Source organism: Buteo buteo, chromosome 5, assembly GCF_964188355.1.
Source record: "Buteo buteo chromosome 5, bButBut1.hap1.1, whole genome shotgun sequence".
NCBI lineage: Eukaryota > Metazoa > Chordata > Aves > Accipitriformes > Accipitridae > Buteo > Buteo buteo.
The window spans coordinates 7004579-7148757 of record NC_134175.1 but is presented as its reverse complement, the minus strand read 5'-3'; the positions used below and the strand labels follow the sequence as shown (position 1 = coordinate 7148757).

The 144179-nt window shown below is 39.8% G+C and overlaps 1 protein-coding gene across 8 annotated transcripts; it reads right to left on the bottom strand.

Moving 5' to 3' along the window:
• Positions 1 to 55896: 55896 nt before the first annotated feature.
• PRDM2 (PR/SET domain 2) lies at positions 55897 to 130897 on the bottom strand. Of its 8 annotated transcripts, none has more exons than XR_012650361.1 (11): positions 130464 to 130564; positions 122662 to 122735; positions 113670 to 113787; positions 112287 to 112390; positions 108586 to 108738; positions 102220 to 102346; positions 79940 to 80050; positions 74108 to 78485; positions 60512 to 60647; positions 59215 to 59293; positions 55897 to 59124 (listed from the first exon to the last, which is right to left on the bottom strand). XR_012650361.1 is itself a non-coding variant. In XM_075027487.1 (11 exons), exons 5-10 carry the CDS (start codon positions 112293 to 112295, stop codon positions 60539 to 60541), a joined length of 4887 nt encoding a protein of 1628 aa, XP_074883588.1. In that variant the 5' UTR covers positions 112296 to 112390; positions 113670 to 113787; positions 120786 to 120828; positions 122662 to 122735; positions 130726 to 130897; the 3' UTR covers positions 55897 to 59293; positions 60512 to 60538. The 8 variants fall into 8 exon arrangements, 7 of the variants coding, with proteins under 7 accessions (XP_074883588.1, XP_074883587.1, XP_074883585.1 ...); XM_075027487.1 differs by lacking the exon at positions 130464 to 130564 and adding exons at positions 120786 to 120828; positions 130726 to 130897 and having other exon boundaries at positions 55897 to 59293; XM_075027486.1 differs by adding an exon at positions 120786 to 120828 and having other exon boundaries at positions 55897 to 59293.
• Between the last annotated feature and the right edge of the window lie 13282 nt (positions 130898 to 144179).

Below are 144179 nucleotides of genomic sequence, written 5' to 3'. Positions count from 1 at the left end.
ACAAGTACGATAACCCAAGTCTTGCTTTAGGTTCACAGGAGGTTCGTGCTTCACAGCCAAAATAAAGGTACCTGAAGCTCCCATGTGCTTCAGAGTAGATGAGGACTGACTCTGGAGCAGCTGCCCAGATCACAGGCAAATTGCTATGCCTTTTCTCATCTTACCTAACAAGAAATTTTGGAATAGTTCCTGACACAGTCAGAGGTAAAAAAGGATGGCAGGAAATGTGTCAAACTGTTCTTGGTTTTGTTGGGTTTTTTCCTTCCTACAGAAATGCTTCTTTCACTGAAAAAAAAAATCATTTGAAAGGTATGTCAGTTGTTGAGGTTTTATTTAGAAAACACACGAGTCTTAATGATGTTTAAGCATATCCTCCTATGTGTTTAGGATGGCATTTTAACAGAATTTCATGGGCACTTTCCATTTCTTTTCAGTAATGTTGTTTTCGTTCTACCTGAGCATGATCATTTGTCAAATTTATGACATTTCCAGCAAAAAAGAGCAAGTAGAGCATTCAATACTAATTACATAGTATTCAAAACTTTGTCTCAGTTGGAATCATTATTTTTTATTTATTAGGTTTTCTAGATGCTCCTGCTAAGGTGCTTTTACCTCTGTTACAATCAATGGGATTTTCAGTAGGGAGGGAGCACCTCATGACTTTTTTCATGTCATAAAGCCTGATGGAAGAGTTTCACTGCATTTTTCTTGTTGATGACCAGTGGGAAAATCAGTTGTTTCCAAATGGCCCTAACTGCAGAAGACAATGCCGTCTTTGTTTTGACTTTCCTAGGTTTTGTAATTTAGCTTTGAACCTCGACTTCATGGCCGACCTCACATTTTATATCTAAATTACTTGCGCTGCATTTGTAAACATTTGCTGGTGGCATTTATTTCAGCAATTGGAAAGCAGGAAAAAAACAAATATCCCTGCAGACAGGGATAACATATATTGCATTAACCTCCTTTCCTCACTTTCATCTGTAGCCTTTGCAGCAAGATTGTTTGGCGAGGCAATGAAATTAAACTTTAATAAAGGACAAGAGGAGTAACTGTCACCAGTATGAAACTGAGGAAGCAGAATTTTGCAAGCAACGCTTGGAAGGACTGGGATTTTCCATCAGTCGTGTTCCTGTGCCAAGTCCAAGCGAGGAGCTCGGACTGCAGCCAGGCACTTGGAGAGATGAGATCATTGCAATACCCCAGCAGCGTGTGAAGCAGGTAAAACCAGAAAAGCAGCAGAGCAGGAGAGAAATAAAAATGCCTTCCTCTCCTCCGGAACACAGAATATTAGGTAAATAGAAAAGGTTTTGATTAAAATGTTCAAAACCCTTGAAGTGACTCAGAGACTCATTTCATTTTCAAACACGCCCACGGTTCTTTGGCTCCTGAGTCTTGGAGCAACTGTGGCATTTTGGCATCTGGCTTGCTTTGGAGGATGGAGCTTAAATACTTCTGAAGGTGCAGGTCAAGGAGGGGAGTGATTCGGGGTGCCCAGCCCCCGATGGGTGGGAGACACCTCAAAATGAGACACATTTACTTGCTGCCATGACCCCTCTGCCCTGATAGCCCATCGACTCTGCAAAACCCCTGGAGCTGATCGACACATCCTACACTCTCACTTTTCAGATATTGGGCAGCTCTCGCTCCAACTGCCTTTCCCTGCATGAGACTCTCTTTCAGCTGGCAGAAAGAATGACTTAGAGCTTCTGAGAGCCTTTCATCTTCCTGAGGCTCCCAAACATGCTTAAACAACAACATTAACATTAAAAGTTAATTCGCCCTGTTAATAACCCAGCCCATCATTCTGTTCTCCCCTGGCAGCTGCCTAAGGGAACAACCATTCTCTTCGGCACAAGCGTTTTGGCGGATGAAGGGAAAGCATTTCATTTTGACACTTGATTGACAGAAAGTGTCCCTGTTAATTACAACCAAAAAGACAAAAGAGAGGGAAATTATAATACAGCTCCATAAACTAATTTTGGTGTCATATTTAGGGGCTTCTTAAAAGATGCAGAGGGTGAGCTAAGACCGCACAGTGCAAGAGGTTTATTTACTCTATTTCTTACAAAGTCAGGGTGAGATCAGCACCAGACCTGCTAGAGTTCAATAGCAACACAAAATATTATATGCTTGGACTTGTGCAAATAAGAAACAACCTTCCGAGTAGCTCCAGCTCCATAGAGGCCACCTCTACTCTCACCAGAGTAACTTCAAGGTCTTTAGTAGACTTCGTCCTTATCTATGCCAGTGTAATGCAGAATGATATGTCTTCTCTCTGCATTGCTTTTTCTCAACATCTGGCAGTGATTTCAGGCTCACAGAAGGTCAACCTGACCAGGGTTGAGTCAGCAATGGCTGGGCAAAGCGCTGGGCTCCAGGTACCTGGGGGGCTGCTCTGCCTGCTTGGGGAAGGGAAAAGCGCTGGGGAACCCCAGCATAAAAAGGACACGTGGTCTTTTGAAAACCTCTCTTCTCCTCCAGCTTCCAGCATTTCCCTTCCACCCACATATCAGAAATCACGGAGGGAAAGGGAGAGCCAGAGGAACTACGTTGCGTGCCCGGTATCAAACAGCACACTCAGAGCAGAGACTGGGACCAAACCCATCCCTTCAAATGAAGTCTCATGAAGCCTGTAAGGATTCAGCCCAGGTTTCCCAGGCTCTCCCATACAAATCTCAGACCAACAGACAGTGGCGGCTCAAGGAAACTCCTGCAGCACAGGCCTCCTGTTTCATTCCCATGGATTTCTGCACCCCCTTAAAAAGAAAACGACCCCAACCCTATTTTCTGCCTCCCCACCGAGGCAGTGTTCCCTCACCTGAACGGCGCTCCCTGCTCTTCTTTCCAGGTTTGCCATGGTAACAAGAAAACTGTGTATTACCAGTGTAAAACGGATGGGTTATGCTTTTAAATTGTCCTTCTGTCTCTAGCCGGGTTACGACATCTCCTAGCTACAAGACGTGCAAGACCGGCAATATGCTCACCACCGTGAAAAGCTGCAGCACAGCAAATCCCAGACAGTAAATACATCATTGGCTGCAAGCACGTGCAAAGGGCAGGCAGGAGTTTCGTGACTTTGGAAACCAAGAGGTAACGTGGTTGCAAAATAGGGGACGTTGGCTTCCCGTTTCATTTTGTTGTGGGGCACTGCGGGGCTGAGCTGGGCAAGCTGCGAGCAAAGCACACCCTCCTCTGGACGAGCCAGAGAGGTTGAAACACAAGCGTTTCCATCGGGGAGGCACTTGCCAAACTGCAAAAGGACATTACGGAGGCAAGCCAGGGTTTCTTAGCAACAGCATCGCATACAGGTCCATTAACTCCAAATTCCTCCGTGAGTAAATCCTGAGCTAGGAAAATCTTCAGATGCTTATTGATAGCCTGAGCTAAAGCATGTGTTCTGTTCAGTCTGACAAAGGGGAAAATAAAAGGTAGACATTGAAAAGCAAAGACCAGAAATTACTTGCATTTTGGGGAGGACTCTTTGGACCTCTTAGAGGTGTTGGACTTGCAGCTGGCTTGCAGTTAGGTTATGGTGAGCTGCTGTGGTGGGTCTCTACAAAAGCCTCAGCTGTAGAAATTGTTCTTGCAGTTCTGTGAGAGGATTGCTTTGGCCAAGAAGGCAACTGAAAAGCAGCTCATAAAACACAACAAAAAACCACAGAGAGAGAATCAGAGGGCAAGAAGTGATTCACATATTACAGCAGTTTGATTTTCCCCTTGCAAAGTGCTCTGTATTTGTGGGACTCCATTGACTCATTTCAGTGGCGTTGCTCCTGATTTACTGGTGGCACAGCAGATCGAACAACAGCGAGACCAGACAAGGTGGCCAGGAGGCTCCTCCTCTTCCTTTTTAACCACCATTTGCAATATTTCTATTGTGATTGTAGCTGACAGCAACTGTGACTTTATTTCACCCCTAAGTAGCTCTTTATTTTCTCAGAGCCCATCTCTTGGAAACATGCAATGGTTTGAACAGCTCCGCTTCGGTTTTGAAAGCTGCGTCTTAAATGCAGCCGAGCACAGACCGAAAATGCCATAGCGAGAAGCAAAGTGTGTATTTTAAACACATTTCAAAGATGATTTTAAGACACTGTCAGAGAGGTGGGAGACGAATACTGTTTGAAGCATCACAATGTTTGAATGCATGGAGCTGGTGATACTGCACTTGTACACAGAGCACAAACACACCCAGGTTATCTGCATGCACTGTTTTAAACACTACATTTTCATAGTCTATTCAGACTACACATATTCTTTATGTTTCTCATTAAAAGGGCCCTTTTTCAGATGATCATTGAGTTATCATCAGAGATTATGAAGTTAACGTGCGAAAAAGGCAAGATAAGTACATTTATAGGCTGTATCAGTGCACTGGGATGTTCACTCGCTTGAAAAGGTCAGCTCATTTTAGATTGTCTATTTGCATAAATTTTCAGCAGTCAACCCTTGCTCTTCCTCTGATACAAATGGGAAACCTGTATCAGATAGAGTTCTCAGACAGAGTTGCAGATACTGCTTTTCTACTGAGACAAACAAAAAATTTATGACTACTGTGATTTTGACTCATTTTACTGTATTAATACCTTTAGAAGTAAATAGCTTAAAATTACACTTTAAAATACTTCCACTGGTATCCAGACAAGAATAAAGGATAGATTTAAATCTATGAAATAATACACAGAAGAGAAGTAGCTGTGGCCAAGAAGTAATTTGCTTGCACAATCTACAGCACCATCTGTCTAAAGCATATTTAGGTGCCAATTACGGTGCACGGGTCCACTGGATTTACCTAATAAGTTCTTCAGCTGTGGATCAAATCCTTCTAACCCCTTTGTGATTTGCATGAGGAGTCAAAATGATAAACTCTTTAATAATGCCAGCAGATAGCACGCACTGAACTAGAGGAGAATAGATACAGGTTTCTTTAATGAAAGGAACATGAGGTTTATCATGTTTTTGCTATTAAACTCGGACGAGATTAGGCTAATGAAAAGCAAAAGCAACCTCCCTCCCCCCAGAATTGCTCCTCAGCCTTAGATGTGTTTGCAGCAAGGAAAATATCAGGGACCTTCTCGCAGTTTTTCCTCCTCGTGTGACAAGTCACAGCGCTCCCACCGCCACCGAAAAATAACATTTATGTGTAAGACCTCGATTTTTTGCCTTTTTCCACAGCCTCCTCTTGTTGCTCTTTCTAATGGCTTTTATTTATATGTTAAAGGAAATAAAGGAGCAGCGACACACATAAAGCTTTTTTTGCCACATCTGAAACCCTCAAATAACTCCTGTCCTGAAAAGAGCCTTCATTAGCGTGCATTTCCATACCAAGATGAAAGAAGTATGTGAGGCTGAAGCTTTCCCTGGAAAAGGAGAGGATCTCAAGCTGTTAATATGTCATTATGTTTCTGTTCATTAGCATCTCTGGAAGCTGACAAATATGTTTTTAATGACTTTTTTTTTTTTTCCTTAATGCTCTTTAAAGGATTTGCCCCTTCCTGCAGTGCTAATAAGGTGTAAAAGTCTTGTCCTGAAACTATACACCATACCACAGCTCACACTGTGCTGCAGTTTTAATAGGAAAAATTTCTCACAAATGCAAATTATACAAAGTATTTACTGGTATGAAGAGTCAACTTGTTAACACATTAAAACTTCCCCCGACCTATTTAGTCAAGATTCCTTTTCCAATGTGGCTTAAATAAAAATGTATAGGAGATTTTTAGGAATAACATAAGAACTTTGCTTGGACCTGGGTAGAATTTTTCACTGTCACAACTCAGGTGGTGAAGGCTTTTAAATATATATGTGTGTGTGTGTGTGTGTGTGTGTGTACATATAAAAACCACAACTGTACTGGCTGCAGCACTGTCCCCATGTGGAGCAGCATTCAGATTGAAGCAATTGTACTTAATATTTCTTCTGCATCTGGTTGCAAAAGAAACAAATAAATAAAGAGTGCTTCAAAGGTATCCACCAAATGCCATGGCTCCCTCTGTCATTCTCTAGCAAATTAATGATCTTTGAATTGAAATAGATCTTTTTGTGTGACTTGGACAGTTTTATAATTTAGAGCCGGATTCCAGCTGGAAGGACTTGCGTCAATGCAACAGAGTTTCTGGAAGATAGATGTTAGCACAATATCAGATCTAATCAGGAATGACACGCTGCTGTTATTTGATTCTGCTTATCGAATTTATTTATCTCCAATTGTTACTTTTTGCAAAATGCTGTAAGGTGGGAACATTTGTCAGTAACATTAGCAAGGGAAAAGTATGATTAGCACACAACTTTCCCCACCTCCAGACCATTCAAGCAAGTGCTTATTTTAATTCTTCACAAGTACAGCATTTTAAAGCACATTTAAGTGTTTTGCTGAAGTGGGTTCTGGATAGTGATAAATGAATCATTATGAGGACAAATTACCCAAACTGGGTCATAATCGACCGTGCTATGCAAACTCTGAAAGTGAAGTGGGGAAGCAGTGAGTGACTCATCCGGCGATAACAGGGGAGAGACTGATTAGTGCAGATGAATACAAGGGCAATGTGAAGTTATTCAGAACGTAATTTGAAGAGTTCACAGCTCTCGCTGACCTCATACGAGGTCTTAAAATGGTTTGAGGAAAACTAGAAAAAGCAAAGATTAGTGATCCCCATTTTGCAAAGTCTGTGTGTGCTTAGCATGTAATGGGCAGTGCAATTTGGCCACAGCAGTTAAGCTGGGAAATGTACCATAAACCATGGAGTGGTTTGTTTTTATTTGGGGGAGAAAGGTGTGGGCAGGTTGGAACAGGGGCATTTGTCGGAATAATGCTGATTATAATAAAACCAAACACTCCTCGCTTAGCAGGTGTGCTCCTGGGGGCATGCCCTGTCCTGTACAACTTTAAGGTACCCAAGACTTTGGAAACAAAAGGTAAGAATACAAAACAGAAGTGCAGTTGCTCCTTATGCCAGTTATTTCCATAGTCTAAATTATCATAAGAAAAAGAAGAGAATATTCAAATGAGGTCATTCATGAAAAAAAATGACTAAAGCTTTTATACAACACACAGATAGACCATACTGCTTCTTCCTCTAATGCACATGGGTTTGGCCGTCCCATATGGATAATATCCCATTATCCATAGATGCATAATACCGAACAAGACAAACCACTGCTCTGCTCCTGCACTGAAATCTCCTTGCCTGCTGGCAAACCCTGCTTTTGGCCAGTGCTCGGCAAAGGAAGACTACAAAAGTGCACAAGCATCCACTCCCTCCCTGCTCAGTTCCCGGGCCAAGGTAATTCTTCTTGACTTTGAAAGGGAAACAAAGAGGAAAAACACCATCCCATCCACACAACTTAGTTCAGAACCATGAGTCTGACACCTGCCTGATGGGCAAGGGGCTTTTTTTGGCTTCGCACGAAGCACAGATGTGCCAAAACCCACATCTGACTGTCGCTGATGGAAAGCAAGCTTTGGAAGGGCTTTACAACAGCCCTGAGCGTACACAGGAGGAGGATGTTGTCACAATAACCTTAAGAAACAACAGAGAAGCTGCTCAAGAGACAAACCCTTTCATCCCTGCCCTCCCTTAATCACATGCAGAGATGACACAGAGTTTCAGACAGAGGAATTAATTATTCGGTTAACCCAGCTCCATTTAATGTGGTCATTGCTTTCTGTTGATAAGGAGCGAACAATGAGATTTCTCCTTTCTTGAGAAAGCCTCCAGCCTGCTTTCCTTTGGTTACTCCTACACATTGCTTTTCCTGTAACAGAAGTATCTGACGTTTTTTCTTTGATGGAGTAAAATAATAAACATGAGATGAAAAAGGAGAGGGGCACCCTTTTGGCTGGAAATCTGAGAACGTGGCTTCCTTCTGCTTCCAACTACATCTCCTGAAGCTGCCTCAAATGAGGGGAAAAAATAAAGCAGGAGGAGTCATGAATTCATAAAAAGACTACAATGGGTTTAGCCAAAATCAGATTGCTTTTATACTCAGTATAACCGATTTCTGGTATTTTCAGTAAATTGGTTTCATTGTAGATACATCAATTCTCATATGGCTTAACTAATTATACCACTCCCAAGTAGTACTGGGATAGGAAAACACAATAGGTGAAATTCTCCTCCTGGCTAAACTGGTGTAAACCCAGCGATTGAGTATTTCTCAGTCAGTGGGTTATGATTTTCCAGAATGCGCAGCAGGGTTGTAAGGTGTGGAATATTATATTATAATTTCAGGCAAATAAAACTCAAACTAACTCCTACACCTTTCAAGGTCAAACAAGCTCAAGTAGCATAAAATTGCCTTATCATTAACGCATCTTTATGCATACGAAATGGAAGAGAATTAGAGGCATTTTCATTTTAAATAAAGGGCTGCCAACCTAAGGGGGGGTGTGTGAAGGGGGAAAGAGAAATTCAGCTCTGAATTAACATTTGGATAGGCCAAGGGACTACCCTCTTCATCTGCCAAGTCCCAAACGTAGGATGCTGTATGTGACAATGAGTGTTGCGTACACACACACATATGAATTATTTGAGGCAGGTGCCTTTTTATAACTTTATGCCTCAGTCAATAAGGTTCAACAACAATGAATAAATGAGGGCAGGTGGAACTGAGCACCAGTTCTGGGAGGAAACTGAAAGGCAGGACACAATTTTGCATGCTGAAAGAAGAGAAGTGGAGAGGACCCATTTAGACTAAAGGTCAGCAAACCTTCAGTGGTAGCACACCAGACTGTATTGCTGTTTTCCAAACACGAGGGCAAGGTTTCTACCAGAAATTCAGCTGGGGAACAGGGTGCTGTGGAGGGGTTTATCAGATGGTCCCTGGCTCAAGCTGAATTTGGGACGCTTGATAGTGCAGATCTTGAGACCTGCTGACACACCTGATTCACTAGCAAAAGTACATCACCCTGTATATAAGATTAATATATCCAGAGCAAATATTAAGTTAATGCATGTAAACTGTCTGCACCACTGTTTTCTTGAATCACAATCTTTGATGTCTGGGGATCAGTTCACTAATGTTCACCATCATTCTGGAGTCAACAGGACTGAATCATCCCATGTTTAACTACATAAGCTGTCCCCAGCACAAAGGAAAGTAGCTCAAAAGTATGTGTTTCTCCTTTAAATTATTTGTGCAGCACTTGGTGCTTGTGGAGATATTTATGTCTGAGCCTGTGGTAGATTGAAGCTGCTCTGAAGGTCAGAGCCTGTCGGGTTCCCTTTCTGCAGAGGATGCTCTGGCCTTTGGAGTGATAGATGGGGAAAAGTCTCCTCCATCTCCCTGCCATTTGCGAAGAATTCCTTTACTGGAAGGTAAGACGCACTGACAGTCACAGGCAATGTCACTTCTTTCTTTCTACGTTGTTGGGTTTGGGGGCTTGGGTATTTTTTTCCCTTCTCTTTGATTTATCCCCTTGTATGCACTCAACCCCTCAGGAATAAAAGAAACAAAACCATCAAATTCTGGTGAATACTTCAGGCACAGAGAAAACGCTGGAGCTCAGAGGACATGGTGAAACCACAGGAATCCACATAGAGATGAGCATCTTCTCAAAGAAGCAACCAGCTTCATAACAATTTATGGATGGAGTCAAAGAAAAAAGAAAGGGCAGGTTCCCCCCAACCCAAATTGCCCAGCAGGTCCTATGGGGAGTCTCCCCTGCATTCAGGACAGGTTCAGCTAGGGATCACCCCCACAAGAGGAGCAGTGAAACTCAGCTGTGAATTGTCTCAAAATTCAGAGAAATCAACTTGCCCTACTCCAGACAGCCCCCTCCCCATTTATTTTGTCCTAATGGTGGGTCAGGTACCATATGTTAAGGATAAAAGTAAAGGGCAATCAGAGAAAGGTTCAGGTTTAGGGAAATCTTGTGCTGCTGCTTTGCAACATTCTTGTGTTATTTTTTGTGGAAATTGTGAATCTGGCCTTGTGTGTGGCTATAAACATCCATTTCTACTCAGAATGGTGTTTTTTCTTGACCGTGCTGCTTGACTATAGGGATTTTTTAGTGCCCAAGCACATTGTTGAGCTAATGTTTTCCTTGCAAAATTTAGTGAGGTTGCTCTGAGCTTTGCCCCAAGTCATGCTTTCTGTTAATTTTTCTCACAAACGTTTCTGCTAACAGCATTTCTCAGTCTCCTGCCATAAATTACATTTATTAAAGACCAGCAAGAAAGAAACCCACTTTAAATTCCTAAATACCTCCTCTAAAAGTGAGACCAAACAGACGCCCAAGAAAGCTGTTTCTTTTATTTTTGCAAACAACGTACCAAAGGCCTGACACCTTTTTATAGCTTCAGTGTGACCTCCCTCGCTTCCCTCAAAGAGGGACTTCATTTCTAAGCTGTGGTGGGGGCTCGGCTGCAATGCGATACACACAGCATGAGGGTTAGGCAGTGCATTAAAATGAAATATTCCACAGGCTGTGATTTATGGTCTGTCACTTAGAGCAAAGCATCGTGCATCTTAATTGTCTGCTCCTTTCCAGCTACTCGGTTTGGGTGGGAGATTAGAAATTTTTCACCCACCATGAATTTTCATGGAAATACGGATCTTTGAAAGGCACAGGAGTTAAAGATGCAAAACTAAAACAGTCAGAGCTACATACCTAACAGCATCTCTGTGCAATGCATGAAAGTGTATCATAGGAAATAATTATGCATTTTTCTTTGCCCGACTTACAAGTCTCAGGGATTTCCCCAATGGGATCAGCTCTACGAGTCCATAGAAAAAAAACAACACCTTTGCAGCCAACCCCAGGGAGCTTACAGTCAGCAGAAGATCTCCAAAATCTCCACGTTCACAGAGGTTCTAGCTAATTATGAGAATCCATACAGACCCACTGAAAACTGAAACAGCTTCAACTTTTGATTTGGCTCCCAGATGACATGCAACATGCCACTTTCAGGGTATAAGATCCTGTAAATTTTAAATCAGACAGAAATATTGTGTGCACTGGCAGTGTCCTACTTGAAGAAACTTTGATCTTCTTCAGCCGCATAGATTTTCAGTTAAAAATTATAGATTTGAAATTACAAACACTGTACAGATCAAAGAAATGCATGTCCAACATCAGCGGAAAGGAGCTAATTGTACAGATGGTAGTTCCATGAGTCAATTATAGGGCTGTTAGTTACAGATTTGTACCCAAACCCCATTTCTGGCCCATCTTGTGGATGTCTGTGTTAAATTACGTAGGTCATGTTTTCCGTGACATTTTCAGCTCCCTCTCTTCTCAAGACATTTTACTGTCTTCAGAATTTTTCTATATCTGCATAATTACAACCATATAGCATTAATTCACCTGGTGTGAAAGTAAACCTCATACTTCGCTGAGACAGTCTCTTCTCAGGGCAGAAAAATGTTAAGAAGTTGGCAAAACACCAGAAAAGAGGGTCAGACAGTCGCCCTATCGCCAACACTCGCCCGCCCGCCTCACTGCTGCAGACTGTCCGTTCGTTCTTTTGAGCATTGCAGAACCGCAGCTGAGATGAAAAAGGTGTTTCCAAATGCCCATCCTGCTCCAGCGTGCCTTTGGCACATCGATTTCTCCAGAGCCGTGCTTCTCTGCCTTGTCCAATGAGTCTACGCAACCCAAACATTTCTTTTGTATTGATTTAGTCTCTCTGTTAGATTATTTGATTTTTTGTTTGTTTGTTTAATCCTTACAATATTGGTATTTTTCAGGCTGGCAGCCAACTAAAACCTTTGGAGACATATGAAATACATATTAAGAGTCTCATTGCCCAATAAATTAAGGGCACAAACTATACAGCCAAATCTGATGAGCATCTCATTTACAGATGGCACGTTTTGGCATCACGGCGCTTTGCAAAAGAGACTTATATTCATATATTCTTGTGTGGAATTTAAAATTCCAATCAGCAGAACCGCAGAGGGGGATTATGTTACCTTGGTCTTGAATTCACTTGCATTTTTAATTCTATTAAAACTCCAAGCTTGCAAAATAAAATAATTGTACGTATTTGATTAGGATCTTAATTACATGTTTGCATATTACTCTATCTGTTTAAAAACTTAAATAAGCTTTGTATCCCTTGGAAGATTTTGGGAAATGAGGTACTTATTATTATAGTGGTGCATTTGTACTGAGCAGAAGTTTAAATACATGAAACACTAAAGTGAATAGTGTGATTCTGAGACCAAGAAAACACTTTCTCAGCATTTTGACAGAGTCCTACTGAAAAATAGAATTAACTGATACCAGCCAAAACTACACTTGACCTCTGAGGTTTTGCACTGGTCAGTTTAATTAGCCCATTAAAAATTAAATATTAATATCAGTTTGAGTAAGCTCACGCTTCACTGTGAGTAGAAGACAGTACAGAGAGGAGATGCATCTGAAAGCATGCTGTAATGCCACAGTTTCTGACAATAAATAGCTTTTGAGCTGGCAGACCGATCCATGCTATTACTTAGAGACTGTTATTAGCCTTAGAGGGTATCTTGGGGCTAGTTAACTGGCAATCATTGACCCAGTAGAATATCACTCTTCAGTGTGGAGCTGAGTCAATGCTCATGCTGCTTCGTATGCAAACCTAATTGGAAACAAGGGGTAAATTAACTCATTTCTTCCATTACTTTGTGCCCACTTGAATGCTGCAAGTTTAAAAGTGCATAAAAAAAAGTTTTAGGGGCTGTGTTCTGAGATATCAAGGAGGAATAATTACTATAGGAAATAGAAGAGGTACTGCTCTGAGACCTGGGATGCTGCAAACCTAGCACACAGCATCCCTGCACAAAGCCAAGTCAGCCAGGTCTTTTACTGGCTGAAGACTAAAATGGGTGGCTGTAGAAGGTCTGTTCTCTCTTATGTCTTTAAAACCCAAAACCTTGGGCAAATTTGAGAGCTTACGAAACCTCAGGAAGCAAGTCCATCACTATTCAAAGTCTTATCTCCCCTAGGCTCTCAGCATGGGGAAAAATAGCAATGCTGCAGGTAATGCACAGTTCATTAACACTGTACCTCATATATTCAAAGGATCTCTTACAGCAACAGTTCCTCTTCAGAAAATATTTAGCTTATGCATCATCAATTTAAGATGAAATATTGAGTAGCAATTACCAAAACACAAGGTGTGGAGCTGTCAGATAAGCATCCGAAATGGCAGATGAATGTACAAAGCTCTGTCTCTAGTTCTAGCAGATTTCCAGAAAATATAGGCGCCTGTTAAGCCTTACTTGTAGAAACATTATGTTCACAACAACTCTATCAACTCTGAGGGCTCCTGCTCTTCAGTGAGCTTCTCAGGTGACCCCTAAACTCCTTTTCTCCATTCTAGTTTTAGAGACAGAGAAAGAAAATCTAAATAAATGAACCTAGGGTTTTCAAAGCTTAGCAAAGGTTCAGGGTCACTCCTTGGTCTGTATAGGTACATCAGTCATCTAGCTTTAATAACTCAGATTCTATGGTAGACAGTATATAAAGACAGAGAAACTCAACAGACATAAATCCTCATCAAGTTAACTATCCTATTTTCTTTCTGCCAGACACAGTTTTGCCCAAAGCGTAGAAGGCTTTGTTTATAGCGCAACCTCGGCTAAGAAAATAGCTTCCTCCATCCCACTGTCCCCACTATATCTCCAGACTCGTAATTTTTAATTATCCCTTCTGTCAAACATGCAATGAGAAATGTATGAAAGCAGGTTCAAGAGCAGGCAATTCACAGAGCCAAGAACAAGTCTCTAGCACAACAACTCAAAAATGAGCTTAAAACCAAAACCAAAACCCAACCAAAACCTAACAGCTACATCTCGGACGTAGCAGCCAGTGTTCTGTTGTATTACAACTGAAAAAAGGTGATTTTTGTGGCCCGGGCATTAGAATTAGTGTGTAGAAATTTGACTGTAAGCCTTTGCTTTCCCAGTAACCCAAGAAGCATCAGAGAGCTGTCCCATACCCTTCTGGCCAAGAAGCACATTGGACAAGCGCTGGTGCTTACACGGGGCACCCTGTGATACCAGAGTTGGTTTATAACCAACACCACAGCGATTCAGAATAATGCAGTATACTGGCAGAAAACCCAACCATCTCCCCCATCTGCAGAGCAGCAAGTGAAGACCCAAGGACAAACAGGGCTCTAATGACAGAACGACCTGGAGCCCTCGCACCAATTTTAAGAGGATTAAGCAAAGCTCTCTCCTCCAGAGACTTGAACAGAAACTTCCCCAGGTTGGAGGGATACAGTATGAAAAGCAATTTAATTTCTTCCCTGGCATTTATAAGTAATAAAAGCAGCACTGGGCAGTTTCCAAAACCAATTTTCAGGTTTTGCAAGGATATTTCTGGATATATAAGACAGGCACCCCCCCTTTTACAATTTATTTGCAAGCAGGGCTCTGCTCCTCTAGCTCCCAGCCTGCGGTTTTCATAACCCGTCTCAGGTGCTGGGGGTAGTCTGAAAAAAACAAAAATAAAAAAACCCAAACAACTGCAATAAGTATTTTAAAGCATTATGGCAAAAGCAGTCCATTGCAAGAAAACTTTTAATTCGAGTCCGTACAGGAGTCCTTACACGGAGCACAACCAGAAACCATTCCCACCACCTGAACTAACAGCAATAAATGCATCTGTAATGTATATATATGTATATTTTTTTTCCCAGTGCATTTTTAATGCAGCCGTCACTACAAAATCTGGTCACTACGATTACTGAAAATATGCTCCCAAGATGAGTACTGTTTCATTAACCCTCCCACTTCTCACAGAGCTAATGAAAGCAGCAGGACAGACCTAATCTCTTAACACACAGATGTCTGACAGCTTTAACTGGCTAATTACAGTTACAGTGAGCAATAGTTGAGAAGCTCTACGGTTGGCAGATGCATTTATTCAGCTATTACTATTAAATTTTAAATCTGTTTCATTCCACAGATGACTGTGATGTTTGAAAGAATTAAGCATCCAATTAATAGCATGCAATAATAGGAGGAATACTGAAATTCCTCCGTTAACAAGGACAGTTGCATCTACAATTACAACACAAGTAGTTGAGGATAAAAAAAAAAAAAAAAAAACCACAGAAAACTTCTTACAGAATACCGAGATGAAATTCTGCCATTTGTTTCCCTGGTTCCTGACTGTACACTTTTGTAGTTGTTTGTGAGAACATGGCCCTGGTTTGCTGTGTGAAATACAGAAGATGTTTCCTCTTCCAGAGTGTTTCTGTTACAAGAAAACAAAAGCCAAGAGAGCGGGAGCTGAACGGCAAAAAGGAATCTGAATGTGGGAGAGAACAAGCGATTTGCTCAACAGCACACAGGGGCTCCTTGGCAGGATGAGTTATGGAAAGTCAGCCCGAGGAAACCATCTGCCTTCGGTTCGGGGCAGGTGGGAGAGCTGGAAGTCTGTCCCCGCGGGCAGCTCACCCGCATCTTAGCCCAGGTCTTCACCCGCCGGACAATTCCTCTTTTTACTGCGTTCAGACAGAAATCCGACCGCGCCGCTTATTTAATGTTGGATGTGCTTATTCCAGCTTTGCTGCTGGGTGAGATTTTCCGAGGCACTGCGAATCTGCTTAGCTTTGCTCCTGCTGAAGAGCTCAGCCAGCACGGCCCGCTTCCAAAATACCACCCGAGGCAAGATACCTGATGCCAGGACTGTCATTTATTATTTTCCTCTGGCAGCCAACGCCAGGCAGTGCCACTACCCAGGGCTTTGTTCAACTCTTTTCTGGAAACAAAGTGCGATTTGAAAAATTGCCGTGCTGTCATTCTGAAATTAAAGTTCCTTCCAGAGTTCCCTGTAACAAATAGCAAAGGGGATTTCCTTGGCATCAGTAAGGACAGCCAGTTCCTGAAGAACATTTGAGGATTTAGGAAGGATAACCTCTGTAGGAAGGGTTATTTCAGGCACCTTCGACAACTTGGGTCTAGTAAGACTAGGTTCTCTCAACTCCTCTATTCTTGACAGCCAACAACAGAGTCATCCAAAGAGCAATTCAGAGCAGAAATCCGATTCAGCCCAAGTGCCCCCTGTTCGGGAGGAGCCTGGGAAGACGAGCTTCACCAGACTGGTCACCGTTAGTGACCACCCAGCTCTGATCACCTGCCTTCTAGAAGAGTCATGAGGCACATGCCAAGACACTGAATCACTGCTTTTTTTCCCCTCTTTCAGATTTTGAACTCATGCTGCCACTGGGCCCAAGGCTGACCAGACCTGTGCATTGCGGCTGGCACGGTGCAGCTCTAGACTGCCAGCACAACAAATACTAAAATAGTATTTCTAGGATATAGAAGATAGGTACCCCCAGTTTATAATTTATTACATGCCAACAAGAGCCTGTTGTTGGGAAAAAAACATTTGCAAGCATCTAGATGCTTAAACAAGCACCAGAGAAAGTTCATTAAAATAGAAATTGAAGTTAATTAACTAACTGATGGACTCCTCTGTTCCATTCGCTTTAAAGCCATCCGCATCCTTCCCTTGGTCTACTGACTAGCTTTATTCAGTTCCAGTTAGTATATCAAAGTGATGTATTCTGCTTACAAATTCAAGGCAAAGCACATTTATCTATTACAGAAGGAGAATGGATTTACATTTAAATGGGTGTTCTTCATGTATCTAATAACTCAGTTGAGTAATCAAAGAAGTACAATCTAAGCAGGAGCGTCTTTGTGTTTGGCATTAATATAGTCCCCAAGATTCACTCCACGTGTTTCTCCCAATTTATTTATTTCATGGGTGGTGAGGAACAAAATGGGAATGTTGTCATTCTCCAGCTACAATCAGCCAGCAAGAAGGTTACCTAGGAATTAACAGGCTGCTTGCTTAGGCTTATGTTTCAGTTAAAAATTCAGACTCAACAGGAGAGCAAGAAATCACCATGGTGCATGGACTTTCATTGCTTTAAAAAAGTAAATAAACAAATAACACTTCAAAGGTGCCAAGGAAAGTTTGGCAACGAAACTGTTGCCACTAAGAGCAGCAGGATATCTTAGGTTCGCTGTATTCAGTGAAAAATTGCCAGGATTGCACTAGCCTAAACCAAGCAAAACAATTTGCAAAGTGAAACACACTTGCAATAGGAAAAAACAGATAGGAAATAAAATCCTAAATTATGGTAATCAACTTTTTAACTCCTTTTCATCAGGCTATACTTGATTTACCTAAACATATGCTGAAAAATGTGTGCATGCTTAAAAAACAAGTAACTAGCTTAATCCAAAACCACTAGTAACCTTCCTAATGAATGGTTTTGAAAGTGTAGAATTTGCTATTTGATTTTGGATTATAGTGATTCCGATGGCAAGTCGGCCCCAAAAGCCTATCAAAATCCAAGTCAAAGATACGTAATAAGAAAGAAAATGCATCTTTTTCAATCAGACAAGAACAAAACAAGTTTACAGGTAATATGTGGCTGTAGATGATACCCTCCACCAAAGCAATTACCCTATCTCCTAGTGACATGTGAGGCACAGCTGTGTCATTTTACAGGTGCAGGACAGCATTTCCTAACTCTGATAGGGGTTATCTTGGAACATGCAACAAAAAAGCCCCATAAATATGACATGTCCCAGGTTGCACCATAGCTCTTGTTATTCTGGGGGGAGATCTCAGGGGATAAGGCAGCTAGAAGTCATCTCTAAGTGAGAGAAAACAGAAACACCTCCCTATGTTCTTTCTCACAAAAGCTTACGAACTCCAGTTTGTGCACCCCCCGTCCTCTATAAAATCAGCATTCGCTCCTGCTATATTCGCCATAATTTCGTTACCCAATGAAACCCTGGAGGAGACAAAGAAAATTCCACTTTCCCTGGCTTGTTGATTATCAGCCTACTTTTCACTGCAGCAAAAAGTTACAGCAGCTGAAGAGGTCTCAGAAAGCCTGCAAATTAGAAGAGTTTGTAACTCAGCATGTACCCACTGCTGTTTTACTGCAGGGACTGTGCAGTTTCCCACCATGTAGAAAGCATATGGTCTAAATAAGGCTAATAAAGATACATTAATGTTTCTGTTGCCTTCCTTGTAAATAAGATTTCCCTGTGGGCTACTAATTTATCAGCCAGTTTCTCTACAGCTTATGACCACAGATCAGAAAGCTGTGTATAAAATGTTTAAGTCTGCTACATACATTCACCATCTTTTCCTCTTTGTCTTTGCTTAGGCTAATGCTGGGCACGTATACCCACGGCAAATATTCTGCTCCAAGAATACTGAATTTTAGGAGGAAGCCTACTACTCTATGGTGCAAATCTAAGCAATGGATTCATTTGCTGCTGAGCTCTCAAAGTTTAGACTCAGAAACAACTCTTGGATAATCTGATTTATAGACTTCTTAAGTGGCCAGATCAAATTTAAGTATTTTCACAAGTCCCTACGGCTGGCTGAATGTACACGGGCAAAGGACAGAGCGATCCTGTATCATTTGTCTGCCTTTGTGCCAAAGGATGCTCTTCGTCGCCTCTGCACTACACATGAATTCTTCTCCACCTTTTCTTTCCTTAATGCAAACCAGCAATACTGGGAGGAACCCAAACCTCCACCTCCCACAGCAGAAAGACTAAGAGGAGAGCATGATGGTGCCAGCGCTGGAGGAAATGCCTCCAAAGATGACCAACAAATGAAAACATGATGTGCTAAACAAAAACAGTTCCGTTATCGGCTTCGCTTTCCACTTGCAATTACAGTACATTTCAGCTGAATATTTTTTCCCGGAAACTGAAACAGTTTCATTACAGCTTAAATATCTGACAAGACAGCTGACTACAGGCTTGTGAAAAGCAATTATTTTGGACACTGATTACTTCCCATGCAGGCAATGAGTACTGTAACTGCAGAGAGCTAGGAAAGACCGCAGCTTTATGTGATGGACTACAGTATCTGGAGGAGTTAATTAATGTTGTGGGGTGAGTAGGAAGAGAGAAACTCTGCAAATACGCAGCTTAACATTCAAATTAATTGACATGAAATAACTTCATATGTTTAATTTAAATGCAGTTAATTTATTAGGAAAAAAAAACCAACAGTCTAGGGACAGATAGCTGGTGCATCTGGCACAACAGCTAGAGCAACATCAAGTTCCCATAGCAACATATTTGTTAGAAACAAGGCAAACATACTTAGGATGATGTGATTTTGTTTTTAATCCACCAGAGTGATGATGACTGCATCAACAAGATTCAAAATAGTGAGATAAAATTGAAGAAATCAAGAACAGATATGAAGACTTATTTTCTTCCTCTGAGCTGGGAGGGCATTGCAGTGAAATCGGAACTAAATCTGGAAATGCAGGTGCTAATGTGGGTAATTCCAAAAGCGACTCAGCACTGCATTGCATCAGTACTTGTATCTCTACCATAGCCCACATGTGGGCTCTGTGCAGCTCAGCCATAGCAGATTTTATCATCCCACCCCCGCGGACAGAGGTGATTGCGTTCATGGCTGCTCCAAGGCCAGCTGATGTCTTGTGTTGAGGTCCAAAGGCCCTCCTTAAAATGACTTCATTAACGAGAAGGAGAAAAAAAGGCACCAAAAAACCCAAAAACCTGTCAGTCCTTGCTATATTTGTTTATGGATTTCAGTGAGCCGTGTCTAACGCTGTTGCAAAAAGATGCGGAATCCTGGTACATATGAGCTCACATATTACTACTATCATTTTTCAAAGAAGGCTGCATGTAGATTTTGTTTCCTAAAGCCGTTGGCAGATGCTATGTTCTTTGTATGTCATGTTATAGGTTGGACACTGAGCCACAGGTTGGCTTATAAAGTTTGCCCAAGTGAAACAGGAGGTGCAAGATAAAGGGGGGATGCTAACATAGATCCAGGAGTCCCATGACATACCTGAGCCACTGCCTTGTTCTTCCTGATGTGAGCTTTCAAATCAGTTCAAGTCAGAACTGGGACAAAGAGGAAACCTAAAATACAGCAATATATAAGAATCGGGTAGACCTTCGACTTCTGGTAACTTTGAGATTTAGGTGTGGGGAGTTTTTGAACCCGTTATATGCATTTGGGCTTCTGAAACAGAACAGCACTGAGGAATGAAGGTCAGAAAACAAACAGGCTGCTTGTAATGATGGTCAAGAAAGGAAAAGAAATTTTGACACCAGGGTGATGGGAAGCACCTTTGAGTCTTTAAAGACCCAGGCTGCATTTGTCAAGTTGTCTTTTAAAGGTCTCCCCTGAATGGCCTCTGTTTATCTCCATAGAATAATAGCAGACTGAGGCCAATGGGCAGGATTTGACCTCTCGATCCAAAGAGTATTTACCTAAACTTAATGCTTAGTTGCAATTCATTCATTTACCTTTTCCTGAGGAGAAGTTACAATGCAACCTTTGGATATTTTATTTCCAAGCCTTCAGCAGGGCACAAATCTGCATCCCTCCGGACTGATGCTTTTCTGCTGAGAGGATACCCTGAGCTGCTGGCAGCAAACTTCTGTTTACTGGGAGATGAACATAAACAAGCAAAGCTCTTATTCTCAATAAGCAGCAAATTGGGATGCCAGCGAGCAACTAAACTCAGTCCCCTCCTTAGATTTTCCCTTTGCATTAATATAAATGGTAAGATATGAGACTGAATGTGGCCAAACTGCTTTCCCAAGCGACTTCTAGTTTGCCATGTTTTGGCTGCGATTGAAACTCTCTTGCCTCCCTGGCTTGCTGTTGATGCATTAATTTCACGCAGGTAGTAACAGGAGCCTTTTGCCTTTCTAAAGAAAGCCCTAAGTATAGGGAAATTTAGTTTAGTTTGCTGATCCGAACCAGACAAATTGTAGATTTTTCTCTCTTTTTCTCTCATGCCCCGCAGGTCCCCCAGCCACTGGGCTACCAGCCAGTTTGGGTGTGCTATTCTCAGCCATTCCTCCTCTTTGTATAAATAATGTAAGATTTACTGCAGCCATGATTTGAATATAGGTTTTTCTGCAATTAAGACAGGGAAAGAAGTTTCTTCTTCTTCCCTAAAGGACCACCCTCTAACCACATCCATGCTTCACCACAGAGAGTGACGACTGGGCAGTGTGCTGCCCGCTCTCCTGAACACCACTTATTTTCACATAATCTGTGAAACAAAACTTATTTCTTTGGTACTGTGTTCATACCCAACATGCATTATTTTATTCCTTTTCCTTCTTATTTCAGTAGGGTCCAACCATTCATCTTCTTGACTTCTATTCCCCAAACTCAGCTATGTTTTAACTAGATATGTGGGCTTTAAAACTATGAATAAGGAATTCATTCACTACTTCTCACTGGCAGGCAGGTATTTTGTCATTGTAATTATTCATGCATCATTATCATCTCATTCTGCCCTTGCCTCTCACGTGCAAGGCAGAAGGGAGATGGACAATCATTAACCCTAATCTATTTTTCTTTTTTCTCCTGTCTACATTCGAGTCTGCAGTGCTGCTTAAACCATTCCCATTTGTCCCCCTGGGACTGCCAAACAAGCCCCTTCTCCCCCCCAACTCCCTCACTCTCTGCCTTTTTATAACCCATTTTCACTCCTAGAGAGATGACCCCAATCTACCTTTCACCCTCAGTAGGTGGCTGTATCTATTCTGGGACCTCTCCAGGACTTCCCCCAGGTCATCTTATTTTAAATGCTTTGTGCAGATAAAGCAGTAGAAATTGTTTGATGAATTTCTCCTGAACTCCGCCACCCCTAGGGAGATGCTTAGGGAATGGTTTCTAAAAATATTAATTTGGGTGATTCTTGCTACCACATCCAAATTTCATAGTCCACAGAGTTTTTTCAAACATTGCACTTGTTCTGCCTAGTCTGATTTTTCACATTATGCATAAAGTATATACCAGGATTAGGAATTACAATAGCTCAACTACTTTTCTGAGAAAAGTTAGGCCTGAATTAAGCATCTCTAGGAGAAATTTCACTAGAAGTGGGAGGAAATATAAAAAAGCACTGGAAGGCATGTACTAGCCTCAAATCCTTCAAACATACTGAAATTACCTTACACCAAAGACTTGAAGTGTGCTCTCAACTTTTATTTGTTTTTTGACTGTCCCTTTATACTGGCTCCCCAGCTACAGAAAGTATTTTTCTGTGTAATACACACATTAGCTTCCAGCAGGGAAATGTAATTACCATAATAAGATTTCTTAAAACTTGGCTTTTATGTTGTCAACTGCATTAAAATTTAAAACTTGTGTCAAGTTCAGAAAATGGCTCTAAAAATGTAAGAAAAATATACAGTAAAATCAATATTATTAAGAGTGAAATGGACTAAACTGGAGGCAATCAAGCCTTTCATTCCATATGAAAAAAATACTGTAAAATTATAATAAATTACTTCCATTTTATCACTTGGTAAATTGCTACAATATCGGTGTCACTGGAGCAGCATTGCTCTCACCAAAGGAGCACTTCATCACTTCAAGTATTGCACAAATCTGATAATATTTGCATTTCCTGATGATGCATCTCAGGCGTAACTTATTCTACGGATGTTTTAAAACCTCTCCTATGATGTTTTCCCCGGTATCATTTATTATTTAGACACTCACCCACTTCTTCCTAAATCTTTAGGCCACTTCATCTCAGAACATGTAAAATCTTATTGTCTTGGCACTTTCATATACCAGTTCAAAAGCAAATCTAGAAAAACATGAGGGGACCCATTTTCTTTTTTAACGGCTTCACTTATGCTTGATCACAGATCACCCTGATGGTACCAGCTTGATTTATCAACAGTTTATCAGGATGCATTTTAGGAATGATGATAATTAAGACAAGCGATCAAACCACCAAGCTTTAAGGATGGCATTTGGTGCGGCGTTGATGTCAGCCCCGTGCTGTGTTGCACCAAAGCAACACAGAGAGCAATGCCCACGTATTTAGGTCCAAAACTTCCTCCGCTCCCATTGCAAAACCACGCAAAAATTTACATTCTCGTTCTCCTTACACACTCATCGCAGCAGCATTTGTGCATGCACTGGTAGCTGTTTTCTGCCACAGATTAAACTGGAAGTTAATAGTATTGCATTTTATGCATTCTGGACAAAATTTTGTCAGCCACATTGAACAGTAAACTGGAGTGACAGCAAGGAATTAAGCTCAAGAGGGATGTGCTACTTCCACCCAGGGACAAGCCTCTTCTTGCACAGATACCTCTTCTCTCTTGGTAAATACAGCACCTTTGCAGCCATCCCAGGTTTAAGACAATTTATTCCTTCTGAAATCTGAGCTGGTTCTGCTATAAAATTAAGGTAAGATGTTTTTGTTAACCCCTAAAGTGTTCCTTCCGCCACCTTTGCTGACTATTTCCAAACACTGATGGGTCAGCTGCATAGCACTCAATTCTGGAAGAAATTTGCAATAGTTTACCTTGAGGTCAAGACAAGAAAAGGGCAGTTGTTGCTAGTGAAACAGCAAAATGTCCTGCCCAGGGCTGTGCAAAGAGCCCATGGGATCAGGATCACACTACCGTCTCCCAAAACCTCTCGGGCAGTTGCTGGGTTTTAGCCATCGACCCTACAGCCAGGGGATGGCACTGGGCGGTGGAGCAGGATGCCTTCTTGAGAAAGATTTCTTTTCATTTATCCACAATAAGTAGACAAAACAGGATTGACCACAAGATGAGAGAGACTAAATGATATTTTTTTTACTCCTGCAAAAAAGATACCAGGAGTTAGCGACCACCTGGAAAAGCTTTTTCGCACCATTTAAGGGACCAGGCAAAGAGAGGGGGTTTCTTTAAGTAACAACTTGTTGAGTTTACTCCTTTCTCAAGCGACAGTAGCATAACGTTAATTAACGGGAGAGCAAAGCAAACTGACAGGGTGCAAACACTGCGGGTTTAGAGGGATCGGAGCTGCTGCGTTACCTACTGCTCCTCCGAAGGCAAACCTCGGGAGGGCATGCCACAACCCCTCTGCAAACCCAGCAAAGCTCACGGCGGGTTTAGGCTCAAAACCCTGTCAAACGAGAACCCCCAGAGCAATCCTGAGCCCGGACCAGCCAGCTCTGGGCAGACCATGATAGTACATAGCTGCTGCCTTCCAGGCACGCCGGCCCCGAAGAGGGGAACATAAATGCAGATTTTCAAAATTCTCACGCTGGGGAGGAGGATGCGGTAGTCAAAACATTTATGCAACAAAAAGGTTCCCTATGTATCACAGATAAGATATATAGTGTTACTGCCACATTGTTCTTTCCCTTTATATGTCTCAAAGTTGTATACAAGAAAATTAAATAAATACAAAAACGTCGAACTTTATCACCAATCTGTAAGATGGATGATATAATCATCCCTATTTTGCCTACAGGGCAGGGAGGTACTTCAAGACAGAGGTAAAACAAAAAATAATAGTAGTTTTCCAAATATTTCAGAAAATATTTTCGCTTGTCTGAGACTACCAGGACCAGCGTTTTCTAAGGATTTTGCATTATACTGAATGTTAACTGATTTCCAGGGCACAACCGCAAGTAACCTCAAGTGTCACTGCAAATTTCTCAGCACTTCTGCAAATAAACTGTACTAAAGACACCGACTTGTTCTTGGATGGTATGGTAGGTTCGGTTAAATCTGACATAATACAAGGACATACAAGTTTTTTAGACAGAACTCCCTGTCTTACCCACAAAATTATAGCCAAGAGATAATGCAAAAAGCATCCCCATTGAACTCTCCAGTAAAAGTCTCACTGAACACAGCCACACCTGGATTTTAATCCCACAGGCTTTTGGAAAATAAAGTGATGGCACAAGAATTCAGAGCTAGTAGCATTTTGTCCCCTAACAAACCCATTTTAAAATAAAATAAAAAAATCCTTAAGTGACAAACTTGCATTGTACTTTCAATTGGTTTCAGACAAACAGAGATAAATTGGTGTTCTGACCTTTCTCAAGGGTGCAAGACAGAGTGATTTCCTTTCCCCTTTAAACACCATTAAGTGGATGTGACATTCAGTCAAGATCTTATTGACGCGTGAATATTCCCCACGCAATTACAGATCCCACTCGCTCAGCGGCTGCTCCTGGATCAGCGATAATGACAAACCGGAGCGGGTGAAACACTTCGTGTGCATTTAACTACTGAATAAACCCACCACTTTACTTTTTAAATTCCGGTTGTATTATAAATCTGGTCCTTTTCTTCCCCACTTCTAAAAAGGGCCAGCACTAGCATTCACTCAAGATAGTTTTAAAAGGAAATTTTCACCCTTGTGCTGCACTCACTCATTAATTATTTACCAACACGTTCAAAATACAGCAGCATTGATCGCAAATTTGTAATTAAGGCTGACTTGTATTTTGCACTGAAAGCAGACATCCATATTCTTTGTGTCCTGTGCCGTCCCCTGTCCTCCCCATTTGATAATACCAATCCTTTGAATATTTTAAAAATTTACTAGAGTATTCAGTAATCAGTTTTACATGTGGGTCCTACCATGAGTGTGGCTGTTTCTTGGCTGCATGATTTCAATAACAGATCGACACAGACTCCAATATCAACATTTTACTGGGAAAAATGCAGTTGATGTTAAGTTAACGTTGTTTCCTCTAATGGCTATGATTATCCGCTGTGCAAAGGCTTCTCTACCCCATCGTTGCATTCTCTAGAGATGATACCATAGAAAGATAAAAGGCCAGAGGGTAATTATACTGCTTTTCATTTCCACTGATCTCAAAGCATTGTGTAAAATACATAAATGTCTCCTACCCACAAGTGTCAGATCTAAAGGATTACCTGGTAAATACAGAAAGGAATATGTTTGGTTATTTTTCAAGGATTGATATCAAAAAAACTCCTTTTATCTTCTTCTAAAATATTTTTCCTTTTGCAGCTAACCTATTAGCTTGGATGTAGAAGGATTTGATAACAGATAGAAGTACCTCTAGTAGTACAGCTACTTCTACTACAGTAGTAGAAGTACTGCTGTATTGTAGTACAGATGCTTCTACTACACTAGAAGTACAGGTAAATTTGGAAATACAACCAGAATTATGATGGCCATTTTTGCATATATTGTCCCCAACCTTCAGATAAAACTTGCTAAGCTAAAATAATTTATCCCAGAAATACCTTATTCTGACTTCCAAATCAGAAAGAAAGGTCTTAATGCTCAAAGCACCTCAGGCAAGGGTGAGGTTTGGGGTTTTTTTTAACTTATGTGATGGATAAACAAGAAAAGAGTCCCAGCTTGCTTCTCCACAGCTGTACGCCTGTATTGCACCAACAGTGAAAAAGCAGCTTTCGTTGGTAAACCAAGCAGATCAGATCTCTATCTAAGCTTACCCACTTTTGAATAAGGAGGTGCCTTTTTACATAGTTGTTTTGTGATTTACAGCTCTGCTCCAAGAAGCCAACACACAACACTGCAATTCCCAGGCCAGCTGTCAAAATGAAAAAGGGGAATGTATGCACTGGCACATACGCGGGGAGATCCATGTCCACGGTTTTAGCACACCAACCAAAAGATATTATTGTCTATTATACCGTAATAGTCATAATGTTTTCATCTGTAGTCACGCAGATGTTATTCAGACTTCTTACACCTGCTCCTCTGCAATTACTAAACAGCCCCTAAAAATAAAGTGCTTTTACAGAGAGGGATAAAAAAGAGAATATTGCATCTTCCAAAGAAACAATGGTCAATCAGATTTGCAACAAGGAATCATAAAACTCTTGGGTTTTATATAACGATTCTTTTACTGGGATATCTGGAGGGGATAATCAATAGAAGAGAATTTCTCTTTTGTGGTTACATTACCATATGGAGTATTTTTTCCTTGACAAGAAGGGGATTTCTTATTATAAGCTTTTGAGCAGAGTAACAGGCATTTGCAACTTTGACAGCAAAGGACAAACCAAATTATTTAAAATGTTACGTTACTGATATTTATTGATTGGTTTCTTATTTGTTTCTTTCTAAAACCAAGGCATGAGCACATCTGTCAAGTCTCTCCAGGAAGACTAAAAGGTTAGATTAAAGAGCATTTATTTTGGATTGGAAAGTAAGTCACAGATAATTAGTCCAGATCTTTCTTATTCCCTTTAATAACCAATGTCTGTTACAAGGCTACTACTGTCAGCGTTGGTGACACATAGAACTGAAAGAAAAAAAAATAATCCACATTTGGGTCAGGTAAAAAAAAAAAAAAAAAAAAAAAAAAACAGGAAGAAAATTCCAAATTAGCAAAACTATCTGTAGTTCTTCAGCTGGCAAAATACACTGAAATTTGCATTTCTCACTTGCAACATTTCAATTTTTTTTTTTCACCCCTGGAGCGACAAGGAACACTGAAAACATGGGGTTGGATTTTCCCTTTCCTTCATGGGTCTTTCCCAAACACGCTACAGACCTGTGGTATTATCAAATTGAAGATGAACAGCAGCTTCGAATCTCTGGTGAGGTAAGAGCAAGGAAGAGGAGAATGAAAAAGTTAAAAATAGCAACCATGGAACAATGATATTTAAGAAAAAAAGGAGAGGACTAGTTGATTCATTGATTTTTCTTGTAGTTATGTGAAATGATCTAGTGAATTAAGTAAAGATAACCCTGGAAGGCAAAATACGTGTCTTGGGGGGGAAGTACTGTGGTGGTTTGACCCTGGATGGACACCAGGTGCCCACCAAAGCTGCTCTGTCACTCCCCCTCAGCTGGACAGGGGAGAGAAAATATAACTCATGAGTCGAGATAAAGACAGGGAGAGATCACTCAACCAATTACTGTCACAGGCAAAACAGACTCAACTTGGGGAAAATTAACTTAATTTATTACCAATCCAACTGGAGTATGGTAATGAGAAATTAAGCCAAATCTTCAAACACCTTCCCCCACCCCTCCATCCTTCCCGTGCTCTTCAGAACCTTCACTCCCGGATTCTCTACCTATCCCCCCGCAGCGGTGCAGGGGATTGGGGATGGGGATGGGGTCAGTTCACCACACGTTGTCTCTGCCGCTCCTTCCTCCTCAGGGGGAGGACTTCTCACTCTTCCCCTGCTCCAGCCTGGGGTCCCTCCCACGGGAGACAGTCCTTCACCAACTTCTCCAGCATGAGTCCTTCCCGTAGGCTGCAGTTCTTCACGAAATGCTCCAGTGTGGGTCCTTTCCATGGGCTGCAGTCCTTCAGGAACTGACTGCTCCAGCGTGGGCTCCTCTCTCTACGGATCCGCAGGTCCTGCCAGGAGCCTGCTCCAGCGTGGGCTTCCCATGGGGTCACAGCCTCCTTTGGGCACCCACCTGCTCCAGTGTGGGGTCCTCCACGGGCTGCAGGTGGAGATCTGCTCCACCGTGGACCTCCGTGGGCTGCAGGGGGACAGCCTGCCTCACCATGGTCTTCCTCATGGGCTGCAGGGGAATCTCTGCTCCAGCGCCTGGAGCATCTCCTCCTCCTCCTTCTGCACTGACCTGGGGGTCTGCAGGGCTGTTTCTCCGTCTTGGAGCCGGCTGGCATTGGCTCTGTCAGACATTGGGGAAGGTTCTGGCAGCTCACAGAAGCCACCCCTTTAGCCCCCCCCCCCCACTACTAAAACCTCGCCATGCAAACCCAATACAAGGATGCAATAGCATAAACCCCCTTGCTCAGCATAATCTCTCTTGGGAGGGGGCACAGGGGACGTAGCGGCTCTGTGGGCCCCAAAAAGGATACACACCTTCTCCAGCTGCTGCCGCAGAGCTGCTGGGGAGGTTTTCCATGGACTTAATGGACCAGTGAGGTCCAGGTGCTACAACTGGAGTGCCTGCAGTAGTAGGCAAGCGAGTAGAAGCAAGTAATTTCCAGAAGCATTAGAAAGAGTTTAGGATCCTTAGTGTTTCTGAAAATAAACCACAGTAACTAGAAGCAACTCACTTTTTTTCAGAAGAGAAAAAAAAAGAAAACATCTTCAATTTTCCTGGTTCTATTCTTTAAAACATGAGCTTTGATACTGTTTAGAAACCTCCATGCTGCAAATCATGTATGCAAATTATTACATAAATGCTAACTTCTAGTAACATCATCGCCACCTTCTTTCATGTGTAGTACGTTGAAAGACAGATTTAGATTCACACTAGCAAACTCCATTTGAATTTCCAATCAGATACAGTACCAAAGTTTCTACAGTTTTACTGTTACGCATTCAAGCATTTCTAATGTTATGTGTGGTTTAGACATTTTTAGGAAGAAAGATGGAATGAAAAGTAATGAAATGAAATACTTCATTGCAGCTCAGAACTTCATGCTTGAATGGGCTCCAAAATGTAGAAGGCTTTGCCTTGTCTTAAAGTAGCAAAAAGCATTTAAAATAAACTTCTGAACTATCCAGCTTGCATATCCTCCCCCCAAAGCAGCCTCCAAAAGTTACAAGACTCAGAGCTGCATGGTCACTGCCAGGAAGCTTTACAACCACATATATTTTTCCCATATATATATTCCCTGTGCAGCATGTGGACTGGGTGCATGGCTGTGGCAAAGGACAAGCAGCATCTGCCAGGCCAGATTTGTTGGGTCAAGAGGGAAGTGCTGTGGTTTATGCAGATCCAGAATAGAGTGCCCCTCCACCCATGGGTGAGGATTTTTACCCACCGGTCTCTGAATATTTATGGCTGCAAAGCGCAGCTGCACTGGAGCCGGCTTGTCTGCACTGTCTCACCCTGAAAAATCCCTCAAGACTTCACCTCATCTTTTTTATTCATGCTTCAAAGAGGACATGCTACTCAAATTGCAAGTTGGTTTGTATTAAACACTTGTACAGCCTCTGTTATTGCAGCGTGAAATAGATGTAGCTTAGCGCTGCAGACCCTATTTTGAACCTCAGGACCTGCAGCACACAATAATTCAATAAACTGCAAAAAGGCATTCGGGAGAGCTGCGAACGTGCATTTCCCACATCTCGAACGGCTACGACTGAGTTATTGCAGTAGCACAGGAAAGGATGGAGATGCACATCCACAGGTAACAGTATGCAGATGGCTGCATAGCAGTACCGCATGGACGTAAAGCATGTTTTTTTAACGAGCATGGATTACACCTCCAAAACCCGCTCTATTTCCAGGCTTGTTTTCAGAGCATCGTTGCAAAAGCAAGAGCGTAAATTTTCTCTAAAGAGGAAAGAGCTGTCCCTTCCAGAGCTCTGATTTTACGTGTCATTCAACAACCAAGATCTGGTGCCTTCCCCGGCACCCCACCGTTGGTGTTCCCATAACAACAGAGGAGATGGCTCCACCGACACTCGCTCCGCTCGCTGCTCATTTACAGCCTAAGCAGCAAAGGGGAACCAGAGCTGCTAAAATACTTTCAGGATCTTCAAGGACCAGATCCTTACCCAATAACTCAGTCTCACAGAGAGTGAAATACATCTGCAATAACTCTTCTATTCACCCAATATCCATTTAAGGGGTTTTTTATATATATAAATGAAAACATAAGCTTATAAAAGCCTGGGAAAAAAAATATCTAAGAGAACCTGAAGTTTTGTAGCCCTTAATTTCCCCTGAATCACAGTGAGCTTTACATATTTAATTCCATCAAGAAGTTTTGCAGCTCTACATCATTTTCTATGTGGAATAATACTGTATACATTAACACAGCGAAGCTTAAAGCATTGTACAGAAAGACAGAAATCATGCCATACGTGATGAGCTGTAGGGGTGAGACATAAGCAGTAGAACAGAAATGGATGTTTGTAAAATAAATACAAAATCTAGTAAAGTTAACTGGATATTCAGCAAGGAAGATGGCTAATACTTGCTCAAAGAATCTTGCTTTTCCATAAAGATTTGAGATTTCTTCCAATGGCTAATAATATATATGCCTTGACAAAAGGTCTGTCCAATTTGGTCATACGCCCACAGACTGCAGAGTTAATTATGTATAAGTTTACTTAATTATTCATCCATTTATTAATGACATCAGCCCTAGAAAACATGGCAAGTGCTCTTCTTCAAACACGTTACTCTCTACTATAACGCAACAACCCTAGCGACTTCTTTCTCATTGTATGCTTACTTCTGTTTACTAAAGGAAATAATGGCACCACAGCAGATACTTGAAAAACATTTCACAACACATGCAAAAATATGCCCCGAAGGGAAGTATCTTACAGTGGACACACTTATTTCCATGCAGTAAAACAAATGAAAGGAGTCATTCATCAGCCTAACAACCCCCCTTCAGCACCCAAGGAAGTCCAGGACATTATGGGTTTGAGGTTGTAATAAGAGTGACTTCCAATGAACGCCTCTCGTTCCTCATTTTTGCTCTAGTCTGTCACTAGGTCGGGTTCATACTGTGCCGTGTTCCCTCCCCACAGCAGGCTTTGAGACGGGAACGTGGGTACCTAAGGGGAACGCAGGCTGTGTGTTGCTCCTTATCGCATTGACCTTTCAGTCGCTCGGCGCTCTGATTAGCTCTTCTTAGCAAGAGAGCCATAAAAACAGTCACATCTCGGTGACAAAACTAGAGAGGTCTGAGTTAGACCATCAAGCCAGGAAAAATCATCATCTAGATGATGCATTAGAGTGCTACTGGTTTAGACTTGTTAAGGGGAAAAAAACTGGTAATGTAAGCAGAAAACGGTACATGGAGTTTATTTCCTAACAAGAAATGTCATAACTACTTCTCGGGCTGCTTATGGAGAAAGGTTAGCCCAGCCCCAGGTGCATTTGCTGACAAAAAAAGATCAGCAGGTCAAAGAAGCACCAGCTGATCAGCTTGTTTCCCTCTCAGCCTGATCCCACCGTGATCCCTCATGTTGCCACCCAGGACTTCCAACGTGCGCTGCGTGAACGCCCACATCGCAGCCGGCGCAGCAGGAGTCTCCAGATGCTTGGGTTTGGAGTCAGGTTGCTGTGATTTTAAGGAATACACCAGCTAGTTGGAAGAGTCCTTTCTTTCGAGGTGCTCGATACCACTCCTCGCTGGTCCAGACCCAGAAGACACCAAGGCCTCCTAACACATAAAATTCACATTTTCCCCAATACTTCTAAAAAAAAAAAAAAAAGTCAAGGTGCTATCACAGCTGGCTAAATGCCTGAGTGTCTCCTGTATAGATGGACAGAGTACGATGTTGGATGAGAAACTGCAAGAGATGCCATGCTTTGTGCTGGCAAACGAGGGATTAGGGAAGGTTTCCAGACGAGCTATCAGTGTGAAAACCCTCAGGTTGAGAGCTGGCAGCTGTGTCTGAGAAGCGAAATGGTACCTTGGTACCTACCACAAACAAGAAAAAACCTTCATTCCTCAGGTATGCCACATGTAAAATGCGAATAAACAAATAACTTTTCATCAAGAGTGTTGCAGTATTTATTAAACCCTCGCGTTAGTTGAGCTAATTAATAATATAAGAGTTACTGAGAGGAATTCCCCAACAGGATTATCACTGAATTATGAGAGTAATTATTCACCAGAACTTTAGTTAGCTAAAACCTCTTCTCTGGCAAGAAATTCTATGTGCAGCTTGCCCTAAGCTTCCATCACATAATTATTTTAGGGTGAGTTATTTCTGACCTGAGCAACTCCATGCTTCCTGGGGGTACTGCAAGCAACACCTAGCAGTAATTTCATTTTCCTTGCACTTACCCATGACACAAAGACTTTTATCATTTCCTTGGTCAGACTGTCCTAGCATCGATCCTAATATGCACCAGGCAAAGTCCTGTAATAAGCACAGGGCATGTGCTCCAGGCTAATTTGAGATTGTCTACTCTAATACGAAGCTGAAATAAATCAAATTGATGCAGTCCAGAAGAACTTTCAAGGTTGCCTGGGACCTCAAATAAAACTTTTACACAGGACACAATTATATAAAACCTCATTGATGAATTTGGACTGATCCCCAGAAGTATGAGAGGCCCTTGCTGTGACTCTCATAAGAGTTACAGTTTCCCAAAATACTTTTTATTTCCTTGAAACTCCTTTTTTACAGCAAAATGGCAGATAGCAGACCTATTGCCAAGAGAAGACTCATTTTTCTTTTTGGATTTAGCTATTCAGTTTGGGAGGCTTCAACACATGAAACTAAGTAAATTCTCACAGTAGAAAAAGCCATAGACACAAAAGCTCTGATTTTCAAATTTTTATTTCCTTTTTTTTTTTTTACTGCAGGTGAGATCAACCCCACATGATTCGTACAGCTGCACATTTCTTGGGCTTAAATTCTCAGGACACATTTAATTTATACCAAATGTGGCCTATTTGATAAACCAAATGCTGCCACTTGTAATCATCAAATTACATTACATTAGCCTAATTACCCTGAAATGAACCTAAATCTGTACAGATTAGCTAACCTGAAACAGCTATTGTCTCTTGGAATTAGATTTCAACCTCGGATCTGCCAGATTCCTCTGCACACCGCCATGAGCCCCCATCCATCTTTGGGACACCCACGAGCTACCAGCAAAGGAGAATTTGACTGCAAGGGCTGTGCAGTTGGTATTACTGCAGGCTGAAGGAATGGACGAGAGGTTACCTGGAGCACCGAACAGCTTCACTAGATACTGTAAATTCTGGAGAACCACCAGCAAGCAGCTCGTATCGCAAGAGTCTTGCCACCAGCAAGACACCAGCAATGGTCTGGAGATTGCGGGGAGCAGAGGAAAGCCCCAGAGCTGCTCCCTGTTGTGGGGTTGTAGTTTTGATGCAGCACAAACATTTTTGCATCCATAAACTCAGACAAATTTGAATCCAAGTGGAAAGGAGCTCTGCTTTGTAGCGTACTCTGCCTCCCTCTCCTGGCCTGTTCCCAGGCATTGTATAAATCAAAAACTTTGGTGCAAAGTTAAATGAGAGCAGCATTAGCCAGATTAGGATGTTTGTCCATTTAAAATGCCCAACGCCTATCGATGAAGACAGTGGAGCCCTGAGGAAATACTTTCCGTCATTAACCTACCGACCCTGCGCTGAGCCTTACAAAACCAGATTTTGCCACGGACTGGCAGCTGTAACAAGTGCCCAACAAAAGGAAAAATAACAGACAAACCAACACACCAATAATCCCTGTTTAAGATCACAAGCGCAGGTATCAAAGCCTAACAATTTCTACTCAGCCTTTCTTAAAAGAAACGATTACAATCACACTCCCTCATTCATAATTTTAAACTTATTACAAAATGTACTCCCCAAGGAAGGGGTGGAGGGTGGGAAGCATCAATCTTAAGCCATGATTCCCTAATTCAATCAACAAGAATGAAAGCAGCAAACCTCAAGTGAAACATTATTATGCTCAATGAAAGCTAGGCGTAACAAAATCCCTCTTTCCACAGGGAAACTGGGACTTTCCTGGAGTGCAGTCAAGAAGCACTGGGGCATTCCCAGGTAACTGGGGCCAGCTGGGTTATAAAAGCTAAAAGGCAAGGGGAAAAAAAAAACTAAAAACAGCTAAAAAAACTCTGTTCTACTTACAAGGCAAAGCAGCAGTTCTAGCCTTTGTGGTTTTATGTGGGAAAACATAAATGTATGCTTAATTGTTGGCAGTATTTGAAGTATCAGACTTCTAGGTGTATCTGGAATACAGTAAAATGCTCAAGATCAATAAGATAATTAGCATTAGATGCAGTTAGATTCATGCAGTTAGATTCTTGGAATCTCATTTGTATTTCAAACTTTCCTCTGTGTACTTTTCCATGAAAGCTGGAGATAATGTTGTCTTTGGGTTTTTTCCACATGGCAAACAATAGATACTAACATATTAATAGATATTAAATGAAACAATGGCACTCATTTTGGCCACCTCTGATTCTAAGGAATACCAGTTTTTAAATAAAAATGCAGAACTTCATGGAAAAATCTCACCTCTGAAACGCCTTTCCTGGGGTTCCTACCCGTTTATGGACCTTTACAGGAGTTAATCTAATGTAACAATTGTGAGTGTTAAATTACCATTCTAGTTCATTTACAGTTTTTGCCTTGAAGATAAAAGCTTTTTTGTATCTGCAAAAGCAGCATTTCACTGTTCACAGAAAATAAAACCGAGCTTATCAGTTCAGGTAGCTGACATTTATAACTCTTGATGTATTTGCTGTACTTACCACGTTACTTACTAAAGCCTTGCTTCTTGGGGGCAGGGAGCAAGAAAATCTCAGCTTTCCATTAAGAAATTGCATCTATTTATAGAGAACATTTAGAAACATAAATCCAATCCCAAAAAGTCTTTTTCCTACATTTTTTTAAGCAATCAACTGAGCTGGGGCTGCCCATACCAGTAGCCTGACTCAAATCCATAGGAATTTGTGATGATGGCTCATCGGTTTTCAAGTCACTATGTTATCAGCATACTAACAAACACACAGCAAATTGAAAGATAAGCTCATGAAAAACAAACTGCTCTCAGTTCTTCAATAGGCCACTGGAAAAAGATTCCCCAAGGTGAAAATAAAAATAAATAAATAAATTTTTTTTTTTAAAAGAGAGAGAGAGAAAAAAGGCAAGCTTTATGTTTCTTTAAAAACATTTGTGCTGCCTCTCAGACTACATTCCAAGAAACAGACTTTTTTGCCTAAAACTTAAAAACTTTACTTAAAAACAGGAGCTTGACAGGAAACTGGGATCCACACAGCAGCTGCTCAAGGAGCTCTTTTCCCCCAGCACTGCAGAAGGGGACACCAGCACAGCGGCCACCGGGGGTCAGCACCACAGCAGAAAGGACATTTATTTTAAAAATACCAGCTTTTCTAGAAAAACAGAATTATTCAAGTTGTAGGTACTGGCCACAGCCACTCGCAGATGGATGAAGAGCCACGGCTCAGAGAGGGGTTGGATTATTTAGTGAGATTTTTTTTAAAGTCAAGGTAGAGCTATTTTTTAAAAACTCCTTTGCCATCATCACCTGCCCGCAGGTGAAAGAAAGAGGAGGAAGTCCAATTCCTTTGCAATCATAAAAAGGACATATTGATTTAACCTGGTGTTTGACACGTAACTGGAATCTTCCCAGACTAAACCGAGCCCTTCAAGCACACTGTGCTGGAGATATTTAACACAGCAGGGAAAATAAGACAACTCTCTTGGCAACCTGCTAATGCAATACCCAGTGAAGCTGAAAACCTTTTTAACAGCTACTGGGAGGACTATCCCCAGGAAATGCCTGGAAAGACTTTGCTACCTCCAAATTAGGAGGTAACTTTGCAGACAGACTGCAATTCGCTTGGAGTGCAAACCTGCCTCCCAGGGGCAGGGTAAATACCTGAGCTAGCATGGGTGCTCAGAGCTCCACCTGCAGCAGCTGGAAAATAAGGATAAAAAGAGTAGATTAACCTACCCAGAGCTCTGTTACGCCACAACCAGGTCAATCTTAATATTTCCAATTCACCGAAGGGAACTGAAGTATCTCTGCACCACGCTGCACCTGCCCCACAAAGCTTACAGTCGGTTCAGAAAGCATCAAACTCTTATTTAAAGCCCATAGAAATTACACGGACACTCCTAGTTAAGCACACAAGTACTGTTTACCACAGAAACACAAGGTCTTTCTGTTAGACATTTATCAAAGCAGCCTTGAATACTGAACACAAACCAATAAAACCGAGGGATCCTCCACGTATTACATCAATCCTGGCAGCTGCTGCTTTGGAAGGTTTAAGCAGGGTTGGAGGGGTATGCAGGATTTGTCCTGCCTTCCTCTGCTCGGGCTGAACGGAGCTGGAACAGAGAGCTGTTACCTGGAATTCCCAGCCCCTCCAGATATAGCTGTGTTTGGATCAAGCATTACAGAAAATTCCATGTAACTGGGTTCTGGAGTGGCAGCGTGCAAAAGTGAATTGCATCCACTGGAGGTGTGGAACAGCTAGAGAATGGCGTACGAACAGCAAATCATTCCTGGGAATTCCACAGGCTTACTTTCCCTGCTGTGCACAACTCAGGCCAGGCTCACGCTCAGAAGAAGGGCAGAGCTGACCCCTTTTCCTCTCCCCTCGCCGGCTGCACAGAACAGAACATCCCATTGCTCTGGGATGGCCTGATGCTTTGCAAGCTTTTGCGCTGCCCATGGTCGCTTCTGCACCTTTCCCAGAGGTGCTGCGGAGTCACCGCACCATCCGTCAGCAATCCGCAGGGCTATTTCTGGCAAATCTGAGGCTGAGCTGTTTAATTTTGCAGCCACTGAAGCACACTGTACCTTTGTCTCGGCATCTGCAAAATCAAGCTAAGAATAGGCATCTCTAAGATAACCTGAACAGCTCAAATGAGGGGCAGAAACTATTTTTATCCACGCGGAAAGACGCTGCAGGGAGAATGAAGTTTCATTTTGCTGCAAGCTCTGCGTACACTCAGAGCATCAGATGTCTTTTGTTTTGCCAAGCCTTTACAGACATGCTCTGAATTTCCTGAAATTTAACTTATTTACTTTTTTAACCATTTAGTTGAGGGCAGCAGTTTCAGCCTCCTCGGCAAATGACAGTCGGTACTGTGCACACAGAATATACATAACCCACTGTGCTGCAGACAGCGGGAACAAAGGTGCTTGGTCCCTGAAACCTGGATGCAGCAGCGGATCACAGCACCCAAAGCTGCTGGTAAACATTACACACGTGGACGGGAGATCACGTAGCATAATTGCATCGCTCAAGTAATTGGGTGATCAGGAAGAAAGGAATAGTAGAAATAAAAATAAATTTAATTACCTGGCACCTACTCTCGACACAAGAGGCAGCGAAGCCCAACGGGCAGAGCGGCACTACCGCAGAGCTGGTACCCGGGTGAATGGCCTGGGTAACTAACCAGGCTGTCGGCTGTTTGCTCCAAGGTCACCATCTCTAGCTGCTTTACTGGGAGTCGTTAAAAAGTGCCTTCCAGATCAAGTTTTACAGAATGATATTGCAAAAATGCAATATTCCTCATTTGCAACCCCTCTGCCACCACCCTTGGGACACAGCAATATTTTCTTTCTCTTCTGCAGAAAACCCCTCAGTTTCTCAATCCTAACCTGTTTCCTCTTTACACAGAGGTTTGATGACACTACACTTTCATTCCAAAAACTAATGGAATTCAAACATAGTTTCCCCAGCTCATACGGCTTCCTATATTTTATTTCATACAAAGCCAGGATAATGTATACATATTTCAGAAGTATTGTATTTTGGCTCCGTAGGAACGTTCTGTTTTGGAAAGGCTCAAATGTTTTTAATTTCGTCATCACAGCCATTGCATTAGCCAGGATGATAAAGTACAAAGGCAGTACCTCAGTTGATTCCCCAGTTAAAATGTTGATGGCCTGGATATGTTCTAGTAAAATACTTTCATTATTTCATATCAGAATTTAGGCAAAATACCCATTTACATGATTCTCAAGAATCCCCACCCACCATAAAATAGGATAAAGCCATAGTAAAGGCAAATATCTTGCTTAATGTCTTTCTTTTCACTTTCCTTTTAACAATGCATGCCCATTAAAATTGCCTCAGAGACCTCCAAAGAAAGACAGGATAACTAATTCATGTTTGTAGCTGCAAATCTGATCATACGCATGTTTTCAGTTCATTATTTTGATGTCATAAAAATACGATGGTTGCTTTCAATTTGAACAATTATTATATCCGTATACTTTACTATTCATGAGCATTCGTTGACAAAACCAAATTTGTCCATCAGGAGTGCAGATGAACGCTACCCATAATTTAATGAGGAGTAAATCAGCTGGCAAGTGGTTAGTATACAGATGCTGTAATAACTGAGTCTCTTGATTGAGATGACAGGGAACAATCTATATTCAATTTATGCAAAGAAAAATATTTTCAATATTTTCTTTCTGGTTTGGGGTGCGGTTTTTTTGTCAGATACTTAATGGCATACAGCAGTCTTAACATTTTGGAAAAGCTTTTCCTTACAGTTTGAAGAATAAACCCCTCCTGCTGTGTATTTTATATATATAGATGTAGGTACGTATACGTAATTTCATACTTATGAGTATGCCCACAGTCACTGCTCCCTCCTCCCTCCAATGGCTACTCTGTGCTGGTCTGGTTTTAAGCAAATTAACCCGTTCTGTGTGGATTTGCCCAGCACAAGGGACTCTGCCACGGGGCAGAAGGGACAGAGGAGTCACTTGGCCATGGCGAGGGTGGGAGGCAGACCCACAGCATGGTGCATCTTGCTCCGCTCCCAGCTGCTGCTACCTGGTTAATCAGAGCCCAGAAGTCCAGAGTACTACTTTGGGGGGTATAACACCAGATCCACCATTGGAAATGGGGGTTTAGCTGCAGTCTAAGTCCAGCTTTCCCCACTTCTTCAATACCCAGACACCCTACATTCCCGTTTTTGGAAAATACTGGTTTTCTCCCCTCTTCCAAGCAGGTACAACCTATCACCCTCAGGACACTATCTACAATTTGGCCATTAGAAACAGCTAAGCTCGGCTGGAAGAGACCCCTGACCCATCATCTCAGCCACGCACTGCAGTTCCCATGAGCTTTTCAAGTCTGGGGAAAAAAAAAAAAAAAAAGAGACCAGGAAAACCAATCACAGATAACAAACCCTCCAATCCGTTATACCCCATTTTGCTCACCGAAATGCAGTCTCCATTGATTTCTCATGCACTTCACATTAATATTTCTAGAGTATTAGCTAGTCGTTGTCTTTTGTCCCCTTGTCCTTTGGAGCCCTGTGCAGCACCCCGGGTCACCTGCGGCTTCCCAAGCAAGTAGCAATGGCACAATATTTGTGTGATTAAAAGGAGAATATTGTAAAGCAATAAAAGGTATAAACAGCACGTGAACTCCATCCACATGGCACCAATGGCTGTTTTCCTCCTGGGGAGCACAGCACTACCTAACGAAGTGAAGCGAGATAAATGTCACTTTTTTTTTTTATCCCTAGTAACAGCTCATTCCACTGGGTGGAAAAGAAAAATATTAGCTATCTTCCCATTTCATTTCTCTGACCCCTTAATCTATTCAGCTCATGCAGGAGCACATCATCTGTCAAAAAGGATTTTTACTTACTGCTTTTCTGGGGAGAGGTAAATGACTTTTCCTCCTACTGCTGGAGCTAGCCCCAGAGAGAATCAGGTTATCCTGTTTTCCCCTAAACCACAAAACTCAAAGGGCTTTTGGAGTAGTTTGTTTCTGATATGCTTCTTGTCATCTCAGAAAAAACAGGTTTTCATTTCAATAAAAATGACACCTCTTTCTACACGAACGCACACAAGGTTATTTAGCATGACAATATCATGCATGGGAAGTTGGCAGGGATTTCGTCTACATGTTCTCAAGCACCATAGCGATGAGCGCAGAGATTTATGCCAGTTGCTTGCAAGCTGCTGAAGCCTGCCGTAACACCAGCATGTAAACTCGGATGATAGCTCCACCCCAAGGGAACAGAAATCTTCAGCAGCAGGCAGATTTAGTAAAAGGAAAAAAAGCAACATTCCCACCTCTGCCACGAAATGTCAACAAAATAACAGTCAGGCCTTAATTTTGTAATGCTGGAGTAAACAATTTTCTATTGCAGGTGTCCGCAGGACTGGGCAGCAGTCTGACAGCTTCTGGTACCTGCACTGAGCATCAAAAGTCCGTCGCCTACAGACCTAATCTGCAGCACGCTAATTAAACAAGGCTGTTACAATCATCTTTGGAAATAGTGTCTCTTTGCTATACACACACAAATCTCTTCTCTTGGGAGAGCAAATGAAACAACTTGTTACCATGAAAAATTTATTACTGACTAATGCACGTAGGAAACCTAATGCGCTAAGTACCAAGGAACACGTTTCCAGCCCTGATTCCACGTGGCCTCAAACCAACCGATCCAAGCAAATTTTATGCTGACTGTTTTCTCTTGTTGTCCACAGGAGGAAAGAAGAGCTGTCACAAAAGCTTTGCTCAAATACTCTCGTAGCTGGATCCTGAGCTCACTGAATATTGTACTCAAGGAAGCGCAGGACCAGAAAGGATCACAGCTTTGATGTGAACCCATTAAATCATCTTTCACTGTACATATGTGGCAGAAAATAAGAGAGGGACATGGCTCCCTAAGTGCACGATGGGCACCGCTAACCTCAGCTTTTGGGAAGAAGGTGAAACCGTATCACCTGTGCTCCGCTTCAGATCCAGGTAAAAGGTTTGAAACCAGATCCTGTTTGGTTGGTGTTTAATTAAATCATGGAAAAATGCACAAGGGACTAAAGGACAAAAAATATGAGCGCACAGATGGTAAATATTCATCTCCTCAGCCTCATTTTGAAAGGTCAGAGATTTTCTTCAACATCTTACAAGGGGCTGAGATTTTCCCATAAATTCTTCCCCTATTGCCTGACACATGCTTTAGATCAGCAATGACATTAGTAAAGTTTTCTTAACAAAGGACTTAGCTATAAAGGAGTTATTGGGCAGAGAAATGTCCAACATGGAAACACAGTAAGGTACAGCCAAGCATTGATCTGTGGTTTTATTTAAAAAAAAAAAAAAATTTTTATTTAAAAAAAAAAAAACCTCCCTGCTCTGCTGTGACTCTGCTCCTTTACCAAGCTGTCAGTGCTGGGTTTCCCTCAGACCTGACTTGTGCACTAGAAAATTTGTCCGCTCTGTGACTCTCTGCTTCCTTTTTGACTCTCTGCTTCTTTTCTCATCAGGCAGCACATTGCTGTCAACTCAACACCTTATAATCACTTAAAAGCAAGTCAGTGCACCTATAATGTCCAATGCAACAGAGGCAACATTGTTGAGGAAACAAATTGAGGAAATATTCAATGTTCCAATTAGTTCACGGACAATTTGCTGCCTTCTCCAGCAAAAAAAGATAAACACAAACAGCATCAAGGGCCAAACTACTCCTTGGCTGGAGTTCCATCAATAGGAACAGTGGTACCTTCACTACCTCCCAAGGTGCTTCGCTTTCGACTCAGAACTCTGCTCGCAGGTTTTTTGCTACTTTTGCTAAATTTGCTACTGGCATTTTCCTGGTGCAAAGCAGCAAAGGGGGGGTGGGATTGGCTTGCCCAAGGGGAGGTGAAAATATTGCATCTGCAAGGAAAGGAAAACTTGGAAGCAGCCTGGGAGAGGAGCAAGGTTCGTGCGAGGTTCGGGCCCCCAGGAGGCTGTTTGCTCCCTGTGGTCACCGCAGCTTGAGGTGGGAGACGTCTTGTGCAGCACGTTCTGCCGTGAGAGAGCCACTACTTCGTATCACAGCCGTAAGTTTTGTCCCAGTACTGCTCAACATCAAGTACGCTTCTTTCCCCTCCCATTTACCTACACAGAGAAGCACCTTCCTGTTGCAGAGAAGGTGCTAAAGGAAACATCCCTGTATTTTGAAGTCTTAAGGTAAAGTTTTGCTGAGATTGTGCTTCACAGAAAAAAAAAAAAACAAACTTAGAACTAGAGCATATCTCCGTACAAGCAGATACACAAGTGCAACCTAGAATTCATCAGAGCTCTAGGTTTGGCTCACAGTTCAAGGCACATCTTTATTCAGATTCAACACACATCAGATTTGCACTCTGCTTCAAAGAACCCAGATCCCAAGGAAAACTTCACCCAAATCAGAGGGTACATAGCAGAATTTTTAAATGCTTTTTTGTTTGTTTAAAAACCATATTCGGGCACCAGACAAAGGAATCCTATGTTGCATATTCAACGTTTTGTTTGCAATAAGATGCCGGACCAGATGAGATTCCAGGGATTTCATGCTGCAGGACAAATACATTGCATAGGTAATGCCGCATCTCCCTTACCTCGCATTCCTCAAGAGGAACCGGATCAAGAACTAAACCACAAATCCAGGGGAAAAAGGCAAAAGCTTTGAGTCACATTACATTAATTTCCATAGAAGAACTCCTAAGAACTCAGCATCGTGTCCTTAATTTTCTACTTGGTAGCCAAACCAAACTCACATCCATTTGTGGAGCAACCATCAGAGTGGAACACAAAATGCACATACTGGATAATAGATACATAATTGAAAGATAATAAGTAAAAGTTTCAGTGCAACATCTTTAAGTCTGTATGATTTCCAAATTACTTGAGCTTTCTTGGTTCAAGATGTGACCAGAATGCACAAGTTCCCTATTCCATAACCAATGGAAAAGTAACTGGCAAGATATTTAAAAAAAAAAAGGGGGGGGGGAGCCTAACAAATCATCAGCATCTATAAGCCAAAGAATTAATGGAAAATGACAATTAATCTAACAGAGCGGCGAGTCAGAGAATAGTACATGGCAGTAAGTCCAGAAAACTGCATTATGCTGAACAAGTTGCTTGGAATTTGCCTGCGTATAAAGTGGTTTCTCTGCTAAGCCTAATTCTTCAAGAGAGCCCTCAACTGTCCTTGAGATCAGGTCTCACTCCATATATTCAATACTTCATGGGAGGGCAGAGGGGAAACACCCTTCAAAAAAATCTTAGTCTCGCCCATTTTTAAGTTTGGTAGTGCCAATCATAAATCTTTCAGACAACTTTTTTTTTTTTAATTCAGAAACTGTCAAATGGAAAAAAACTATAGCCTTTCATTTTGGTATTAGCAAAATTTATAGCATAAATCTGTACCAGACTCAAGTTCATGCTTCAGACAAGAAAGATCCTTCACCATTGCCTGGCAGACAGGACTTTCAGCCAAGATCAGGAAGATTTAGGACTGGGTTATGAAGACAGCCTCTTTCCCAATTCCTCTTTTTGGAAATCACCAGCCTTGTAGTTAAGTTGGACCAGGTGAAAAACCAATCAACCTGCATGGCTTGCCCATGAAATGAAAACCTTATTCTCTGAGCAATTCTAGATAGGAATTACAGTCCCTCTTTTGAAATTACACTCTCTTGAAAGGTGACCGTGTCCCCCGGCAACACTGACAGATCCTTCGGGCATCAGGTAAATTTAATGCCTGCAACAGCAAGGATTTACTGCCTTGGGAAACTGGAGCTTTGTTTGTCAATGAGCTCCCAAACCAGGGAGTTAAGCCAACTGCAGTCTTCCAATCTGCACTATTCCCTGTGCTCAGTGCAAATAAAAAACCCCAGGTGATTGCAAGGAACGCATCCCAACAAACAAATTTACTGAGGCATAGTAAACTTGGTAAGGTAAGTAGCAACAGTACAGTAGGGTAGAATAGAAAGATAGAAAGCTAATTTTCAAAAGAGCATCCTATGTAATGTACAAGTAAACAGTGCTTCAGAGGTTAAATAAAGATCAAGCACTTGTACAAAGGGCAAAACAGCTTTGGAGCAGGACTCCCATATGACAACATACTCTTTAGATTAATATTCTGATTACCATAGTACATCTTAGGGTATTATGCAAATCTACAAAAACTATGCATGAATAATCAGCCAATTATGCAGAATCAGCTGCACAAAAACTTTTCAAGTCTTTCATCAAACAGGAAGATGTGCAGCTGGCAGGAGAAAAGTTAACTTTCAAGACATTCAGTATTTGTTTTTCAGAGCCAGTTATCGAGGAGCAGCATTAGGCGAGAGGGGACACCCATTTGCAACGGGCTGTCACGCATCCTCCGCTCTCTCCTCCGAGGACAGATAGTGCTGCACAAAACTTAAGGCATGTTCTGCAAGCAGACCCCAGCTCTTCTTGCAGGTGCTTTGGAGGAAAAGAGTCCTTGTAACAAAGGCAGAAGCTATAGAAAACCTATCTTTCCAGGTGGTACCTGAAAGTTGTGCTGTCAAGTCTGTGATTTATTTAGAGTTCAGCATTTCTCCAGGCACATAGTCTGACATTTAATTAAGGCCAGGACCTTTATCATTCAAGCACATCGCAGTGTTATTAAAAAAGCCCAAATGTCATCAGTGACAGTGATGTGGTGCTGAAGTCTTGCTCGTGAAATTTGGACTGCACAGGTCAGAACTTGACTCAGCATAGCTCCTCAGAAATTGTTGTTGCAAAAGAATCAGAGAGCAAGATCTGGTTTTATGTTTTATAAAGGCCCTACATGATGTCGTGCCCTTTTATGGCTCTATCCCAAATGTCATTTGTTCGGTGGCATAGGACACGACTAAGTAACCGGAGCTTGGTGTCCCAAACCTGTGTCCAATCTCATTTCCTTAGGGCATCCTTCCTGCCCACATTAAAACCCCGGAGAACAGCGACAGCTTGGGCAGCCAACTTTTGCAAGGCCCTATAAACACAGCCACATCCACAAACACATCAGCTGAAGTTCTGCTCTCGGTTATGCTGAGTATATATTATTGTTGCCATAAGAATAGAACGCTCACATAGATGTAAATCACGCACACACGCAATCTACTCATCTGCTTGGAATGTCAGTGCCGTTCACGGCAGCCATCCTTACACCGCACCTTGTACCTGAAGGCTGCACGTGCCTGAGAAGACATCTAGAAAGTCCTACCAAAACGATCCACCAGAAGGAAAAAAATCTTACGGTTGAGTTACTGAGGTGGGATTCAAAAGCCCTAGATTCGCAGGTTTCCTCGCTGGCGTTTCCCTGTAAGAAAGGGAAGGGAAAAGCAAACAAAACTAAAATTACAACCTGTGTTTTCCCACCTCGTTGGTCTTATTAATTTGGAAAATAAAATGCTCACCCAGGACTGGGGCTCTCTCACACATCTCTTCTTTGTGTAACATCTGACATAATGGATCCACAGACTTTGGACTGATCCCAGGCCATATAAGATGAAAGATTAATACCAAACCCTCTTGAAAAACTGCCCGACATTTCCTTGGAGGTAGCAGCATGATCACAGGCTTGATTAACTGAGTAGTTGTCAGCTAACGAGTCGTTCTCCTGGCTCAATCTATGAAAGCACTACAAGAGGCACAACAGAGGTCGCAACGAAACCCTAATACATGATATTTTGGATCTCACCATGTAAACAGAAATACTACAATCCAAACATCATTAGTTACAGAATTGGTTGGGGAGAAGAGAGAGAAAAGAGGAGAGAGAAAGAGGGGATGGGACATTTTGGAGAACATATTTGCTAAGATATATGCACCACCACAAACAGAAATAAGAAAGCACCAGTAGGTCCGAGGAAAACAAGCCCTAGAAATTCAGCACAAGTGTTGTTATGGTACCATTACAAAAACCCAGGCTTTCTCCACAGCCGCAAGTAAACAAATACATCCATCCTCAGAGCTACCTGTAAGCAGGAAAAAGAGAGCAAGTCTTGTAAAATTCATTATGCCAACCTATTAGCCTTGGGAACTCGGGTATGAAGGAGGATGCTAGCGCAAAGCTCCCGGGCACTTAATGGAGCAGTGCTTCAGGGCACCTGTGCTGAGCAAGTAAGAAAAGCAAGAGGCAAAAATGGAAAACGTGGGATTAGTCATGTTACACACTCACTCCTTAATATCCAAAAGGCACAGACAACAGATAATCAGGCCCATCTGTAGGGATGTTACAAATGTATGAAAACAACTGGGAAAAGGAACAGAGCTTCTAGGTGTTACAGTAACCCAAACAGCCAGAAAAAGCAAAGGAAAAAACCCAAACACTTTGTCCTTCATAGAATTGACTACCAAAGCAGAGATCTGCACACCTAGAGATGCTCTGTGCTGCAACAGTCACCCTCCAAAACAGCAAATCAACCTCCGGTTTGAATGTCATTATTTTGAAATTGGAAAAGTTGCTATACACGTTGCGTACACTTCTAAACGTAATGGTAGCTTCCACTATCTGGCGAAGAGCAGCTCGTTCCAGTCCACGTTAACCCGAAAAGCGCAAACATCCCATCCCTTGCCTCAAATTTGTAACTGTTCGAACACAAAGCTTTTAAGTGGGTTTGGGAGAAGTTGAGGCAGGTGTGCAAACGCAACAGGGGTCGCTCCAACTTTCCCTTTGGAAAACACCAGGTTTGGGGAAGAACTTGGGAAACAGGACAGGGGAGGGAAGAAACGAGCGACACTGCAAACCAGGAGGTGAGATGTAGGAGGATAAGGTCGTACCCGCCCGCGCTCCTCTCTTACCTGCTTCCATCAGCTGGCACTGCTGCCCGAAAACTTGCGAGAAGGTAACGGGGCCTGCCGCAGAGCTGGAGGTCACGGGAGAGGAGTCCATAGCTCTCTTCGGGTCCTTTGCGTTAGTCATGGGGCAGAGCCCAGCAGCTGCGAGAAGCCTCCTGTCCCCCCTCCGGTCCTCGGCGGGCAGGATGCGGCCCCCACTGAGCAACGCTGCCTCTTCCCAAGCCCGGAGGATGCTCCTTTCTCCCTTTCCAAGGGAAAGTAGCGACACGCAGGTTTTCGCTCGAGCGTCGTGAGTATTTTCGTTGAGAGCTGTCTCTGCCCCTTCCAGGAGTTGGCGGGGTGTCCCAGGCAGGCCCTGCTGGCCTCAGGCACAAATCAGCCTTAGGCGGTGGGGGCTGAGCCCTCCGGGGGTATCTGCCGTAGTCAGAGCGGAGATAACGAGTCTCTTTTCTTCACCTCCTGGAACCGAGGTGTCCAAACCCAGCAGCTACCCCGTCCGGGAGCTGGGGCACATCTCCTCAGGGAAAAACAGGGAGTTTTCCCCCTGGCAGGGTCCTGGGTGCCGAAGGGATGCTGACACCCACCCCCCCACCCCCCCGCCAAGAGATGCTGGGCTACCAGAAAGATCTCTGCTCCTCGCCGGGGGTCTGGAGCCCAAGCTCTCACCTCAGGAGGTCAGAGGAAGCTTCCAGCTGCGGACGAGCAGGGCCGGGGGCTGCGCGAACCCCCCCCCCCCCGGTCAGCAAACGGCAGCAGCAGCAGCCTCCGCTCCCGGGGGCTCTGCCAGCCCTCGGCATCAGCCCTCTCCCTCCACCCCGAGGTTTATCCCTGCCTTAGAGCCCTCTCTCTCCCCTTCCCCCAGCAAAACAGGCGAGGGGGAGGAGACTGGAGCCACCGTTAAATAACATTTCCCCCCCCCCCCCCTTGCCCTGCTGCAGTGTCCCTCCCTCTCCCCTTGCCCTGCTGCAGCCGCCGTTCCCGGGAGCTCCTTCTGGAGGCAACGTGGAAACGCGGACTCAGCCAGGCAGGAGGGAGCAGCTCGCCTTAACCCCCTCCCGCCTGCTCGCTGGGATGCTCCAGGGAAAGGTGGTAGAGACTGGGACCCAAACTGGGCCCGGGGACTGGCACCCAAACCGGCCCCGGGGGGGGGGGGGGGGCTGCCCAGCAGTTTGGCTCCCACAGGGCTTGCGGTCACCGGGATTGTTTTAGCGTAAATACCAGTCGGGGTTGTTTTGCGTGGAAGAGGGGCCAAGAGTTAACTCCCAGGAAAGTCTGATACAGCTGATTCATCTTCATTTTAAAAACTCCCTCTGCCAATGCAAAGGATGCTGACTCCAGGAGCTCTGCGGGATTTTGTCCTCCGTGAGTCATCGGGGCTCTCTTTGGGAAGAAAGCTTACCACAGGGCTAGGAAAACACACGCCGAGGGGGAAATCCGAAACTGCCAGATGATAGCAACAGAAAGCCCAGGGTAGAGCATGCGAGTCACCTGCAGGTAGCTCAAACCCCGGGTGAGGCAGGGTGGTGGTCTTAGCCCCTTTCTGCAGGCAACCGAGGCAGAAAGGGGCAAAGGCACTTGCCCAGGGACACCTGGAGAAATTTTAGTAGCTGGGACTTGAAGTCACATCCCCTGGTCTGTGCTGCAGGCAGCACAGCTCCTCTGGCAATGTCGCTGCTCAGGGTGGACAGTCAGCTGGGAATCAGTGTTGCGCAGAAAATCCCAGCTTTATCTTTCTGTTGTATCTACTCCCTCTTCTCCAAGTCCAAAGAAACTGGCAGATTTAGCACTTTAACAGCTGCTAGACTGGTTCTGTGAAAGCTATCGGCTCCCATGAGATTGCTCCTTCCTATAATGAATATCTTCATCAATGACACAGACAGTGGGATCTAGTATACCCTCAGCAAATTTGCAGATGACACCAAGCCGAGTGGTGCAGTTGACAGGCCTGAGGGACGGGATGCCATCCCATCCCGAGGGACCCAGACAAGCTCGAGAAGTGGGCCGCTGTGAGTCTCATAAGGGTCAACAAGGCCAAGTGCAAGGTCCTGCACGTGGGTCGGGGCAACCCCCGGTATCAACACAGGCTGGGGGATGAAGGGATGGAGAGCAGCCTTGCAGAGAAGGACTCGGAGGTACCAGCGGATGAAAAGCTGGAAATGAGCCAGCAATGTGCGCTCGCAGCCCAAAAAGCCAACCGTATCCTGGGCTGCATCCAGAGCAGCGTGGCCAGCAAGTCGAGGGAGGGGATGCTCCCCCTCTACTCCACTCCGGTGAGACCCCCCTGGAGTCCTGCGTCCAGCTCCGGGGTCCTCAGCACAGGAGAGACACGGACCTGTGGAGCGGGTCCAGAGGAGGGACACAAAAATGATCAGAGGGATGGAACGCCTCTGCTGTGGGGAAAGGCTGAGAGAGTTGGGGTTGCTCAGCCTGGAGGAGAGAAGGCTCCGGGGAGACCTTGCAGCCTTTCGGTACTTAAAGGGGGCTTATAAGAAAGATGGGGACAGACATTTTAGCAGGGCCTGCTGCAATAGGACAAGGGGTAATGGTTTTAAACTAAAAGAGTGCAGATTTAGACCAGATATAAGGAAGAAATTTTTTACAATGAGAGTGGTGAAACCCTGGCGCAGGTTGCCCAGAGAGGTGGTCGATGCCCCATCCCTGGAAACATTCAAGGTCAGGTTGGACGGGGCTCTGAGCAACCTGACCTAGTTGAAGATGTCCCTGCTCCCTGCAGGGGGTTGGACTAGATGACCTTTAAAGGTGCCTTCCAACCCAAACTATTCTATGATTCTGTGAGTTAAATGGTTTTATGCTCAGATCAGCTATGGCAGAGTACAGCCCAAACAAACAAGAGAGAGACATCTTTGCATGTTTATTTTGCTAAAGACACAGGAACAATTTCTGTCCTCACAAGACAGAGATGTAACTTGACCTTCTCATGTATTACACGGAAGAAAGCAAAAATTGGGCCATTTGGTCCACATGTCTTCAATATTCGGGTATGTATTCCTGTGGCTGTTTTCTTCCTTCCTGACTCTGTTGCCTGTTGCGCTCTCTGACCATGCTTAGCTGCCCAGAGCAAACTGTTATTTGAGCAAAACCTGCTCATATTTCAAGCCTACAAGAGCATGTTCTAAAATTATTCGGAATGTCAGAAAAAAAGCTGATATAGAGTGGCATTTAGTTGGGTGGGAAGGCATTAGTGAAGAGCAAAGGGGCTAGCCTCAGTTCTACCTCCAGTATCACATTGTGCAACATGTATTCCTGATCACGTATCAGGAAACCCTCCCAGAGCTGTTTGGCAATTTCTCTGCAAAATCTACCGCATAGCTGCATCTAGCTCTGAAATATTAAAGCATAATTAAAAAATTTAAAAAAATTACACAAGAGGCTACCCAAAAGTCCCTTTCCCCTATTTCCTTAAAAAAACTTTTCCAGGTCTTCAAGATTTCAGGGGGTTTAGTGTTGCAGAGCAATTCACAGATATATTTTTCTTTCTCCCCAATTCCATTATGCATTAGGAGAGGGCATTGAAGGTTCTTGAAAAGCAAAAAAAACCCACCCAGAAGTCTTAGAAAATCTGTATTCTGCAGGTGCTAAGGTCTCTCTCACTGGTAGGATGGGTACCCTGGGTGCAAGAAATCTTCCCAGACAGGGAATAGCGAAAGTGGGAAAGCGTTAAAGCCTGTTTGCTGTTTTGATTTCCAGAACATGCCTTGTAGCTACAGTGCTGGGGAGACGGCAGGCTCACCACCACCTCCTGCTCTCTGCAGGGTTTGATGGTTCTATATGGGGCACTGTGTAGAGCACAACCCGCCGCAACGGTTACACAACACGCTGAGCGGCCACGCTTCATTTAACACCATTGTTCACAGCTTGCAGCCATTACATCAAGTCAGTACGTGTCCCTAAAAAAACAGAAAGCAAGAAAACAAGCCCTCTCGCTCAGGCTGGGTTGGGAGCCGTGTACCTGCTCAGCATCGATTACCTTCTCGCCCAGCGAGCCGCTGGGAGAAGATCAGCTGTGCATGAGCACACCAGCGCCTGATCTTTACTCTGAACAGCAGGCCAAGGGATGCTCCAGTTTAGCTCAGTACATTTTGCTCCTAAGAAATGACCCTCTGTGAGGTACAGAAGTTTTCCTACGACATTTTCCACTTCACTGCAGCTCAGCTGAATTTTACTCACACAGCTGACAACTGCATTGCTGTGGGCAGTCTCACGCAGGATCCAATGCCAGGTTTCCTCCTCTGGGCTTCTGTGCTTACCACAACACTCTGAGGTTTATTTAACATATACAAGGTTCCTCAAGGTCCCCCCCATTCTGCAGGTGTCATTGCTAACTCCATCAGCTACAGCAATTGACCCCACATAGAAAATAACTACCAATAAAACAGATAAATAACCTGACTCAAAGTTCACCTTTTTAGGTGAAAAGGAAAAATACTAGGGTTAGGAATAATGTGACCCTTGTTAAGACACTGGAGCTCAATTTAAGAGGTGTTGTGCTTACACGCGGTGAATGAAACATGTGCATGTGCTGCACTGGCAGCACAGGGAAAAGGTGCAGTAGAGAGGGTCGATCCCTACCCATTAGTAAGTGGGAGCTTATTCTGCCCTTCTGCTTCCTAACACAAGCTGCCTGCTAAACCGGGAAGTTTCAGCTTCCTTTAAGGTTAATGAGACATAAGAACAATGGCAGCATTCTCAAATATGTATTGAAAGACTTCTGTTGGCAAAAAAACCCCAACCAGGTAACCTGATTACCTCTGCCAGCCCTTCTCAGAACACCCAGCGTCTCCTTATGGTGCACCCTGCCAGTGCCTGCAGGGCTTGCCAGACCCGAGTCATCTGTCTGGCAGCCTGGTTAATGGGAAATCCCGGACACAGCAAAGAGCATCTATCGCTGTGGGGCTCCGATAGCTGCCCTGTGGGCCCCAAAAGGGAACACAAAAGATGTCCAGTGACTGTGACCACCTCGGACCGAGCTCTCACGGGCAGTTTTGCTCTGATGGACCTTCACTTTCTCCATGGGAGTCCTGTGCAGTCATTAAGGCTTTCGGGTGATCACTGGCTCTGAAAGCCTGTGTTTCTGACAGCCATCTCTAGAGATGAAAATTCACTCTCTTTATCTGCGCTTGCTTCCTACGAGCTTTGTCACAGATAAAGCCTTAGCCAGCTAAGGGGCAGATTTGGTCTTGTGTGCCTTTTGATTACCAAGAAGAAGAGAGATGCAATCTCAGCTGGGCACTTGCTTCCTTTTCAAAGGAAAAATCCACACAGATAACACTGCAGGTGACTTTAAGCAGTCTAGTCCCTTCATCTGGGATCCACCAGATCGCTGTGTGGCATCCCTTCTTTGAAGAGCCTTGTTCGACCCCAGGTTGATGTCAGCTTCCCGGTCAGAGACAATACGTTTATAACATTTCTGCTTAGCAGAGGAATTCATTGATGGAGCCAGACTGACTCGTTTATCAGGAAATTTCCTCTAATGCAGTAACACAAGCAGCTTAGTAACACCGCAGCTGAGTTACCGTCAAATCACCAAGTGCAATGAAAAGTCCATCTAACACACCTTTATTAGCACTCCATCTGGAATGACTAACATCTTTGCTGACACGTCATTTTATGAGGATGTAGCAACTCATTTTCTCCACACTGATGATCGGTCGATCTGACAGGGAGTTCAGAAGTCCCGAAATGCGAAGGGAGCAGCTCTGTGCACCTCCAGCACCCGGCCCACAGTGACAGCAGCACAGAAGCAGTTCACATCAGGACAGAAGAGCCTTGGTAAATGCCAGCTTAATGAAGATCTGCTTCTCTTCCCTATCTAATTATCTCATTGAACAGACAACAATGTGCCACGTGAAGATGTACGAAAGGGAAAGAAACTCAGTTAAACTCATTACACCAATAGAATAGGCGTTTCATTACAGTGATACTTAACATCTTTAGAAATACCCTGTGCAAGAAATGGGGGTTATTCACAACAATGTTCTTAGTAGCAAAGGATTCTGGAATGGAGGAGGACTCAGGAAATACCATAGAAAATTTCAGAAATTACCCTTAATGAGATGTCATTGGCAAGGAATGGTAACAAGGGAGAACTCATTTCTTGTGTGTCAGAAGTCAGTGTTTCACTGTTACAAGGCAGAGACTCTGAGAAAAAGTAACAGATAAGGATTTTTGCATTTGCTTCCAGCACACCACTGTCAGAAGGAGGGCTGGCAAAATCACTGGCTGGATGCATGGGGAAGTATGGACACAATCACTCCTCCGCAGACACTACTGAGATCAGTTCTGGAACACTTATGCAATTCTGATGCCTGTGTCATGCAAGGAAAATGGAGTATTTTGTAGTACTCACAATGAAGTTGAAGCAATGCACTTAAGATTTGGTATCAGAGACAGCAATGAAACATATTTCTCCCTTCCTTCAGATTATACCTCCATCAATTCTTGGCTGAAAGAGAATTGTATTTGGTCGGGGTTTATTCTTTCCAAAAAATAAAAGTTTGAATGCCGCAGAAGAAAATTATCTAAGTGGTGCAGAGAGAGGAAGTCCTACTCTGAAAGACTTAAAGAATTTGTCAGATAGTTTGTCAAAAGTAAGGGTGAAGTATGGACTGAAGTATGGCTTGCTTAATGTATAAATATCTTTGTAGAAAAGAAACACCAACTATGAAGGGACTCTAATCAGTTGGTGCTAGGCGCAAAGAGAAGCTGAACTCAGATACAGACGTTATCTACCAGGACAGAGTGCTAAAGGAAATAGTCTGGGTATTTCACTGCTCAAGGTTAAATTAAGATGCATTCCTAAATCGATACACCCTAGGTAAGCCTTAGCACTGCACTTAATAGAGAAACCAAAGAATGAAGTTCAGGGAGTCCATCAGTTAAAGCACTCTGGCTATAGGAAGATTCAATGTATAAGAGATAATGTATAAATATATTGTGTAGAGGACAGGATGCGAGTATAATAACAAGCAATATGTTTTATAGTACAAATTTTCTGATGTAATGCTGGTCCCCAAACAGTCTATTCCACAGAGCTTCAGCTGGAGGGGTGAGGAGAAGATGAGCCTGGTGATAACACCCTCTCACCTAGTTCTTTGCACAGCCATTGACACTGGCAAAGCAAGGGAGAAAAAAAAATTAGTAAGAAGAAAACCAACCCTGCTAAGCCCTGCTACAGTCCAGGGGACCCAAAACCTAACAGAGCAGTAAAAGGGGGGGGGGGGGGGGGTACTTGCATTAGTATCTCATATCTAAGATAATATTTCCAGAGCAGTCTAATCTTCAACAACTGCCTCTTCTTCTTCCAAGGCAGCTGCAAAGCAAGTCGTAAAACAAATGCAGCACAGCTTGAAATTCTCTCCTACCCCCAAGCACCTGTCTGTCCCCCTCCTCTTCTTCGCTGGAGAATAAATGTCGATTGTTCATGATCAGTAGGCCAGAACGTGCTTCTGTCAACTTCCCAGGCTAGCTCATCCCTAAACCGAGAGAAACGTCTCTTGCACCGAAAGGCACAGCGCTATTTCTGTATGCCCTCTGGTACCCTTGCGCGAGCCGGCTGGGAGCATCCGCCGCTCGTGTAACCCGGGCTGCTACATCAGCCACAACGATTTCCGAGCAGTGACTTTGGCTTGATGCAGGCAACGACCCCAAGGTGAAAGGCTCCATCGTTCATAATCCAGGGAAAGGCTACTCAGCAGCGCTTGGCACGCGTTTCTATTTCTCCCGTTCTTCCACAGCTGACCCATCTCGCATACGAGACGACAAGCTGTTGGGGAGCTCAGGTGTGATGTACTTGTGTCCTCCACGTCCACTAAGGGTCTTTTTCCTGAGCATACACAATACTCTGCATGTCCTATAGCCCTGAAGGACAACTTAGAAATGGCACTGCCATCAAAGACTGAAACAGCCTCATCAGTTTTCCTAACTGAGATTTTGTGAGGGGATTCTGCCACTGGCAGCGTCATGTCTTCTGCATCCTCCCGCCTCCTGGCAGCTGCAAGCAGCCTGATACATACAGTGGTACAGTAAACAGTATTAAGGCACTAGCTTCGTTATGAGAAAGTTTTTCTCCTTACCTGTTTTTGAAGGTAGTCTTCACCCAAAAAAGCCACAGCTCTTATAAAAATGAGTAATTAGCGCTGCTTCACGTGACAGCTCAGACAGATGAATGAAAGTATGTAGCTATTTATTTAAAGAATATTTCAGAAGATTCTCAGGCAGGGAAGGAATGACAGCTCAGCAAAATCTGATCACTCAAAACTTAACTGAAACTGAATGCCATTTAATAAAAATCAGGCAGGCTGCAACGCTGCAAGAGGAGGTTGACTGACTGCTAGGCTGCTGCAGGCAAGGCAATGACATGCAGTGGTGACAACAGTGATTTTTTACTAACAGGTCAGATTCGTAACGCATAAGGAATCTTCAGATTTTCTGGGGCGAAAGAGCCATTTTTAGCCTATGTGAAATTAATATTAATACCTATACTTCAGCTGTTCCCAAACCCGTTTGTTGTATCTGATGGTTTTTAAGGAATGTGGCTGAATTAACGCACCACTGATGAATGGCTGCCCACCGACCCTCAGCGATTCCCTTACAGAAGTGCCAAGTCCCATGGCCCTGGACAAGGTATAAAACTCCCCCCCCCTCAAGGTGGTGTGACGGAGCATATCCTTTAACAGAGAATAATGAAACAGGGACCATTTCTAGGAAGCAAAAAACCCTCCCACTTCATGCCCTGCTCAAACTTTCACCCTCCGATAGAGGACAGCAACCCTTGAAATTTACTGTATTGCGTTGCTTCCACAACGCTGCAATGCTTCAACAAGAGGGCTGGCTTTGAATGGAGAGTCCAAAGTACAAAGGGCTTGCATGCTGCTTATCCAAGCGTGTAGACCCAGAGTCTGAAGCTGTCAGGAGAGCTCGGTCGGCAGTAATTACTGTTTGCATGCATGGAGCTTGATAGACCAAGGTGACATTTCTATCCCCTTCCTCCTCTCCTGCCACCCACCAGAAAAAACCCAAACCATTCAGCCATTACAGACCCAGAAAACATTGGAACTCCGTTCTGAAGACTTCCTTTGCTGAACTAATAATAAATATTGCCATGATGCGGTTTGTCACATTAATTTATTGTTGTTCTTTTTCTTTACATGGCGGACAGACAACAGAGCTTTCAGTCTTCCAGAGCAATGTTCAGAACCCAAGCATCAACCAGGTAATACCACATCTCCACACAGTTTATTTTTAATAAACTTCTCAGTATCAGCATTGTCATGAGAGCACTGCAGAGCTACCGGTGTCAGCCTCGCAAATTCTTACATGCAAAACCTGAGCTTTTTTCCCCACCCTCTCCTTGAATCTTCACAAGAACTTGTGGTATCAGTCAAGGGCAAAATTTCACGTTTCATCAGCAGGCACGGGGGAGGTTAAAAGTTTGCTGCAAAACTGTGAAATTTTGCCTAGGGAGAAAAAAAAAATGGCATACTTTCCTGAATTTGCTGTGAATAAAACATCCTCGTCATTCTAGAGAAATGACACCATTTTGAACTGATTCTTTTTTCTGCAAGAAAAATCAACCCCCCTTCCCTCCCCCCCAAAACTGTTTGTTATCTGAGGGAAAATGATGAAAAGTCCGGTGCAACCATCGGTTATTTCTTGTCAGTGGCATGGATATTCTTCTGCCACAGCTTAGACCATAATGGATCCTTCAAATAGACCGGTACAATATAAAGCTGTGTGCTGTGGTCTCTTGGTTGAGTAACACATGTTATAAAACTTTAAAAACGGAGCATTTACAACCAGGGACATAAAGACGTGCTTTTAAAATTGTAAATACATATTTACAGGCTTGTGTGATAAACCAGAATTTTTCTGGGAAAACTGTTCATATATCACAACAATTTACATACTTCTCTCCTTGAGTTTGTCTGTTATTATAGTTAATACCACTCTAAAAAAAGCAGCAAAAATAAATTGCACAAAAGTGACCTCTAATAACCTCATTGGTATGCCTTAAAGGCACTAAACTCAGCAGCATCCGTGCCAAAAACTCTGTACTTAATTTAACTTACTGTTGCTGGAAGTTGAGTGGGTTTCAGAAGAACTGATTGTTTACAGCAGGATTTGGGCTGCATGGCAAGAAAGCTCTTCCTTAGCAACAATCCTCAAGTGACCAGTGAAAATTTATACAGTTAAGTGTCATCTTCCACAAAATGCCTAACAAAGCTGCACTGGGAAAATCAAGGGCGTATCATACGGGTGCTTTAAGACAGAGTATATTGGAGCTGGGTTTTATCAGCACTGTATATTCATTTTTCAAAATGATCTAGATGCTGTCCAGACACACAGGAAGATAATTCCTGTTTGAAAAAACAGGGTTTACCATACTAATACTAGATGATGAGAGGAAGAAGAAAATGTGGAGAGAAAATAAAAAGAAAGACAATGTGCAAAACAAAAGTGAGCTAAACTGATTAGAGAGCTGCATGTGCACGCCAGCTTCTTTGAGATATACATAAGGCCAGGAAACTTAATTTCTGTGCTATTTGACCAAGATTTACCAAGCTGCCTAGCAGATTTGGATACTCACTTCCAGCTAGTTTTAATGAAGAATGAGAAACTCAGTCTTCCGAGGCTGCTGTGAAAAATGTCAGCCTTTGTTTGGAATTAGTACATCACATATTTCAAGAGGAAATTATTGCTAGCAAAAAGCTCAAGGGGGGACAAATCCTAGAGACTCTCCACTCTAGGAAAGAGACAGAGCAGCCAGCAATGGCACAAGCTCTCCCCACAAAGCCTGCATCTCAACGGTCTCACAGTCTTGAACTGGAAGCATCACTTCCAACATGGGAGGGGATGTAGCTTTTTATGGCTCATCTAGTTCTCAACACCTCAGCCTTCCCCCAAACCACAATTGCACTTAGAAAGCCTCCAATAGGGGTTTATCCAAAAAACGTCTAGCTAGGTAATACAACATCCCGAAGACCTTTTCTTTCCAACTCAAACGACATGTAGCTAAAACATTTTTACGGTGAACAAAACCAGTGTTTCTTGTTTAAAGCTTTTGTATTAATTTTGAACAATTTGATTTTCATCAAAACTATAAAAAATTAACTGTTTTCAGCAATTTCATACATATATATTAATATAGATGTCATATATATATATGAAGATATATATAAAATTGATCGTTTTTTTGACTTTTTCAGGGTGGCAGGAAGGAGTATCAACCGGGCACTTATTTTTTTCTTAACTAATGTGTGCATACACAGATGTCTGCTTATCTGTGCGGAGTGCAAAGACAAGGAGAGGAATAAATTGACTGAAATAAGGGGGAAATAGGGCAATCAACCCCCTTGACCTCCTTGAAAAATCCCAAACCCGGACGCTGCATTAGCGGGGATCCTGCAAAAACTTGTCTTGACAGAAGGAACCCTTCATCTCAGAGGTGAGATCTGCAGGGGCGCGGAGGAGCACCCCTGCCAGATGATGCACCTGTGTGTGATTGTCACCATTTTGGAGCAAGAGGTAAGAGACCTTTTTGCACTGCATTTTACCAACTGACCTGTACGTTTCTGCAACTTGTCTTTACTGGCTGCCAGCTACCTTCATGGATGACCTGTCTACAGGACCACTGAAACTAAACATGTCTGTACTGAGGGTCACAAACACAAGCTCCGTATTTAAGGAAAAGTGTTGCTTAATACTGCTTGATACTGTGTTTGATACTCTCATTAAATAAATAAAGCCTGACTATAACAAGAGTGCCAGACTGGCAACAAATGTAATGGCAGCTTTTGAGGAATGGATGCTTGTCCCTTTATGAAACTGGGCTATCAGTGCATTTCACAGAGATCACTTAACAGGTGGTCTTCCAAAAAACCCGTGGGTCCTGACGCACTTCGAAAGCAATGGCATCGTGCCCGTTAAAGCTAATGGTACAAAGTCAAGAGACTGGGGTACCCACAGACTTCAGATGTGGAAACCTCAGCAAAACCTACCACTCCCTTCAGTGGATTTTTGTGGGGTGCCCAGTTCTTTACCCGTTAGGATGTAAAGTAGAAACTAAAATGATGTAACAGTCTTTTCAGAATTTAATTGCATAGTATGTTAAACCCCTCTGTGTTCTACCAGAAAGAGGAGACTCATCCAGACCCAACAACTCTCTGAACACAGTTAATCTGCCTGCAAATGTCTGAACATTTCTCCACGCTATCCCACTGGCTGGTGATGCATGGACTCCACGTGGCAGGGGACCCTGAGATCACCCTCTCACCAGCATCCACAGTTCATCACTCTCTGGAGAGGGCAGAAGCCCTGCTCTGCGCTCTCTCCCTCTCCCTCTGGAAGGAAGGACAATATGACTGAAGTGCGCCATTGCTTCCAGCAGAAGAAACCGCTGTCCCTGCTATCTACTGAGGAACCGGTCTCACCTCATCCGAGAAAAAGCAGGAGAGGATAATGCTTGAGGATTACTTCACCTCACCTTTTCCAGTCAAAAGTTCCTAGTACCTGAAAATACACAGAGAGTTGCATTTAATCAGTCAGCTTTAAGATGAAGTAGTCAGAGTAACTGCCCCATTAACACTGAGCTGGAAGCAGGACAAGTCATTCAGCGAGTGCTGCACAGGGAAGAGATGCCCATGATTTAACTTTTGCTTGGGTTTCCCACAACTAAATGGTCTTTGCCACAGTTAGGGATGTTAACATTTCGTTAGCAACCACTCCCATTATTCGGGAGGTAGTAGACTTCAGAATTTTACTAACTTTTTCCCCCAGTGTTATTTTTTTGAACATATTTAACAAAGAATAAAATCTCAGGCTGCAGCATCTTGATTTTTCTGGCACTCATTCTCACCTTTAGCTTTACCCATATAAGTATAATGTTCCTTAGCTGTTACATCAGTATAAAGGAGGTGATTACCTGCATGTTACAGGTGGGGAAATGAAGAAGTAGAAGACAGTGTCTTCTTTCAAGTCAACCAACAGCAAATCAGTTCAGCTTCACCAGTAACACCGGACCAGGTCATTAATTTGTCCAAGCCCGTACAGCTCCACTACACCAGTTGATCTCACCACAACCCCAAGTAATGTTTTTGTATGTTATCGTGGCACTGCAATTTCCATTGTGATACTGGTCTTTGAGCTTCTGGCACTCAACCAAAGCAGCCAGCCATAATACACATTCTCAGGCATACTTTTTCTGGTCAGTTAATATTTGTTCAGCGTTTACCCATTCAGCTTAAAATATCTCAGAGGACTTTGCCCACTACTATGACAAGATACAAATACCACTCCTTCCCAGACGTGGACAAACCCCATCCTCACAAAACTTACCACCATCTTTAGGCTCCCCACAGGATCCAGAGGAGCAACACCACAGCTCTTAAAGCTCATAAATGGAAGAAAACTCTCCATTTTCCATGAGGCTGAAGAGCTGGCTCTGCCCCAAGAGATCCTCTTGATCCAGAGTATATAAGTACACATCACTAGAGAAGACCTTGTCCCTTGTGCTTGATTTAACTGAGACACCCTATTTTTCTGACATAGCTCTCCCCCTTCACGCCTGCTTTCTCATCAGTGACCAGTTACAACAAGAGCACCGACACTGCGGGTTTTCTGAGGCTCCGATAGTATCTGTAAAGCGCTTTGCACTCCTTGCCCACAGAACTACAAGGTAGGTAAGTTCTGCGCATCCTCCCGTGGCAGCGCCTGGCTGCATTGCTGTACCTGGTTTGGTTGGACATGCAGAAGAGTCTATTCCTTGAAGAAGTGGGATGCGGTGCAGTTGGATTTCTTGCATTGCCTGGTGCTGGTGTTATGCGAAGAGGAGGAGGGACATCTAGAGGCCATGCGGAGTCTGTAACTGTACAAAGAGGCAGAAGAAACTCACACACATGCTATTAGGGTACCGGGAGAAAAAAAGCAGAGACATGCTTTAGGGCCCTATAGGGCTTTAGTAAGCTATGAAGAAAAAAAAGCCCTACACTGCAAGTACTGAGGAGAGTCACTTCTGAAGGCAAGAGGTTGTTGGTTTTTTTTTTTCCTCTCTGTTCTGAACTTACCCTGTTAGTTTATTTAAGTAGGAAACAGACAACGTCAACTGGAAGCAGCATCCAGCCTCCCACCCAATGTCCCAGGCCCTCCAATTGGGACCGACACAAAAATCCACAGTTACGTAAAGAACCCAGTCTGTTTTCTCAGGACAGTCCCTACCAGGTTTTAAAATACATATTTATGGAAATGGAATTTTACTTTCCAGAAGCATGGTACCACACCTGGTCATTTTTCCCCGAGGTCAAAGCCTGCAGTACGCTTTTGCCACTGTAGCACTGGCAGACTTGACAATGACGCACACAGGTCACTACAGTGAGCCCTGCTACGCTGCCTTCATTGTAGAGAATATGTTATATCCCTTCCAGTTTTAAACTAACTCCAAGAATCCCAAAGTGAAAGTGAAAATCAGAGATTTTTAACTGACAGCATTCGATCTCTGTCAATGGTGATTTCAAGAAGAAAGCCTGAAAGCATGAGTCGAAGTAGAAAGGCTCATACCCTATTCTAAACGTACAATCTCAGTGCAAATGTAAACCCAAGCTAAATTTCCTTACACTAAAAGATTAGAAAAAAAAAACCCTATTTGTTTTTAAATTCAGCATCTTTTGCTATCTTGCACATACTTGTTCCTCCCTGGTACATGCAGGTGCATGTCTGCTCCCCCTCAGACCTGTGCACCCCCATACTTGCGGTAATTGCATACCTACCTTGTGTATGCAAATTCTTCAAAAGTCTAACCAAAACCAACTACTTACGTTCTTCCAAGGGAACATCTTTTGAAATGTAATTTTATTACATCACAACATGTCTAAGAAAAGTTAAAAGTTAGGTTTTTCTCCAGGTTATTTTTAGAGTTCAATATACACCCTTTGAAGGAGACTTCAATTGTTATTTATCCTTACACACAGATTTTGTAGTGCAGTGTGACTGCAAGTTAGACATAAAGAAGTGCAAAATTTTCCATTACAACACAAAAACAAAACCACAGAAGTTTTGAAAAGAAGGAATTCAATTATTTCCAAATTAAAATTTGTGGTTAAAACAGTCTGCCAAAGTTTTGTTATTGTTACATGTAAATCATACTCTCCAGCTTTTGTGAATTTAATACTGAAGCATTCATCTAGTGTCTTAGAATCAGAAAGTGATAATGAGGAAGTCAACAAAAGCCAGATTTTGTTGTCCCATATAAGGACTGTTACCAAGGGAAACAGCAGAATATCCAAAATAAGTTTAGTTTGTCTGGCTTCAGTTCTTTACTAAAACTAGAAGAGAGCAATTTTAGTTTCTTTTAATTTAGAACATTTCCATTTAAGTAATGCTTAATTTCAAAAAATTAATTATGACTTGTAAAAGTTCTTCTACAATCAATAACATCTGTATGTTATTGCATGCAATGAGCCAATGCCTAGATCCTGTGAGAAACCTAAAAAAAAGCCTCAAATCCAGTATCCGAGAAAATCTGACCTGCATTTGCAAATGCATATCCCTCACCCTCCCCCAAAACCAATACGCTAAAGGGATCCCTCACCCCCTAATTCCATCTAGCTTTAAAGCTAATAGATCATTGGCTTATTATCTGGAAGTTGAGGATTGGAGGAACCGGATAGAAAAGGATTGTTTTCCTAGATAGAAATTGAAATGGAGTTCTCAATGGAGTTCTCACTGTTGCCTTTGCGTTCTGCTCTCAGTCAGCTGTGAAACCACACGGCAAAGCACCGACAGCGGCCAAGCAGCGATGTTTGCTCTACCAAAGCGGTTTGGAAATCGGTGCCCTCCTCCGTGCCGATATTAAACTGAAGTGGATTGATAACTCTCTCTTTAAAAAGCCTCTTTAAAGAAATGCGGGGATGTCTGGATGTTTTGGGAGTAACTCCCTGGGTCTGCAAGGCAAGCTACTCTCCGAGGGGGAGGGGAGCCGAAATACCCCCATCGCATGTAGGAACAGTTATTGAGATCGCTATTTTTAGCACTGTCACTTTGCACCTGCTTTCACCATCACCCGTGCTGGGGTAACCGGAGACAGGCAAAAGAAAAGGAATTCTTAGACACCGTGCGCCGATGCAGCCAAGCAATACGGACTTTACCGGGAAGGGGCAAGGGGGCTGTACCCCAGCCCCTTCACACCACCGCGCACCGTCCGCATCCTGGACCAAATGTCAGCGGACAGACAGCACATCCTGTGCTACCTCCAGCCCTCTCAAGTCCATTGTTTAGGAGCAGTCCTACCCAGAAAAATTTTAAAAAAAAAAAAAAAGGGAAAAAAGAAGAAAAGGAATAGCATCAGAAAACATACTATGCTTGCAAGGAAAAGGGCACAGAAACCAAAGGTTAGGCAGCAGGAAGGATTTGTCTACACTGAGTTTTCTCTGTCATCTAGGACTTCTAAATCAGGACAAACAGTTCTGGTAAAGTACTAGCTATACCATAAATTAAAGCTAAACCAAAAGTTAAATAATGCCTTTTTTTTTTTTTTTTTTTTTTTTTTAACACACAGACAGGGCCTAAACCTCTCTCAACTGAAAGCACACCCTAACTAAAGAGGGAGACAGATCACTGAATTTGGTGAGACTCGCTACAATAAAAACACACTAAATCCCAGGTCTTACAGTCTTCCATCCTTGGATCTGAGAGTGTTTTGCAGCATGAGTCAGTACCATAATCTCTATTTTTCATATGCAGAACTGAGTCAGAAGGAAACTGATTTGCCAAGGTCGCCCAGAACATCTGCAGTCTTAAAGCAGAGGTAGGCGCAAAGGCAAAGGTTCCCCCCATCACACTGCATTACTATTCCCCAAGTTAAATTCTCTCCTGAACGCTTAAGAAGCTTCACCTTATTTGTCTAAACCAAATTCCTACTTCCATATATCTTCCTAGGCCACTGCGCCTTGAAATAAACAGCACACACGAACTAGGCGGCTAGTAAAAATGCCAGACCCTGGCACACACCCTTCCCTCAGACATTCTCAAAATACATTTGGTATTTTTAATGCAAATTACCTTGTCTTCTACCGCACTTGTGCAATTAACGTTCTTCTAAGTTGCTAGTTTAGCTCACTAGAAATGTCCCAGAAAAATAAGCCACGTTACTAGTGGGAATGAAGGCTGGCGTGATCTGATATTGCTGCTAGTCACACCGGTGAAATTCAGTGAACGGAGCAAAGTCATCGTACTATGTGATAAAACAGTCAGGTAATACAGATTCATGTTTTTACCTCAAGTAAAGTGTGTTCTTCTTGCAGGGCTTATACTTCTATGCTCCCAATATAAAAAACCCCATGCATTTGGTCCAAAATTTCAGACACACACACACACATACCAACATACTTCCTAACAATAAACGTGTCAGGGACATGTTCTATCAAAAGTACTTCCTACTCTTAAATAAAACAATTTCTACACTGACACAGACCGCCTTCTAAAATAATTGGCTGCCTGGGGAAAAAAAAAAAAGATAAAGAGGTATGGATGTTTAAGCCTAAGTTCTTGGCTTTGCAGAATTAGGCTAGGCAATTTTACAGGCCAGAAGGCAAGCAAGGGGGGTTTGAGGCATGGATAAATGAGATTTCTGGGCTTTCTGCACTCAGTGAGTACCAAAACATCGTGTTGCTAACCTAACTGGCATGTACTCTCTTGCACTAGCATATTGCTTAACGGAAAAGTAAATACACAAAACAAGGACTTGGAAAAACATCAACTGCCAATTACAGGAATAATTTTTAATATTATTTTTAAGTGAAACAAAATATTTAGCAGGACAAAAAGGTTTGTGGATAGAATTTTGTTGAGGAAGATGTCTCTCATTTCTGCGGAAGAGTCCTGCCTTTGTGCACAAAAAAATGGGGGGAACAGCAGAAAGCAAAAAGGATCTTCATGTGCTGTACTGCAGCTATTTCGAGACTTACATGTGTTTATTTATGAAAGGGGTGAAAAAGCTGGAACACGTCAGGATTTTATCTTGCAATCACGTGACGCTAAAGGACACAACATGAGTATTATGATTTTATGGTCAGGCCTTTCATGAATCTAAACTGGAAAAACCTGTTACTGAGATCCTCTGCATTCTCAACTTTCAAGAAGATACCTAGCAGCACTCTCTAACCACAGTGGTTCAAAGAACTTAATACCTTTAAAGTAGCATTGCTCCCCCACAATAACTCAAAAATTGTTTTGTTTCACACATGTGCTCGAGTTCAAGTTTCTTCATTGTTGATTTAGTTTCACTCCCAGTGAAATCCCACTTCAGACCACCATTAACTTCAGTGATGAACACCAAACCAACATGGAGACCCGTTGAAAGAAATCTCACACCATGCCTACAACTCACCTGAGGGACTACCTAAAATTAATGTATCAATACCATTTTACTTAAATATAACTAGATTTTCAAAAGCAACTAGTGATCTAAAGTAGCCACTTTAAAGGGATTCAGCACCGAGGATGGCTACCGAGCTCTTTCAGAAAATCAGTACTTCAAATTGAGTTCAAAGAAATTATTAGTCACTTTAAGAAATCTTGGTCTAGGTATATAAATGTAGATGAACAGTATCACGTCAGCAGTTTATCTTCCTGCCCTTTTAAAGAAGCACAGAGCATTGTGCGAGCCAAAAGGTGAAGAATGTTGGATTAAAAATAGCAGTACTTCTACACTGTCAAGTAATCTAATCTGATAATTTGATAAAAAATTTGCATCTACTGAATCACATTCATGAGAGAGGAAAAGCATGAGAAAACTTTATCACACACAGGGAAGACTATAGCTGATTTTATTTCGCTTTATGCACACATGGTCACTCCAAATGAGTTCAAACTGATTACTGAAGGCTAGCAGAACTAGTATGAACCCTCAGTCCTGCATATCTCTACATAAAAAAAAATGCACAGAACAAGATGTGCTTTCGATTTAAAAAGACAGATAAGTGAAAGCATTGGCCATAATGAAAGGGGAATACAACTTCAGTCTAACTCCCGTGACAGCAGAGTCCGGAGTGTGCAACTCTTCCAGGCAGCTCAGTGATGGAAGAATTCACGATTTCTCATCTTCCTGCCTCCTTCCACACTGCAGTGTTTAGCAGAAATCACAGCACCTAAATGAAACGCTAACTAAATTCTACCATCAAGTCACAGCTGGAACACGACTAACTGCTACGCACACACGATCTGCACAAGAGAGCGAGTTTGCTCAGTCCCTGAGCACTTCCAACGCAAACTCCCCCCCAGAGCAGCACCGGGGCAGCATCAGCGCTCACGGTCCAACCCCAAACTGCAGCAAGGACAACAGGCTGAGCTCTGTTTCCACTTGCTGCCAGGCCTTCAAATGCCCTTAGCAGGTAGCACATCCTCTGCGTTCTCAACAAAATCGCTTCCCTGAAAAGAAGTCCTTGCGTTTACTTTACCGTAGGCATTTAACTTTGCTGAGTAGCGCTGCCTAAACTGCAGGAGGAATTGAGGCAGGCTCTGCTGAAACAGGCCCAGATATGAGATTATTATTCTTTTTTGACTGACATGGGGCATTACAAGTAGTGCAAGTCTCAATTTTGCTGTTCATCTGGAAGGCAGCACACCTCCAGCATGTAATACCCCCCTGCACCATACAGACTGAACGCTGAGCCTGTATTTCTGAAAAATGGAACATCACCTGCTGAATAATCAAAGCTGTTTCTCACAGCCCTTTGGCAGTTTCTGGGAGTACTGTCATCCAAAACATGACTCAGAGACCCTGTTTGGCTTGTGAAACATGAAAGTCTTACAAAAGAATAAGCAGAGAGATATATACAAAGTGCATGTTGCGGATTACTATACTATGTTCCATGAACCACTCGAGCTTTGAATAAATTAGGAAAATGAAGCAGCTACCTATCTCTTAAGAAAAAGCCTCCCTCCAACTTGATGCCTGCTCAAGCTTCCCTTTTGAGTTTCAGTGTTTTACTGCCTTGTATCTGGAAAAAAAAAAAAAAGCAGTATTTCAATGCTCTTTTTCAAATGCATGCTTTCAAAAGTACACTCTACCAAAAGCATTTTTAAAGACTAAGGGAAGTAAATGTGCAGGATCAGCAAAATGAGAATGAAAAGCAATGAAGTGTGCATGGGAAGCAGTAGTCAGAGACAACTCAATAGCAATAAGGCTTCCTCTTAAGTAAGGAAGAGGTTTAAAAGCAGTCAGCGGCTGAAGAGACCGTGGTCCAGAGACAGAACAGGACGCTAGCACCTCCTGCTCCTTTCCGAGTTCTGCCAGTCATCTCCTATTAGACACAGGATGCTTTACACCAACAGCTTCCTCTCCCACTCTTGGTCTAATACCTATTTGTATTTTAAACGTTTGGGTGGGCACCCTTACCTGACTGTAAGTGATGAGCACAAAGCAGTACTGACTGCAGCTACAGTCTGAGTGTTACCTTGGTATTAGTTTCACTCAAAAAATACCTGTAAGACACTACTTAAATTGCAAAGTCAAGACCCCAGAGAAAGCTTAGGAAATGACATCAAGTCATTCATGTGTATGAAATAAAGACCCACCTTTAATAACATTAACATTTTCCATTGTCTCACTTGGTGTGTAAACTGGACCATTAACCATACACTTAATATATCATGCCTTTTTTATAGTTTTATTTGCATCTTGCTCTGAAATAGAATTATTTTCCTCACCTTCCCACTCTTCCAAAAAATACTGGAAGGTCCTACACATACCCTCTTCCGCTAGAGAGCTGCTATTCACTTTTAGAGCAGCTCCACCCTATGAACTAAGTGACATGATTTCTACCAAAAAAATACAGTACACAACTACAGAATTAAAATGCATCACACGGCATACATAAACAGGAAACTATTGGGTTTTACTACAATCTGAATATAAGCTTTTTTGAAATCTCTTGAGCATTTGCATTTGTACTTTATTCCCATGTTTTCTAAGACATCTCTTTTGAGTAGCCTTTAGCTCTCAGTTCACTAGATATTGGATAACTGCCTGTCCACAAAGTTCAGATGAAGCAACCCACTTCAAAAAGTAATTCAGATTATTGTGGCTATGTAGCTGAAGCTTTACAGAGTTCCCATTAAACTTCTGTTAAGATTTGTGCATCCAGCTGTTGAGTGATTTTCAAAACTCCAGCTGTGGCTTAAAAACACCAAACACGATAGGGTATTAATTCTAAAACAAGTATTAATATTCTATTTTTAAATACTGTATAGGAGTGACACAAAATCAGCTTTGCTCTCTATTGGTATCAGAGTATTTTCAGTTACTACTATGAAATTTCATGCTAGTCCCAAGAGCTTCTTCGTAATTCTTTACCAGTTTAATTAAATAGAAGATATGGAAGTTTACCTCTTTTTCATAATTCACTTACCACAAAAGCTCAGATCCAAAACAGCATGGACTTGTTGTTCAGAATCTATCCTTTAGCTCAGTTTCATCATGAGCAGAACATCATGTGACTCATGCAGATCACACGTTCAGTAAGTAAAAGCTAGAATTAGTACGTAAGGTCTTGTAAGTTCTCTTTTTTAAGGTCATTCACAAACTCTTTGTCTGTCACAGGTTATCACTTGCAACTCAGCTTCTTAGCCGAACTTGACTCCAGTAAAAGCTGGAACTGGCCCCGTAATTTTGGAAATGAAGTCACAAACCTCAGTAAGTAAAGGAAGCGCTATTAATTTCTACACTTGAAATTGAAAATTTACGTATCAAATTGCCAGGGTCTAGTTTTCTGTGACATCTCCCTAAAGAAAATCATCAGGAACTAAACTAGAACTTTAAATAAAAGGCTTACAATACAAAATGCCAACAAACAGTACCAGAAACACACTAGCCTAAATCAACTACAGGTAGCTTACAGAAAGGGTCAGGAGCTTGCAGAGCAAGGCAGGAAAAATTATATGCAGGGGGGCTGGCTGCATCACCCAGACTGTCTTGTAATGCCTAAGACTGAACATATTTAAGACATTCTCCGATACAAGCTGGTTTTAATTCCTTCTAGCAAACTACAATGGAGGGGGAAAAAAAAGGTAAATGCAGTGTCTTAGATCTCCCATCTCCATACATGCTTCAGCATTACTGTTTTTATTAAACTGACACTGCATTTGGTCTTGACCAGCATGTCAGTTAGTCTCTGTAAACAGGACAAGTTTAATTGTTTTCATTGCCTGTTTGGATGCATTTCAAGAAATGTCAGCACTTTGTAGGCAGCATTACAGCTTTATTGTTGCATTCAGATCATAAAGAGGCAGTTATAAAAGCCATAGAAATTCAATTATGCAGATGAGATGCAATAGTATTAGTAACTATAAAAGCTGTACATATCCCATCTGTGATGAGGTGCCTATTTAGGAATGAAACTTCTTCCTTGATGATTATCTCTCATTTTGAATACAGATCTCCATCACACAGCACTCGAGAACTGGTGTGTACGAACGTGTGTGAACATCTCGGTGTGACAACATCCTTGGGACACAACAGGATTTAATATCACAGCAGAGAAACAGTAAAGACAATTGCAACAGGATTTCTGCCATAATATTAAGAAATGAGGGAAGGAAGCTGGTTTATTTATGATCAGCTCACTGCTAGACATTTCTAATAAATCCTTACAAAGCGATCAAAATACTGAGACTGCAGTAAGACAAAACACCAACTGGTATTTCAGTTGTCAATAACAGAAGAAAGATGTGTGAGACAACCAATTAAGGACAAGTTTATATCCCACTCTCGGTAACTTCAAAACTATGGGAGTTTTTACCTTTTTTTCATGTTTCCTAATTCTTATAAAATATTCAAATACAACTGAGGGTATGCAAAAAAAAATGCTGTCACTTCAGTAAACATCGTAAAACCTAATCAACACTGAAAACCTTCACTGTGGCTGTCCTACTACCTAATTGATATAACTGCTGCGGTAAACTAGACTAAGAATTCACCCTTTAATTGTGGTGCAACTATCAAACTGCAGTGCATATTATCACCATGCAGCTGTGCCTCCAAAACCACTCAATGGACAATGTTAAAACTTCTGCATCATAGTACCAGATTTTCCCTACCAGTTAAAATTCAGGGAAAACTTTGTTATGGAGAGGATAACATGTTCAAGGAATGACGTATAACATGAGAAAATAAACAGGGAGTTGCCAAAGAATCTTACTCAGAGATATTAATTTGAATAGACAACTACATAAAGTATTAACTTACTACTGGATTAGTAGTGAATATGCTAAGAAATTGGCTACTGTAATACTGTTAGTCTTAATGGTGTTACATTATTCCATCCAACTGCCACACTAATATGGACACAGATGCTTCCAGCTCCACTGCAGGAGGGAGAATGTCTATCTTGATGGTGGAATACAACATTCCAAAATTCTCAAAGCCAAAACTCTTTTCACATATTTTCTAAGTTAAGCTATTTCACAAGTTTAAAGCATATAAAATTAGAACATTATAGTATCAGAAAAAAGTTGAAAGGGTGTGTGTAATTTTTATTAAAACAGTTTAAATTTATTAACTGTGTCCACAATTAAAAAATCTAAGACTAACTCAGAAGTCTGAAATTTGGTATAAATTTGTTTCAGTGAACTGTTTGTAGACAACTAAAGGATGCAAGCACACTTAATTCCTTCTAGATGTACATTGTTTCATTTTTCCTTGTACATCTGGTTTCCATACAAAAGGCAAGTTTCCCACAAGTTTTCAAAAAGTTTACTTTATTGGTTACAGTTATATAAAATATGTCATGATGGTTCCATCTAGTTGGTCATTAAGTGCTTGCAACACCACAAAGACTCTTTAATACATCTGCAACTCACATGATGTATTGCATGTTGGAGGAGAAAAATCCCTCTTCGGTTGCTTACCTGCATTTACAGTATCTTCAGCAAGGCTACAGTGTTCAAAAGCAATGACAACCCCACTTTTATGTCAAATTGCAATTTTTAATGTTTTCATTAGAATAGTCTTTATATCACTCTCCAATAGAAGAAACAATATAACTAACAGCAAACTTTAATACAGGAACATGCTCCAAGATTAACAACCCAAAATGAAAACAAAATGAAATTAATGTAAAATGTAAATCACATATAGTACAATTGAAGTGTCCAAAACAATTTAAATAATTTTAAATATTTTATTTTTTAAACTTGCTACAAATGCTTTATACAATATTTCAACATAAAGTCCCCATAACAGAAATGTAACAAAATGGGAATGATAGTGAAAGTGAAAGTTAAAGTGGCACAAATTCACCAAACAAGTATTAAACTACAAATTTTAAGAGGTAGATTACTTTTTAAGTCAAGAACAAAAAAATAAAGGGGGTGGCTGTATAAAGAAAACTAGTCACTTTCCATCAATTCTGTCATTAATCTTGAAAGTTATATGAACACATGACAAACGATATTTCCATAAAAAGCTGTTATGAACAACAGACCAATTTGTTGTCTTAAGTTATTAGATAGAGGTGTACGACCTTTTAGAGTAATTATATATTTCACTTTCAAAATATACAGGTATGAAGTCCTGGTCTAGCCTTCTTATTGATAAAAAGATACACTGCATTCATTATATATATGGTATTTAGAAATTGATACTGGTATTTCATTGCTATATAAAGTTTCATTTGCATGTATAAATAGGAATTTGGAAAATCCATAAAACATCCAAATCAGGCTTTTTCCCATTGTATGCTGGACATCTAAAAGACTCAGAAAGCGAGGAGAAGGTAAGAAGAAAAGGAAATTCTGTCGTGCTAGGATGGCCTCTACTGATTCATTTAGACAAAAGGCTTTAAAAGACTTAATACATGACAAAAATACTTTGAGTGCAGCAACATTTGTTGTCCCTGAATCTACACTGAATTATTGACAAAATTAAGGAACTTGCTTTGCCAAGTATGCAACTGAACTGCCTGTATGCCATTCACGAAGGTACGGACAAAACCAGGATCTAAGCAAACACAAGAGCAAAAGATTTGGTTTCGTTAATCCCCCTATTTCTTTGATGGTTTCGTGTGGGTTTCATTTTGTTTTTAATAGTACCCTTCTCTTTTATCTGAATCATCCCGTAGCCCAGCATGTGTGTCAGGCACGAAATAAGAAAATCTATGCCTGACACTGAATATTAGCAAGAAGCCTGCAGGCAATTTTATGATTGTGAGTCAGCTTCAGCTGGTTTCGCAACCTTGGTGGATTTCACATCCATTGTCGTAGTGCTTATCCTAAGTTGAGCATGCAACAGCTCTACCATGTCATTAAGGGATTTTTTTGTTTGTTTTGTTTTTACAGGAGATTCCTAGAAAATAAAAAACAAAAACTGAAGATAAATGACAAAACAAACTATTTGTGAACGGAGTATGTTTACACAGAAAAACTGAAAGGTGAAAAACAAATTTGGAGACAAATATTACATGAAGCAAGTCTTGAAAAAATACAAAGAATTAATATTTACTGGAAAAAAAAAAAAACAAACACCAACATTGCCTACATAGAGTAGAATCGAAGTTAGCCTGTGCTGACATTAGTGTATGAAGGCAAAAAAATTCTTCATACTATGTACTTGTTATAAAAAAAAAGTTGACTAGACAATCTAGATTTATGAACATTATTACAGAAACAAAAAGCAAGAATTCTTCTAGAATAACTATTCATTAAACCAGTAATGACTGACTGCAAGCTGCCAGAGTAAACTAACAGTATTTAAGACAGTGAAGGAAATCTTACCCCTAGGTACATTGTTATTTACCCCAAATACCACTAAACAATTTCCAAATGCACAGATTTCCAAGTACTCAGTTATTTAGCTTAAGTTCAAATGATTAATTTAGATGGAAACATGTGTCATTATGGCTTCAAATACTACGGATCTGTTCTGGCATCATGTGAAATACAGTTTCACACTTAAGACTAAGACAGCAGCTGATTAGAATTAAGTAACATGAAGATGTTTATGTCCCAAGAGAACAGGCCTGGTAGACATTTCTTGTTCCTTAAAGGCATTTTTTACACCATTAGTCTCCAAATTCCACTAACATTTTTCTCCTTCAACGCGTCCTAATTTGGGTATTGACTATTTTAAGTCAAATTCCCCTCTAGCACTTTGAAATAATTCTGTTATATTGAACCTTTACTTTACAAAGTATTTCCACAAAATTTTCACCTAGGAGGTCTTCACCATAAGACACACAAGCTGCAAACAGTTTGGATTTTGACATTTCTTGACAAATTCAGCTAGGGGACACTTGTTCTGAAGGAGGCTGCCAGTTCCTCCCCCTCCTCCACTATTCATTACTTTGATAAAAAAAGATACTACCTTCAGCCATAAATCTGGTGTTAATCAGAGCCATGCACTGCAATTACCAAAACCAAAAGAACTCTTCATGACCAGTGAGCTTTCCGAGTTACTCAGCAAATCAGATACCTGTTTCCAAGAATAACATGGCAGGAGCACGCTAATAAAAGTTATAAACACTTTGCAAAATATCCTATTGATTTGAGAGACTACATGAAGACGTAAGTCGGGACTCAGGCACGTAGATTAAGATTTTATTTATTTATTGAAGTATTACCCTTTCATGTGATTAAAATGCTTCTTCTCAAAAAGAAATAGAACTTCAATTATAAAATTTGTTTATACTAAAACATAAGAGCATGATACTTCTAACAAATTTACACGTTCATGTAACTTTTCTTACACGTCTATTTCCCTTATTTACATGTCTATTTCCCTTATATTAAGCATTTCATGATCTGACTCAATTAGTATGCACATACATTTTTGAAGTATTTGGTCATGGGTTTTTTTATATGATATGCAGAGAATGCTTTTTATTAAAAAACCAACAAGGCAAGTTATTTTAGTGAGTAAAAAATGCAGTCATAATTTTTAGCTTAGTGGGCTGCCATAAACTAAATCTAAAATGATTTTGGGCCACCATGTATGTTAGATATCAAATGCAAGGTCAGTGTCTCCAATAACATTAAGTTCAATGACGTTAAGTTTATTTGCACTCAGGTACTGACATTTTTTTTCCGGAGTTTTCAATTCAGTTAATAATTAAAGACATTCTCTATACAAACTATGTATTATTTCATGACAACATGACAAAATGCATCAAGTATGTACATCATACCTCAGCATGACTGAGCTACTTAACCATGTTTTAGGAAATGTAACCTTTTTTTTATTATTATTTAAGCATGAGAAACTCAAAAAAGACCAAGAAAATTGGCAAAACAGCAAGCAATGTGTTCCTGTGTTGTTTCAACTTCAAATTAAATGCTTACCTGAAATCTTTTAGTTCTTGCTTTGTACTGCTTTCATCTCTTTTGTTTTCTGCTGCCTCTGCATTTGCCGCCTGTTGTAGGCTTCGTGTAATAGGTCCTCCAATCCTCTCTCTAGATTTTACAGTGAATCTGTCTGCCTTTTTCTTACTTGCCACAGCAGACTTACTTGGCAAAACAGCTTTATTATTCCTTTGTATTCTGACATGCAATTTCCGGGAAGCTTTGCCTGAGATTCCAGACGAGCTGTTCTTAGCGACCACCTTAGTTTTTTTCCCATCAACATGGGACATTTTGGACACTCTTACGGGACTAGAGTTCCTCAATGAAGATGATGAATTTGGCTTTTTGGATCGAATGGGAGGTACAAATTTAACATTTTGTTTTGATTTGAAGGATGCAGAGGGAAGCTGGATTTGTGCAGGTCCTGAGGTTCGTGCTCTTGTCTTACCCAAGTGAGGCTGCATGCTTTGCATTTTGATTTCTGCATCTGCTGTTCGCCTACGCTGGTTGTTGCCTTTTTCACTGCTTGCAGGTGAAGAAGAACTTGCACTTTTTTTTGAAGAATTCTTTTTCGAGGAGGGAGAGATAGGTTTTTTGGGACAGCTGTATGATGCATGTTTGTTCAAACTTCCAACATAAGTAAACTCTCTGTTACAGTAGGGACAGATGTGAGAGTCTGACTCGGATGGATTATTTTTCAACTCTGCCTTCTGCTGGGCAGATTTCTTTTTCTGCAAGATAGCTTTCTGGACAAGCTGGTTTTTCTTTTTCAATGCACTTATTTTTAGTTTATTTGAGGACATTTTGCTAATCTCAACATTGAAATTAAGTCTTTTAGGCTGACCCATTCGTCTGAAGGCATTCTTTCCAGGGCCAGCTATAACAACCATGCCATTCTTAGGCTGCACTGTCTGTTTCAGTGGTACTGGATTTTTTTTAGGCGTATATCTCTTTTTATCACTGGCAGATGCACAGGCCAGTATGTGTTTGTGTAACTCAGGCATGTTATCGACACTCTTGCCACATTTTGTGCATCGAATGGCAGTAGTAAATGTTTGCGGAATATTGTGGGTAGTGAAGTTTGTTGCCGTAACTCCAATACCCATAGGATTACGATGGTGATACTGAAATGGAGGTGGCTTAAAGCTTGGGTAGTGTTGATTGAGGCCCATACGAACATCTGGGTCTTTAGATTTTACTCCAGAAGCCATTATTTTTATAGTAGTATAAAGCTCTTCGGAGGAATCATTTAGATCTTCATCTTCCTCCTCTTTAGAAGGTTCCAAAGAATCTTCTGGCAGGCTCTGCATGTGCTCCACGTTAGCCTTACTGGGGTCAGTAAAATTCTGGGGTCTCAAAGTCCCACTTTCAAACTCATGATGTGTGCACTCTTTGTCTGGATGGAGATCCCGCTGATGCTGTTGCAAATTGCACAAAAAAGCAAATTCCTTTTTACAGACCGAGCAAACAAAGATATTTCCTACTCCATGAAGCAGAAAGCGATGTTCTGACAAGTCTGTTTTATCCCTAAAAAGCTGTACACAGAATTCACATTTGAAGGGCCATTCTTCAGCATGAATGGATAAATGCTTTGTTAGGTCTTTAATGGAAAGAAAAGGTGATTCACAGACATTGCACACAAAGCTTTTATTGAATGTTTCCTGCACTACTCCCGATTCACTTGAAGTATGAGGATCTTCTCTGGCTTTCTGTTGTTCATTTTCAGCTTCTTCCTGTTTTATTATTGGGAGAGTATTTTCAAGATTATCAGCAGAGGAAACAACAGAAGAAACTACAGAAAGAGGAGGTGGAGATGGAGATGATGACGATGAAGAGGAGGAGAAAGAAGAGGAAGAAGAGGAAGAAGATGAGGAAGAGAGTGTAGGAGGACCAGGTGAAGCAGCAGAAATAAGAGGTTCAACAGAAGGAACAGGAGATGGAGAAGGAGAAACTGTAGGTGAAAGAACTGGTAGCGGAGACTGGGTAGTAGTGTTAGAAAGTGGCGATGGACAAGAAGAAGTGTTAGTGGCACTGGCAGAGACATCTGGAATCGATAACGGCATTGTCGGAAGAAGGGGAGGAGGTGATGTAGCAACCGTTAACACAGGCGGGCAGGGTGGCGGGGAGGGAGGATTGGTTGGTGTTAACAAAGGAGGCAGCTGGCACATGGAAGGTACAGCAGATGCCTGTGGCAAAGGGGAAACAGAGGAACTAAGGGGCTGAGTGTCAACGGAAGACGATGCAGATAGACTGGGATCCATGTCAGGTTCTGCCTGAGGCTCCAGGGATTTGCTTGGGCTCGCGCTCCTGTTTACACCGAGTGTGCTGTCTGTGGCTGCACCCGTTCCATTATACTCATTCAGCAGAACCTTCTGTAACATGCAAGTGGTTGGTTTCTTCTTTTTAACACCACTACAGGTTGGCTGTATGGAATTTTCTTTACATTCCCTAATTTCAGCGTCGCTGCAAGGCTTCTTATGCACACTTAAATCCAGAACAGATTCCCAGGGAACCTGATTCTTATTTTTGACATCAGACCTTTGTTTCACACCACTAGATAAATCCAGCGGCTGCTGGTTGCACACATTGCCAAAAGTCGGAGTTGCTGTCCAGTCTTTTGATATTTTATAGTCTTCAAAGCAAAGAGGGCTCAAAGTCTCTTTTTCCTCTCTTCCAGTCAAGCTCCAAGCAGGTGAGTTGCTGTGGCTTTCTAACTTTGGCATTTTTGAACTCCGAATATTATCATTCCACACAGTTTTTCCCTCACCTGATTTGACAAAGTCTCGAAGTACTGGACTGTGCTGTGGAGAACTGGGAGGAGAGCTGGTCCTTCTTTTAAATCTACTGGATACTGGAGGCAAAATAGGTGATGATGTAACAGAAGGTCCTATTTTAGGGATTTCACTTGGTGGAGTTATCTTCTTACTGTCCTGTGTCTGAAGAAGCTGTTTTAATTTTGACGACAAATAAACACCTTTTTCTTTATGAAAAGGTAAGCTTTCTGTTGAAATGCTAAGAGGAAGATTTAAAGAACTAGTAGGAGTTATAGGTTCTGGGTCTATTTCAGTTTTTATTTTTGGTACAAGAGGAGGGCTGGCAGTTCTCCTCTTTTTGGATTCATTGCTCCCACTGCTAGATGGTTCCTTAGGAGGTTCATTCACATGTGTTTGTGTAACCTTTAAATTTGGGGAAATTTCCACTGTGACTGGACTGATAATACAATTTAGTCCATATAAGTCTGCAGAGTTGGACTCCATCTGAATCACATCACAATTGCTAGTGCTGCTGTTGGACTGAATTTTACCATCAATGTAATAATTTAAATTTTCAGATATATTGCTGGAAATATCCATAATATAGACATCATCTACTTCACCTTCCTCTTCTATTTCTGTACTTGCTATATATACGCTCTGGACTGGTGGGGCCTGCTCTGTCTGAAGCGGTGGCTCTTCAGTAAAGAATCCTTTTCTTCTGACACCTTTGGGAATAAGATGACGCTCATGAACCCTACGCTGATGCCTCCGCATGTTGGTATGAGTTCCAAAAACCTTTTTGCAGTATTTGCACGGATGCAGTTCTTTGGGCTCCTTATTTTCCTCAGCAAAAGCAGAATTTGACATTTCTTGGGAAACTTTCTCAGAATCCAAGACAACAGAGTCTTGCACAAGACTGGAAACATTCATGTCATCTTTAAGACCATCATCCACAATTACTTGGTTATCAGCAACATTGTCCAAGTGTTGTGATGATGTTAGTGTTAAGAACGGTTTTCTTTTTGGCCCTGCCTCATGGCGTCGCTCATGTCTTCGCCTGTTAATTTGAGTTCCAAAAGCTTTCCCACAATATCGACACTTGAAAGCATGGTTAACAGTAGATATATGGATGTGCATATGGCGTTCAAGTCCTTGCTTTGTTGTAAACTTCCTCTCACAATGCTGACAGGGAAACATGAATGTTTCCTGAACATCACCATTTGATTCACCTCTCGCTTTTGGAATTTTCACAACAAGTTTTTTCTTTGGAGAGCTTTCTGGAGATTCTTCTGACGTACTCTTTTGCTCTTCCATAGAGTCTAACTTTTCTTCACATATCAAAGGCATTTCAGCACTTTCTTTAGGCATGTTGGCATCTTCCATCTCCTCTTCATCTTCCTCTTCATCATCATCATCATCCTCGTCATCATCATCTAAATCATCTGAAACACAGTTTATTGCTTCTCCTTGTTTGTCTTCAGTTACCATTTGTGGTTCACTGGTAGGACTGGGGATCATTAGCTTTGGAAGTACATCTTGATTCACCATTTCCTGAATCACAGCTGTTTGTTCCAGGGACAGTACAGCAGAAACAGAAGGCATTTCATCTTCCTCTTTATGACCTGATACACAAAGCATGCAAAGAAAAGCATGAGACATTTTTACCAAACACTTCAAAGTATGCTACACCTTTCTTCTACCTTTTCCTCTAACACAACATATCCAACACTTATGACCCAACACAATACCACTACTTCTCACTATTGTGATTCAGTACTGAGAGTAAAACTGTAGTCAGAAATTTCCCTTCTGGAACTTCAGCAAAATATAGGCAACTGCCTAGACTTAACAGAGAATCTTTGGACTGAATATTGTGGCCAAGAAACCCAGAAGAGCCTGAAGAGTACCAGAACATTTCAAGGCAGACTTCAGAACATTTCAAGAAACCTCCAAAAAACTTCCACTGACTTTCCTTATGGCAAATAAGTGTCAGGGAAGTACTGCAATACATATACATAAAGTATACAGGAAGGCTGTCAAGCAATTTTGACCATTTCCCCAAAATTATTAACAAAAAACCAATCTGGATTTGTACTGTAATGCACAGCAAGGTGTACCTTGTATCTGGCATAGTACTTTCCATTCTTTATACGAGATTTTCTATTGGCTGTTGCCTGAATGGCTATTTCCTACACTTCTGAATCAGAGCCTGCATGCATCTCATTGGTGTGGATGAATTCTTTATTCACACCTCTGCACGCTAGTCTTACCTATCTGCTGTCAGGTATCCATTGATGAAGAAAATAACTTTGCTGCTAACTCACACAATGTTGCTTAAGTGGTTACATGTACAGAGCAAGAAGTTTCTCTGCATTCCCTAGCTGGGGCATAAGATGCCTGCAACAGTGGTGCACATGTTGTACAAGCAGAAGGGACAACAGAGTGAAAGAATGGAAGAGTTATGGGTCAAAAGAAGTGCAAGCAAAAGAAGCTTGAAAGAAATCAGTACCTCTACAGAGCTTTAAACATTTATTGGTTACACAGCAGTAGAAATTTTTACATTCTTGTAAAACAGACAGAAAAATATATATTTAAAATATCTTTCAGGCATTTTAATGTACATACTATGTGAAAAAAGCCAAGCCAATTTATAAACAACCTTTGCGGATAATCTTCAGGACAAACAGCATGCTTAGTGAGCCGCTGCACTAATACTGTATTTTTTTCCCCTTGACACTGACTTCTGTTAAACAGCAATAAATAATGACTGTATAACTAAGCTCCAAAGACATTATTTTAGAATAAGGACTATTCTCTGCTCTTCTGTTCTAAAGTTTTTTGATTTATGTCTACATTTTACAGTACGTTAGTTTTTCCTGTTGTCAGAGTTGCATGTTTCATGGCATACTTCTGATATCCAAGCTCCTTATGAATAAAAAAGTTTGGGCAAACAACATAAATATGTTCACTTTGCTACACTAACATAACATGCTAACATACTGAATGTGACAAAAAGTGTCCTTTGATTCAAAAAGATAGTTAGAAGGAAAAAAAAATAAGATACTCAAGAACTCACCTTCTTTAGAATCCCTCATATCTGCAGAAGTAGGATCCAAAACAGCCTTTTTCTGCTTTGTATCTGCTACCTTCTTTCCCTTGTTTTTACCTTCCTGAGTCTTTTTCTTTCCTGGGGAGAAAAAACCCAACATTTATTATCCTCTTCAGTAATTTTTATTTTTCATATTTAAGTGGCAGAATTAAAACACCCAGTTTTGGAATATAACATTCTGTAGAAACCCTGTTTTCCTGAGGAATATAAATGACTGATCAGTACAAAGGACAGCATTCAGATAAAGTAGTAAGTCCCTAGAGCCCAGAAGAAATTAAAAGTAAAGATGAGTTTCTAAAAACCTAAGACGCCAAAATACTTTACTCACTTTCAAAGCAAGAATAGACTATAACAGAAATGTATCGGCCAGAGTTAACCAGCGCACATCATACAGTTACCCAATACAGTAATTTAGTAGTCATATGAAGGTATCTCATGCAAGTATATGGAAAATATGAAATTTCTTCATATACTATTAATCCTTAATGTTAATTGCAAGACCTCATGAAATAGAAACCCACAGAGGCTTCTCTACTTGTATGAACATTCTGAATAATGATTTGGAGAGTTACAATAAAAGCAAGGAAGTAACAACATTATGAGAAGACTAAGAGCAGCACAATCTTGACCAACAAGGCAAAGACAGTAAAACCAAATTAGATGGAACTGGGTAACAGCAAAATATAAAGATATTTCATCACGCCCACTGACACAAACAAGTTTGCTTTCTGTAAGCAAAATTAAGAAGCATGTATGTATTAGTTGTACAGGATGATGAACACAACGAAGATTAGGCCAAAATGGCATTATGCGAACACCTAATCAGTGACGCAAGATGTAAAGAAATTGAAAACTTCATTTACCAATGCACTACAAAGTTGTACTGCTAATTTTTTCCATTAATCTTAAAGATTCAGTCCTATAATATATCTCAATTATGATAAGGACTGCGTAATAATAAATGAAACTCCTAAGGTCTTCCAATTTAATTCACTGCAGAGACATATTCTCCATACAGAATAGTTATTTTACATACAACACTGTGGTTGAGACACCAGTCTCCTGAAACTTCACGCTTCTACACACCACCTCTTAGGAACGAGAATTATGCAGAAGCAGCAATCCAAATTCTTCCACTACTCCCTCTCACACACAAAATGCTACTTTTTAACGCACTGACCCTTCCCTTCTAATCAGAAGTGTGCATCATAGCCCTAAGCCCATTTCTTATTTAGAAGCTCATTCCTCCAACTCACAATCCTGTCAGCAAGTTCCTCCTTTTTTTCCCCCCTCAAAAATTTTTTTCACATCCGGAGCCAAGAAACTGAAATGCCTTTTAAAAAAAATGTTCCTTTTTTCAAACTGAAGATTTCCAAGTATGCACCCCCTCCAATAGAACAGATCAGAGACAGGTCAGCTTTAAAAGGAAACGCTTGTTTTTATTTGAGCATTCTATTCTATCTAAACAATTATCTGTATTTGCTCTCAAGGAGCTCAGATTTCACAGGCTCTCCCCAAATTCCACTGTCTTTCAGTTTCATGTATATAATTATCCTTTTTTTATTTCCTTATTCCAATTTAACAGTTTTCTGTCCAAGAAACTGACAACAGTCACTCAAAATGAGTTTTAGTCACCTTTGGGAAATACACATGTACCCTTCCTAAAGTGAAGTAGCGATTATCTCATAATATCCTCAAATATTGTAACAAACCCTGTGTCTAAACCTACCATCATGAACCAACACTGGTTTATTTGACAATACAATATTCAATTGTATTTTGTACCAAACACCTGCAAGTTGTCAGAAGATCTCGCGTCTGTTTTAGCATTCACACAGGCATAAGGAGTTTAAGTGCGTCTTTACCTGATAGGCTACTGAATGTCCAATTTTAACATAATTTTTTATTATCAGCACCTCTAATGCTTGTAATTACAACTGGTAGTACCAAAGGATTTCAAATAAGTTTCCAAAATATCTGCCAAGTCACCTGAAATCACTCTTGAAACATACAGTAACACAATCAACAAACAGTTCCATTTCTAAAGGTCTAAATGTACAATTTCAATAAATTCCTAGGAAATCAAACATGCATCACAATACACCTTAGGAGTGACGTAACAAAATGTACTTAATTGCTAGAACCCTTTAAGAGCTACCAACTTTTTTGCAGGCTGCTTATCACCTGAAGACCAACATCAGTATCTTGACTTAAATGACCAAATTTTAGATTCATCTCCCATCTCTGCAGGTGAGACCGGAAACAAGAAGGAAAAGACTGGTCCACAGGCCCCTCTCATCTATGCCAAACCTGGACACAGTTAGAGACAGTATTTTACTAGGTGGTGCAGCATATGATGGTATTGCAGATGAAGTCACTGGGCAGTTCTACATTTAATTCTACAGCAGCACTGAATTTCAGCATAATGACAGGTTACCGTAAAAGGCTTCAAACCAAGACCCAATTCATCCTTTCTTATAACAAGATTAGAAATACATTGTGCTCTTTAAAGTATGAGGTAAAGTGTGTAAAAGCAACAACGAAAATCACTCATACTGCTAAAGTGTGCATAGGTTTTCCAAAGTGTCATCCATTTAGAAAATCTAAAATTTATAGTACCTCAAATCCAATTATAATCTGGGAAACCACTAGAATAGCAGGATTTGTACGCAAAATTGAGTTACTCTAAGTCACATACTTCCTTATGCTACTGATGGAAAGAAGATCATTTGCAAGCTCTCCTGCCACACTCCTTTCAAAAAAGAAAAAAAAAAAGAAAAAAAAAAAGCAACTTTCTCACTGATACAGCTGGAAATGTTTCAAGTTCTTGGCCTTTAAGCATAAATGCATTTGAAGAACAGATTCACCCAGCACCTACTTGCTCTTACTCAGAATAGCGAGCAAAATTGCTTACCTACATCCGTAATTTTAGATGCATCAGATCAATTTCTAACTCATACCAACTAGAGACACCAACCAATTTTTGATGTTTTCCTTTTACCAGCTTTAGTTTGTTCATTTTCTAGGCTGCAGCTTTCCTTGTAAAGGTTAAAAGAATCCACTATACTCAAGCATGGCAATGACTGTCCCAGATGCATCCATTTCATGGCCCTGAATGCTCAATAGCAGATGCCCAGGGAGAGAATTTAAGAATAGAGTAATAGTAAAGTGATACTTCATTGGTATGCTCTCTCAGCTTTCACGTATCTAGAGTTCAGGAACTTCTGAAGATATTTAATAGCTTTTGATAAGACTTTCCTCCATGAGTTCTCAAAGTGCTTTTTAAATCCATGTAAAACTCAAAGATTTGGATAATTTTCTTCCCGCAGATTTTCAATGAAAAACGCAACCTACTATTCTGATATAAAGGATATCAATGAGTAGCCCAAGGTCTGTCCCTTAATTTTCTTACAGTTTAAGGTGTCAAGAACTAACAGAAGTCTGCAGGAGGGGGAAAATGCCTCTGAATACAGAGCCTGGTGGAAGCCTGAGTATAAGTACACACGTGCACTTACCATCAGGTTCCTGAAGGGTCCTACATGGCTGCTACTGCCAGCTGGATCCACCACTTGGTCTAAACAAGAAAGATACAGGAATGAAACACAGGGAAAGTGAAATGGAAACAATGACAAAAAGAATAAATGAAGGGCAGAACTTAATATAAGTGTATGTGTATTAAAAGAATTGCAAAAGAAAGATGCAAAGGAAAATGAAAGAAATAGATGGAAAGTAGCTACTTGTCTATAGTGACAAAGATCAAGAGGAATGCATCAACTCGTCTTGCAACTTAATTTAATATGGTTCCTTTTTCTCCCCTTCCTCCACTTATGTTGTAGATAGGTCACCACGAGCATTATCTGTCTTTAAATCTTTACAATACCTTTATAACATTTAGCACACGCATTGCAACAGGCACAGGAGATCTCATGCTACTGCCAATGTCCAGATAATCAGCTGATACTTGTGCTGTAGTCCCACTTATTCCAGAGGAGTTCAGATGGCAACAGAGTAAGAATTTAAAAGAGAGAACTCATCTTTATTTGCCCATACATCATTTTATTGATCAAACCAAGACAGCTCAAAACAACCTACAGTTATCTGTGCTCATATTTTTGCTGTTAACCAAAATACTAATGGAACTGTAAAACCACTGAGTTATTTCTGGTGGGATGGGATAAGCATACTCAGATGCCAGGAGGGAAGAAGTTAAACACAGTCTTTCCATACACTTGGAGCTAAATTCTGTAATTAAATATTGCCAAATTGTACAAGATGCTATTATCTTTAATAACCTTTAAATGCAGCACCAAACATGTTCACAGTTAAGATCATGAAGTAAGGACACTCACATCTGATTTCAAACACTGTTTTGATCACTTACAAGAAATACGAAAGGTAGACATTTGCCTCTCCAAAAATCTTGGGTTAATAAGGGAAGAGAATTACTGGTATAAGTTTCCAGTATTCCTTTGAAATCTCTAGTCAACAACTAACTGCAGCCGAGTAACATATCCACCCCCATACCCCATCTGTGCTGTTGCTTTAAAGTACCACAGATACCTGCCCAAATCTCAAGCTTCCTGGAAAACAGTGGAGAAGCTACCTCAGAGACGCCTTGAAAAGTATTCTTAGAGCACAGATGACAAGTGTAGCCACCTTGAAAGGGTATGGCTAAAGTGAAATTTGCATGTTATACCCTGACAGTGACCACCACGCAGTTTCATGATGTGAATTACAGTATAATAATATAAACTCACTAGTCAAATCCCTCTGGGACTGGTTCAGATTAGTGAAAGTTTACATCAATCCCACACAGTAGTTGCTATTATTCTATAAACCAACGGGGTTTTTTTCTCCTATTGAAAAAAAAAAATCAGCATTTTGGCATTGGATAGAATAAAATAAAGATTAAGTGGTATATACAAGCTAAAAAAACCTTATGGCAAATTCAGCAGAAGACAACTGCATGACCATTTCCACATTATTTTGATTAATGAATTTTAAAATACAGATGCAACTTGATTTTTCATTTGAGAAACAGTTTGCTGTGCACCAGAATTCCTCTGTTCCTGTATCCAGAATACTGGTAGATGTCATGCTTTTCGAAGTAAATTCCTTAAACCTTCAGGCATCTGTAAAAATCTGACTAGTTGTTTGTTCTGGAAGACAGGCTAGAAAAAAAATGAATGCCTTGTATACATAAAAAAGCCACATCCAAAATAACAGCATAAATTGCTCCAAAAAATTAAATCCAAGTTGTGTTGGCTGGAGGAACATGAAAAAAAGCAGAAACACGTTGCAGTGACTTCTTAGAATCTTGTCCAGCTGTGAATGTCACAGCATATAAATGTTAAAGACCGTACATATTTAATAAATGGAACTGATTAAATAGTGAAGTAACTAAGCACCAAAAAAAAAAAAGTATTGAATTCAAAATGCCCATTATGAATACGTGAATACTAAGGCTGTTCTTTTAACATATTTTCCTCTGTTAGCATTTAAGTGTTTTCATTTTGCTTTTTATTTATTTTTTTATTCTACCATTAGCTATGGTTCATTACATAGTGAAATCTTGTTTACAAAGCCTTTCATTATTATCTACCAGCACCTGCTCAGACAGTAATGCCAAATCATAAACCACTTGACTAAAATGGCAACATACCTGCGTGTTAAGAGCTGCTTACAGTCACTGAGAACAGCTAAGAACTCTTAACATTTAGGGAAAGCTGGTAGGTACAACATGCCTCATACATATAAATATATGTATATAAGAATTATTCATATAATCATAGGGATTACAGAAATTTGCTGAAAACATGACCTCAAACCCACAAGGTTCTGCAAATATTTTATTTAAAGATCTAAACCAAGAGCCACGTTTCAAAGTATATACACTACAGGTTCATTGCATAGTTATTCATTCCTTTTTGATGAGGGGCTGCATGTTAAGCACTGCAGACTTAAACCTCCATCATACTACTGCAACAAAGAATATCTGACTTACTGCATCCACCATCTCATAGCCTATGCTAATTAAATCATTTTTAAATTGCTGTCCAAAGTTTTAAGTGATCTAGGATAGGTAAGGTTATTCCACTACATCGTTCAAAAAGTCACACTGCAAATTATTAGAGAAAGAGGAAGAGAGAGTAAAAATAGTAGGGATAAGTCACAAAGCTAGTAAATATTAGGCTAGAAATAGAAAAGATTACAACCTTGAAAGAAAAAACCTCAACAATTTTGCTTTATTAAAACAAAGTTACTTAAATATTATGACATCAACTTCCAATATTTCTTACATAATATTACTGTTAATACAACAATATAGCAAAGTTCCTTTTAACTACTTGCATTTAAATATCGCTTTGAAACTTGATTAGAGCAAGCTTAGCTGAAAATCTCTGAACCGTACTTCTGAACACACACGTACACTATCACCTGGGGGGGGGGGGGGGGGGGGGGATGACGACGCCTTTTGAACTCAAAAGCTTGCATCTTAACTGAAACAAAACATGAGACCACTGCCTACCAAATGCTTTGGGGAAAAATGCTCTTGTACCAGCAAGAAAAATTACTACACAACCCAAGAGAATGCCTCCCAAGACCCCAAGGCTTAGATATTCAAGTGCTGCCATAGAACAGAGATTTTTTTCACAGACTGTAGTGGTACGAGTCAAGCCAGAAAAAGCTTTTTATTTTTATTTTATTGTTAGTGTAAGATATGCTATACTAGGAGCATTTTCCAGTTTGGCTATAGAAATGCATCCCACTTGTTGGTGGGTATGCACACATAAAAACCCTTTCTAACACCCTTTGAGAAAACTCCTCCCCTAGGTAGGAAGGCACCTATCCTTCCGATTCAAAAATACAGGCTGAGTATGACAACATTAACTGACTTTTCCATTTTCAAGACTAAATCTTGCTACAACTGAACATTAAAAAAACAAAAAATGTAAAAAGGATGCAAAAGCAGCACATTTTTATTCATATCCCAGAAATTCTGAGGGTGAAATTCAAGCCACACAAGGCACAGCTCAATTTTTGAAACAAACATCTAATTAAAGGGGATGTCAATTAAATCAGAATGGCTACATACACAGCATCATTAAGAGGCCTGTTTCAACAATGCTGTCAAGTATACGTGACAATGGGCAGAAAAAGACAACATTTAAATGCCTTTATTACCCTGTTTCCCTCAATCCATCATTATTATAAACAATTGGTGAGGCATTTTTCTTGCAATACCATTATGAAGTTACCAGATACAACTAGTTTCTGTAGGCATAATTTTAGGTACCCTTAAGCAAATAAAACACTAAAATTGACATGAGCTGTTTCACAGTATACAAAAATTATCACAACGTAATTTTAACTTCTGACTCTTGAGAATCATGAGAATAATTTAGAGCTACAGGAGACCTTAGTTCTGTATTGTCAGTCTGCCCAAACCTAATACATCAAATAATTTTAAAGGTGGACAGGAATAATACCTATAGCTATATAGTTGGGAAAAAAATCGGAAAAAAACTTGAGATTTATCTATAGCCAAAGTCCCATCCCTGCACTAAAAAACTGGACATTCAGCCTATGCTGGCCTCACCGCTCTCTGCTGGACTGCTTCCTCCCACAGCTGGAGGCTCATATTCTCTGTCAGGCCTTGTGCTCAGCACAACCCTGCCACTGTTCTTACGACAAAGACTCGGCAGGGCACTACACTTGAACTGCTTGCGATCCCCGTGTAATTGAAATGCCAGGGGCTGACCACTCGTCTTAGTTCAACTCTCCACATCCTTTCGTTACAGGCTGGTAGGAGAGGCAAAAGCGGTGCATGCACACAGCCTGTCCTGCAACGGGGTCACACATCAACTGATACCGAAGGTCTCCAGGAGGGATCTTTCAAAAGCAAGAGTTAGGGAAGCAAGGTCTCTGAAGAGAAACTGCATGCCCCATTGGTCTAGATAATGTATTTTCCCTCGCTATAATTTGAAACTCAATGAGCGGTACTAATACTGCTGCTTGAATACCACAAACAGCAGCAGCAGAGACAAATGGCTGGTTGACATCAAGAATAAAAGCAAATCCTGTGAGTAAAGGTTCTTCTGTAATTTTTTCCAGCAGAACTTGCATCTCCTCCTCCTTAAAAAGACACTTTCAAGCTTACACAGTAGAAGCAGGAGAACAGGGAACAGAATAAGCATGGAAGACAAACTTCACAGTGATTCTATTAATATGGAACTGCCTGTTGTATAAACATATTGCTACACATTAACCATCACTTCATATACAAATAGTAGCATTTGAATCACTGCATTTTCCAACCAGATTATAACTGTTGCAAGTCTCGCCTTGGGAAGACACTTCAGTAACACCTGAAGACAGATGAACATACACCTATCTATGTTAACGTACGTTTGTACCAAGCACTAAATATCCATTTTGCAGAAAAGAAATAGAGCAATGCATTTACAGAGACTGTTAACATGACATTTGCATAACAGATGAACCTGTTGCCATGGAAAGTGTAAGAAAATTCTGAGCTGGGCTATTTAAAACACCAATTTCTGCAAGTGTTTGGCAAAGTCTCTGCTTTAATGACAGCACTAAAGATCATGTTACTATATCTGACCACAAACTTCTTAAATTATACAATAATCAGTACAAGAAATGTTAGCATGGCATCATAGGGTATGCCATGCCAACATAAAGAAATGATGCAACAGTTCGCAAGAAGCAAAAGGGAGTATATTGCCATTATAGGGAGTTCTTCATGAGCCCAGAAAATCTTAGCCCAAGCTATTCACAAAATGCAGATAAACAGGTAAAACCCAAACATTTAGGCTGAAAAATCCTACAAGCGGGAAGCTTATCTTCAATGTTTAGTATTATACCAGTCTACAAAACCTGAAATAGGAATTGTCTCCAGTCTTCTTCATACACTTTATGTTTTATAAATTAAATTACGTACCATCACCCTCCGCAACAGAAAGAGGAGCAAAAAGTAGTTTATGTTATCTGTTTGCAATAGTATGCCATCCACATTTGCAGCACCTCATTCAAATCCTTAATATGTTATGCCTTCTGACTAACCTGAGTATAAATCATAGGAAGTCTCAACTTTTTAAGACTAGAAGACTTCCTCATCCTTAATAACTTAAGTAGTCCAGAATGTCACCTAACAATTACGAAGTATGGCAAACATCCACAAGGTTTAATTCTATGCAATTTTAACCCACACAAGAGCTGTGATGAAACAATTAAATGTAAATAATTAAACATAGAGCTTTTATCTCAGCGAGATTTAAAAATGTTACTTCTGCCCACGTGATGGTATTTCTAAAACTAAAATAGCAGATACAGAGTACACAAATACGCAATCTGACTTGCTCTAGAATTTCTCAATCACTCAACGTAGTTGTGTATTTCTACCTCCTACCCTCCCTAATAACACAACCTCCCACCATTCACTACAAATTCCTAGCAAGTTACTTGATAGCTAACCACAGCTACCATTGACACAGCCAACTCATTACAGAAAATATGATAAACATTCTTCTCTGTAGTTATACTCCATTAGCTTTTATTTTGCTAAGTATTAAAACAAAAGAAGCAGCAAAAGAAGTGACAGCTGGCATACAGATTTTCCAGAAATAACTGGTGTTGTCTATATTTAGCCAGTTTTTATGTACAATTGAGTTAAAAATAGAGCATCCAAATTTTGTATTTAAATACAGAGAATTAGTCAAAATTTAAATCTCTGCTTTAACGAGTATGAGTTTTTACTTGAATCCAGAAAATGTTGCTTCTACATTCACTACAGCTCTCCCCGAAATGTAGCTGCACTCAGATAATTAAGAAACACCATGCATTTTGACAGCATCATTTGTAAGAGAATGCAGATGACAGACCTCACATGACTACTTGTACCACAAAGTTTAAAATGATCACTATTAGATCAGTCTGCCTTTATCCGTAATAAATAACCCAAATATTTGTCATAGCCCTATTTGGTTACTAAACATTTGAGAGGGTTAGATCAAAAATTATCTCAGTTTTTTAGCTAAGTTATCTTTAAAGGTTAACTGCTTAGGACTTTCCCTGCCATTTTATTCTGCTGTTTGACAAACTGGGTATGTTCAAATTCAGTAGTGGTCATATCAATAAGTGACATTTAAAAAAAAAGGAAAAAAAAAATCAACAGGACTGCTGAGTCCACATGCAGACCCAAAAGCTAATGCCCTTCATACACTGCTGATAAAGGTGGTGTTCTGCTATCAAGAGCAATTTTGCTCCACCATGCCAAACAGAACTCTTGAAAGGTTAGTAAAAACCTACAATTGCATGGAAGACCAAAAACGCACAGTTTATCCAAACGTTCGTCCAGACAGGGGCTATGGCTTGGCTTGGAGAATGCAGCTGTACAAGGGCTACAATTCCCAGGAAACAGGACTGCCTTTGTATCTAACCAGAGCATTGGGATTACTGTAACAGGAGTCTCTAACACTGAGGAAACAAGAGCAAAGCCTCTCACAGATGTAGGATCCAGACAGTGCTGCTGCCACCAGATTAAATCTCCCATGTATAAAATTAAACCCCTCAGAATTGCTACAAGGTCACACTCAGCATTTTTTATTGACATTCACTCAGATTTGTCCTCTGTTACTCATTTTTACCCAACTGAATCCTTTTGTTTACTGTAACTACATGTCATTTGTCAGAAATTTTTCTCCAACAAAACAGTATTCTCAGTAATATCACTCTCTTCTGTTTTACAGTGTATTTCATCCCCCTCCTTGACATACATTTCCAGTTTTCTTTCCTTTAACCTTCTTATTCTCTTATTTTTCTTCAATACAACTTGCAGAGGTAATCTTTACTTTAGGGGATTCAATAGAGAAAACCACATAGATAGAGCACACGTTTTTGTTGATGAAAATCTTTTTTTTAATATTATCTGCAGCAATCCAATAGATTTGCAATAGATTCGTACCTTGCATTTCGAAAAGGGAAAATTACTTTGGAAAACACATTCAGTAGTATTTCCCATAGCACACACTCGCTTATTGTCCTCCTTTTACTAGTGCATTCCAAAGTGCCAAGGTATCAGTTTTGGCATGCAGCGTAAGCTTGCTTTAAACAGTATTTCTTTTTTCTGTACAGTTTTAAAGGCTATTATTTACTGCAAGCATAGCATTATTAATTTCCCGAGCTTTTTGCTCAGACACTAAAAACAGAGATGTAAAAACAATATATGGCAAATGACATGCACTCTTATTTGTACAAGGTAAGGAAAACAATATGATTAACAACTTAAGCAGGAAATGGAATTACAACTTGGAATTACAACAGTGGAATTACAAAAATGGAATTACCAACTACCTACTATAGTAAATACACAGTGGTTTCCATTAGTCCCCATTAAAAATATTACCGCATTTTATGAACGGGGTCTCCAACCTAACAATGAACATCTTTAATTATCAATAAGCAGCTACTGTCACAACACATTTGCAGGCATGAAAACTTTGCTTCTCTGCATCTGTTAAATTTGGAAAGACTCATCTCCTTCCAACTTCAGAGTGATAATCCAAGGGTCATATAGCAGAACATCACCACAGGTCCTTTCTAGTATATAAAAGTAGATAAAGGAGGAGGGTAAACATTATGTAAACTCATTATTTTAATGTACAGTACAGTCCCCAAATCATTTTTATCTGCTGAGAAATTGTGAAAGATTTGCTTAGCTTTCTCTGTGAAACCAAGTGCTTCATTCATTTCAGCTGCAGCCCATTGATATTTTCTTAGAGAAATGCTTTTCAGTCTTCTCTTGTAACAGAAGATATACTGAATTATATTTCCAAAGGAACTCTAACTGTAATGCTCCAGTTGCCCCATCGGTGCATTTCTCAAGATGTAGAAGAGAGTACTACAGGACAACAGCAACAGTTGGTGCTTTTGTTAAAAGAACCAACAGCAGAAGTTACTAAATTTATAGTTTGCCCCAAACCAGACAACAGCGAACTGGTATCTGCTTAATTTATGAAATGAAGAAAGGTCAATAAGCTCATAAAGTCACCACAGGGAATGGCAACTTCCTCCATTTTTCAAATAAAGTGAAAACAAACCCCAGTCAGAGCACAAATGTATTTGTCTTTTGCTCAGTTAACTGCTACATTCCAGATTAACCTGTTTAGATCAAACTAGACTTTAAAGGTGCAGAAGTTTTTTGCACACATCTTTTCATAGCATAAAATGTCAACTAAAACAGAATAAAAAAAAAAAAGGTCACTGAAAAGTAACTCGGACATTTTCATTTGCAGGCAAGGAACCAGAAAAAAAACATAGCTCTGGTATATGAGAGTGGAGAGACTGGAGGCTGACACTTAACAGTTAAGGATTCAGTCGCTATGAGTGAAGTTTCAGCACAAAGTCCACTTTGCTTTTGCAATCCCTCACAAGGGTCCGTAAGATTTGAAACACTGGACTCTTTGCTCTTTACCTGCAACTTGAAATAGAACACTTTGCAGGAAAGTCAATTTTTTACTCAACTCACTGAAACTTAGTATGACCTGCTCCTTGGTAAAAGCCCAAGACAACTCTAGTATTTGGCAGCAGTATCACACATTTCCTTTTAAGAGTATGACTCTACCTCAAAGGTGTGTGTTCTAACATTCTGATACAAACTTACTGCTAAAGAGAGGTCAGGCATCATTGCAGTTGAGCTGCTCTACACTACCTAGACACTTAGTTTCCAACTTTACTGGCAGCAACAGAAGGAAGTTTGCACTGGCCTTGACTCTGAATGAAGGCAATACAGGAGAAAATTTACTAAAATTTATATGAATCAAGTCACTTTCAGAAACACTAGGTCTATCCCATTCAACAATCAAATTGTTTCCTTTCCCATTCAACAATCAAATTGTTTCTTATGGACTGCCAAATAAAACAAAATTCATATTTGACTAGATTCAAGTGAGGCATCTGGCTCTCAATGCAAGTTAGAATAGATGTATAGCTGACTACCCATTCCCATGGCATTTTGCAGTAATAATAATCAAGATGATAAATTTTCAGCTATTATAATACTCTCACTAGAGTAACTTTATGTCAATCATCACATTAATAATACTGCCTCTTTGAAGTTCTAAAGCATTAATCATAGTCTATCAAATGCTCTTGCAGAACTCTGATAGAAAGTGTGACAACAAAATTAACTCTTTAACAGCAACCCTGGTAAGCACGTAAGTGCTTCTGAAAGTTTCATCCTAACTAACTTACATGCCCTGGTGATCCAAATAAATAGTGTGCTTGCCTAGTCCAGGGGAAAAAGTGTATAAAGGTAAGTAAATATTTGCTGCTGAATATCTGATGGTCAGACATTATCTAATTTCTTAGCTACAAAAGTTGAAATACTAGTGAGTCTTATTTCAGTCACTGTTAAACCCAAATAAAAACTTAGACTGCTGTAACATTTCCTTGAGGAACTTGACACAGCAAGTGCAGGCCAGTGAGAATTCTTCAAAACAAAGTCATTCCCGCCAATCTGTGTAAGGCTCTTGGCAGGAATAACAAAATAAATTTGAAGGTTTGACAGATCTAAAAAAAAAAAAAAAAGAAAAAAAATACACTGTGGTCTGACAACTGTTTTTCCTTTTGTTCATTCAGAAAATGTACTGAATACTTAATAAGTGGAATATAAAATTACTTTGATATTTTGCAGTTTCGTAATCCAGTGACATGAGAATCTTCAGAGAGACTTTACAAACACCTCTTGCCTTACAAAGGAGATCTCACAATTAAAGAAAACAGCTCTCACACACACACACAAATGGAGTCTGCTTCTCTTCCCATAAATAAACCAGCTATCAAAACTTTGTATGCACACACTTGAAGTTACATTAAATGTGCTTCTTTATCACTGCATAATAAATTACACAGGACATCTGTAGATAGGCCCTCGGTGTAAATGTTCCCTGTAAACAATTCAAGAAAAATAAATGGTCAATGCAAAATTATGGTAAATTGTAATAAAAACAAGCACTGAAAGAGTTTAGTGCCATTAATGATACAGAATCAGTATGAGTAATATTGTTCAAATGGTTTTGAAAGATGAAGCATAAAAAGAAAACACCTAGAGAAAGGCAGTAAAAATTATTAAAAGGTATGGAAGATTCTCATTACAAGGAGAACTTAGAGCCTTCTCTAAATTAAGATATGATTCAAGCTAGAGGTAAATAAAATAAGAATGCACTGAAACTCAATCGTTGACTTTACCTTGTGTTCGCTATAAAAGCCAGAGTCTCCTATTATAAAACAAAAAACGAAGTAGGAGATTGCACAGGAGGGAAGGAAACCATAGAAAGAACAATAGTGTCTGGTCAACCCTTGACTTAACATGAGGTAATGCAAAGGAATTCAAGAAACGATTATTCATGTGAATAAAAGTCATCCAGATTTAAGTGACACAGCAAACCCAAACACTTTAATATAGGTAAGGCAGTCAGTAACTCATTGAGTTTGCTCTCTTGTATGCTATAAGCAACAGGACAATTCTAAATCATAAAATAGGTCATTTAAGGGAATTAAAAAAAAAAAAAGCAGTCGTTTCACTCAGAAAACAGTGTCTATTCTTCTGTTCTGCAGGAATTCACCCCCTTCCTATTTTGGAACATAACCTCCAAACTATCTATCTCAAAGCTCTTCCCTAAAACGGCAATCACCAAATATTCTTCACATTTTCTACGCAGAGGCATTTAAAGACTTCTGTGATTCAGAAGAGAATATTCTAAGAAAGCTTTGGAAAATCCTAATACAATAAAATATTTCTGCAAGGAAAGTAACATTTCAATAGAAACTTAGTAACTTCTAACTTATTTTCAGGAAAATTAGAAAAGTATTTTCCTAAGAAAGGAGAAAAATAATTTCAAAACTGGTTTAATTTAAAAAAAAATTAGCAGTGAAATACCAAGCTGCTTTTCTTCCAGGTCACTCATTGTTTCAAAGCTAACCCTGATCAACAGAAAAAAAATTGATTAATACTAGAAAGCTGTCTGGTGCCTTATTTCACTTCCCACTGTAGGTTATGTAACTGAAGACAGCATTAGCAAATTTGCTAGGAAACACTGCAACTGTGGTCTAGATTTATTTTATTTTTTTAATTTGGAAAAAATAGTGTAAGGAAGGGTGGCTGAAAAAGCTAAAGAAAAATATGAAACACTTTAGAATTTGAATAACCAAATAACCCAAGAAAAATATTTTTATTATGTTATCGACAAATATATACATTTGCCCTAACCAGAAATAAGTTAGTAGCTAGAAACATGCCAACTTGCTACAATCATGAAGGCCAGATTATTATTTGTTAAGGGCAAAAAAACCACAGAGATAAAGTAACTGAGAGAATATGCAAGGTGCTTGTAGTACTTGTTTTAAAAAAGTACTGAGATACTGATAATCAGCACTGAGTCCTTACACTGCATTCCTGACCACCTTCAAGCCCTTTGCTAAATAAATTCTGCTTATACATTGATGATGCTTTCTTAGTGGCATCACCAGCCAGATGCTTGTGTTAGACAAAGCTGGGGGGCCCCCAAACTACAAACATCAGGATGTCCGATCCCACTTCTAGTACAAATACATACCATGATACACTGATAACAGTGACAGTCCCACACTGCCAAGAGAGCACACTGATAGCACCTGTGGATTTCCATTACCAGCTGCACATGTGGAAACTTTTAAAGGGAGTGTATACACAATAGTACATCTGAGACTTCTGAAGAAGCAGCAAACCTTACAGCCTTCCCTAACCTTGTAATTACAGTACATAAGTAAACAAATTTCCCAATGTTCACATAAATATGATACAACCTGACTAAAGCAAAAACACTCATGTTTTTTAATAACTGAATGTGCTACGGCCTCATATTTCCAAAAGTTTATACTTAGAAATATGGAGTTTAAGGTGTCAATACATGCAAATTAGTGGTGAATTTTTAATTTTTTTTTTTTTACCTCTGAAATGAAGGCTTATCTTCTCCTATTCTTAAACCTGTAGGCAGGAGCAAGGCTGGAATGAATCATACCAATTTCACTGTGCTGTTCGGGAAAGCTCAGAGCAGCAGCTAGCATAGGAACTGGGGGCGTTGCTGTAGAAGTGAAGATGGGAATTTAAAGTAATACGAGTCTCCTATTCAAAGGGCCCCATTTGTGACAGATGAAAGAAAATTTCTGCTGGTTAGACGACCTCAAATATATTAGATATTCACGAGACAGAAGCTGCCACAGAGATATAGTTTCCCCGACACCCCAAATGCAGCTTTTTAACTGGGGTTACAGAATTCTTCTCGTAAATCAGTGTGATTTTGGGAAATCAAAGTAAACTTCATTTTAAGGTTTTGTTCCAGGTGATCTTGCTGACCTTCTCCTTCCTCCTTTGTTTTTTCCAGTCATTGGCTAGGAAATTTTGAAGCCTTGAGTTCCTAAGTTTTTCATTAAATCTATTGGAGACAGAGCTTAGGTAAGAATATCATTTCATGTTATCCTTGCTACTAACATGCAACTTACAGAATTTTAACATCCTTCTATAAGCTACATTCCAATTAATACACAATCATTTTTCTCACAAGCTCTTTTCTGTTTGGAAGTAAACTTTTAAACTTATTCCAAGTGCAAGCCTAATAAATTCATTTAACTTAAAAACCAGACATCAGGGCATCATTTGGCCATGATTTCCATTTGTGATGACATCCAGATGGCAATCCAAGCCCTACCTTTTGTAAACAGGATGCATATTTATGTGACTCTCAAGTACAGCTAATTATTTAGAACTAAGTGAGAATGCCTATAAAAGTATTAAAAAAAAAAAGCAAGGATTTCTACTATCACAGAATTTAACCTGCTCATTTCATCTTTACATTTCCCTTTTCTGCAGCAATTTGACAGTTTCAGCAAGTCACACTTATAGACAAAAGAAAATCCCATCTAACTTTTATTATGACAGCATTTATTTAGAATCTGTGAAGCAGAAGCCTAAAGTTGCACTTTGCATTCAGACTGATATAAAACGAGTAATAATAATTATTTATAACAGATGATAATTGATTCATAATTCACCCACCTTAATCTCACACTATCTCTGGGACAGTATTATTTACTAAAAGTTACCCTATAGTTCATGCTCTCCCTGAAATCTCATAAGAGCTATGGGAAGTAGCAACATTATGATAGCAGTAGAGCCATTTAAGGTAGTAAAGTTTTAAAAGATTTATTAGCAATGGTTTGAGACTTTAAAACTGTACTACAATAAATAATCACCAGGGGCTGTCCAAGATAAAGGTGAACCCAATTCAGGGGTTTTGCTTACACTACAATAGAGGACTCTATTTTAAGAGGTGACACAACTGGGTTTTTTAAGAGGTCATTTGGTTTCATGACAGACTCCCACTCAAGTTGCTTTATGCAGCATGTGCTTTTGGTAAAATGAAATTACAGACTTTTTTTCCCTCCCCTCTTGACAGCCTGACTTTGTACAGACAGAAGATATGAAAGAGGCACATGCAGTATTCATTCCAGACAATAGTACGAATTATGCCACTGGCGTTTGTTGCCTAGATAAAGTGCTAAGTGGAACACAGCTAAGACACAAATACAGCTGAGCAGCACAGCATGGAACCACTACCATAGAGATATAAATAAGCACAGAAGTAGTAAAACATTGCCCTCTTCTCCCCCTCCCCGTCCCCACAAAAAAAAAGGTTTTTTTAGAAGGTATTATTCACAAGCATGTAGCAGAGCAAACTTTTATCCTGTGTAACATCAGTATCTTTCTTCCTCCAAGAACAGACTTTTGTTCTGCCACATAATCCATAACAGAAACTGCCTAGATTATTTCAGCATTGTTTGATTACACTTTGGAGCCTACTTAGCACCTTAAAGCAGATTATAGCCTGATAAAACCACTGGGTATTTTTATGTATGACCAATTTTTTTTTTTATGTTTTTATTTAGTTAGTGAAAAGTTATTTTTGAAAGGAAGACAGAGTCTGAAGCCAGAGACTCCGAAAGTGTTCTTCGTGAAGGAAACACTCATCTTCGATATTACTGCTTTCTACTACTACATATTACTACTGTCAAATATAAAGGAAGAAATATCCTGATGAGAGAAAAAAAAGTGTCCACACTACTCCTCTAATGGACACATGAATTCAACTGTAAAGTGAAAGCCAAGCTGTTCTCTCTTACTCCTTAAAAAGGGAATAAATGAAAAATCTTGTGCTAATGCATGTGATTTGAACAAATTTTCCTACAAGCTTGGCAGGCAGGACAGAAGCATATTAACTACAACTTGGGAGAAGCAGATGCTAAACACTTAACAAATAAATGAAATCTCAGAAAATGCAAAAGCAACAAAAAAACTAGATCTTTTTTCTGCTAGTTGTTGACCATGCAATGGCAGCTGCTAGCTCTTAACCATGTAGTAATCATGTCAAAGATAACCAGGGTTGCCTCTGATAAAAATCTTAGATGCTACCCAAGTTCATCAAGTTGTTTTCCTTCTTTTGGGTTGTATTCTCTCCCTCAATATCCTTTTATCCTACTAAATTTCTTTCTAAATCTCAAATGCACTCATCACCTTAGCAACAACATGCAATGTTTCAGTGCATAAAAATAAAATATTAAGAACTGCCTCTTTTCCTCAAGGACTCTTAAGCTGTTGTGCACAGCAGAAGAAAGATGTAAAGGATTTACTCCAGCTATCAAAACCCACAACCAAGCCAGGCAGTAACTATTGAACATTAACACCTGGGAGGTATAAAGTATTTTGAATGCAGACTACAAGAACAAAAATATGCAAGACATTGAACTGCTGAAGAAGTTGTGCAACTAAACAGCAGGCGAGTTTTGAGAAACACGACTAAAGCATAACCAAGATCCCACCTTTTGCTAACACATTAGAGCAAAATGGTACATGGAGAAGAATGCCAGGTGCCATCCTAAATATGGTCTAAAGCAGATTATGAACCTTGTGTCAGTAATCACTTGCAAACAGAGGTCAGATCAAGGTCAAGGAAAACAGTTGAATCTGTACTTTGTGTCTACTCTAGACTTGGTCAGCTGCTGATTCTTAAATGCCATCTCAACTTTACAAATTTAGTAAGGCCTACCTCTTATGGTAAAACAGTCTGAATTGACAGCATGTGAGGATTTGTTCAGAAATAACAAGTATTCCTACTGCAATAAGAAAAGTTTTACAATAATGAAAGCCTTGATTGATTGATTGGGCAAAAGACATCACATTTTTAATACCTGTGAAATGGTCACCTTTTCTGATATAATCAGAGTTCATTAAATAAATTGCAGAAACGAGACTATTTGTCAAACGATAGCTATCTTAACTGTCGAAGGACAAGGCTTAAGATGCATTAAAAATTCAAAAGGATATTTGTTTTACTGAATAGAGAATAATTATGAGCTATTTAATAACTGCATGTTTTGAATAACTAAATTATAATACACTTCTCAAATAATGTCTTGCCTAGGAATTTCTAAGGTATTAAACTGTCAGTTTACTTTTCTGGAAAATGTGTTTCTACAGGACACACTCATTCACAGTTGTTTAAACTTGGCAGTTCTTTCTTAGTTCTATTTTCTCCTCAGTGTCTAAGATGACAACCTGCAACACAGGCCAAAATAAAGTTTATAAAAAAAAAAGAATTAATTGATCTCTTTAGGTAGCTAATAAATTCAAGTATCACAACCCTCTGGAGGAGCCACTCTCTAGCAAGTTTCTTAAACTGGTATTTAATCTAAAAAGATTACCTTGTACTGACTCCCAGTTTTTCACATGTATAAAGTTAAGTCACAACAACTTTTTCTCCCCACCACCCTTTCATCATATAGTTAGAATTATTCTTTTAAAAAATTACTTTTTAATCCTGCTTATCAGAATTTCTTTTTTTTCCCATAAAACCTCAACCCCAGGGCTAAGAAACTTCCATATCCAAGAGATATAGCTGAGTCTGCAAAAGGCGGCACATCAGTAGAAACCATTTTAGAATCCTAACTGCAGCTACTGCTATCAAATCAGCAGAAAAAGTTGTGTTTCTTGTAAGAAATTTGCTGTGAATTGCAAATATTAGCAGATGTTACTACAAATACTAAAATAACTGAGAGTAAATGTAGAGGAGTAAAAATAATTCCAATGGAACCTACTAAAAATAGGACTATACAATTTCAAAATATGCAAGTATTAGAAAAGAATTAGGCACATACTATGAAATGCCTTATCTTTTACAGCATGGATTCTGAAACTTTAATCATAACAATTCAAAGCAACTAAATACGCAGAACTTGGTCTTTTTGCTTCATGATACAGGAGTATAATTCCATAAATAAATTATTCTTGGTTATTCTCAAATGCCTCACCTATATTGTATTTGGGGTTGTTTGTTGGTTTGGGGTTTTTTTGTTTGGTTGGGTTTGTTGTTTTTTTTTTTTTAATGTTTGTGAGCCTTGATAAGGAGCTTATGTTTACAAAATGGGGGAAAAGATCAACTGTTCCTAATTATGACAGTCTGAAATCTGTAAAACCCATAACAGTTAAAACTTTAAACCTACAAAATAGCACAAAACCAAAACCCAGGAACCACCAAATTAGTTTACTGACATTTTTATCTATAACTTCACGAATGCAAATAAAACTCCTGTGCCATGGAAAATTACTTTAGAAATTATTCTGTCTGGCTTTTCTGATTTATAATATAACCAAATTCTTTCAAGTTGTTTTTCTAGCCTTTCAGGTAAATCACAGGCACACAAATTCTATTTACTAAGATAATGTACATTTAGGAAAAACCATAATACAGCTTCTAATTTACCAGGCATTACTTACATATGTGCTAAATATGCTTTTCATTACAGGCAGCAAAATAAAAATCAGTGCTTGAACTTCAGTTTGTATTAGCTCAACCTACGAATTACTGTTCAAAAGAATAACCAATTGTCTTGCACCACTTCCTTCTCCCAGCCCCCTCCTCAATCTTTAAAATAAAAAAAATTTATATAATAACTGTTCTCCTAAATATTTGAGCTTGTTCCCAGTGTGAGTTCCACAGTCAACTGCACCACAAGTAAGATCAGGCCCTATGTTTTCAGGTCAAAAAATTTACAACGATGCCATTTAAAATATTATCGCCTTTCCTTCTTTGGTTCGGTTGTAACCTTCAGAGAATTCCAAAATATACATATTCACCTACAAGAGGAATAGATGCCCTTGTGCTACAACTGTAAATACTTTCTTCTTCTATTTACTCCCTGTAAGTGGTAGCTTCTATTGTGATTTTGGCCTAAAACGGTAGCCAAAATGTCAGTTATATAAGGCCATGCGTGGAGGCACACGCACTCTAAAAGATATCACTACTGAATTAATCACGGAAAAAATAATGGATTTCTGGTTTGACATACATATTTACGTAAAGACTAACGTGCCTACCCCCCCGAAATTGTTCTCCCATCCTTCCTCTGCTGCCGAAGTCGCCCAAAAGTAGTCACTCACGCTGCCTGCAAAATTTCATAACCAACAAGATCACCACTACCCTAACAGTAACAAGAAATTAAAACCCACGGAAAAAAGAGCAAAGCCTTACTTTTTCATCTGCACCAGAGCTCGACCGAAGTAAAAAAAAAAAAATGATCCTTGCGCATAACAGAAACCCATTCCTCGGCGACACTTCACTTGTTAACGCTGCCTGCAAATAATTTTAGCAGCAACCCCACCCACACAAAAAAGTTTGTAGTTTGAACAAGGCTGACACAACCTGGCGTGCTGTTGCGCAAAGGGCATTCCCACACTCCCGGCGAGCCCCCCCAGCCCTCGGCGCAGCCCCGGCTCCGCTCGGAGACATTTTCCCTCCCCGCGCAGCGCCCGCTCCTCGCAAACAGCCCCGCGCCTCTCACACCGCCCCGGCCAACTTTTCCAGACGGGCCGGGAAACGACGCAACTTCCATGTTTCGCCCCGCGGGCCCCCCCCCTCCACCCCGGCCCTTCCTCCCTTCGGCTCGGGAGGCGGCGGCGGGGGAAGGTCACGGCGGCCGCCGCCGCCCCCCCCCCCCCCCCCGGCAAAAGTTTGCGGGTCGTCGTCGTCCCCCCCCCCTTCCTCCGCCGCCATGGCCGGCCGCGGCGGGCCGCGGGCGCGTGGCGGCAGGGAGGGCCGGGGGGCCGCGTCGCGTGGCGGCGGGGAGGGCCCTACCTTTCTTGGCTTTCGGGGAGTGCCGCCGGCTCCGGGCGCTGGCTCGCTCTTCCTCAATAGCGGCGGCTATCTCCGGGTCGTCCTCCCCATTGTACCACACCAACAGCTCCTCGCCGGGCGCGATTGGCTGCCGGGAGAGAAGAGAGAGGCGCGGCGCCAATCAGGCGGCGGCTTGTTGGCGGCGGGCCGCGGGGCGGGGGGGGGGGGGGGGGGGGAGCGGCGGCGGCGCCGACGGCGGTGGCCCCGCGCAGCCCGCGGCGCCCCGCGCGCCAAGGGCGCCGCCGCCCGCGCCCCCTGGCGGCCGGAGGGCGCGCAGCGCCGAGCTCCCCCCCACCCGCCGGGACCGAAGGAAACCCGCGCAGAAACGGGGCCGGTCCCCGCGGAAAAGCAGCACCCGAGCAACATCCCCCCTCCCCCCGGCCCCCTCCCCGACCTCTTTCGGACCGTAACGAGGGCGCCTTGCCCCCGAGAGACCGGCCTTCTCCGCCAGCGCTGTCGGTTAATTACACAGTAATACACAATTATTAAATAGACGGGCAACTTCAACCCCAATTCTGGTTTGTCTCGAATCCTGCCGTTGATTTAAGTCCGCGCAGGCCGGACTCGCGGCAGTGAAATCCCCGGTGTTTATCACTAGTGCTATTTACAGTTGAATTCTTCTCAGGGAGCTAGCAGCGTTACTCCAGCTAAACACACCTACCTTACACACAGCATTAAATAGCGAGTAAAAACTGTTCAGTCATCCACTAAAGTTGGAATTTGGAACAAAATCTAAAGGTACAGGAAAAGACTGTCGTAGTGAGCAAAGGGAATACAGAGGAACAGAGAGAGCGATTACAAATCAGAGAGATCCACTTAATTGCAGTAATGAAAGATTTGTTTGCTGTTCCAAATTTATTATTTCAAATTTTTTAATCCAATTAGAAAATGCACAGGAAAGACCAAATTAGTCAAGTAGGTATCACTGCAATTACTACTCACGTTCCCAGCACTGTCACCGAACTGATCAGTACTAGTTTCTCTGGTTATTTCACACGCTCCTTACATTATCAGACTCAAACTAGTAAGTCCCCAAGTTTGCAGACTAAAGATGCATTTCTACCTATTTTTTAAATCTTCACAATTATCTCTCCGATTCCTGAAGCATTCTATCCAAAACCAAGAAAAATCAACTTAAATGCCTGCCTTTACCTTAGCTACAATCCCCCTTTTTCCAGGGCTTAATGAACATTGGGCTTGTGGAGATAAGACACTATTTTTAGAGTCACTACATTAGAGCAAAGGGTATCCTTACGCTATTATTTCAAGGCTGAAACCAAAGGGAATTTTTGTATCAAAAACAATAGCAATATTTGTTTCCTCTAGAGCACTTTTTTTTTTTTTTTTAGAAGGTCTCACAGCACTTGATAAAGGTGATAGTTATCTTTATACCACCCCCCCCCCCCCCCACTGGAACAACAAGAGATGCAAGATCTCAACAACTATGTTAAGTGTTTAAGTTGTAATACAAGCAAAGCCTATGGTTTGGCTTCCTTGACAGTTCTGGAGGCCCGACAGGATAAATAGTGGTAAACCTACTTGCATGACCCCATTTTGCAGCTGTTTAGCAGCAAGGAATGAAGAAGAGTCGTCCGATGCAAACAACTTATCATCTAAACAATATACAAACTCAGAGAAAAGAGCTGGCAAAAAGTTTAGGCAATGCAAACACACAATGATAACAAGCGCGTAATTTGTTAGCTGCACGGCTGGAATTAACGTTCAACTTTATGAATTTAGTTTTGGTGTAACTGCTCTAGAATCTAAATTAAGCCCTCTAACCTTGTACTTCTAAAATGAGATGCAGCAGCAGCTTCAAAACCAGACAATTAAAACGGCTCCTTCACCAGCAATACGAGCGAGAAAAGGACTACACTGATCAAGTGCCACTTTCACCGCTACTCTGACACTAGAGAACATACCGCCATCTCTTACTGATGACACCCTCTAATAACAACGCCAAAACCCTACCTCCTCCAAACTATTACCTACAGATTGTTTGTGTAGTAGTGTCAGGTTGGGATAGCTTGGTTGGAAAAAGGTATGAATTTTGGAAAGTCTCCTTAGGTTAGTAACTCCCACATACTTTTTGGTGCATTATGTTTTACCTGCAACATTCAGCACTCCTTAATCTGAGTATTTTCTGTTCAGAAGGTTTAAAAGAATTTCAGAATTTGTTATTTTCAAGAGTAATATCCTAACCAGTTATATCCTAAGAAGTTCTAGCACAGATTGTCTAAAATTCATTGTACACATACAAGCACTGCAGTGTGTCTTGCACAGTCTGAGATAGCCATTTGCCTGTCTGACCTTATTGGAGTATATATTTTTCACCACAGACACTGCATTTTACTGCGATATTGTGCTTTTGCACCTAGATATGGCCTTATCTCCCCAAACATAACCAAAGAGGACAGTTTGTGGCATTAGTACTTGTGTGCATTTTTCATACTGTATGTAACAGGGAGGCTCCTGAGTTATTATAAACCTGTTTGACAGAACATTCTTCCATAAACAAATTAATTTCACCTTAATCAAGGACAGTTTCACAGCCAAGCTTATGTAGAAGGCTTATTGAAACTGAGTTTTCACTGCAATTTCACTTCTTCAAGAATTACAAAGTCTTGTACCATGTGCAGAATAACACCACTTAACTAGCTCATTTCATTAGGAGAGGCAGGAAAAACTTCTGAAACCCCATAATGAGTTTAAGCTGTTTCATCAAAATATCACAACTGTCATATATGCATCCTGGGGAAAGCGTATGCAAAGCAGCCTACAAATATCCTCAGTCCTTCAGTAAAGATAAAGAGAAGATGGAAGAGAAGAATATTTGCTTGTACTCACTTAAAAGTTCTATCCTACTCCTATTCATTTACAGCAGAGAACAGGGAAGTTAAAGCTCTGTGCAGTTTTGAGGTTCTTTTACACCAAGCAAATTTGGACTTTGCTTATCTTAGCAATGAAACTTGGAAATCAGCCTGTTTAACTAACAAATTAGAAACCCACAAAAAGCTGAAGAAAACCTTGGGAAAAAAATAAATACCTATGACAATATTTTAAATGCTTTGAGGTCAAGCAGAACAAAATGACATACAAGCCACTCTAATTCTCCTTTGGGGGTAAATAAAAACTGTGCTCTTTATTTATCACCAAATGGAATTCCCCTAAATTTATGAATTATCATAAAGACCAGGAAGGAACCATGTGTACATACCTGACTGGTAAATGTACAACAGTTTTGAAATGGCAGTGTATATACACCATAACACATTATATGCAGAAAGAGAAGGACGTGTAAGATTATTTATTACATACTTTCTTTTGTCTCAGTTATCAGTAAGGTGTGATGTGAATCCAAGACTGATATGGACTCTATATGAATATCATCATCTCTGATACAGGTGAGACAAAAACAAGCTTTAAATAAAAAGCAGACGTATAAGCAACCGTATTTTGTAAAGAAAGCAGAAAACAGCATAATTTTTTTCCCAAGGTATGACTCTTCCCTGCAGTTTCTAAGGTATAGGATAGTAAAAACTGATACAACAGACAGTATTCAAATGCTTTAATGTAGTAACTTGCTCTTGAGACCACACATTCAAAATCTCCTCCTCTACATTATACTTCTCCTACACTGTCAGTCACTTGCAGCTTAACTTCCAATTTCTTCACACTAACTTTATTTAAAAAGCATAGTAACTATAAATTTGTCACTTTAAATAATGAAAAATAAGTTTACAAAACACTAGACAAAACAAGCTTTCTTAATGACTTCCTTCGGTTTTCATATTCTTGGAATGGATAAAAAATAAACAGAATATTGTATTTAAAATATTCCTATTAAACTACAAGAATAGTCCACTTGTGCAATTAAAAACCACAAAATGTGACTTTCTAAATCTTGACCTGATTTATCAGTATGCTGACTGAATGCTGAATGTTTAATGGTAGTGAAAACTGTCCAATCTCATGTCAAGCTTTCACTTCAAAAATCATCACAGATCAGCAAGATCAGAATTTTCCTTACCTATCACTTCTCTAAAAGGTGGGAGAAGAGAATAAAATATATTGAAATAGATGGTTCAAAAAATAATTAGAATATCAACATGCACTTTTAACAACATTCATTATTACAGATTTGTGAGCTTTTTTTCCCCAATATGGAGCAAAGTTAAACTTTACATGATAACCTAGTTTTGCATAGTGAAGCAACTCAGACATTTCTAGAGCCACTTCTTAAATTGCCTTCCAAGTTACCTCTGTCTTAGATGTAGTGACAATCAAGGAACAGCAGGAACACACGATTGCAATGCTTCTTGGACTAACTTGGTCCTGGAAACAGTTTGGTTACTTTTGAGCAGTGTGAAGCTGGGATTACTAATACAAGCCATCCCAACGTAGCTCATGCAGAACTAGTTTGAGCATGTCCGCACCGTGTTCCTGGAACTAAGTCTACAGGGCAGAAACAACTCCATGGTTCTATACCAGCTCAGGTCCCAGCACCCTACTTTGTGCGACATCCAAGCCCAAAACTACTCAGAGCTGCTGCTTCTACGCTGGCCTCGAAGAGGTACAGCAGCAAGCCTTTGCGCAGAGGCAGCCTGGAGGTAATGCCATTTCTGATGTAACACTCCCTCCAACTAGCATACGGTGCAGACACCAATATGAATTTCCAGAAGTTTGACTGGGACTGGTATTGCCTACACTGAACTGAAGCTAATAAACAATCCCACAGCACACGCATATCTAAGTGGTTGCTGCAGGGGCAAATAGAGTCTGCTGAAGACAGCTCTTTGAAGAACCCCTTCGCAACCCAAATTCATAATCTCACACTGCAACAAAACCCAGACAGTTTTTAAAAGCAATAAAACTGATCTTTATAGGTTGCTCTAACAGTCTTCAGAAAGAGCTGCTTGGCAGCATGATCTTGTTGGCGGCAAGACCTACTAGGATAAAATTCATCAGGTCGCATGAGAAGACAGTCAAAGGAACAAAAAGGTATTTCAAATGCTGAGGCAAGGTATCTGTTATTCCATTAGCAGTGCTCGGACTCTTTTAGCAGTACAATTATTTTCCAAAGCACAATATTATCTATCAGAAAACAAATTTGAAATATGTGAATGCTTGTCTTTATCAGGACTAAAACCTCCGCAGAAAAGATTCCATGAGAAAGAAATTTAAAATGTCAAAGTAACTCCAAAAGCACACTTACATTAATGAACTAATGTGACTATGGGCAAAGGCAGAGGCAACCCAAGATAAAGTGTCTAGAGAAAACTAAGCTGGCTACAGATGCACATTGGGAGCCTGCCCTCAGTGAATAAACACTGGAGAGAAGTCAATAGTCTGACTGGCAATAGCAAACCTCTACTTGAATGCTATCTCAAAGCTATTAGAAAGTTCAGAAAATGTTTAGAAGTTTGGGGTTTTTTCAATCTAGTTTGAGTGACCTAAAATATAACAGTTTTACATATTGCTACACTGCCCTATAAACTTCAAAACTGCATGGTATCAACTCATTCTTTTATTAAGTGAAGATCAGTTACTTACAGATGTTGTTGGCCCTACAAGGAAATGTAAGAAAGAGCAATAGCGTAACAGCAAGGCTGCATATACCAAGAAACCACAAAAGCATTTTAAATAAAAACTAAGTCAAGCTATATATACTCACTGCTAGTAGGTTCTTGATCAGAGGTTCAAATAATACTTTGTAGCCCCAATATTCTAACACTAACATACTCTACCACTAAGTATAGTTAAACCATTTTTTTTCTTGGTTTGGGAGATACAATGCCCCAGGAATTACACCCTTTTTCCTGCCCCCCACTCCCTGAATAAAAACGGAATGGTATAAAACCAGGAAAACTCGTTTCATGAAGCTACCTATAAAAGTGTTTTGACAACCAATCTTTGTCATACGATGCAAAGACCATAAAAATAACCAATTTCTGCAAAAAATCCTCAGTAGGAAGTGTCTCAGTATCTACAGAAATAGAAAAACATTTATTTTATGTAATCTGCTATAGTTCTGCATTCTAGTTTGTATCAAATTTGGCGCTACAGCACATTATTAACCAACAAGATAGATTTAAGTGTTCATACATATCCTGCATTTTAACAGTAGATCTTAATGTTAACTGCATTGGCACAGAAGAATTTAGACCAATGAAATGTAGCATTTGCAGCATTTTAATTATATTTCATAAAATGTTTCAAAACATTTTTAATACAAATAGCAAAAAAATTGGATTTGAATAAAGGGGGAAAGAAAGTATTAATAATAAAAGGTAACAGAGCAGTAACCGATTCTTCAGACGCTGATACCTTTAAACTTTTGTAGTATATGGTCCTGTTGATCTCCAGAGGAAAAAGATTTTGCTCCTTTCCTGAACGTGCCCAGTTTATGTACCGTAGCCAGTTCCCTTTCTCTGGATCAGTTGCATCAACACACATCCATCCTAAGTTTGGGTAATACACCTATGAGACAAAAATGGCATTAAGCAAATGGACAACTGTTGACACTGAAGTGTACATGCACTAAAACACTACACATTTTAAAGCTATACAACGTAGTAGTTATCATCTCAGGACAGAGATAACGCAAAGGATATGAGCAGAGGTAGGGGTTGTACGCAGGGGGACTATCGCTGGTCTTCCACAGTCTTTTTAATGGAACTGGTACAACTGGAAAAAAAAAGTAACTTTTGGCCTGCAAGCCCTTCTCCAAAGGCTTTGGGCTCAAAAGCCAAAATACTTTTCAGTTTGGCAAGCCTGAAATTATTGTCTAGATTTTGCATTTAGTAAAATGACTGATTTTAAGGTATAAAGGCAATAGATCTTTATTTTTACTATCTGATGAATTGGGAAAAGTAACTACGTAGAAGTTAGAAGCATTTGCTTTATTTAGAAAGGGAAAGCATAATTTATATTTAATCTTTTTTCAGGCTGTTAAAGAAAATCTTAACCTTTCAGTAATCTTGTGATCACCTTAAAAATTGACCATGTCAATAAACTTCTGCATGTTCCAAGATCCTGGGTAAATTCTTTGGTTTCTGTTCTTGGAGAAAAATTTTTAACACCTACTCCTATTTTACATTTCAAGACAGCTTGCAATAAAGCAAGGTTACTGACATCTTCAGTATTTTCTGATGACAGGCAACTCTGCATCTCTTTCAAGGCATGTTATGCATCTCCCACTCTTCTTACTATAATCCAAGTTAGATGCCTATAAGAAGAGCTATCAGTGGATGCTATACATCTTTTTTCCAAACCAAAGAACACACCACTGTTCGGCAACCGGAACTATCACTCTTCCATTACTTTGTCTCAGAACACAGCCATACTAACAGGTACACAATGTCTCAGAAGTATTGGGCAGCTCACAGATTTTTATTAAAAAAAAAGAAAAAACACATGCAATTTATTTATATCTTATTATTTGCTTTTTTCCTTTTGGTCAAGTCTATAAATATCAGTTTCTGCCTGGAAGAGCTCTTCTCAAAACCCAGCCTCCCTAGCTCATTACCTCCTGCAACATTCACTGAGCACCACTGCAGATAAGGAACAAACTAAAATTGCAGTTTCACCATAACTTTCCCATTCTGTTACACAATGTTGTAGTTTTTTATTGTTTCTGATACCTACTTTACAAGTAATTCTAAGTCTTTTCAAACTGTTTTACATTTTCAATTTCAAATACATTTCTACAACAGCTTAAAACAAGAACCATTTAATAAATTTTATTTCTTTTGTGTTGATACACTGTTGGTTTAATAAAATAGAATTTTATCAATAAAGTTTCAATAAATATACCAAAATCATCTTAGTTTCTTTCCAAGCAAAGAGAAAAACATCTTCCTTACTTAAACTATTCCAGCATGGATTTCATCAGCTGACTTTTGAAAGAACGTTCATCAGCACACCCAGCCCTTGCAATATGAAAGCATAAACAGCTTCACAGACCAAGACTGTAAAAGCAATCGTTTTGGTTAAAATGGAAGCAAAGAGCCAAACAATGCTGTGGAAGAGTTAGCAGGTATGGAATATATAGCTAAATATTATACTTGATTATTTTTTTTATATATTACTTTATTATGTTTTTATATTACTTAATATTACGTTTTTTGCACAAAACAAAATACTTTATTACTTTTCAGTTAAAACTTCTCATTTACAGAATATTGTTTAAAAGCCTCGTGCACTGTGAGAAAGGAAATAGCTCCAACTCCTCTATATAACATTGTGACTTTAAGTGATTCCTGTGAATCACAATAAAGATCATTCAGCACAGTTGTGCCAGTCATTCTGAATCGGCAGACGGCATTTCCCTCAGTTTTCAGTCACTTGCCGTCATTTTCCTATCCGTGGCTTTTCTCCAACAGAAAATGAAAATGTGTTCAAGTCGCTATTTCTCTCCTCAGACATGGCAAGCATACACTGACACGCCAAACTCATGTTTTTCAGAATGATCCTCTAGCATGACAGTTCAAGATTATTAAAATTTACTGGAGATGCCAGCTTTTAGAAGCCTTACTTTTTCTTCATATTAACTTCACTAAAGAAACAAATGGGATTCTTGCGGAAAAGATTGTTCTCCTAGTTGGAGGTCCATAACCTAACTACTCCCACACACCACCACCCTTTTACAAGCTGTATTTTCTAACAGTTAAGATTCTGGAGCGGTTTCAGGTATCAGCATATGGGGCCAACTGTTGCGGTCTCATTTTAACTGCTTTTTTCTAATTCCAAAATCAATATTAAAGCAACACACAATTACTTTCAAATCTAGCAAGGGTACCCATTATCGCCTGGATTGCAAACTATGAAACTTCGTAACAGCTTGTTTGCAACTATCATTTCTCAACACAAATTTAAAAAATATTAAGACATATCCACTGACAACATTCAAAATCCAGCACCGAAAAAAACAACTGCAAGGTCAATAATTTACTTGACTGATTCAATCTCACTAAGTGTTCTTGTACCAGATCAAAATTGGAGATACCTTATGCAGTGGAGTTTGTGATAATATTAGCTCAATGCAACAAACACTATACTTGAACACTTTATGACTTTCCTAATATGAATTTGCATTTATGGGAAATTGTTCTAGACCAATTCCTCTGATTGGGATTAACCTTAAATTTTGCACGTGTATCCAGTGTTTTATGCAGCTCAATTTTTGCAGGCCAGAGGCCAGGATGACTACTATCAGTATCTTTAGCCTAAAAATCTGTAAACTAGCAAGTTCTGATCCAGAACATGCTATGCCACAGTTCCTCCATCCCTGCCCCTCCTTGACCATTCACTTTGCTAAAGCCATTTGCTGTATATGTCTTCAGAAAGATTGAAGAAGTCTTCGGAAGTAGTTACGAACTGCCTTAAAGACACCGCAGATGGGATTCAACTCCAGATTAAGGCACCTACATTTTGAAATCTACATAATATCCAAGGTCTTATGACTATCAGTGGAGCTTAAAGAGCTATTCAGCTGTCCAGACAGCATTTGCTTTAAGGCAAGCCCAAACACAAGCAGCACAAGAAATGCTGCAACAGTTGAGAACTTCTATAAAAACTCCAAAAGCAAAACCAATTCCCATAACAAAGCTGGCTTTCAAAGAGCTAGATGAGGAGGAGTGCTGTGGCTTCCTTAAGACATTCCACAGCCTCCTAATTTCATAAGCAGTTGACAGTACTCAATTCCAGAAAGAATATCAGTTAGGGTTCAAGCCGACATAGCAAAGCTTTATCAGCAATAGACTCCTAGGAGGAGGTGCAATCCAGAGACAGTATAAAAGAAAATTAATACAGCAATTTCAAACAATGCCAATAGTTTAAAGCTTTGTAATTCAAAATGGTTGCTCAATCCAAGTGTCTATAAATAACTGTTTGTAACTGTAGACATAGATAGACGGCAATTTTTTCCCATCATGTCTGTTTCTACATTCTCTGGAAAAATTAAAGGCTAAATACAAAATATTGATCTAGTGACAGATACCTTTTTCCATTTACAAGCTGTTTCTTACCTCCCACATGTATACATTGCTCTTAACTTGAGATCTTTTTTTCTTGTCACCAACAAATGGTCCAAACTTCTTGCCTTTTAAAATTGATTTTGTTGCCCAGACACCTGAAGAGACACATATCAGTAGTTAAAACTAATCTAACTTATCTCAAGCAAACCTTCTACTCACAATTTTTATTTCTTAAGATCATTACATGTGTCTGTCTCAGACTGGGGAGCATTCCACAATATTAAGATCACAATAAGGAAATTGAAGTTTACTAAAATGAATTCAAGCAATCTTCTCCCCAAAACTCACTACAATCATGAAACGTTTAAGCATTTACCTGGTTTCATTCTTTGCTCACAGGCTACTGTAGCTCTGAAGACAAAAAAACAACCTTGATTTTTCTTGTACTCCAGGTGATATTCAAAATACCATAAAAGCATTACAGGTTTTACATTGGTAAAGTCCCAGATTTCAGCTGTTTTGCTAGGTGAACATGTTATTAAAACAAAAATCCTACTTGCTCTCTCTGAAACAATGCTGGGCAAATGAAGCCCTCACAAAAGCTGTGAAACTAATCAATAGTATATTTTGAAGGAAAAAACATTTAGGACTGGTTAAAATATGTGCATCTGCCCAAAAATTAATTTACAAGATTTAACTGAACTGAAAATGGACAGCTGCATTTCACATTTTACAGCACAAAAACTAAGAACAGATTGACAAATAATTGCTAATTAAACATAACATTCTCATTCAGACCATGCTAGATCAGCTTCATACTAGAAAAGATTAACCTTGCTCCAAGGTTGTTACTAACAGTAATGCATCTATTGTCAGGCTTATTCCTCTAACTACCAGCTTTCAACATCAAGCATCCAGTCTACAATTCTGACTTCCATCAAAGTTCTCCCATGTTAAACTGTTAAAAAAAGCAGCCAAGCATTCTGGACATATGACAGAAACAACACTTTGCTCCATAAAGCAGCTTTCATGTCTGCACTGAATCTGTTTCTTACAAACTTTTTATATTGACTGGACAGTGAGATGCAGCATTCTAAAGAGAGACAACAGTAAGATAATTGCAAAACTCAAAACTGGTAAGAAAGTGCTATAGGTGAAAATGCGCCAGTGAAGTAACTTGTCAGTACTTTCATAACCTAATCTATTTGCATTTTGGTCCACCTTTGACCCCAATTCTGGTGCTCTAGGAACATCATCTTGGGATGCTGGAGAAACTTAGAAGCTGTCCACTCTTTCCAAGAGAAATTATTTCAGATAAATCCACCAGACGTGATCTCTACTCAGCACAGGAGGGCACCAAACTTTCACAGCAACTGTAATTTATAAGAGCTAGTGTAAAAATCTTAATTCTCTTTTCACAGTTGTAGCACTCACCGAGACGTGTCTTGTCAACAGCAGATGGGAAGAGCCTCACGTCCTCAGGAAGCCCCCTAAGCACATGCTCAGGTACATCATCTAAGGTCTCCACAGTGACAGTTGATTCAGTTGTGTTCTACAAGTCAAAAAGCCAGAAGGGCCACAACCATTAACAGATAAAAACAATAGCACAACAGATGATCCACCCATATGAGCTACAAAAACTCCTGACTTGAAATTAAAGTAAAATTTCCAAGCTGCCATTTCAACTAGGGTCCCCTCCATCAACATGCTAATGTAGAAGTATCTTTTTATCAAAACATTCAAGTTTTCACTATTATTTTCACTACACTTGTATATGCTTTAATGCAGAGTTCTAAGACCACATTAGAGATATACATAAAACACTGGTAACTAAAGTTGCTGTAAATATTCTTTTGTTTTAGTTAATGGAAGTGTTTTGATTACAAGCAGTATACAGTGAGTAAATCTGAAAGGGTTTTCATGTATCTCTTAGGCCATTTGCCATTTCATTCATTTTCCTTGGCCTCTCCTTAAAAAGAAATTCATCTCCCTTGAGTTACTTGGAGAATAGAGCTAAAGATATTTTTATTTTTCCTGTCTGAATATAGCTTACCTGACAGCACTGCTATATTATACCTAAAGATGAATGAACAGAAATCTATATTTTTCAGAATATACTTCCATATGTGTTCAGGCTTAGTGTTAAGTCTTTGAAACCACTCATTAATATGGTAATCTAAAACTCATCCATGGAACAGTTTTCAGTTGCATTATTTTTACTGATCAGTTATGCCATGAGAAACTACATTTAACAAGTAATTAGGTCAGTAATAGCATTGTTACATGCTACATTATGTTGAGACAACACTCCTTTGTGCTGTTTCTGATTAAAGTTCTTCCAAATTTCAGATAAAATCATTGCAAAGTTGATCTACCTGCCTAGTCTATTATGCTGAGACTTCCTCAAAAAAGTATCACATAAGTGTTCGTAGAAACAGTCCTAAAGTTTTAGTATCTACGAGTTATCACTATAAAAATCGCCAGTTCCTTAAACACTCTATCGAAGCATTAGAATTACTCTGATTACACAACATATTTGTAAACAATATGTTTAATTCTATTTTTAAAATCGACAACTCAAATTTTTCAAAAAAGTATGTAGCAGGAAAACATTCTAGCTCTTACATAACCTGTCTGGAAAGTCTAACTCAAGTAAAAAAGTAAAGGAGATAGATTAATTTTCCCTTTAAATTACAGACAGCTACAACAGACCTAATCTAACGTTCAGTCCTAATCTTTTCTGATAATAAGCCACAAAAAGTTTTCATTATTTTACGTTTCAGCTGTACATTAGATCTTAAATACAATCTCTTTTGCTAGAAAATGTTTCTGACTGCTTCTGAACGACTAGTATATTTAAGAGCAACACATGTTGCTTTTAGTAGAAATCTTTGTAAGCTGCGTACTTTTTGAATACTGAATAGTCAGAAGATGAGAGACGTTGTTAGAAGTGTTTCAGGACACACACATCATTTGTCCAAATTACACTGTTGAAACATGTTACCGGCAATTAAAGTAACAAGAGGCAAGTGAACTGCCATGCTAAAATACACTTATTTGATTAAAATAGTATGCAGCAAAACAGCCAGATCACAGGAAGGAGGTTTTCTTTTCATTTTATTTCATAACCATCCTATTGACAGTTTTTTAAAATCCTGGGTTTCCTACAAAGAATATAATGGTAAAAGTCCCTAAAAATAGAAGTATAATGCAGGTTGATTCTGCACTAAAGCATCAGCAACTGCATTCCATTATCTTTTCTTAACACCTAGACACTCATCTTCTGCAAATTCCATTTCAAAATGTAGAACAAATGTGGATCAAATAAACCTGTTTGAGCCAGCAAAGCAGTTTCTCCATTATGACCCTCAGCAAGTAAATTTTAGTAAAGGTTAGTAAAATCATGTAGGCTTGATTGGATCCGCTTCAGAGGTATGGCAGGTAGCTTATCTTTATTATAACTGACAGCATTAATGAAAAGGATGACTGGAAAAACATTTATGTTTTATCAACCATCCGTTTCATTTTCTGCTTGACTTAACATAAATATCTGTCCATAAAAAGTAATGGTAACCAATAGCAAGGAAAAAAAAATTAACTATTAATGGCATGTCTATTAATAGATAAGTAGGAAATTAAATGCTAAAAGTTGTTAAGTTCTAAAAATATTTATTTTTACTCAATACACAATTCTAAGCATCTTCCATTTTCTATGTATTATTTAAAGAATCCTTCAATTCTTTTAACTGAAAACTGAGATATACTGCAATTTTCCTGAGTATACCCTAGTTTTGTACTATTTCATAGCTGTTCGTCATTCATAATGAAAGCTAACTGGTATTTCAGCTTAGAGCATAAGGACAAGTCAAATCTGTCCCTCCTCATGGCAGGGTGTTGGAACTAGATGATCTTTAAGGTCCCTTCCAACCCAAACCATTCTATGATTCAAAACAAAGAGCAATTCCAGGTCCAGAGCACTTACGGTCTGAGGGTCCAGACCTGCTCATGCAACCTTCCGCTTTAATTTTGTCAATCATTTCCTAAATATGCACATAAAAGTTCCAAACGAAACAACTGTGTATGCCTCTGTGCATAATGGAAAGAATGATGTAAAGCTTCAGTAACAGGAACAACTTACCTAGAAACATGCAAGTGATGACTTTCAAAATACAGCGCAAAGCCAGAACATCAGCTACCTACCACATTGAGGATAATTTCATATATATTAGCAACTCTTGATTTCCCCTTTTCAAATGATGACTTCCAGGCATACTCAATCTAATCAGTCCCAAAAAACCAATCTAAAATAGTTTCAGGTATTGCCTTACGTGAAAACGTATCACTTGTGAGAAAGACTAAACAGAATCTCAAGGGAAAAAAACATACTCAAAGTTCTGAGAAGCGCATACAGTTCACAAAAATGAAAAGTTGTTTTACCTATTGAATCAAGGATGTTGTAGTAAACTAACTACTCCAATGTATGTATTGGAACATGCAATTGGGATACACCATCTACTCTGTCATAAACACAGATATATCCTGTCCTACCCAGTACTCAATGTTAGGTGGACAGAGACAAGCTACCCTGCACATACTGGAGACTAGTAATGCACATAATACCCTTACAGTAGAGTAGCTGACATGATGAAGCTTGGATTTTAATGTACTTCGCAGAGCTACTGCTGGGTCTATTGTTGTCTTTCTACCGCTCTGTATACAACCTACAAGCATGCCATTTCACTCCAAAGACTGACATTAAAGTATCTGCATGTCAAGTTTACTGGTCTGCAACAAATAGAATAAGCTAAAAGCAGCTTTTAGAGAGAATAAAGGGTTTTAAATAATGTCATTAAAGTTGTTATTTCCGTCTCCTACACGTTAATCATAACTCCCAAATAAATCAACAGCTCGGAATCCTTAGCCAGCAGGTTATAATTAATACAAAAAGTTTTAAGGTATTTCTATATTAAAGTTTGAAAGGCCACAGAAAGCCAATAAATTATTTATGAATGTCTAGAAAGTGATTAGTTCCATTTTAAAGAGCCTACAAGGTTCAATAGGCTGCTTATAATATTATTCATACTATTATTTTTGTAACACAACAGTAAATGCTACTCACACTTGTCATTAAACAAGTAGCTCTTTATTACCTAATTCTAATCAACAGAACACTATTCCTGATAAAAATGACCAGAATTTCAGAGTTACAAGCATGTACAGTTTCCCATAAAATCTGCCCACATTATGAAAGAATTGTGCTTGGTGAGAAATAGGCATGTGTTGAATCACATGCAACAGCCCTAAAAAAAGGTACCTGCCCTCTGACATCGAACTTTGATCGTTCTGATCAGAAACGAATACTGGTGGTGACGGCAGTAACTACTCTAATATGCAGGATGTTATACTTAAGCTCTGAACAAGCTTTAGGAGGTGCTAAACGGAGAAATAACAACAACTTGGGCAACACTGCAGTTGTCCAAGTAAACCCTGACTTTCTGGAAATTATTCTTGCTTTTACATATAACCATAAAGCAGAGATATGATAGTAGTTTTCATATACTGAGTAATACTGAGAGCATTTTCCACTGAGCACTTATGAAATATGTTATGCTGAAAGTTTAATGGAAATATATTTTTAAATGTATCTCTATATGCTATCAAATTTAAGGTTTTTATCTCTAAAGCAAAACAGATAAAGCTTCTCAACCTGTTCTACTTAGTACCCACTCTTAGGGGGGGTGCTGCGTATGGCAATTATTCTCTACATTTATGAATGTGACTTGCTGCCTTAAGTTACAAGAACATGTCTTCTGCCAGCTTCAACAGCAACAATGAGAAAAATTATAAAACTGGAGTCATAGCAATGTTATTCTATTGCTGCCTTGGTAAGCCCTAACAGCTGCACAGACACATCCTAGGGAGCTATTTGTAGGGCAGAAAGACCTCCAAATTGGAAACCATGGAAGGAATAGAATGCCAGAAATCCCTTCCCATCCAAGAGAGTGAAGAGATCAAGGGGGTGGGGGGGGAGAAATCCTTATTATTTAGTTATAATAGCTAAAGTCTATTCAAAGCACAGCAAAGTATTATTTTGCTCTTCCAAGAATCCAAAGGGAAAAATAGTAATGAAAGAAGTCTGGTTTTCAGACATCTGTTAGCCTTCAACAGATACACAAGAAGCTGTGTCTCATCAGAGAAAAAAGAAACATGCTCTTCTCAGCATATCAAAGAAACCTAAATACCTTTCCAGTACATTATCCCATGATTTCATTAGGAGAGAACCAAGTCTATTTTTCACAGTGGTTTCTAACAAATTATATATAGGCATAGATGAGGGGGACCAGAAAGAATGAACAAGACAGCTATCAGAACGATGTACTTCGAGTTTCAAGCTAAAAAAACTGCGGTGCTTTTTTCGTTGGGTTTCATTTTGGGGTTTGGTTTGTTTGGGAGTTTTTTGGTTTGGTTTGGTTTTGTGTTTGGTTTTTTGTTTCTTTACAACCATAGCTAGATGAGCAGTTAAAAATCTCAAGCCTGCAAATAAATTTTCACCTACCAGAACTTTAAAAATCAGACTCAACTGATTTAGACAGAAGTGTACAGCACTGTGTCATATCCTCTGATGTGTCTGACATATTCCTCAACAGTCACACCTCCTTTTAGCCATAAATATCCCAAAACTTTCATTCTATCACTTAAGCAGTTTATTCCTGTGGAGTAATATACAATCAGAACTTTACTTTGCATCTACCTACATAAATCAAAGATTAACAACTACATTCAGAGAACACAGCACTCAGACTCATTCAACACCTGTCATATTAATGGATTTCACAAATACAAGAAAATTGGATATGGCCTAGTAAGTAACAATACATTTCACACCTCAAACGAATGGTAATAAGTAACCAAATACTAGACAGTAAAATAAACAACAATTTAGTTCAGTCAAATCAGTGCAATCTCATTTTATTTGCAATTTAAATATAGCTACTTAAAACATTTTCCAGATCACAACTTGTCCCCAAGGAATGTCTGTCTACCAAATGAAAAACACTGTATTTTAATCATTTTTCCACCAACACTTAACAATCACATTTATGTTGATTTTTCTATTTAAAAAATTCACCTCTTGGTAAGGATAGTGTACTGGTGCATGTCCTAAGCCAACTTTTGCATTTAACCAAAGTCCTAATACGGTATTTTTCACTCACTCCAAGACTGCAATTTTGAATACAAAAGCACTTGAAGCTTACTCCACTTTTAAGCTTCATACTCTGAAGTTCATCAGGAATATCACATTGCTAGCTTTCAAATTAGCAGGGGTGAAGTGACTTAAGAACAACGCAAAAAAATCATTTGAGGGCTGAAGGGGTGCCTTAACTGAAAGTATCTTTTCCTGTTTGCATCGAATTCAGAGTCCAATCATTTTGACAGTACCTTTCAACACATTAAGCAATTTTTCACACCACTTTAAATATAATTGTACCTATGGACCAACCACAAATGAAGACTATAATGTTACAAGCAGTATTTAAGCAGAGTAGAAACGGTACCTGCAACAAGATGTTTACACATGATCAGAGATTAGAGTGGAAAGGAAAAAAAAAATCATCCTGAACAACGTGATGAATGACAAACATTCAGTTAGTGTCATGTTTAGGTGGAAATAGGATTAAGATAAATGAAAGGATGCCACTGCAGAGAGAGGGACATGGCAGAGGAGTTAGAAGAGGTAGTTGTGAAAAGGAGATGAAGCGACTAGGGAAGATTGCTGACGCAAACAGCCAGCTAGCACAAGGAAGGTAAGTCAGAAGCAGAAAGGTCTCTGTTTGTCCAAGAACTGTCTGGCTAATGCTCTTTGCAACAATTTCACCATGTGTGCTTGAAAATTAAAGATGTATCAGAAATATTTGAAATAATAATTGAAAAATTCAGAGGGAATGTGGGGAGGGAGTTTTAGTACAAGTGCAGGTGTAATTTGTTAACGTATGCCTTCACCATTTTTTAAATAACTGCCCATGCAGTTTTCCAGGTAGCACACAACCTTCTTCCTACTCTATCTTAATACAGTTTGAGCTGCAGTACATGCTACCAATCAAAACCCCATGACTGCTTGGGGGTTTTTTACATAAATTATTCAGCATATTCTGATGAAGTAGTTTACATGAAGTAGTTTACATATTAAAGGAAGATCTCTTTTTAAAACAGATAGAGAATGCATTCTGTCTATCCTGAGACAGCAATCTTCCAAGAAACCCAAAAATATTATTTCCAACAACACCTGTTTTTTTTAATCCTTCTTCTCCTTAATACAAACAGGCCATATCAAAGCATTTATGAAAAGGTTTTCCTTCACTACTTCAAGACTTCTATGGGATAAACAACAAAACTAGCAGTCTTTTCATAAAAACCAAATTAACAATAGCCCAATTAGTTTCAGGGTCACTGAAGTCACACCAAAAGCAAAGATAAGCAGAATGAAAGAAATACGACAAGAGAACACTTGAAAGATGTTTGGCATCAGGCAAAAACATTTCTTATACAGACCTGGCACTATAACTTGTCAACAGTGAATGAAATGACAAGGGCACTGCAAGAAAAAACACCACAGGGTTGATGCTAAATACACACTTAATATGAATGGTAATTGAACAATAAAAAGCCATATGAGTTCTGTACACTTTGGAAACTAAATATGAAAGCCAGAAACACCAAGAAGGACTCCAAGCTACTGTAACTATTCCCAGAGGCAGGGTCATCCCATTATTTAATTGTAAGATGACATACATCACAGCACTGCATAAACAATATTAGCAGTCCCAATAAGAAAGATTAAGACTTTGTTTAATACAGCACAGAAATCTTAATTCTAGAAACAGATCAGGGGCGGGGGAACACAACACAGACAGGACACGAGGGGACATGGACACACAAATGGGAAGGAAACAGCCAATGATAACAATTAAAGATTAGGATCTACAGCTTTCAGAATTATAGCAGAATCCAAAGCTTATCGAAACGACTAATAAAGGAGGATTATTACTGAGGCAGGCAGAGCAATAGGCTGTTTGCTTCATGCCACTGAGTGTATTAAAAATAAGACTTACAAGTGAAAAAATTTCAAGTCTCAGTAGAAATAAATTGTGAAGCAATAGTTAACCTAGCTACCCAAAACTAGACTACTAATGCTTAAAAGTGTGTTAATGCAAATGTTATTTGCTTTTTATATATGATAATTTATATTTGTGTATAGATATAATACCGATATGTACTTTTACAATACATATTTCAAGGCTCTGATAGAGATATTTTCCTTTTCACTTTTTAAATAAGCACACACATATTGAAGATTTTTTACTTTAAATCAGAGGAAAAAAAGCCACAGGAAACATCCTACCAACACATTTCACACTGTAATTACTTATATTGGGTATATACTTCTTTAACTTCAGTGAGAACATACTTCAGCAAAGTGCTAACTGTATTCAATGCTGCTGATGATAAAATAAGGGCATAAAGGGCAATAAAAGCACGCACTAGATACAGGCATCAATGAAAAAGTATACAAAGCATTTTATATGACTGTGTACCGTAGTTGTTTCTGGCTAAGAAAGCTTCTGTTCATAGCTGACTTTTTTAGCAAATTAAAAATGTCATTCCTCCAGTTTAATATCTTATGTTCACATTCCCATGCCAAAAGGACTTTGTACGATCATCCAAAGAGAGAAGTACTTATGAGAAAAATTTAAGGCAACATGTACTTTTTCTGTAAGTATCTTTAAGTAATACAATTGTGCATGATAGACAAACAGATGTATAATTCCTACTTGGATAGACAAATGCAAAATAAAATCATGTACACTTGGCACCGATTCAAACAACACCCTCCAGTCAGGATATTCTTGCATCCATGTAGTGGAGTACTATATCACAAAAGAAATGTGTTTTCCCCATCTTTTCACTTCATTATAGGGGAAATGCTTAGGGCCCAAGAAAAGTGTGAAACTCCCTGATCAATGAATTTCTGTGACAAATTGTTCACTGCACATTCGAAATGGTAAACTGGTTAAAAAAGGTTAAAAAAAAATTGAATCCTTCAATTTTCAAGCCACTTTTATAAGGAGCTGAATTATTACCAAAAGCCTCAGGATGAAATAGATTTTCCTGGAGAGGTGTTCTTATAAGAAGTGCCAGCAGTAACAACTTACATGCCACTAAAGGGAATTCACACACAAAAAACTTAAATCCATGAAATAAAATAAATCTCACAAGCATACACATTGTGGAAAGGAGGATTATGAAATTTAATGACTCTGAAGATTTTAAAGAACATTTCTTTTTTAGTGGATTATTTACTTTTCTTATTAATAATTAACTGTTCTAACATCTAAGTATTTTGATAAAGTCTTACATTTATACTCACCTGATTCATTTTGAATTCCTGTTGTGTTCTGAAAAGATACACACAACAAAGAAACTCCTTTGATTACATGAGCCCTAAAAAGAAAAACAGACAATTGTAACACGTACCTACCTACAAATTTACATTGAATTGAAAGTACACACAGACCTGTAGTTTCTCTTCCTAAAGCATTTGTTACACAGGAGCATATCGCTTTATTAAAAAAATCTGCTCCAAGCTGTATTTTTGTTATTATAGCTCAAATGTATATCAATAATCTCAGGACAGATATCTACCATTAATCTTTCTGACAGTTTTAAATGATGATGCAAGAGAAACGTGCTCAAGTAGAATTGTTTCATTTGTTTTTAAAAACAAGTTAGCTTGTTCAAGATTGAGCACTTCTAAGAACTGTAGGAGTGAGATCTCTTTAGAATTTAGTATCAAAGCATTATGGAAGACCTTAAGTGGTTTTCAAATTCACAAAATGCATGCGTCTGAGTCTCTACTCTCCCATATTAGAAATAGGAAATTCTTCCTTAAAATTGAGCCTTTTATTAAGGTATTTTATTACACTAACACATTTGGCATTCTTGTTTAACAGAAGCCTAAGTTTTCAGAAGGTTTCCAACAGAAATTCCTAGTTCAGGTAGACACCAAATTTGGAAACTCATGACAAAACTAATCAGAATGATGCCAAATCTAAGAGTCTAGTACATCAACTCACTTCCTTTTTTCTTTTTTTTTAAATATATACAAAAAAGCATTACTGCAAGTTATGCTGGAAACACTATCCTTCCTGGTATCATACAGAATTTTCAATAAATGAACACTGCCCTTTTTCAGAGGTTAACTGGTACCTGATCACTTAAAGCACTTTAATCAAGTACTGTTATTTCTTCCCTATCTTTAGTTTTCTTATTATAACAATGATTAACTGATTTTTTTACTAAGTAGTTTGTATAAATACTAACATTTAATTTAAAATACATTCAAGCAAAATACACTCCAAATAAATACTCCAAATAAATTTCATATAATCCTTCACATCTTTGCACTGTAAGAAATCTTAATGCTGCATAATGGTGAAAATACTGCCAAGCATCATACAAATGTTGCATTGCTTAAGAAATTCATAAGAAAAGGAAAAACTTCCTTGAAAATGATATTTCTGTTATACAGCTCTTCCAGGATTACCTCCTTTTGTCCTGATATTTCTATACTACGTGAGCATTTAGACAAAGAGCTGAAACATCTGTATTTCAGTTCCAGTTTTGCAGCTGGTTCTGTGGGATTTACAGTTTGCCAGCAAAGACCAGTTACAGGATAAGGAGCTTCATCTGAACAGCTTTTAAACTTCTGAAGAAAACCACTCCTTCTGGAACATACTGTTACAACATTAACTTATTTCAGTATATCTGTCAAACACAAATCAAGTCCTATGAATGATACATCCCAAGCTTTTGATTTTCTAAAATCTTCCCTAGCACTGACAGAGAACGTAGCCAACACCAAGAAACTACTGAACAAGTAGGGAATGCTCCACAGGTTGCATTACTAGTTACAGTCATTCCTGAGATTGTTAAATCTTGCCATGACAATAACGTCCCTTTGGCCCTAAGTTTCTCATGTATTAGCACACAGTTGTTTCTCACACAGATTCCACATACCCTTTACTTCCCTCAGCCTTGATATCTTAACTCATTTTCCCTCCTGACAAATATGATTTCTACTTCACACATTTTTACAAATGCTTTAGGCAAATGGTTTCTGAAATTTGATCCATAGACTTCTGCTGAAAGTCGCTCAGCACATGGATATGCTGATTAAAGAAAAAGCAAAAATTGGAGTCAGTATAAACTGTACTTGAGATGAGGCCTGAATAACACAGAAGAATCCAGTGCTCTTATTCATTGTTCATTGGGACAATACCCACACAATGTCAATTTATAAATGAAACATTTTGGATAGCAAGAGACACATCAAAACATTTCCTAGTGTGAAAAACAACTTATTTTTAGTAACAAATGTCATGTTTTTCTATACTTGGCCACAAAACAAAAACGATTACTCACGTAAAGACAACAAAAGCAAGAACCTTTTATTGACAGGATTTTAGAGCACAGACTGATGAGCTACTATAGCTGTAGGACAGGAGTTTAAGTGGTTATTGTCTCCAGCTGCCTATTTCTACCTTTTCTCCTCCCTCCCACTGAAGATTATCAGCCCCTCAATGGCAAGGGCATAACTGTTCACATACCCATTTTCTATCATGGTTCTGGAAAGTAACTTAGAAAACCTACTGTAAGAAGTGCACATATGTTACACTGTGGTAAATGACAGTCATCTGAAGCACATACATCATTTTCAACACTGAATAAAAGAGGAAGGCATTTAACCCAGAACTCTAGATATGTAAAGACAATAAGGATTTTAAGCACTTACAGAAGCAAACATTCAACATCATCACTACTCAGCCACTAAAGGTAAAGAATTCGAGAGACAAGTAAATACCCATTAAGTGATGGGTTGAAGGGCTCAATGCTAAAGGAAAGTCCTATCAAGCTGAACATTTCCTCTTAAGCTAAGCTTTCTTACCTGAGTTGTTAAATGGATTAGTCAAAAATTTGAAAAGCAGTCAAAAACTTTTTTTACTTTGTTTTATTTGAGCAGTAAAAATACACTTTTCTTGTATTTCATATACCAATTCAAAACTATTTTAGAATTAATATTGTTTTCAAAGAATTTTCAAAACAAAAAATAAGCTTGATATTTTTACAAATTTTATAAATGCTTTATTCAGCTTTTATAGAACTGGTTATATCCAGACCTCTCAGTGGTATTTCTTGGAAGAAGCTGACAGATTTTAACATACTGATGTATTTAAATGTCCGCATAACACAGTTTTGGTAGATTCCTAACAGACTGCGTTACTCTACTCTTTCAGCTACAAGTTACCCAAGGAACCAGTTGACCGTAAAATACAGTTAGATGAGAAATTAAGCTCCAGTAAACCAAAAGCTTCAAGAAGTGTTTATAAAGCTATTAATTTAAAACACACACTTCACCTTAAAATTTTATACCTGCAGTTCTGGCCAGTTACGTGTATGAGCTCTCTAACTGAAAAAATGCCTGAAAATATTTCCCCACGTTTTCCTCCATGTTACCTATTTTGTTAACAATTAACTCAACTATGTGGAAAGCAAGATTAATTGCCCTAAAAAAAAAATAAAATTAAAAGTGTTTACAGACTTAGGTACAGTCACTAGTTTTCTTTCTACCTAAACAAAACATGACATGAGAACAGAAGACAAAGTATCTGGTAACACTAAATTTGGGGTTTAACTTCTAGTACACAAAGTTCAACAAAAATAAGAAAATATGAAACAATTCTACAACTGCTGCAAAAATATTAGTTCCCCATATGATCAACGGCTACCAACAAGGTATTTACTCGACACTGCAAGCAGAAACAAGCTTTCACTTCATACACTAATGACTTCTTAGCTACCCATACAGTCAAGTCCAATGCAAGATTTTTCCAGGAAAGCCCCAAAGAAAATTATACTGCTCTGACTTTTCATCAGGGGAATTGTGATATATTAAGTTTAAAGAAGGGATGATGACCATATTAAATCAGGTTTAAAGTTAGCAATAGTCTACAACTGTGTTAGTACTTTGAAAAAGTCACATCAGCAACTCCATCAAATAGAGGTGCTAACTATTTCAATTCAACCTTTCCTCCAAACTCAACAGCAACATATACCTGTATCTATCAAAGATCTGAATATTGTTAATAACACCCACCACAGTAAACTTTGAAGATTCACTGAAGTCCCTAAGAAAAGATAAGTAAAGGTTCTATGCCAAAAATGAAGCACACTCACCAGTACAGTAAACTGAATTTTTAAAATTAATTTCCAGAAAACATTGCCAAGTCATATTTCTTTCAAAACACTACCTACTATTGTATCTCATGAGTACAAAAATACCATGCACTTTCTCAAGACAGTATATTTATTTAGATAAGAATGTACGAGGCATTCGTATTTAAGGAATATTGTGGTCACTCTCAAACAAAACACTTGAAACAAAAAACATTTTAGCCTTATTTCTGAATTCTACACTTAAGAATTTTAAATATTCCCTTACAAAAAATATAAATTGCTGGGAATAAAGTTTGCAAACAAGAGCAAGTAATTTTATACAAAACCAACATTACAGATCATCTTTTTCAAACTGAATCAGATGGTACTTCTAGTAAGCATTCCTAGGTTTCACTAAATAGCTATCTTCTGATTTTAAAACCCATATTTATAATTTCTGTATGTGGTTGTTGGTTTTTTTTAAATCCCAGAATCAAAAAGCACTTTGAAAGAGAATGTTGCTTTCAATTCAGAGAAAGGAAAAACCAGGCATAAGAGTATCAATCCTATTTTGGAAGCTGAAAATGGAACATGCATTACGTCACTGCTCCAGTAAAAACATGTTCATTACAGAACCAGGAACAAAACTTGAAAGTCTCAACACACTGCTTTCCTAATGACCAGGGGTTCAGGCTGGGATACCGCAGGGCTCCTGTTCTTTGTTTCAGTTTTTAGTTACAGCATGTGATTTTTTTGATTTTTATTTTTTTTTAACATCAGGACATTTACATTTTTTCAGTTCAATACTGAAATACTCTAATCCACAAATTTTCAATGTATTAAGTGAAACAAGGCTTGAAAAAAAAAAATTAAGTTCGTGTTAACTCTGAAAGATTAAAACATGTATTTGATAGAAACAAGAAGCACTACCTATGGGCACTTAATTGCAAAGACATTTTCAGTTATTCAAGACTGCCAGAATAAGAATGGAGAAAAAAATGGGCAAACAACAAACACTAAAATAAATCTATTACCTATTGTCCATTAAGAAAAAAGGCTTTGCTTACTGCCGTGTAACCAAATAAACTCTTATACCTTAGAAAGGTTTATTCAGATAACCAAGAAAATAAGCCAAGAAATCACCAACACAAAAGTAAAACCTGTGTTTATTAATTAAACAGCAACTAGTCAAGAGAAGTCAACAGAAAAATAACAAGTCTCTAACAACTGCAAATATACAGAAATACCATTCCAATCTTCAGACAGAAGTACACTTTTTCTTCTACTTGCAAAGACAGTAAATTCAAATGAAAATTTTCTCAGACAAGTACATTGCTGATTTACTACTACGTGAAGAAGTCCATTTCAGTCATTTCTTTTTACAAGACAGGACTCAGCCTCCCACTTTTGTCTACAGGCATGTTTTACGTAGAGGCAGAGAAGAAATATTTTTCAGCTAAGAATACAATCAGAGAAAAAACACACTGATAAAAGCAATTATTTCATTGAGGGGAGTCATTAAGTATAAGGATCATAGCTGCCCTTTCACATGCTAACAAGTTCAACATCAAATATATTGCAGTCCTTTAAAAAGGTATGCCAATGCAGATACTCAACACACATGAGTTTATGAACCCCAGCTGTTTATAAATCCCTGCTAAAAAACATATAAGTAGCAGTCTCCAATCTCCACCAGTAAGCAAATAACTCACGATGATCAAGGTACTGTGCTATTGCTATAAGCCATAGACTGGTTTTTTTTTCTGGCTGAGATCTTCATTCAAAGGTCTTGCAAGCACACTGCAAATAAACTATCAACTGGATACCAATGATACAGAAATACATTACCACCCTAGTCATCTCTAAATCTCTCTGAAGTTCTATTTTCAACAGACAGCCACCTAGTAAGCAACAATATTCAGATCTCCTTTTTATATGCCATCACTTGTTTACCCCTAAGGATCAAGGCTTTTATGTAAAACAGTGAAGTGGGGACATTACTGCACTGGAGGACGGACTTCAAGAGCTATTTTAGTTATTATGAAAAATAGTAGTTTGCTCTGACCTTCTGTTTTACTTCCATTTTCAAGCAAACATTCATGTAGAAAAATAAGGATGGGTTATACAAACGTACATAAGTACTTCAGCATCCTTCCCCCCATCTTCCATGCTACTCTGGAAGAAGGCTGTTCCTCGGATCCCCATACCTACACTAAAGAGGCATCAATTCAGGAATCTCCAAACACCATACTCATCATGGCATTTCTACCTAAGATATTTTATCCAAAGTGATAACTTGCCTTTTATTTAACATAACTAGGGTTCCACTATAAGTGAAACTTGGCCTTATTTTTATGGTCTATGCCGGGGCAGACAGGCTGTTGAGACACTTCTGCCCTAACAAATCCTGGGAGCTATATGCTTGAAAACCAACAGGTACTAGTACAGGTTTCTCACTGTTGTCTCTACAAGTCCAATAGTCCTTTTGTGTCTTAAAAGTCACTCCCCCACATCTATCAATGATGGGGTTCTCTAACTGAAGAGTGCCAATGCTATCACTGATTTACCATCGTGCATTTCAACAGTTCGAAGAGCTGGAGTCCTCTCTGTCTATACCAAGGAAAACATACTTGAATTCTGAACATGCACATCATTTTTATTAAAATGTGGCAAGTGTCAAAAGACAACAACAAAACAATTATATACCACACTGCTATGCATCTCCAGTTCTCCTAATCAACTTAGTATGTGTGAATAAACTTAAAAAAAGACTTTGCATCCAAATAACATGCCCGAAGTCAAGAGCATAGACTGGAAACAGCAAACTGGAGTGGCATCAGAAATACAAGCAGTCCTGTTGTTTTCAAGAGCTGTCCACTGTTGATTACTCAAATGTAAAATAAGAAAAATATTTCTCTTGCCACTGAGCGATCAGATAGCAGGTGCAGCCACATAACCTTCCCTTCCTTCTTCAACAGTTGCAAACAATTTAAAGTTTTCTTTACTATTTCAAAATGGAAATTTGGCAGCTTCACATGAATTTGAAGCCACTAGAAACTCTACTGAAGACTTCAGCTACCTGCTCATGAGATCGTTATCAGCAACGCTCCACATGCTGCTCTGGCTTCAAAGATAAAATGTACTCGAAGATACTACTCTTGATCTATCCTAAATGTCTTAAACGAAAATTTTCTCTCTCACCCCAAACATTCTTCTCCACCGTACCACTGCACCATCAGAAAGAAATCTCTGATTTACGTGACATGTCCTAGGAAGAACATTTCCAGTGAGGAAACCAAGTCTGAAATTAATTTCTCCAAGGCCCCGCTCACTCAACTTGGCAGACACTTCATCTGCAGCGAGCTTTAACGCGTGTGAATTGCCAAAACTTTCGAAGACTGTGTATTACGAACTATTTGGAAGACAACAGTTGTCTCGCAACGTCAGGCTGGCAGCGGTTATAGAGCGCCACTTTGCCAGCTGACACCTCCGAGGCAACACTTTCAAGAAAAAAAAGCCTGAAAAAGCAGCCCAGGGGATGGAGCAACCTTCTTCCAGAACGGCCTCTGCCGCCATCCTCCTCCCTCGCCCTTGCTTTCTCTCCCAGGACCCCCTCTCTCCATGAAGCTCTCCCGCAGGGCACCGAGTCCCACAGCCACTCCTCGCACCTGCAGCCGCTGCCCGCACGCCCACCCCGCTGCCTCCCCCCCCCGGCCGCCACCTTCCTCCGGGCCCCCCCCCGGGGCGGCTCCACCTCCCCGAAGGAGGCTCCTCGGCGGGCCGGGCCGGGCCGTCGCCGCCGCCGCCGTCGTCCCCTCCTCCCGCGCCGGGCCCCCTCCCAGCCGCGCCCCCGGCGCCGCGCCGCTGGCTCTGCCTACCGCCCCCACGCCCCGTCCCGCCCTCCGGCGCGGCGGCGCCCGCGGGCATCGCGACGGGCCCCTGCCGCCTCCCTCTCACCTGCGCCGCTGCCGCCGCCTGCGGCCCGGCTCGAAGCGGCGCGGAGCGGCCTCAGCTCCGGCACCATCCGGGCGCCATTTTGTCTCCAGCCTCGGAAGTGACGTTGGGGGGAGGCCAGCGGGCAGGTCCCCCCGCCGCGGGACCCCCTCCGGAGCGGGGCCGGCCCCCGCTGCCCCCCACCTCCCCTCTGCCCCCCCCCCACCTCCCCGCCGCCGTCTCCCCCCCCCCAGTATTTCCCCGAAACCGCCTCAGCTCATCCCACCTGCCGGAGCCGGCCTCCGCACCGCGGCCTCCAGCCACCACCCTCATCCCAGACAATGAGCTGTGGAGAAGAGCAGGTTCTCTTTCCCTATTTTTTTTTTTTTTTTGGTCTGTTTTTCTGCCTTTCGTAGTAATGCAGCTCTGCAGGGAGGTGGTTTTCTTGCTTCTGACTGAAAACGAAAATAAAACAAACAAAAAAAACCCCTCAGTGGCTGAGGGGAAGTTATTTGAGTAACTGGAGGTGATGTGTGGAAAGATCCTCACCCCTGAGGCGGCGCGGGCGGTTTCTTTGGGCTAGCGCTCTGACAGGCTGAGACCCATTTTTGCTGCACATATATTGTGCTGTCCCGAGTAAAAGAATTTTTTCTCACTGTAATTTCTGAGGAAGTACGCGAGAGGGAAAAAAAAAAAAAAAGCCATAGTCACCTCCTGGGAGATGTTCGTATTCGTATTGCAGGGCATAAGAGTATCTCCCTTTCCTTAATTGGAAAAGCAAAATAATTATCTCTCTCACTTCAATTTTGTATTCATAATACTGTCAAAAGAGATGTAATCCTCCTGGGATAGGACTATTTTTTCACATGGAAAAGTTAAGATTTTGCCATTTTTCCAGAGTAAAACCCCCTGACTTAAACCCATGGAGATGGGAGGCATTAATACAGTTATAGATTAGAGGTCTAAAGTTCAAAAAATATTTTAAATTTTTTTAACTATTTTGTTTTCACATTCATTTTGCATGTACATCAAGGAGTAACATTAAAACTGTCAATAAGCCTGGACACACAAAGTGCTCGTCCAGTACCAGGATAGAGGAGTCCCATTCCATGAAGCTGGAAGGTTTCCTTAGCAAGTAGCCAAGCAAATGACCCAGCTACCGACTCTTGTCAAACTGAAGCTTTTTAAAACAATCCAATGTATTTCCAACAAACATAGCTACAAAGATAACCTTTCAAGCGTAAAGAAGATGCATACTCTGAAGCCAGAAAATTTGACTGCCTCTGTGGTAATGCTTAACTTCACCGAGCAACAGCAGACTGAAAAATAACAGGACACAGTGATCTTCCCACCTGGAATATGCAGGATATGTTTATATTTTTAAATGTGGCTTAAATATACCAAAATCAGCTTTGAAACCTCTAATTTTATTAGTAACAAATCCTTATATAAATATATTTAAACTCATTTAACTTATTAGGCTAAATTAATTTAGTTCTAATTTGGCTGTATTAACATTTCATTTTGTAAGTAAGCTAGACTAATTACACCTCTGTAAGTTTTGGGGTTATTTTAAGAAAAGCCAAGGCTCCCATTTGACATGTTAGAGCCTTATACCTATAACAGAGAAAACAAAAACATAGAACAAAATACACACCATATCAGCTAGAGTACAAACCTTTCTACCTTTAATGTTAAGTATAAGCATCACAAATAATACAAATTATGACTTCCCTCAACATACTTACAGGTCTAGAAAAAGTTCCAAAAAAGCTCAGAACACACCCCTTTCAAGAAATAAGTTAGGCTATTACTTTCTTTCTTCTTTTTTTTCCACTGTATTCTAGAAGTATTGAGATTGTAAGCTAGGCAGGGTAGGTATCAACAAGACAACACACAAACTTACAGTGCTAACTACAAAATATTGATATTTTAAACACTTTCTTTGAGTTTATTAATTTTATTTGTTTTTTATAACTTAATTACTGTAGAACTAATGTTTACTCACTTGTTCAAGGCTGAAAGGAGTAAAGGCTTTTGATCAAATATTGATACTACTTCTCTATTCCTTCCTGGTCAAGGCTGTGTTGGTTCTTCAGAGGCTTAATTTGAAGACTCACCCTGCTACTGATTGGTAGATGTCACTTTAAAAGTCATGTTGGAAGGCTAGTAATTTTAGGTTGAAGGCTGGAGTGTGAAGATGAGTTTATTTTCAGTGGGGCTGGTTGTCTTCCTTTTCCTGTATTTTTTATTTTCTTATGGATTTTGCTTAGCCTTGGCTTTTTGTAGTGATAGAATAGGAATGTTGTATAGCAGAGATTATTTTCTTGGTTTATACTTGGCTTAATTGAAGATTTTTATTTTTATATATATATTATAGTATTAAATGTTTATTCTTGAACAGCTTTTTTAATGGATGGCTTTTAAACATTAAATTGTTTTTACTTGCTCAAAGACATAATTTTATTTCTTCTTGTGTAGAAATATAATGCTAAACCAATATGAAATTCTTTATAGTTGTATAATCACTTATGAAGACTATATAACTGTGTTGCTTTTAACATTTACTACTTGTTCTATTAACTATTTTTTGTTGTACCCTATTATACTTTAGGTGAAGGAGGGACTCTTGAAAAGCTGGAGCTCTGAACTAAGTAGAAACAGTCTTTTCTCAGGTAGCTAGTTCCAACTACTTACTTTTCTGTATGTAATTGCTACTAATACAAGGTTATAGTTTTATAATAATAAAGCTAATATTTTCCAAAAAGTTTGTGTTAAAGTTCATAGTTTCTTGGAAGGTTTATGTTACAAATGTTAGAAGAATTTTGAATGTGAAGACAAACTGTATTATTCCATTTTTTATTTTGAAGTCTGACGCTTTAACTATAAGAGTAAGTAAAAACAAAGACTCTAAATGTTGAAAAGTTTGCTAATTATTCTCTAAGACATGATAGGCTTTTAGATTGATCTGCATTTATTATTTTCTCTACCAATTAAGGAACTTGCACTTGTAGGTGTTTTAAAGAAGTGCTAGTTCATTTTTTTTCAGTCAAAGTCCTCAGAGTAGAGAACAGTAATATTCTTTAGATATCTGTATGAAATGTAGCTGTCATAAGCGTATTACATGTATGACTGTAAAAAGTGGAAAAAAACCCCAACAAACTTGTCTGGTGCTCTCAGTTTATCAGTAATTTTAGTAACTAACAGTTGCAACATTATTATTGGAATGAGCTGTGTGTAGTCCTGGTCTTTCCATAGGTATTCCTAAACCATTTACTCAACTGTGTCAGCTATTTGGTAGTAAATATGCTGTTGTACCTGTATCCTATTTATTTCCATTATTGTACAAATGGGTGCACAGTCTCTTCTAGGCTTGATATTTGTAACTTTCAGTTTGAAACATTCCCCCAAGACCTCTCAAAGAATAAAAGGATACTCAGTGCGTTAAAGAAATAATTTCTGACCAAGAAACTTTCTTTTAAACTGTAAGCATCACTACTGTATATATATAGTAAAAGGTTCTCATTTAGTATTGTGTAGTATAGCATTTCTATTTGTCCTACAGTAGATTCTTTTTCTTTCCAAAATTCAGAATGATAGAAGTAATATGGCAAAAAGATAAAAGAATGAAAGAAAAGTGAGAGGAAAGAGGTAGGATACTTCTGCCTGCTAGAAATCTTATCAAAAACTTCCTAAATACTGCACTGAGTCTGTCTGCCCACAACTCAGCCTCTGCATCACAGTAATGAATTAGTAATAAAAATATCTATGACAACAAGCCAATTGTCTATGCTTTAGATCTCCTTAGGATAAAGATGGGAATGCCTGTGATGAACCCTAGCTTGTGAGTGTAATAGTAACTACTAACTTCACAAAGTTAGTACAGGAACTTCTACTGTACAAAATAGAATAAACAGACACACAAGGGGTGCAAATAAGCAATACTGCAAATATAACAGTGTCTACGTCAAATGATTGGTGAATCTGTTATAAGGGTATCCTTGAATAATAACATGTTAGTTTTGTGTGATAAGCAATCACTTTAAAAATACACACTTTGCTTTGGAATTGCTTGAAATAACTTGAGTGGTGTTGTTAAGCTGTCCAATAGTAATACTGATTTCTTTAGGTGTCAGTGGGACTTATTAAACCAAAAGAGGGTAGACAAGAGGCAGTAAAATTGCTTTGTAAAATCCTTGTATTGTTCATATAGTGACTTGTAATGGATCAAATTCTACATCATCTTCACAAATGTCTGCTGCCTTTTGAGACACAAAAATATGAGTAATGTGGTATCCACAAACACAAACTTTCTCTGTGAAAGTAGACTTGAAGATTTGGAGAAACTTGAGGCATAAGGCATGATTTCTCAGCTTAGTATTACATATATGGAACTACAGGGATTCCAATTATTCTACCTTAGGGGCCTCACTGGTAGTTTCCCAGCCTGTGTATTTTTGGTTTACCCCATCATTCTTACTCTTAAGCAGCTGTGCTTTGCTCGAGTAGACACTGTTGTTTTCCAACTAGCTGTCACTTAACCAGGTTTTATATATTTAGTCTGCATGCTTTGAGTGTGAGTAAAATAACCTCTGTACCTTCAGTACAATTTTTTCCCATATGCTGCTAATGTAGTGAGACCCATAATCTTGTAATCGAGTACGTTTTTTCCCGTTTTCTCGTTGATTATCCAAGTTCCAAATAATTTACACTTTTCTGTGCTCCTGCTGTGATTCAGTTTATATATAGCTTTTAAAAGTGAAAGATGGACCAGGAAGACACTGGTATTTAATACCCTTTCTTTTAAAGAAATGTAAGAGCTGTGTGAGGTAATTGAATCTGACATATGTCCTTCTGAATCAAATGTATTCATTTCTTTCATTAATAACTGCTGCTTTTCCCAGATAGAATGTTGGGTGTTATTTCAATACTTTACTTCAAACAAAACACCACCAAAGGGAAACTTGGATGAGACTTGCTCCTGTTTTGCTGTAAGGCCTTACTAACATTTGAGAGGAAACTGAGGATCCGTGTAGTTTGGACAGTATGTTTTTAAAGCTATGGTAGGCTCCAACAGGATCAAAGTTCAAAGCTACATTTCTTTCTGGAAATAATTAGTGTTTATCTCAACTGTGATAACCAAAGTACTGACACAAATGGAGTTTCTTATGCGGATAAAGGGATTTGTAGTTTAGGAATATCATTGTATGCTTATTTGCAAAAGGTGAAAAAGGATGTAGAGAAGCAAAATTCTCTTTTATCTCTGGCCTGGGATTAATATTACTAGTTTGGAGTCATTAAATAGTAGAAACTCACATTATTTATAAATATTTTAGCATGTCATTCTTGATGTAGAAGTCTTCCATGTATGAATCCTAGGGCTCTCAAGCTGCTCGTTTAAATTATGAATGTCCCTATGAAGCTTACTGCAACATGCAACCTTCTCAGAGTGAGAAATGCTATAGCAGGCCCATCACTCCTTGTTTTCAGAGGTATCCAAAACCAGTGAGGCTAACAGACTGGCAGCATTAAAAAGGCAGGTGACAGATTTTGGCTAATTGTAAGGGGAACATGACAGAAACTTTCATTGTTACAACAAAAATACAGCTTCCAATATCAACCTTGTCTATACCACTCTTATTCTATAATTCAGTCACTTCCTTGTAGTGTTCTTCACTTGTATTGGGGCACACTGTGACTGTTAATACTGTTTTTCCAGAACCCATAATTCAATAACACTGAACAGGAACAAGCTGTCTAGTTTTAGCATAGTCTGTGCTGGTCTTTGTTCCTCTCTTGCCCCCACTTATTGCCAGATGGACTTCTCAATTTTCTTTGCCTGGAAGTTTTTGCTTTTGTTGGCTATGTTGTGTAGTCACTTATTAGATAGGTAGATCTGGCTATGTGTGTACAAGTCATCTTTATTTTCCGGGCATTTACATTGAGAATATATACCACCTGGTGGTGTTCCAGCGGACTTGCACTTAATTTGCACTATTTCTGGTGGTCAGAGAAGCCTACAAATCTTTAGTTGATTAAAATTCTGAGCACTGAAAATTTTTTTTGGTATTCTGAAAATATTAATATTGCTGCTATTGTGCTCTCTAAAGTAATGAACTAGTGTTTTAGGTTACCTAGGTGTGCTTAGGAACACACAGGCACGTAATACCAGCACACAGCAGAGACAAATACTAGCAAAACCTTTTTTTTGTAAATCTGGATGTCTGACTGAATATATTCAGGGTGACTGAAAAGGTGACTCTTATGTGGTTAGAGACAGGGAACTTCTTTTGTGTAGAACTCTTCTGGAGCCATGGCAGGAAAAAATATTTCTAAAAGTTTTTCTCATCAGAGGGTCTGAAGTAGCCTTGAAACCAGCTAGAGCCAAGTGATACCAATATGGCCAATTCTTCTCTTCTTAATTGGAACAAGGTCTCTATTATCAAAACTTTCTGTGCTATTCAAGTTTGTTCTTATCAACGTAGGAGACAATGTGCTGCATGGTATGGCTTAAACTAATCATTTCTCTGGGAAAGACTGATAGAGTTGAATGGCTAGGGTTACTGGTTACTTAATAGCTCTGAATTTAAGTAATATTACCATTTTTCTCTAAAAGAGCATTTTTGACAGATAAAACAAAGAAATGGCTGAGCTGCTAAGATAACTTGTACTTTAAATTTCCTGGGGAATGAGACTCTTGGAACTCAAGCACTTAAGTATTCCTGCTTCTTTCACTTCCTTCTGGTTTAGGTGATCCTTTCTAACATAGTCTCAAGGTCCTTTACAGTCCTTATTTTTATTTCTGTTTTATATGGCCTCAGTCATCTTTGCACTGTAGCAGGTTTTGCTATAAAAATCTGATTTTTCACAACTTAAAGCAGTATCCAAGCTTATTAATGGAGTTTTACACTACTCATAAATGTCTCATGGTTTGCTTGTCATTCTTATCTGAATTTGTTGCTTGTCTGTTACACTGTAAGTTCCTCATCTGCTGGCCAGTAAGTGCTTCTTTTCCTGTAACTATGGAGAGGTTCTCTTTCAGGACCTCTTTATGGAGTTGATGGTATGGTCATACCTAGTTAGTCTTAGATATTTGGCTTCCATATGCATGCTCCAAGTGGCTTTCCCACAATTCCCATATGACTAACTTCAGCAAAAAGGTAATCAGGGTATCTGATAAGGCAGGGTAATGATGTCAGCTCAGTGAAGTTAGTTCACTACCTCTTGATCACAGGCTGTGGAACCAGAGACTTTATTTTCTCCACTTTATAGAACAGATGACTTCCATCCAAGACTGAATAGACATGCTTCACTTGAACATTGCCCTCTCCAGAACTTGACAGCTGCTGAGAGCTTCAGTCCATCAGGTAAGTTATGTAGGATTTTCGTAGCCATTACCTGCGTACTACTCCTACTAACTGGCTAAAATTCATCAGTGTCAATTACACCGACAGTGACACAAGGATAAAGATAAGGTCCATTTAAATTTAGATAAGTTTATCAACTGACATGGGATGGTATCCATTGCAAACTAGAGTAGATGTTTCAGGACTGCCTCTGTAAACTGGTTCAAACACTACAGGATTCGGTCCAGAAAATGGATGACCATGAGTTTCTTAGCTGAATTAATCACTTAAATATTTCTTGTGTTTAAGTAAATTTATGTTGAGAGAAGATGTTGGCAATACTCTGAAAGAGAAAGCATTGTAAGAATAGTGTTTAACTGTTGTTTGGCTACCTACTACTTGTGTAGTGACAAGCTGCCTCTGAGGATAAAGTAGCACTGAGTATGGAGAAAGTATCTGATTGTTGTCTGTACTACTGTTTCTTCCAACTTACAGCAATTAGATCAATCAAAAACACTTGAGGTGCTGTATAGATGGTGTAGGCATATTCTGTGAAACCAATATGTAACTTTGGTTTTTTTGGAAGCATTTTAAAAACAAAATCAGGCTTGATGGCTAGGAGGCAATATATAATAATCCAAAGCTTTTCTATTATGAACATGTTCATTGTTCTTGTAAAAATGCCTTCAGTAATTCTTACCACTAGCTGGTGCTAGGATACAATTTACTGAGAGTGCAGTCATGGTGCATCTGCATTATTAGCCTGCAGTCAGGAGTCTTTTACTTTAGTATTCTGCTTGTGTACTTCTTTATATATTTCTTCTTGTCAGGTGTATCAAATCTTAAGTCATTCTTGTGGTTCTTGCTCAGTTTTCTGCATGAAATGCAAGCATGCTTTACCTCCTCAAATACTTCTATTACTTTCCGCTCAATCAAGCATGCTTAATGTGGAAGTAAGCTAATTATTAATCATAACAAAATGAGCTAGAAAAATCCATCAGGAAAACTGTTTTCAAGGAGTAACTTCATAATTGTGATTTAAATATTTCTGAAGTTTAGCACTTCTAGGTTTAAATGAACAGATGGCAGGGTTTGCCTCCCTGTGAGTTTGTGGTTAATAGCAATGTGTGTTTTCATAATGTCATTAATATTTTGTCTCTTTGTAAGAGCTAGATCTTAGTGCTAGGAGTAGCTTCCTCAGGCTGAGTCCAGCTCTGGATCACAGAGGTAACTTTATGCAGCAACTTATGCTATGTAAATTCTTTCATTACTTTACTAATAAGGCAAAGGCTGACTGTTAAAAAAGTGAACTGTGTTTTATTACACAACTTACCTTCAAGGGCTGGGGTTTGGGTCAATCTCTGTTACCACCAATTTCTAAAGCTATCTCTAAGTTGTGAGAAGTGGACTTTTCTTAATTCTCTTTGTATAAACAGCTTGCATGGATGTAGGCAGGAAAACACTGACAGTTCTGCAAATGGCTGTCCCTTATTTCTCAGCAAATTGCATCAGTCCTAAGTGCACAGGAGAGAATGTTCCTTCAAGAAAGAAGCTAGCATCTGTTATGCTATGCTCAGCTATTACTGATTATTCAACTCTTGTGTTTTTTTGCAAAATGGTAGATAGGAAATGAGGCAATGTCAGCTCTTCCATCTCTTTTCCCTTGAGTACACCTGCTGAACCTGCTAATTCCTTCCCTGTTTCCTGCGCAGGATGAATCAAAAATGTCATGAGGCAAAATATCCACAGGACTCCAAAGGAATGTGTTATTTGAGGATAATATGGTTGATAAAAGCAGGAAATGGAGTTGCTTCCCACCTCACAGGAGGCATACAGTATTAATTTCCTAAGACAAACATCAGTACATTTAAAATTGCCTTGTTAGAAAATGTTGAGTCCTTCCAGAGGGAAGGAGGAAGTGTTTTAATGAGGATTTAGGTTCATCCACTTCTAGTCGATGATTTCACTCAGTTGCTGGTCAGTATTGCCTTTAAGTTTTTACCAGATGGCAGTCTTATTGTAGGAAAAATCAGTTAAAGGGCTTATGTAGTACAGAGAAATCCATTTTCTTAAAACATCAGTAGCTTCCTGTCCTGCATAGGAGAAAGAAGAAAGAGGCGTTCTCTGAAGAATAGGACAGATTCTTTCTACCATTTTTCCCCGCACAAAACAGAGGGAGCTTCTATTTTTACCCAGCGTTTATTGGAATTGTTGCTGCATTTCATCAATATCACTCTTACTGTGCTCACTTTCCCGTTGGAAGATAAGGTTGCAATTACTTTCTGCTAGTGCATCCTCTTTCTAGATTACTTTTTGTTGGGAAAACTAAACCTGGCTTATACCAGTGTTGCTGTACCATTTCAGAAGCAAAATAGTCCAGTTCTAAATTAGATGCAGAGCACAAAAGATTCAAGTTTACTTGATAGAATTGTATTATAATTTATGATGCTTTCAGAAAGATGAGCCATGAAAAAAATCCTTCTTTCCCTTTTAATCTTCCTAAGGCAGATTTAGCAATGGGGAGGGGAGAGGTGCAAAAATATTTGCTGCAAACTCAATCTTTATTGACTAAAAAGCAGTTTTTCATTTGTAGAGGAGTGCACTCTGGGGTTTTATGTACTATAAGCACAAAGAGAAGCTATGTTACTGATATGCATCATGAGGCATATTACAGGAAGAATACTTTTGATTGTGGTCTACACTTCATGTCAAAATCCAGAAAATACTCAGCAGAAATCATCAAAGCCATCTGACTTCCTAATGGATTATAGTTACTATATTGGGGGAAGTTTGCTAATGAATACAGCTCTAGTCTAACAGAACCAGCACACAGCTCAGTAACTCATACACAGAGAAGCTGAACCTTTCTGACAGTATAGTTAAGTATTGGTATATTTTGCTAGAAAGTGTGGTGAACTCTGTAGAAATCTTTCCAAAGCCTATTTTTTTTGAAAGCTGTGTTCTCATTAAACCAAATTAATGAGCTCGATTTGAGGCATGTCTTTTGAATGTCTAGACTGTTAAGGAAAAAGTAAGCTTAAAATCAAATTATTCTTTTTGGGAGAATCTGTATGTGTACACTTACTGATTCAACAGATTTGCTGTAGAGGGAGGATCTGACTTTGAGTGCTTTGAAGAGCAACTCTTTTCTACCCTTCTGTCTCCATCAGTATTCCTTTTTCAGTAAAACTTGTTTCTTTATTTCAACTTGGATAAAACTTGGAATGGTTTAATGTAAGGAGGTCCCTTCTTTATCCTTTGAAGAACCTATTTCAGAAGGTTTTAAGGGCAATTGGGGAAAAGAACAGGTCATCTATATCCAAGTGCATTTAAGTGAACTTCAAGGTTTAATGTGTGGTGATTCATGGGGTCCTGATTGCACATAAAAATAAAGATGTTGCATTTCTATGTAGTAGAATAATACTGCAAGAGCAGCCCAGGATGGATTGAGTGGTTCCTTATCTTTGTATTTGTGCTGTGAGATCCCAGAGAACACTTTAGAACTATGATTCTATGATAACCTGAAGTGTAGACCAGGAAAAGACTGGACTGATGACCTAGAGCCCCTGTATGCCTGACCCTGGACAAATGGGTTTTTGAGACAAACTTGTAATCTGTCAGAACAAAGCATTTTTAAGAATTTTTTTCCCCTGATGCAAGTTTATCTGAATACTGATGAGGCTTACCATCTGAAACAGTCCCCACAGGTGGGCAAGTCCATTGTTCTGTTTTAGCTCAATCTGGAAATGTGTATTAAAATTAAATTTTAGTGAAGACTATGTGTTGCAGTTCTCAACTTTGCCTACTCCTTCCATTTTCCACTTTTTTTGTGGATGGCACTGTTTGGTTTTGGTTTTGAAGTCTCACAATCAATCATCCTTGCCAACTGCTTTCTGGAAACAGAACACAACCTTGAAAATGCATGGAATGTGCAGCACTCCTTGTCTGCTAAGACACTTGCCAATTTAGCATTTACCAGAGTCTGAAAATCTGACTTCTCCAGCCTGGAAGAGCCTAACAAGCTACATGATTGAATGGGGATCTTTGTGTTGCAGTCCAACTGTTTGTTGCAGAGCAGGGGGAGCTGTGGGTTTGGTCCGATGCCTAAATCCACAAGGCCTGGACAAAGACACATGACTAGTGTGATGCTGGGTTTATTTATACGTAAATGCCTCCACACTGCAGCTGTGAAAAATGTACAAAGCACTAATTCAAACTTCTCATTATGGCACCTAGTGTCAAGTTACATATCCGCTATTACCCTCTGTATCTGTCAGTAGTTGTCTAACAAAACTAAATGCTGTGAACTTCAGTATGATTAATACTTCAGGTTAAAAACTGTCTGGAAAAGCATGGGTATGGTTAATCTTGTACTTCATCAAGTAGATGTGTATAAATAGCCATAACGATGTCTTCAGGCATGGTGTAGGGCAGTTGTGACGTAAGCTTTAAATTGCAGTGGTTCAGTAGCATCTACACTGCAAAACTTCAGATGGTGGAGGAGAAATTATTTTTAGATAGAATGGTTTCTCATAAAAAACAATCAGAGCATACTTCTGACCTAAGGGTTCTTGGGAGATTCAGTAAGTTGCCTTTTTTCCCCTGTGTCCTTTGTTGCCATCTTACATTAAAGAATCTTAAGGATCATGTTACCATAAAACATAATGGAACATCACTTCATTTGAACTAATATGAAGCTGCAACAGGACCAACGTTTAAAGATTCCTGGGTTTTCCCTTACCTGTGGTTATTACCCCTGGCAAGTCACTTAATCTGTTTATCATACTCTCCTGAACTGGAGGTAGTACTTGCCATCCTTATGTGAATGACACATCAGTGCTTTTGAGTTTGAGAACTTTACGGAAGGTGTTAATGTGCAGGTTGTACTTACTTTTTAATGAAGTAATACATGGTTAAGATACTTAGAATAGTACCTGCATACTGCAGGTGCTCTTAAAATAGTAATTGCATTTAAAAGCAATTGTTGCATGTTTTGATTGTTATTTAACTATAAAGGAACACTTTTTAAAACAGGAGTAACTTGAGATCTCCATAATTCTTCTGGTTCATAACTTAATTGTTGCTATTTTTATTGAATTCATTCTTCTGACATTTTCTTTCTTATAGTAAAAACATGCCCTAGATGAACTCTTATAAGAATGGCTGTACTGATGCTTAGAAGTATTATAAATATTGATGCATCAAGTCATTGCTTTCATAGTATACTACTGCTGTATATCTTCCCCACAGACACAAATACAAGGGAACAAGTATGTTTATGATATTTTTTTAGTGACATCTGGCATTCTCACAGGAAGCCTGGTGCCTGCTTGTCTGTTAGGGGGAGCCACATTCATGACTCAAAAGACAAGCTGCAAAAGGGAACATTACTGTTACTAACTATAAAGGAATGAATATGATCAGGAGTAAGGACTTCAAGTTAAAAGCAAGTGCTGATATATTGAATGTTGTTCCCTGAGTGTAAAAATCAAACCTGGCCAACTGGTGAAAGTTTGGAGCTGTTGTTTCCTGGTGTGTTCTCATGCATAGGAAGTCTCCTGACCTTGGGCCTTGATTCTGCAAGCACGTATACTGATCATTCATTTCAGCTTACAGAAGTATTTGCCCTAGGACAATGTGCTGTTTGACTTCTTGCAAAGCAGAAAAGATCCCATCTTCCGCATAAATTCTACCAAAAAACATGTAGGTTGTGTTCAACCTACCTTTGAAGTCCTGAACTAGTAATGGGAAGCTAGGTAGTACAAGCCAATGAAAGCTCAGTTACAGAACATTGCAGTAGTTTGCATATGGAATATAGATCTCTGCATGGATTTTTAGCCTATATTTCTAGAACATCTGTATCAGGAAGTTACAAAAGGGAATTGAATTAAGAATTCTTCAGTAGCATATAAATAGATAACAAATATGACAAAGATTTTCATGAAGAAGCCATTGTTTCTTCAGATTTGCTTGATGCTGAATGGAATGTTCTACACTTGCAGCAAGGTGGTGTGAATCATCAGAATATTAAATGTATCACTGTAGCAGCAGTTGCTGTTTCCTCATGTTGACAGACTAATGGAGTTCTCATTCTTCAGAGCCCTTGCTTTCTTTAGCCATATACTGAGTATCCTGTACTCCAGCTGATAATCAGAAGGAAATTAATGTCTTCGCATTTTTGCAGGTTCAGATTTAGTACAGCACAATACTTAATACTGAGTCTGCAGTGCTAGAAGGCCTCCCACATTGTTTTGGGGGACCATGGGCCATTTGGTTAGGGGTCAATTTCACCTAAGATTAATGAAACCCTCTTTAAACTAGAGGGCAGAATGTAAGGGCACAGTTAAGACCAGAAAACTTAGATAGCTGGTATATGAAGTTAAAATGGCTCTTA

Bases quoted from the DNA above. Each gene is read 5' to 3' on its own strand.
- PRDM2 (XM_075027484.1), bottom strand. The intron at 102,347-108,585 runs GTATCAGCGTCT...CTCTCCCGGCAG, and splicing joins TATACTACAAAAGTTTAAAG to CCAATCGCGCCCGGCGAGGA. The intron at 60,648-74,107 runs GTAAGCATTTAA...CTCTTTGTACAG, and splicing joins CAAGAACTAAAAGATTTCAG to TTACAGACTCCGCATGGCCT.